The sequence below is a fragment of the Theobroma cacao genome, chromosome 2, assembly GCF_000208745.1.
Source record: "Theobroma cacao cultivar B97-61/B2 chromosome 2, Criollo_cocoa_genome_V2, whole genome shotgun sequence".
Classification (NCBI taxonomy): domain Eukaryota; kingdom Viridiplantae; phylum Streptophyta; class Magnoliopsida; order Malvales; family Malvaceae; genus Theobroma; species Theobroma cacao.
The window spans coordinates 6,017,139-6,154,224 of record NC_030851.1 but is presented as its reverse complement, the minus strand read 5'-3'; the positions used below and the strand labels follow the sequence as shown (position 1 = coordinate 6,154,224).

At 35.2% G+C, this 137,086-nt stretch overlaps 20 protein-coding genes and 1 non-coding gene across 27 annotated transcripts in view; 11 read left to right on the top strand and 10 right to left on the bottom strand.

Moving 5' to 3' along the window:
• On the top strand, nt 3,014-6,732 carry LOC18608139 (UPF0496 protein At4g34320). The gene is made up of 2 exons (XM_018114619.1): nt 3,014-3,181; nt 5,218-6,732. The coding sequence occupies exon 2, from the start codon at nt 5,236-5,238 to the stop codon at nt 6,355-6,357; it is 1,122 nt and encodes a 373-aa protein (XP_017970108.1). The 5' UTR covers nt 3,014-3,181; nt 5,218-5,235; the 3' UTR covers nt 6,358-6,732.
• Nucleotides 7,634-11,599, bottom strand: LOC18608138 (probable 1-acyl-sn-glycerol-3-phosphate acyltransferase 5). Of its 2 annotated transcripts, none has more exons than XM_007042664.2 (4): nt 11,321-11,599; nt 9,816-10,530; nt 9,443-9,573; nt 7,634-8,461 (listed from the first exon to the last, which is right to left on the bottom strand). In XM_007042664.2, exons 2-4 carry the CDS (start codon nt 10,376-10,378, stop codon nt 8,037-8,039), a joined length of 1,119 nt encoding a protein of 372 aa, XP_007042726.2. In that variant the 5' UTR covers nt 10,379-10,530; nt 11,321-11,599; the 3' UTR covers nt 7,634-8,036. The 2 variants fall into 2 exon arrangements, with proteins under 2 accessions (XP_007042726.2, XP_017971988.1); XM_018116499.1 differs by lacking the exon at nt 11,321-11,599 and adding an exon at nt 11,035-11,298.
• LOC18608137 (uncharacterized protein At2g29880) lies at nt 12,773-17,890 on the bottom strand. Its single transcript, XM_018115119.1, has 5 exons — nt 17,883-17,890; nt 15,047-15,129; nt 14,730-14,954; nt 13,545-13,910; nt 12,773-13,458 (listed from the first exon to the last, which is right to left on the bottom strand). The coding sequence occupies exons 3-5, from the start codon at nt 14,853-14,855 to the stop codon at nt 12,886-12,888; spliced, it is 1,065 nt and encodes a 354-aa protein (XP_017970608.1). The 5' UTR covers nt 14,856-14,954; nt 15,047-15,129; nt 17,883-17,890; the 3' UTR covers nt 12,773-12,885.
• Nucleotides 29,013-39,114, top strand: LOC18608135 (phospholipase A-2-activating protein). Its single transcript, XM_018115588.1, has 23 exons — nt 29,013-29,323; nt 29,440-29,771; nt 29,897-30,000; nt 30,269-30,337; nt 30,620-30,680; nt 30,951-31,090; nt 31,659-31,848; nt 32,159-32,220; nt 32,398-32,486; nt 32,866-32,938; nt 33,016-33,075; nt 33,568-33,714; nt 33,836-33,874; nt 34,001-34,038; nt 34,459-34,545; nt 34,993-35,158; nt 35,447-35,521; nt 35,881-36,017; nt 36,930-37,006; nt 37,249-37,318; nt 37,536-37,601; nt 38,318-38,467; nt 38,729-39,114. Exons 1-22 carry the CDS (start codon nt 29,255-29,257, stop codon nt 38,450-38,452), a joined length of 2,286 nt encoding a protein of 761 aa, XP_017971077.1. The 5' UTR covers nt 29,013-29,254; the 3' UTR covers nt 38,453-38,467; nt 38,729-39,114.
• On the bottom strand, nt 39,022-40,481 carry LOC18608134 (transcription termination factor MTEF1, chloroplastic). The gene has a single exon (XM_007042660.2). The coding sequence runs from the start codon at nt 40,330-40,332 to the stop codon at nt 39,538-39,540; it is 795 nt and encodes a 264-aa protein (XP_007042722.2). The 5' UTR covers nt 40,333-40,481; the 3' UTR covers nt 39,022-39,537.
• On the top strand, nt 40,746-44,556 carry LOC18608133 (cytochrome c biogenesis protein CCS1, chloroplastic). Its single transcript, XM_007042658.2, has 8 exons — nt 40,746-41,205; nt 41,454-41,673; nt 41,759-41,870; nt 42,185-42,457; nt 42,719-42,984; nt 43,385-43,541; nt 43,635-43,718; nt 44,037-44,556. Exons 1-8 carry the CDS (start codon nt 40,827-40,829, stop codon nt 44,178-44,180), a joined length of 1,635 nt encoding a protein of 544 aa, XP_007042720.2. The 5' UTR covers nt 40,746-40,826; the 3' UTR covers nt 44,181-44,556.
• On the top strand, nt 45,600-48,482 carry LOC18608132 (protein DETOXIFICATION 33). The gene is made up of 7 exons (XM_007042657.2): nt 45,600-45,916; nt 46,209-46,750; nt 46,835-46,921; nt 47,046-47,102; nt 47,216-47,454; nt 47,806-48,011; nt 48,092-48,482. The coding sequence occupies exons 1-7, from the start codon at nt 45,638-45,640 to the stop codon at nt 48,176-48,178; spliced, it is 1,497 nt and encodes a 498-aa protein (XP_007042719.1). The 5' UTR covers nt 45,600-45,637; the 3' UTR covers nt 48,179-48,482.
• LOC18608131 (4-hydroxy-3-methylbut-2-enyl diphosphate reductase, chloroplastic) lies at nt 48,937-51,915 on the bottom strand. The gene is made up of 10 exons (XM_007042655.2): nt 51,525-51,915; nt 51,204-51,400; nt 50,866-51,045; nt 50,598-50,729; nt 50,395-50,469; nt 50,202-50,307; nt 50,017-50,111; nt 49,661-49,846; nt 49,453-49,539; nt 48,937-49,188 (listed from the first exon to the last, which is right to left on the bottom strand). Exons 1-10 carry the CDS (start codon nt 51,787-51,789, stop codon nt 49,123-49,125), a joined length of 1,389 nt encoding a protein of 462 aa, XP_007042717.1. The 5' UTR covers nt 51,790-51,915; the 3' UTR covers nt 48,937-49,122.
• LOC18608129 (protein TIC 62, chloroplastic) lies at nt 55,516-61,040 on the top strand. 2 transcript variants are annotated; one of them, XM_007042646.2, is made up of 12 exons: nt 55,518-55,748; nt 56,726-56,843; nt 56,929-57,001; nt 57,089-57,128; nt 57,439-57,615; nt 57,947-58,028; nt 58,156-58,228; nt 58,328-58,438; nt 58,535-58,687; nt 59,256-59,389; nt 60,025-60,210; nt 60,629-61,040. In XM_007042646.2, exons 1-12 carry the CDS (start codon nt 55,571-55,573, stop codon nt 60,681-60,683), a joined length of 1,380 nt encoding a protein of 459 aa, XP_007042708.2. In that variant the 5' UTR covers nt 55,518-55,570; the 3' UTR covers nt 60,684-61,040. The 2 variants fall into 2 exon arrangements, with proteins under 2 accessions (XP_017971791.1, XP_007042708.2); XM_018116302.1 differs by lacking the exons at nt 60,025-60,210; nt 60,629-61,040 and adding an exon at nt 59,491-60,018 and having other exon boundaries at nt 55,516-55,748.
• Nucleotides 61,904-65,081, top strand: LOC18608128 (endothelin-converting enzyme 2). Its single transcript, XM_018114600.1, has 7 exons — nt 61,904-62,150; nt 62,270-62,366; nt 62,985-63,123; nt 63,869-63,951; nt 64,117-64,251; nt 64,334-64,438; nt 64,774-65,081. Exons 1-7 carry the CDS (start codon nt 62,065-62,067, stop codon nt 64,900-64,902), a joined length of 774 nt encoding a protein of 257 aa, XP_017970089.1. The 5' UTR covers nt 61,904-62,064; the 3' UTR covers nt 64,903-65,081.
• On the bottom strand, nt 65,590-65,663 carry TRNAN-GUU. The gene has a single exon. It is a non-coding gene; the product is annotated as a tRNA-Asn (tRNA).
• Nucleotides 66,181-69,838, top strand: LOC18608127. The gene is made up of 3 exons (XM_007042642.2): nt 66,181-66,550; nt 67,140-69,475; nt 69,586-69,838. Exons 1-3 carry the CDS (start codon nt 66,370-66,372, stop codon nt 69,658-69,660), a joined length of 2,592 nt encoding a protein of 863 aa, XP_007042704.2. The 5' UTR covers nt 66,181-66,369; the 3' UTR covers nt 69,661-69,838.
• LOC18608126 (serine/threonine-protein kinase TOR) lies at nt 71,471-96,072 on the top strand. Its single transcript, XM_018115381.1, has 57 exons — nt 71,471-71,811; nt 71,975-72,313; nt 72,388-72,462; nt 72,630-72,802; nt 73,310-73,408; nt 74,022-74,181; nt 74,272-74,415; nt 74,556-74,725; nt 74,814-75,018; nt 75,092-75,286; nt 75,416-75,568; nt 76,332-76,453; nt 76,523-76,622; nt 76,770-76,865; nt 77,040-77,170; nt 77,576-77,678; nt 77,759-77,944; nt 78,057-78,149; nt 78,278-78,313; nt 78,415-78,513; nt 78,606-78,704; nt 78,830-78,992; nt 79,546-79,670; nt 79,797-79,849; nt 80,396-80,519; nt 80,634-80,819; nt 81,771-81,923; nt 81,995-82,147; nt 82,619-82,690; nt 82,783-82,917; nt 83,033-83,094; nt 83,238-83,335; nt 84,143-84,252; nt 84,330-84,503; nt 84,590-84,655; nt 85,321-85,389; nt 85,501-85,611; nt 86,803-86,943; nt 87,026-87,154; nt 87,311-87,476; nt 87,623-87,837; nt 88,053-88,259; nt 91,053-91,166; nt 91,256-91,459; nt 91,722-91,802; nt 92,194-92,268; nt 92,343-92,409; nt 92,494-92,654; nt 92,852-93,025; nt 93,150-93,278; nt 93,371-93,454; nt 94,175-94,236; nt 94,313-94,385; nt 94,502-94,636; nt 95,011-95,184; nt 95,264-95,529; nt 95,893-96,072. Exons 1-57 carry the CDS (start codon nt 71,692-71,694, stop codon nt 95,909-95,911), a joined length of 7,428 nt encoding a protein of 2,475 aa, XP_017970870.1. The 5' UTR covers nt 71,471-71,691; the 3' UTR covers nt 95,912-96,072.
• Nucleotides 96,163-103,495, bottom strand: LOC18608125 (inositol-tetrakisphosphate 1-kinase 3). 3 transcript variants are annotated; one of them, XM_007042637.2, is made up of 10 exons: nt 102,904-103,495; nt 101,599-101,680; nt 101,362-101,394; nt 98,925-99,045; nt 98,719-98,811; nt 98,251-98,370; nt 97,978-98,154; nt 97,763-97,818; nt 97,584-97,668; nt 96,163-96,480 (listed from the first exon to the last, which is right to left on the bottom strand). In XM_007042637.2, exons 1-10 carry the CDS (start codon nt 103,032-103,034, stop codon nt 96,437-96,439), a joined length of 942 nt encoding a protein of 313 aa, XP_007042699.2. In that variant the 5' UTR covers nt 103,035-103,495; the 3' UTR covers nt 96,163-96,436. The 3 variants fall into 3 exon arrangements, with proteins under 3 accessions (XP_007042699.2, XP_007042697.2, XP_017970871.1); XM_007042635.2 differs by lacking the exon at nt 96,163-96,480 and adding an exon at nt 96,637-96,966; XM_018115382.1 differs by lacking the exons at nt 96,163-96,480; nt 101,362-101,394; nt 101,599-101,680; nt 102,904-103,495 and adding exons at nt 96,637-96,966; nt 101,094-101,164.
• On the top strand, nt 109,798-114,543 carry LOC18608124 (pyruvate kinase isozyme A, chloroplastic). 2 transcript variants are annotated; one of them, XR_001926815.1, is made up of 8 exons: nt 110,100-110,621; nt 110,857-110,944; nt 111,055-111,245; nt 111,517-111,635; nt 112,343-112,586; nt 112,729-112,963; nt 113,352-113,779; nt 114,263-114,543. XR_001926815.1 is itself a non-coding variant. In XM_007042632.2 (7 exons), exons 1-7 carry the CDS (start codon nt 110,100-110,102, stop codon nt 113,678-113,680), a joined length of 1,728 nt encoding a protein of 575 aa, XP_007042694.2. In that variant the 5' UTR covers nt 109,798-110,099; the 3' UTR covers nt 113,681-114,027. The 2 variants fall into 2 exon arrangements, 1 of the variants encoding a protein (XP_007042694.2); XM_007042632.2 differs by lacking the exon at nt 114,263-114,543 and having other exon boundaries at nt 109,798-110,621; nt 113,352-114,027.
• On the top strand, nt 115,511-118,435 carry LOC18608123. Its single transcript, XM_007042630.2, has 4 exons — nt 115,511-115,970; nt 116,234-116,463; nt 117,210-117,317; nt 117,851-118,435. Exons 1-4 carry the CDS (start codon nt 115,784-115,786, stop codon nt 117,971-117,973), a joined length of 648 nt encoding a protein of 215 aa, XP_007042692.2. The 5' UTR covers nt 115,511-115,783; the 3' UTR covers nt 117,974-118,435.
• On the top strand, nt 119,530-122,924 carry LOC18608122 (amino acid permease 6). 2 transcript variants are annotated; one of them, XM_018115558.1, is made up of 7 exons: nt 119,530-120,330; nt 120,433-120,660; nt 121,029-121,122; nt 121,260-121,474; nt 121,606-121,745; nt 121,863-122,090; nt 122,181-122,924. In XM_018115558.1, the coding sequence occupies exons 1-7, from the start codon at nt 120,225-120,227 to the stop codon at nt 122,604-122,606; spliced, it is 1,437 nt and encodes a 478-aa protein (XP_017971047.1). In that variant the 5' UTR covers nt 119,530-120,224; the 3' UTR covers nt 122,607-122,924. The 2 variants fall into 2 exon arrangements, with proteins under 2 accessions (XP_017971047.1, XP_017971046.1); XM_018115557.1 differs by having other exon boundaries at nt 121,603-121,745.
• Nucleotides 123,125-125,464, bottom strand: LOC18608121 (tubulin alpha-2 chain). The gene is made up of 4 exons (XM_007042627.2): nt 125,234-125,464; nt 124,502-124,736; nt 124,039-124,409; nt 123,125-123,954 (listed from the first exon to the last, which is right to left on the bottom strand). Exons 1-4 carry the CDS (start codon nt 125,324-125,326, stop codon nt 123,301-123,303), a joined length of 1,353 nt encoding a protein of 450 aa, XP_007042689.1. The 5' UTR covers nt 125,327-125,464; the 3' UTR covers nt 123,125-123,300.
• LOC18608120 lies at nt 127,412-130,191 on the bottom strand. Its single transcript, XM_007042626.2, has 4 exons — nt 129,876-130,191; nt 129,555-129,788; nt 129,407-129,472; nt 127,412-128,089 (listed from the first exon to the last, which is right to left on the bottom strand). Exons 1-4 carry the CDS (start codon nt 130,029-130,031, stop codon nt 127,934-127,936), a joined length of 612 nt encoding a protein of 203 aa, XP_007042688.2. The 5' UTR covers nt 130,032-130,191; the 3' UTR covers nt 127,412-127,933.
• Nucleotides 131,095-133,051, bottom strand: LOC18608119 (F-box protein SKIP22). Its single transcript, XM_007042625.2, has one exon. The coding sequence runs from the start codon at nt 132,892-132,894 to the stop codon at nt 131,416-131,418; it is 1,479 nt and encodes a 492-aa protein (XP_007042687.2). The 5' UTR covers nt 132,895-133,051; the 3' UTR covers nt 131,095-131,415.
• LOC18608118 (probable zinc metallopeptidase EGY3, chloroplastic) overlaps nt 136,165-137,086 on the bottom strand; it is a 3,912-nt gene continuing 2,990 nt past the window's right edge. Inside the window, exon 6 of the mRNA XM_007042624.2 lies at nt 136,165-136,788. Coding sequence (XP_007042686.2) covers nt 136,433-136,788 — 356 coding nt within the window. The 3' untranslated portion in view covers nt 136,165-136,432. The remainder of the gene's footprint in view (nt 136,789-137,086) is intronic.

Genomic DNA, 137,086 nt, shown 5'->3' with positions numbered 1-137,086 from the left:
ATAAACCTAGAAAATGAAAACAGTCTCTTACAATGGCATAGGAGTTAGAGAAGACAGGGAACCTCTACATATATATTATGGACATGATTACAATAACTTGTCCGTAGCATTAAGGAATTCTACTATTTATTTTCTAATACAATGATAGTACCGTACACTCCTTTCAGTTTCCCAGCATCATAAAAGGATAATCTAGCTTCAATTATTAAGCTCGATTTCAAACCAAGCCAAATCTTGATGAACTTGAACAATAAGCAAATCTTAAACTTTCGGGTTAGACTAGAAACTGTGAGGCACAAGTCAGTCTAATTAAAACGAAACAAGCTTGGGGCGGGCTTGATACAATTGATCCTCCGGTCCAATATGAGCCCTCAAAGCATAGCAAAGAAGCAATACAAACCTTTTCTATTCACAGAAGAAAACTAACGATTCAAGTCATGTCATATTTGATACGCAGAGGATCGAGTTAGGTTCAACGTATAACCTTTTTCTGTCTAAATAGATCTCAAAAACGATTTGACCTCATTGTGAAAAAATAAAAGTAAAATGAATGTACGAGAAGAATTCCATATTGAGTGCAACTAAGGTTTTTGAATAGAAAAGATTCATCAGTCGAATTCTCTGTGGCGTGTGCAAGTAGTTAGCTAGCTAGCTAGCTAGGGTAAGGGCGGTTACGCGCACAAGAAAAACGTTGAGGCTTTTGGCACCGCCCCTTGCCCTTGCCCTTGGCCTGCTGCTGGATTTATGTGCCCGCCAGAGCTCTGCTGAGACGTCCATCAACATATTGTTAGTATAATATATATATTCTTTTAAGCACCATTGGTGACTTCACCCTTTACTTCTCTCGACTCAGAATCAGATTTTTTTGGATTTAAGTTTACGTAAACTCATTTTCTTAAACACTCAAAGACCTGTTTTGATCCTTATCGATCAAAAACCCCATTTGCTGACTTTCTCTTTTCTTCTTAATTTGTTCTTTTCCAATGGATGAATATTGAAAACCCTTTATATTTCTTTTTCTTTTCTACTTTTATTTCATGGGTTTTTGTTGTTGTAAATAATGATGACATAAAAGGGTCATGCTTCGCTTAGTTATATTTCAAGCCTTTGACAAATTTTGATACACATTTAATTTGCTCAATTAATTAAGCGATTGTGTCTATCCAACTATATACTATATAACAGCTAGCTATACAGCAAATTATATTTATATATAGATAGCTGAATTATATACCAAATTGAGCTGGTTAGCTTGATTGCAAGTTTGTCCTTGACCTACACTTTTTTTACGTACACTCTTTATAATTTCATACACCTTATTATTATGTGCACTAAACAAATTGGAGGTCATTTAATGCAAAGTTTACCTGATTTTTATTGTACCCCTTTTGTGTGTGTGTGTGTATATATACACACACGACCCTCCCAGATTTATTGGTTTTTATCTTCAATATAAGCTCTTGAATTAGGATATGATTTTATCCATTTGGCATGAGAAACCCCAAAACGACACTTTTTGACTCCATTAAATCTGGCTATTTAAGGCAGCCAAAGGACAAATGGCAGCAAGAAAGTCCAACTAATTAATTTTACCTAAGTTTGAAGATATCATTGACCAACTCAGAATAAGTAATTGGCTGATAGAAGAGTGTGACATCTCTCTAACTTAAGTTTTTATCCTCAAAACGGAATGGGTTCTTATCATAATCTACTAATCCTTGACTCATTATACGTTCTTCTTCTCATCATTAGGCTTAATTAAAAATAATTATATGTAGTTGTAGTACCTATCGTGTGAAATTATTCAATTCAATCATTTTTTCATATCAAAATCATGATAGTCAGTTCAAGTTATTAGTACACAAAAATAACACGTTTCAAATTTGATCAATTCTGATTAAAATATTGTGCAATTTTCACTCTCTATATAAATTTATTAAGTGTCTAATCAAAAATTAATTATCATTATTTTTTTTACGAATCAAACATAAAATGACAGAAATCGTCAAAACAATTTGTTATCTAAATGATTTTTAGAATTGAATTTTATAAGTTGTCTATAAGGTAAAAATATTACCAATTAATGCTCCATTTGATAATGATAAGATTGAAAAGATTTTTCAATTTTTTCTTCCCCTTGAAAAAATAAAAACTTTTATAAATATAAAATATTTTACAAATTAATTTCGATCTTTTCTTTCTAGTATATATGAACTCACAAAACAACAGCGTACGTACCATTATTTATCTATCCGAAATTTTAAAGTAATTAAAAAAACTAAAGCGGTTTGCTTCTCGGTTAAGGTTTATTTATCTCAAAGCTTCTTTTTTTTTTTTCTACAGTTGACAGACGCGTTAAACCTTTAAGAAGGACGAGGATTAGATCTGTGGAAAGAAAGAGGAGTTGAGGATTAGATTTCATTTTCTTTTGACAATGAAGAAGAAAAATCACGTGGCTTGAGAAGAAAAGCAAAGAGAAGCCGGGACCGTTACAGAGCACGTGACGCCAAGTATCTCTGTCTTTTGTGACGTGGCGTGGAAACAATTTCCAATTTTTTGAAATCTAGCAATGGCGGCAACCACTATGTTTCCGCCACGTGTTGATATCATCTCGAAACCGGTTTAATACCTGTATTCCGCTCGAAGAACTGGCGCAGCTGTCACCAGATTACCAGTCGCTTTGCTTCTCGCTCGGCTTTTGCTGGTTCCACAATGAGTCTCATTCACCCCCTTTTTTCTCAGAAAACGCTATTGAAATAACTAGACAATCACGTATGTTGTTTTCATTTTGTTTAGATAAGTGGTATTTTAAGCAAAATTCCAAATTTGTACCAAAATTGATAATTATTAAATTACATAATTGCAATTTCAAGAGAATTAATAAATCAGTAATAGGTGAAATATGAACAATTTCATAAATTTCAAAAAATGTCTTGGTAAGCAAGTTTCCATTTAGTATAAATAGATAGTTAAGATGGTACTAATCATTCGACTATCAAAGGCAGCATTCATTAAATATTGAGCCTCTGTCAATAAAACTCTAAACTTGCTCTCCATTGGGTGAACTCAATTAGGACTCAGAAAAATAATATTGAGTTGTACTCGGCAAAAGAATAGAGTTTCGTTGATTAGCGAATTTGCTCTTTTTGGTGGAATCGACTCAGCAACCAACAACAAAAAGGTATGTTTTTTCTTAATTTTCTTCTCAACCAGACTTAAAATGCAAAAAAAAAAAAAATTAATGTTAGAGATTTTGATTGTTATGATGACTTAATGTTAATAAAATTATTTAAAAAAAAAACAAAAAGAGATTGTATTATGCTAATGCTTGATTTCTTCAATTCTTCCATCTTGTGTGCCAACAAGAAAGCTAATGATTTTTTTGAGATTTTATGCCTTTCCTAGCCAAACAAAGACTAATAATTTTTTTTTTTTATAATTGAGAGAAAGAGGATTCGAACCCTACTTTTTAGGTAAGGTGATTATGCACCAATTAATAAGTCAAATACTTGATTACAATCAGTAAATTTAAGAACAAATTTAGTACTTTATTAAGTACTCTTAAGCAATTTCAGATGAATTTTTTTCATAAGAAACACCTTTTTCATCTTATCTTATGCACAATTTTTTCTTATTTGTTAAAGCTACTATATTAGGATCTTGCAACATTAAAAAATCTCCATTTTATTTGTTTTTTTTTTTTGTTGCCAAAGGCTTTGTTTAATTTGTTAAAAATTGTGAAGAGAAAAAGGAATTAAAAATCAAAGACACTGTCTCTATTGTCTCTACAACCCTTTTATCTATATGACCCAATAAATTATTAATAGAGATATAAAAAAATAAGATATTTCATTAATTTTTAAATTCTCTTATTTCATATGAACTCGTTTTGAGTAATAATTTGTATTTTTATTCAAACTTGATTATAGAGTATTTTAATATTATTTAATTAGATCAAATAATACAAAGTAAGTGTTTATAAGATACCTATTGACACTCTTTACTTTTCTCTTTTAAATTGCCAAATGTGGAACTTGAAATCTCATTTATTAAAACTTACCTTTAGCCATGGGCTTTAAAAATAGAAAAATATAAAGAGCGGGTCAGTCAAAAAAGGGTATTGCAACGACAATTGAAAATGGGTATAACGGTAATTTGACAAAAAGATGTGTAAGCAGCCTTTGGTGAACCAGATTGAAACAAAAGTTTTGTATTCTTCCAAATAAAAGGACTAGTAGTCTTCTCCGAATCAAATGTCACCTTCAATCTCGGAGCTTAAGCCTCCGGTCTCCAAACATTCTATCATTTTTTTATTCTTAAAAAAAAAAAGGGGAAAACCCCTAGAAAAGATCAAAGCTTTTTCAAATATTAATATTTTGTAACTTGTCTTTCTTCGTATTCTAGTCATGTAGGCTTAGCAATAGCAAAGCAAAGCTCTTCCCTCTTCTTAGGTAACCTTTGCTTTGCGCGTTAAAACTGTATAGAGAAGAGCATTTAGAGAGAGAGAGAGAGAAAGGAATACAAATACATTGCTTCCCGCGTTTTCCATGTCCCAATCCTCATTTTTCTCATGCGTGCAAGTTATTCTCAAATCTCTTTAAAATTTGTTGGAAAAAAAAAAAAAAAACCTCCCCGCTTCCTCAAAAGCTCTGCTTTCTTATTCGTTCTCTTTCTAAATCTCTTGGTTCTTAACGGTTTTGAGTCTCTTTAAGCTTCTTCAATCTCTCGCTCGCCTCTACTTCATTTTCTCTCTCATATCCACCACTAATTGCCTTTTGTTGCTTACTTTTCTTATTTTTCAAGAAAACCCATCAACTTTTCTGCCTCATTTTCTTTCCTGTTAACGGCAGTGTTTCTCTTCTGCTAGGATTCAAACCCTCCTCCTCCTTGTTCTCTATTTGGGTTCTTAAAAGTTAAAAGTGTTCAAAATCCTAATGATTATTCTTGACTGGGGCGGTTTACTTTGGTAAAGTAGAGGTCTTGTTCCGGTTTGCTGTATAATATATATATATATATATATATATATTTATTTTTTTTCTTGGTGTAAGAATCTCCTGTTATATTTCTGCTCAACTGTTCATAATCTCTTTGGTAAAGTAGTGGCCTTTGTCATAAAAAGATTGTAACTTTCTCGACCAGATTTCAAGCTCAGGGGTGGGTTGGAGAAGGTGCTGAATTGAATTTAGATTTGATTTTTTATTTTTTTTCTCTGCTTAGATCTGATCTGACAGAGCTATGGGAAATCATACGAGCAAGAAGACATCTGAAACATCATCAACTATCAATCTTAGCGGCAATTTGCCGTACACTACTGAACTGAGCTCTTATGAAGCTGCTTGCAAGCTAGACACGGACTTGCAAACCTTTGACACTAATGTCCAGGCTCGAACCAATCAAGTCATCAACACTCTGGCAGTTGGTGTCGAAGTCCGAGCCCTTTCATTTGATTCTCTGAAAGAGGTAACCGAATGTCTTCTGGCGATGAATCAAGAGGTTGTCAAAGTTATCTTAGAATGCAAGAAAGATATATGGAAGAGTCAAGAATTGTTTGAGCTTGTGGAAGAGTATTTTGAGAATAGCTTGCAAACACTTGATTTTTGTTCTGCACTAGAGAAGTGCCTGAAGCGTGCTCGTGACAGCCAATTACTTATCCTTGTTGCGTTGCAACAATTCGAGGAAGAAAGTGAGGTTGGTGGGAGTAGGTATGTGAGAACATTGGAAGAACTGAAGAATTTCAAGGCAGCTGGTGATCCTTTCACTGAGGAGTTCTTTCAAATCTTTCAATCTGTTTACAGGCAGCAAATAGCAATGCTCGACAAATTGCAACTTCGAAAGAACAAGCTTGACAAGAAGCTCAAGTACGTTCATGCTTGGCGTAAGGTCTCAAGTATGATATTTGTTGCCACATGTGCTACTGTGTTGATTTGTTCAGTTGTGGCAGCAGCAATGGCTGCTCCTCCAGTTGCTGCAGCTCTCGCTGCTGCAACTTCTATTCCTTTGGGTTCAATGGGGAAGTGGATTGATTCCCTCTGGAAAAACTATGAAAATGCCTTGAAAGGACAGAAGGAAGTGATAAGCTCAATGCAAGCAGGAACATATGTGGCTATTAAAGACCTGGATAACATCCGGGTTCTCATTGACCGGTTGGAGATTGATATTGAAGCCCTCTTGCAAAATGCAGAGTTCGCAATTGAGGAAGAAGCTGTGAAGATTGGGATAGACGAAATCAAAAAGAAGCTGGGAGTGTTTATGAAGAATGTGGAGGATTTGGGGCAACAAGCTGATATCTGCAGCCGGGATATTAGGAGAGCAAGGACGGTGGTTCTGCAAAGGATCATAAAACCTCCCAACAACTGAAAATATTGAGGTCTCTGTTGTTAAAGTCCTGGAAATTTACCTGCTCCATTCGATGCTGACGATGTTGACAACAACAACAACAACAAAAACGATGATATCGATTGATTTCCAACATTCTGTTTTCAGACTCTACATCTACATGTTTGTTCAGGTTCATGTGTTCTAAGAAAATAATCCAAGACTAGTATTGACTTACGTCATCCCCATTATATGTTTAGGTCACAGATATTGTTGTTTTCCGTTTTCGAAATGTTCTTTTATACAATGTAATTGTTAGATTACACATTTATACTTTTAAAGGTCTGTTCCACGCTTTCATGATTGTCAAAACAGATAAGCTTGCCATCTGCGACTATAAATTAGCTTGATTTCATATTCTCATGGTCTTGTACCGTATTATCAACCTGAAGCCTGCCTACTAACTTTGTTGCGATGCCTCGTCTGAAAATCTCCCTTTCTAGAGCACACTCTTTTTCCTCTTCATTCGGCCTAACTTTGACTGGGTGTCGAGTGAGGCATAACGCCATTTTCAGTGGCCAAGCAAGAGAATAGGGCCGCCGGGGTTGCAAAATTGATGCCATAGGCTTGAATTACATTTATGAGGATTAGGTTTATTCTCTGTCATCTGTATGATTGTCACTCTGTGACCCCACCCATTGATGGCAAATCCTCACTCAACAATCAATCATAACAATTACGCCACGTGTTTGATAAATCACTGCCAGGACTTTAAATGGCCAAAATAGATTGATTAAATTCTGGGGTTGACTTTTTTTGGTGAAGAGTTTTTAATTTCAATACAAGTTTGGGATACTCCTGCGAATTCTCTCTCAAGATAAAGGACGAACCCATCAGTTTTTTTAGCTTAAAGTAAGGTCCTTGGCCATTTATTCTCGACTTCATTGCAGTCATGGTGGCTTTTTCTATTTGCTTTCTCAATCTGCACAAAATTTTCGGATCATGCAGATACCAGTTGAGATGCCAATGATAGACTATCCAGCCTCTTTTAAAGACCTTCTCATCAGTTCAGAACTTGGTAGTAGCAAAGAAAAGAGAAGGATCCCAAGGCAATGGATGCAATACACGAGTAGGCAAATGGATACGTCTCATCAGAATTACAGATTCTAGATATATGACGACATTAGATTAATTAAAGAGAGACGAACTGGTACAAAAGATTTCCAAATAATTTCAGAGATTGTCTTGGCCAAATAAGTTGGCTGATCTCGATCACGTGACCAGTAACACAACATTCACCATATAACAGTAAACGTAATTCATGGAAATAAAAATGGCCTTTATTGATGATTTATATAAATGAAAAACCATTTGCCGAACTTTTCTTAGATTTTTATTAGAGATTTCATACAGTTATTGAACATTTGAACCTAAAATTCTACCTTATTGTGCATAATGTATAACCCTTACAACAACATTGACATCTGAATACATGTTCATACCAGAGAATTCGACGACCGGACAGAATCTCCATAAGGGCCCTCCTCTCTGGTAGCATAACAAGAGAGGTACAGGCTATGTAAGCTCTCAACACGAACATAGCTCCATCATTCAGGTGATGCTGGAAGTCATGTCAAATAAAGTTCACCGGCAAGAACTTTATGCTGCTAATGAATGAATAATCATTATGATTGCCTTTAAATACTAGGAAGGAACTAGGATTAGACACAAGTTTTCACAAGGCTGAAGACTGGTACTGGACGGGTGTTTAAATAAGTTGCAGAAGTCATATAGGCACAAGATAAAGATACAAATATCTTAAACCAAATGGATGAGAAAAAGGTGAAAAATATGAATGCACTAGTCAAGAAAAGCACCAGCACAACGTCTACAATGCACTTCACTGCAGAGAGGTTTACTTCCAGTCCTTGCCGAGGGAAATAACCTTCAGACTTGAAATTAGAAAGCAATTGATCTTTATGTTGAAATGTATCCATTAACCAAGCGGTTAACTCCCTTTCAGATATTGGAATGTCATCCAGGGTAATGCGTCTGATGTGAATATGAACTTCAGAAGGGTCTACCCCGAAGACATTGTCCAAGAAGGATGGGCAGCAATGCTTATATCCAATGGTCACATCATAAACTGCAGTGGAAACAAACAAATATGTCATGAAAAGGAGTAGTGAAATTTGTAAAAGAGAAGTGGCCAAACTTAAAAGATTTATATGTCAGATGAAAACTAATGTAAGCCTTCTCATATCAACCAAACAAATTATAAAAATTGAACAACTGGGTTAATCATGAGCCCTGCTTTCTGCCTTACTGGAGTCAACAGAGGGGTTTATTCCTGTTTAAACCACATTTTTTTATGTGTGCATAGCACCATAGGTCAGGCACCTTTCAAGTTTCTTAATGTCCACGATGAATTGAGTACTGATGTTTGACCTATTACGGGTTACAAACTTAACACTGCTAACACCAACATATAATCAGATTTTATATGCACTTCATTTTTACTCCTTGATTTCCCTTTCGTCATATCCTTACAGACAATACAAATTCATGTTATGTTTGTTATGCAAGAGTTTAGGAACTCTCTGCATGGTTTGCTATTTCTTTATCTGAAAATAAAAACAAGATAGGTCTGATATGAAAAACTTGACCACCTCCAGCAACCTATTGTGAATGGTTATCAGGCTTCTCTAAGCTATGTGGAGCTTGGCTGATGTCTAGCAACTAGTGACCTTAGTTTAGGTAGTGAGGTTGGAAGGAAAGGGGGAAAAAGAAATAAAAAGTCTGAACTGAAGAGAAAATACAACTAATAATCTTTATAAGGTCATAGTTATGCGAGCAAACAGGTCACCTATCCTGTTGACTCCATTTTATTAATAGAAAGTTTATTAGGTTACTCCAGGGAAAAAAATGGATAGAGTAACTTAGTTTTTGCCACTGTTGCATGCTATACAACTACATATGGAAGTATGAGCTAGAAGAGTCCTATTATACTTCATCTCCCAGTAACGCTATATCAAAGGAGAAAACATTAATTTATAAAAAGGTTAAACAAACAGATCCACAGGAAATCAACTTCTTAAAAGACACAATCATAAAGAAGAAAAACAACCTGCATCCAAAGAGCTCCTCAAATCTTCCAAGCAGGCGAAAAAACCCTTTGATTTTGGAAGCAGCAAATTCTTTAGGATAGGTAAGCCATTTTCAGCTGCATATTTTTGACTTCTTAAGCATTTTTGCTCACTGCATTGAAAAAGAAACAGAATAATTAATGGATTAATGCACTTGATCAAGGGTAGCAACAAAGAATTTATTAAGGCACACAGTATGCTACTATGCTATAGAAGAAAATCATGCAGATCCCCACAAGTGGAAAACTAATAATCGATTTTCTCCATACACCAAGTTTTTCACATAAAGATGACAAACATGGAAATATTAAAGTCAATAGAGAAATATAACACCTAAAAGAAAATGGAAATTACGTGAAATCTGTTCCTTCGGGAAAGAGAACAAGCCAGAGAGGATCTTGAGGATCTTTGAATGTTGAAAGCATGTTGCGCATGTTAGATTCATCAACCTCCCACTTCCTTTCCACAGGGATGAACTCTAAAATATGGAAAGCCCAACCAAATACAGGTAATTTCATCAAGCTGCTCTTAAGGATATACTTTATGTATCCCAGGCAACCTTTCCGCAATGCAAAGTCCCACAAGTACATCCAGTCAACCTCGGTTCTGTGGTTGCAAATAAGCAAAACGCGTTCCCTTGGAGGAACATCATCTCCAGAAAAAATGACTTTTGTTTTGTTTATTTTCTCAAATAAAAAGGGCCATAAAGACAGCCAAGCACTAAAGAAGAAAGAAGTTGCTTTCCGACTGTAATGTATGCTGAAAAGCCTGAATATAACAGTGGTAAGAAAGCCACAATACACTATCATCATAAAAGCTGTTGAAAACAGCACTAGCAAACATATTAGACCCCTAAACACCCTTAGCGGGGTCAATGAACGATGCCTCATTTCATGATTTGCACTAGGAACTTCCATATTCTCCAACTCCTAATTAGTACCTTTCCAACAAAATAGGCCGCACAGGCTCTCTAAGATGAACTATCTACTTAAAAACTCACTAATAGAATGTGTAGGCCCAAGCGATGCATGAAAGAAAGTAACTCAAAGAAACAGCAAAATCAGGAGGCCTGCAGAAGCAAAGTTAGTTTGAGCTTAGCGCAATGTTTTGTGCACAAGATAGTTAGCTAGGACAAGTAGCATACAAAGTCGCAATAGAATCAAATATTTAAGTTCACCCAGCCTTTAAAGGAGGAAGACGAAGCACAACTTAACATCAATGCTCTTACTAGAACAAGCATGATTAGTTATTAGCATAAACCTCTCATTCTAAACCAAATTAGCAAGCCATTGGTTTACTCCTAAAGTCAAGAGAAAATCAACAAAGAGATGGTCGTCCGGTTACCAAATTATCAAGCATTTAATCATGTTCTCCTTTTCAAAAATTTAGTTCGGAATCACATCTCCTTCCATTCAACAGACATCAGGTTTTTATGAGATGATGCCACATAAATAAACGCGGAAGAAAATTAGATTCTACATTCATATAATGCTGAATAAGCTTCAGTTTAATAAACCCCAAAGAATATTTAAATAATAAAGAGTGAGAAAAAGACAAAAGGTTCATTGTCTACCTCATGAAACAATCAATAACAAATAGTAATAAATTACTAATCTTGCCAAGAGGGGAATGGATCTGAAAGCCTGGATAAGATGTTGCTCAAAACCAAATAAGTAAAGCAAGTACATATACTGAGAGATCCTGTTTGGTTTCTCGGAAAAATTAAAGAACCCAAATCTTGGGGGAAAATGTACATTTGCTTCAGACATTTCCTCGCATTGTATCAGCAGTGTATCAAAAATAAAAATGATCTGGAAATTATAAAAGAAGAAAAAAAAAACAGAGGGAGAGTGAGTTACCTTAAATAGTTAGGGTTCAAGTTTAACGGTAAAGAAAAAAATCTGCCGGAAAAATCGGAGTTTTTGGTCCATCAGTGAAAGAGTGGAGTTTAAGAGCGGGAGGGATTAAGGAAATGGGCAATGAAATGGGTTAAAATTACGCAGTCTGCCATCATCGGTGGGTGTTTATTTATTGTTGGCTGTTGTACTTGAAGGAGACCTGGAGAGGAGAAACGTGAAAGGGACTCAAGCTGTTTCGACCTTTGGTTTCCATTTCCGTAGAAAGCACGGCAAGTATAACGTGCCGTTGCTGTGGACAGCCCTTTTTTAGTAAGCTGCTTAAAAAATGAAGTTGCTCCTTTTATCCTTTTTTAAGAAAAAATAATAAAATTAAGGACACGTTTTATTTATAGAATAGATAATAATAAAATAAAATAATAATTTTGTAAAAATAAAATAAAATAAAAATATAATATAATAGTTATTACTTTATTTGATGTAATGAATAGAATAGAGTAAAAATTGTTATTATGATTTGTTACAGTGTTTGATTGGTAGAAATAATATTAGAATAATAAAGGAATAAGTGATAAAAAGACAGAAATAACCTTAACCATATTAACATTTATTTTCATAAAAAAATAAAATTACCCTTATTATAATTTAAATATATATTTATCCTAAAATACAATTATCCATCATAATTATATTTTATCTCAATTGCTAAAAATAATTATAATTTAATCACATATTTTTATAAATAGATAATTATTTTAAAATATAATTTAATTATATTATATTTTATCCATAATAATCAATTAAATTTTATGTATAGATGTTTATTTTTAATAAATTCTTCACATATTATGAATCATTTTCAATATATTCTATGGACAACATATTGGAGAATAAATATTTGAGAAAAAAAACGAAAAAACATTTAAGAAGTAGAAAATCATGTTTTTGATATATTAAATAGAAAATCATATATTTGAAAATAGAAAGATGGCCTTCAATTTTTTCCTAACAAAAAATGTAAATTATGTCTTTTGATATATTAAATAAAAATTTATATTACCTTTTAAAAGAAAAAGAAAAAAAATCATTTCTTTGAACCAAACATGTGGTGCTGAGGAAACATAAATGGCAAAGAGAGAAATAACGTGTCTTTCAATTTAGATAAGTATTCCATCTCTTGGAAGAAAATGACAATTTACAAGCATAACTAGTACATATTAGCATGGAAAGTAATAAATAATAAAAGAACCTTGTAATACTATAAATGCCCTTTAAATGAAAATATTATTACATATAATCAAAAGATAAGGTCTAGTTTACAAAAATACACTAACCTTAAATAGTTTGGATGAATATTCATCCTATTACACTATAACTTACAACATACATAAAACCAATAAAGTAGCTACAATAACATCACCATTATACAACCAACAACACAACGGTCCACTCAAAAGGGTTTAGACTTGTTAATGAATCTCATAATTAGTATCAACATCAACCACATGTGCCAAAGAGTTACAATATCGGGAACTTACCTTCACAAAAAGTTTCAGAGCCATCCAAGCTCAACGGTCAGCAAGAAATGTCCTCAGCCATTCAAGTCTTCGGTCAGGATTAATACTAAAAAACACAAACATAAAAGTTGGAGATTTCGGAAGTTTAATTGAAGCAAGAACCCTTTCCCTCACTGTCAATCTCTCAACTTGACTTAAAATCTCATCCAACTCTTGAGCCTTTTGTTGGATGTTCACCTTTGCCCCAACACTTTTGCTAAACTCAATTCCAACCTCTTTTATGATTTCACCCAATATCGTGGCAGCAGCAATAATTGATTCAAATGTAATAGGATCACCCGTCTCATTTAGCCTTTTCTTCTTCCTTGCTGAAGTTGTTTCACTTATAGGAGCTAATGTTTGAGATTGAATATTGGAGAAATCCTCATCGTCAAAATTATATCCAGCTAGGTTTTCACCTTCAGTTTCCTCATTTATTGTATCATTACGGTCTTGCATTTCTTCGAGGATATTTACTGCAGTTTGTGCATCTTTTCCTGTTACACGATCTCTTGCATAAATAAGACTAAGCTTATTGAAGAAAGGAAAACTCTTTCTTCTAAAAAGGACAACCTCTTTGTGACTCTAATAACAAAAAAAAGACTATTAGTTATATTATTATTAAGAAACTAATATGAAAATACTTAAATAAGTTCAACCCAAAAACTTACGTGTATGTAAGATTCCCATACAGGATCATCAGCAACAACCATGTTCCTTTGATCATCCCATCCAAATCCACTAGTATGTGTCCCTTGCACCATATCATATATAATAGCCCATTCTTTTTTCAAAGTCTTTATTCTAGACTCTATGTGGGGCTTCGCCTTCAAGTTTGCATCTGGTAATTTTGTTGTAAGCCTATTTTCAAGTTCTAACAAATAACCCCCTCTAAAACCACTGTCAACATTGTATTTTCCTACATTGTGTAAATCAATCAAAGCTGAAACAAGTACAACATCTTCATGATAATTCCATTTTCTTTTGGTTCCCTTTAAACTTTGAGAAGCTAGGGCTGAAGATGTGGACATTGTTTTCTACCATACATCAAATATTTAATTATAAAAAATTAATTATAATGCTAAAAAAATAAAAGATAAAGAGATAAATCCAATAATATATTAAAACTTGTCAAACTTTATTCACATAATAAAAAGTACAATGTAAACAACAATTAACAACAATAATTGACAAAACATTACGACATTAAGAACAAATTAGAAAAAAGCCCAACTTGTACTGACAAAGGCAAGAAACACTAAAATAGTCCTTCAATAACAATATGCCTAACAAATGTCAATCATCATTTTGCCTAGATGCTTGCCATTCATTGAACATCTGATTTGCTAATTCCATTCTCAAATTACCCCAAACATCAGTAGGATCAATAGTACTTATAAAATCCTCATCAACTGCTGTGTTGGTTTCAATATATTCCCCTAAATCCACTTCAATAGGATCAAAATTCATCTCCCTCCTAATAAAATTATGAAGCAAACAACAAGCTATAATAATCCGATTATGTATCCTAATCAGATAAAATGATGGACTCATAAAGATACCCCACCTCATTTTCAAAGACCCAAAACACCTCTCTATAACATTGCGAGTAGTAACATGTTTCATATTAAAAAATTCTTCAGGACTGCTTGGTTTATGGCCTTGACGTCATTCATTCAAATGATATCGTTGACCCCTAAAAGGTGCAAGAAAGCCCTCACAATTTGTATAGCCCGCATCAACTAGATAGTAACAACATATATAAAACAAACTAAATAAGTTGTTTATTTATTTAATTAGAATAATCATATAGTACATAATTTGAAATACCTTCCCATTATCATAAGAAAGCCTACCATGAGGCACTTTAAGTCCATTTCTTCTCTTTGTGCATCTTGAAGAACTCTGCCATCAGCTACAGACCCTTCCCAATCAGGAAAAATAAAGACAAATTGCATGTCAAGTATACATACACCTAACATATTTGTTGCAATATCCCCTTTAAGAGTGCGATATCTAAGTTTATATGCACTTGACACCGTAACCCTGATGTATGTCCCATCTAGAGCACCTAAACAATTCTACAAATCCAAAGTAATGAATTACTTATAAGTAAACCAATTAATGTCTTGTATATATATAGTTACAAAATGTAATAAGATCAATAATCTACCTTAAACCACTTCCACCGATTGTCTGTTGAGTTTGCTGGAATGGACTCAAGTTTTTTAAACAAACGTTCTTGCAATTTCAACACTGCATTTAAAACATTTTGAAAGTGTCGACTAATTGTCTCACCCGACCTTTTAAAATTTAAACTAATTACTCGATTCTTAACATGATGAGCAATAATATGTAAGAATATTGTTACTTGCTCATCTACAAGCATGTTCTTTGTTGACTTCAAACCTTCAATACTTTCTAACATTTCACATAATTTAAAAAAGGCTTCCTTATTCATTCTAATTTGTGAAATGCATGAAATATCATTATCATACACGAGTCGCCTCACATACTCTAGATTTGCAGCAAAATCTAATACATCAGATCTTACTCTTGGCCTATAAATACATAAAGTCAACGCTGTCGACAATAAAATTAAGAATGAAGTAACAGCACGACAAATCTCCATATAAAATTTAAACATAGTTAGTAGCCTTTTTCGTCATTTAGCATCTCTTCTTAAGCACAAACAAACCATGACTACAAAAAATAAATATTCTAATCTATTTTATTATGTACAAAAAATATTAAAGCCATATGGCAATAGAGACGTGTAAAATTAAAAGATTGACAATGATGAAGTGCCAAAGTACTATTCACCCACCCCGTAAAAGTGAAGAAATTAGTTCTAAGAAGAGTGAAAACAAAAACAAAAAATTCAAAACAAAACTAACACCAAACACACCCTTATTTTGACTTTTGATTTTTATCGTTTATATGGGTGAGTAAAGAGGAAGAAGGTATGATTCAATGATTTAATGCTATCTATCTATTGAACTTTTATTAGAAGGAAAATTAAAAATATGGGTGTTGAACCTTGCTTGCTTTGTTTTTATAGCTATATTATGGAATGAATTTAACTTTAGATTGTATACAATATATGGGTTGAAAATATCTAGTTAATTTCGTCAAACATCGACTTGAACTTATAGTTGAGTTTTAAGCTTCCTACACATCTCATTTACCATCAACAAGTGTTAATATAGAAGAATATACATTAACAATCAACCGAAATTATATTTAAAACGTCTTTAATCATCATTCACATGCATAAAATTTATTCATAAATTGTGAAAATTATATATATAAATAATAATTAGAAGTGCATTGAAAATAAATAAATCAAATTTCACTTATAAAAGAATGCGACTCATATCTTATAAATAAGACATCTTTGATTAATGTCACGATCATTTATATAAACAAGACTTTTTCCTTGATTTTTCTTATCGTGGTTCTCACTTCTGTTGATCTTCTCTTTGTTTTTCTGCTCTATGCCATGTGACCGCATGTTATGCTTTTTTCTCTACTGCCGATTTTGTTTTTTTTTTCCTGGATTATTTCCCCTGTACTTTCTTGATGCCTAATTCAGAAGTAACTAGCAAAAAGTAGTTCTCACTTATTTTTTTGAAAAGTAGATTTTATTGATAGACTCCTACTGAAAGCAGGGGTGTCGTTGAGCCAAATTCTTTATAATAGATGAGTTGTTTGTTACTAAAGAAACCAGCCAAATATTATGAGCAAATGCTAAAGCTTGAGTGTGACAGGCATGGCATTCTTAGCTAGAGTAGGATGTCCAGATCCTAACTCATTTTAACCGTTGTGCTGTAAACTATTTTTGCTTTTCTCAGTATTTATAATCTTAGAGATTTATAAACAAATGGGAGAAGATATTCAACAAACTAACCATGCTGCAGCACTAAGGCCATAAGTAATGTCTTTTTTTTTTTTTTAAGTAATCATGTAGGCCATAAGTGTTGGGAATTTTATTGGCTCATCTGAGGTTGCCTATTATGATTAAAAGTATCTGCGGGATCCTTGTATATTTGGAAAGATGATTGGTTTTCGATCTGGGGGCATTCTCCAGTCTTTGTTTAAGAGGATCATGGTTATGTTTTCATAGTTTGGCGGATGCTTATCATAAATTTTTGGTCTTTTTTTAGTGAAGATGAGCATGATCTTACCATATATCAGAAAGAAGTTGTTAGGTGGAAATGCAAGCGACAAAACAATTTGTAACTACGGGGGACAATTAGCTGAAAGAAAATTGGGTACTTTCTGGGACAAAAAAAATAGGCATATGATGTCGAAAGCTCTATAGATTTGTGTTGTGGGGTACAATACCTAGTCATAGAAACTCTTTGTTATGAAGTTAGTTTATTTCTTCTCAAAAGTTCTGCTCGAATCACATTCTTTTAATTTGTTTATTTGTAATGAAATTAAAAAAAATGTATACAATTTGTCTTATATTATTATTATTTTTATTCAAGTTGTTATTTGCTACTTTCAAGTGATTTAAAGTATATTCTTGCTCTGTTATTTTTATTCAGAGAACATTATTTCTTGTAGGTATTATGGAATGAATTTAACATCTATTATAATTCCAGAGTCAAACCTCAAGTGTCAACACCACCAAACAGCTACTCACACCCAAATTCCAGCAATTAAATTCGTAGCAAACCAGCAAAACCCTATCTCGCTGACTCACACCCCCAACCCAACATCCACCCAGAAAGCCAGACCCAACAACAACAAGGACTTTAACCCCAAACACTTACAGGAAAACACGCAAACCCAAAATAGTTTCACAGCAAAACCAAATCACAACCAACATGCATAATCACAGCATTGACAATCAAAGAAATAAAGGAGAACAAACTCAACCAACAAACAAAATATCCAGAAAAACACAAGTCAGATAAAAGCAAATCAAAGCATTTTTAAAATAATTCAACAATGGGTTATTTCCACAATCAATAGAAAACAAAAGCACAATAAGCAAGTACCTGAACTATGGAAGAGAGTAACGTAGCTCGAAAGTTAGATGAGAGAGGCAGTGCTATTGCCGAACTCAAACAGTGGAAGATCGACGGAGAGAAAGAGGGGAAAAGTGACTGAGAGAAAGAGGGAAAGGAGGAAGAGAGAGAAAAAAAATTCTTTTATATGAATCAAGTTGTAATTTTGTAAATTTAATAAGGGCATTTTAGTCATTACCTATTTGACAGCTATTCCATGTCTCATGGAATAGATATTATTGAGGAGGGAGAAGGGAATAACTAAAGTTGACTTTTAACCCATTTTATGGAATTTCTATTCCTGCAGAATTGTTATTTTGTATCTCAATTTTAAACCAAATAAAGGTACGGGAAATGACTGAGAATAGAGGGGGAATAACATAGCTATTCCCCATACCAAACGTGTAGTAAATGGAATAAAGATTCTTTCATATTATGGCACTTTTATGTTGACATAATTAAATAAACATAAATAAAAAATAAAAGTTTTTAAAATTCTTTCAAATAGTTTAAAATTTTGTTTAGGCATTATGTCAAAAAAATTAAAAATTTTATTATTTTGAATTTCAAATTAATATTTTATTGAATTGGACATGTAAATTTGCATCACAAATGTTATATATGGTTTGATTTTGTAATTGTTGCATTAAAGTTTAAACAAATGTTTAATTTCATTATAAGGTTTTGAAATGTTGAAGGCCTTTATTTGTATAATATTGTCTTGAGAGTATGAATTAAGCTATATTGCATGATTATTTACTCTATTAGAAACATAATAATTATTTATTTAATTGAAAAAATAACAAAATGCTAAACCAAGCATAGAAAACAAAATATCATTGTTAATGATTATAAGGTAAATAATTATCAAATTATGTCATGTGATTTGAAATGGAATAAATTTGCTCCTAAAATTTAATAATATGACACTTAACAACCTTATTTATTTTTGTTAGATTTTTTTTTTGAAATTGTTAAGAATAAAATAATTAGAATATTCATTTTTCATTTCATTAAATTAATATTAATAATAAAATAAAAACTAAAAAGACTGAAAAAAATTTTAAAATAAAATAAAGGTGTTATGTAAAAAAATATTGAAAATCAATATAAGATAATTAAGACTTTTAAATTTCAAATAATACTAGGAAATTTTAATGTAATTTACTTATGATTATATGATAAAGCAGTAATTTATCTAATAAAAAATTGAAAATAATAAATTATTTTTTTTTTGGATTTAGGGAAAGGGAGATTCGAATTTTATTCTTTTAAGCAAAGAGATCATGCACCAACCAAGCAAGGGGATCATACACCAACAAATAAACCAAATATTTAGATACAATAAATTAATGTTTGAATATACAAATGAAGTAAATAGAGGAAAGGAAAGATAAAAATTCATAGTCATCATTTTTTAAGAAATGAAATTGACAATAACAAATGGATAAATAAAAAAACACGAAAATAACCATAAAAATAAGAAAAAAAATTTGAAAATGTGAATAACTAAGATAATTGGTTTTATCATTAGTATTTTGAAACAATACTTAAATTGCATTTTCAAGAATTTTGTTTTGGCCAATAACCAACTAAGGAAAGTCTTGAAACCTCACATAAATAAGTTGAAAGAAAAAAACCCTCATATAACAATACTTAGTTATTATTACTAATAGAATTGACCTGGCAAATCTTGCCATTTGCAACCCACCACCCATATAGGCCACCAAAGATGCAGCCCGCCCAAGGATAAATTCCATAACAACTCTCTCTTGATGGCTCCACGTGAAAAACTTGATCACTTCTTTTGACGTGCAGCATTCCCTTGCTGATGTGTCCATGTGGCACTATCTAAGAGCTCCATCAGAACTTCCTTTTATATAAGGTTATAGATTAGTTTTTTTTTTTTAGAAAATAAAATTTTATAATCTAATGGAAACAAACACCTATCACATATTCATCATCAAATTTCAAGCTCCAGTCAGTGGACTGTCAAAAAAAGCAAATCCTTCTTTTATAGAAAAACCTTTATTTGTCATAAAGTCGTTAATGCATTTTCTTAGTGTTTTCTTTAATGAACAGTTTCTTATCTTATTAATATCAATGCCAAAAAACAAAATTACCTTAGTAATATTGTTCATTATTATAAAAATGTATTACTCTTCTTATTATATTTTTTTGTTTTTATTTGATTTTTTTATCAAATGAATTTAATTTTGATTATTATATTATATAAATTTAGAATATCAAAAAAATATGTTTTAAAAAATTTGAAGTTCAAATTTGTAAATTTGATATTTATTAAAAATAAAAAATAATAATTAAAGTATATGCTATCAAGAGATCGTTTTTTTCTAAAAACTGATGAAAAAGCCATTGTTTCCAAAGGAAGTTGATCACTTTGAACAAAGTACAAAAAGGATTAAGTCAGGAAGAGAATAAGCAAAAAAGGGGTGTAGTAATGATCCAACACAAAAAACTTTCAAACAGACTATTTTGTAAGGGAAAAAAATATGGTCATAGTGCTACTGCCATGGATAATATTGACAAAATTACATTTAATCTAGAACAAGAATGGGTTGATGATGATGATATGGTGAATGGTGAAGAATAAGATAAAATTCCACGAATCTGTTTCAATAAGGAAAAAAGAAAGAGATTCGACAACCATGGTGTTCCACTTTAATAATCAAACTGCTGGGTAAGTCTTTGGCTTTTAATGCTCTTCATAGCCGAATCATTAAGTTATGGTGTTGGGATGGTGATTTTGAAATGATTGACTTAGGTCTTGGTTACTATATAGTCAAGTTTGATCAAAACCATGACATGATCAAGGTTCATAGGGAATCCCTGGAAAATATTAGGTCACTATCTGCTTGTTCAAACATGGAAGCCAAATTTCAAGCTTTGTACTATTTCTTTAGGTTTGACTATAATTTGGATCAGGTTGCTAGAGTTGTCGATCGAATATTTTCAATGAAGAAGTGTTAATGAAGATTGGTAGGCTCCTTGGTAAACCGTTACTAGCTTGATGCCAACACAAACTTGGTGACACAGGGGAAATTTGTGAGAATTTGTGTTGAAATTGATCATGCAAAACCTTTGATCCCTAAGATCAAAATTGGAGACTCGATGCAGAAGGTAGAATATGAAGCTATTTACATAGTTTGGTTTCAATGTGGAGTTATTCGGCACAGAATGGACAACTGTCCATTACAAAACGTTGGTGTGGATAATGAGTATCTAAGTGGCGACACAATAGCTGCAAAGAAAAGAGGTCCAACGATAATCGAAGCAACAAAGGTAAACGGTGATACCTGTAACACTATTAATTATGGTTCATGGATGATGGTACAAAAGAAATCTTGATAGGGATCAGGGAATAAAAGCAATAAATCGGGTGCTAGTAAAAAAAGATATTTTGTATATCATTTTTTATATTTTAAGGGAGGAATTTGCTGAAATTGATAATGACCCTTTAACTAGTCAAAACAATGAGCCATTTGTTGAATAAATTCTCCATGAATTGGCAAGGAATATGGGAAATTTTATAGCGATTGTGGCTAAGTCCTTGAAGGTAGCTAAAGAGGGAAAGAATAATTCGATGGACTCAATTTTAGTGGAAAAGAATCTACCAAAGTTGGCTAAGAGAGAGAATATTGTTAAGTAGAATAATGAATTGGTTAAAACAAATAGGCTTATTCTTAATTGGCAATTCAAGTAGAAACCCTTACCATGGGCCTTTCAAGATGACATTGGGTTTAGGAATAATGGTGATGAATTTGGGACACAATACAACTCTTCAGTTAGACCTTAGATTTTTACCTCCTATTGGTCTTGCTCATCATATGGACTCCCTTGAACAAAGTCTTAAGATGAGAGGTAGTATCCAAAAAGAGCATAAAGACTCGTATGAAACCATGATAAAAGTTTTCCATAAGAGAGAAGATGATTCGATTTGGTTTGAACTTAAAAAAAAAAAAAGCTTGTTTAACAGGTAAACTAATCCATTCAATTTGATATGAAGATAATTTCATGGAATTGCAGAGTCATTTTGAACAAAAAATGCCTTTAAAATTGTAAAGATTTAATAAGAACTTATGTCCTTAATGTTATTGTTCTTCTTGAAACTAAATGTAATAAGGAGAGTTTGGCTTTGGATTTTGCTAAAAAGTTGGGTTTTGATTATTCGTTTGTGGTATTATCTTCGGATTTTGCAGGTGGTTTCCTGTACTTTGGAAATGGGATAGAATTAAAATACAAAGCCTTTAGTTGAATAATCAAGCTGTCCACTTGTTGATATAAGATTTGAATTTGAGTTTGGTGTTGTCCCATGTTTATGTATAACCTCATTGATAATGGAAAGATATTTTTTGGAATGAGCTGAGGAGGTTTTCTACAACCGTAAATCCATCGTGGGTGGTGCTAGGTGATTTTAATGATATTGCTTAATGTGAAGAGAAAAGTGGAGAATCTAGATTCTGTGTTAACAGAGCTCGGTAATTCATGGATAAATGGGATGCTTGTAGTCTATCAGATATAGGTGTTATTGGTGCTAAATTCACTTGGTCTCGTAAGGTAAATGGAAGAGTTATAATTCAAGAAAGGTTGGATAACTAATGAACCCTTTAGCTCAAAAAAATTACTTAAAGCAAGGGTTGTGAATCTCTTGCATTTAAGTTTAGACCATCATCCAGTTCTCTTTCACTTGGACATGACAAATCCACCTCTTAAAGAGAATAAACCATTTAGATTCAAGCAGCTTGGTTGACTCATCAGCATTTTGACAATGTATTCAATTTAGCTTAGGAGTTTGGTGATTAATTGCTTCAATCCATTGCTTTAATTACTTTTGCATTAAAAAAATAGAGTTATGACCATTTTGGAGTCATCTATCATAAAAAAAGAAAGTTGGTGTCAAGGATAGCTGGCATCCAACATAGTACCTTATATGATTAGTCTTTATTTTTACAAAAGGTAGAGGCGGATATTCAACATGAATATCAACTAGTTTTGTATCAAGAAGAACTACTATAGTATCAAAAGTCCAAATCATAATGGATTCGAGATGGGGAGCAAAACACCAAATTCTATCATATTTTCGACAGTGGTAAAATAAACAAGGAGTAGAGTGGTTGCATTAATGGTGAATGATCATTAAGAGATGGATCCGACAATGTTAAAGGAACATGTTGTCTCTTTTTATGTTTCACTTTTTAGTAGAAAAGATACAATTGATGGTAGCTTATGATGTCATTGAATGGTCAAGCAAAACTTATAAAGCCTTTTAGTATGGAGGAAATTTGAATAGCTTTTTTTTCTATGTAGGGTCTTAAAGCACTAGGGCCGGATGAAATCCAACCTTTGTTCTTGCAAAGAAATTAGGAGGTAGTCAAAAAATAATATTAGCTCCTTTGTGAATCAAGCTTTGGTAGATGGTTTTTTCTTGTTCGATTTTTTAAGGCCTACATCACTCTAATTCTAAAGAGGGAAAATCCACTGACAATTATGGATTTTAGACCTATCAGTTTACTGAATACTTCGTATAAACTTCTTACGAAGCTTTTGGTAAATAGATTAAAGCCTCTTTTTAAGGAGACGATAGGACCATTCTAAAGTAGTTTTCTCCCAAGCAGAAGTACTAGTGATAATATTGTAATTACTTAGGAAGTTGTGCATTCTTTTATGAAACGAAAAGAAAGGAAAGGGGGTGTGATTATGAAGATTAACTTACACTAAATCTATGAAAGTATGGATTAGGAATTTTTGAGGCAAATTTTGATTGATTTTAATTTTCCCTCACAATTGATTACTTTGATTATGTTTTGTGTTACTTTAAACTAGCTATCTTTAATTTATAACGGTGAATGTCCTCTGTATTTCTTTGCACAATGGGGTTTAAAACAAGGTGAATTTTTATCCCCATATTTGTTTGTTTTGTGTATGGAGAAATTGTCTTACTTGATAGAAGAGAGGGCTTATAGGAAGAAATGGAAGACAAACGAAAGCATCTTGGTCTGGCCTTACACTTTCACATTTATTTTTTGTGGATGATTTACTTCTTTTTACTCAAGCGGATACAGGGCAAATGCAGGTTGTTATGGAATGTCTTATTGAGTTTGCTGCAGCATTTAGTTTAGTCATTAGTTTGCCAAAATCTAAACTCTTTGTTTCTGTCACGACTTAATTTCCCAGGCCATGACCAGCGCATGAGCTCAATGAGCATAGCTCACTAAGCCCAAGTAAGCCTATCCATTTACCTTTACTTAACAAATTTATCATATCATGCATACACGCACACCTTTTCCCGAGTGTGAACATAGCCAAAACACAATGGCATTATCGATAATAATATGCATGCACTATACCAGTCATGTATTTAGTAATTTACATTGCATACACATATTCACATTGTTAGATTGTATTCACAATACAAAATGACCCATGACTTCCAGCGGAGACATTTACAATAAAAGGGATTACTATCGAATGCCAGACACATACCCAAGAGATACACTACGGGGACTCCTCGATCTAGGGTCCAACAGTCACCTGATCTGAAAATATGAATTTTTATAAAACGTGAGTACAATACTCAGTGAGTGAACAAGAAGGGAACAAACATACCGTAAGGAATGTTTATCGAAATCATGATGCATTCATTTTCTCAAACCATGTAATTGTTTTAGCTCTTTTAAACCCCTCATGTAAACCCCATATGAGTAAATCACTTTACAAAAATCCATGCTCAACTATGGTACCAAAGAAATAGGAAATATGGCAAAAACCCACAAGTTAGTAAAATGGACAGAAAGTTTCTCGTTGTAGCGAGAACCAGTTCTGGTGAAGGCCCTCAAACTCGAGAGTTTCTCGTTGTAGCGAGAATGAATTTCGCTGTAGTGAAACAGAGCAACAAGAGAAAAGTTTCCCTTCACTCAACAAAAAGGCCATCTTACTAAACTAACAAAATCAACATAAAACTCATGCAAATTCTCAAAGTGCAATGTATCAAATTTCACATATATGTCAACCATATATCACATTCATGAGCTTTCATTTCATAAGTCTAGATATGCATAATTAGATAGATAAACATCAATATCATCATAATCACACCCGGCTCATGTACATCCCCCCACATCGTGCACATAGCCGGCACCATCGTGTGTATCCCCCCACATCGTGCACATCAGTCCCATCGTGTACATCCCCCCACATTGTGCACACGGACACTATCATCATCCATCTCTCACGCCACCATCATCACCGGCATGTGCATCCCCCCACATCGTGCACACACACGTTTACAGTCATTATACACAATATCATTCATCATGCACAACACACACACACACACACACACACACACACACACACATATATATATATATCAGCATATTGCAATAATGCATGAATCTATAGCAATCACATATCACAACATCAAACCATTTAACAAAAGCTTGTTCCCAAGGTACATTTTCTAAGACAAGTTGGATAGAATCTTTCATATTCCCCAAAACAAGTTTGAAATGCAAGTCCACTCACCGGTATCGAAAATCCAGATTTCGGGTGCACTCGGACTAATAGCCCTCAAGCGCAATTCCTTTGCCTTTTCCGGACGTCTCACCACCTTGACAAATAACAAAGTCAAGGAATTTACTATATTGTCCCTAAATTGATATAAATTAATTTAAACTACTAATGCTTGATATGTAAATGCACAAATATGCCCGATTACCGCTTAATCACGGTATCGATTAAATTCGACCGATCACCCGATTAATCGGCGATTGTGTCCAAATCACCTCCAAATTAATTCATTTCTCCTCTAATACCTTAATTTACCACATACATTTAAATAAAGCCAAATTCAGCATTAGAACCCTCACAATTCCTTATAGAAAAATTTGGTCATTTGGTGCACTAGCATCGAATTTTTTTTTACATAACCGTTTCACCTTAATTCATCATTTTCCATGCCATTTTCCTTGAAATAAAAACAATCCCCCATTGATATTCAGCCCTCATGGTTCGGCCAACAAGGAACCCTAGAGAAATTGAATATTTCTTTTGTGTTTTTGTTCATAACCATGCTTAACTATCCCTAAACACTAACATAGTCTAAAATCAAATTATTCCAACAACAATTCCTCTTCCATACCCATTTTTCAGAATTGAATTCATCATGATAACTCAATATTCAACCATGAAAATCAAGAACAAAAGCATGGGTAAGCTAGGTATCAAGGAGAATTAAAGAAATTCTAACTTACCTAGCTTGTTTCCTTAAATTTTCACCTAGGTTTTTCTTGTTTTTCCCTTTGTTCTTCCTTTGTTCTTGTTGCTGGTTGCCTAGGCCGAATATGGTGAGAGAATTGGGAAATTAATGGGCTGATTTCTATAGAAAATAATAAAATAATCAAGCATGCCACGTGTTACATGCTTATTGGCCCAATTTTTTTTTAACTTTTTGACTTTTTCTTCTTAATTTTTCATCACAAATATTCTGGTATTTATCCAATCCTACCACAATTAAAATCCCTTGGTCTTGACAAGTGCTGGGACGAAAAATTTACCGATTTGCCCCTGGGACGAAAAAATTATGATTTTGCCCCTATACTCCGAAATGTACCGGAATCACATTATTTCTACTTTTCAACCTCAAATAACACTAATATTGATCAATATTAACCAAATGGGGCAAAAATCGTTTTATAAAAATTCCCGTTTAGTCCTATAGTGGTTAAATTACCATTTTGCCCTTGTGCTCCAAAAATACCGAGAATCACAATTTTTCACTTATAAACATCATTTTATACTCCAATAATTATAATTATATTTCATATAATTATTCTTGGTCAAATGTGATCAAATCTTGGCTAAAAATCTCCATTTTATAATCAAATGGTAAGGTGATCGTTTTGTCCCTAATCGGTCAATTTTCCTGATGGACTCCAAACTGAACCTTGAACTCCGAATCACTATTCTAAGCCATTCTGTGGGTTTTAGAATTTTCAAATTCTTCTTAGAATTTCTATTTGAACTAGTTTAAGGCTACATTTAACTTAGTTGTACCACTCGGTACAATACCATCTTTTAATCGAGCTTGACAGAGTCTCACAGTTTCTCCTAATGTCTCCTGTACGGTTTGCTATTTCCTTGAGCCCAACTTGTGGAATCCCAATTACAAAAGACTGGAGTAAATACTTAGGTGTTCCCATTGTTCATAAGAGAGCATTTAAATAGTTATATGCTTTTATTGTGGATAAAGTTAGAGACAAAATGACCTATTGGAAAAAAAATATGCTATCGAAGACAAGTAGGAGAATCTTAGTACAATCAATTATAAATACCATTTTAATTTATACAATGTAGACAACTTTGCTCCCTATGGCTACCTATAGGCAGTTGGATAGGATTGCTCGAAATTTTTTATGAGATGGTAAGGAAGATGGCTCCCACAATCATTTGATCAATTGGGATACGATGTGTTTATCGAAGTTTCATGGTGGTTTAGGTCTATGTTCAACAAGAGACAAACTTGTCTTTACTTGCAAAAATTGGTTGGTGCTTGGAAAATTATTTAAGTTCCTTATCTTGTGAAATTTTGCAAGGTAAGTATCTTCACAATTTTGATTTCATGTCTGTATTTGTTTGTGTTGATGCTTCTTTTACTTGGAGAGATGTTTTAAAGTGCAAAATATTGTTAAATTTGGGTAGAAAATGGGTTATAAAAGATAGTAAAAATGTCAGCTTTTGCAATGATTTGTGGGTGGGTGATGGCCCTCTTATTTGGTATGGTCTTGGTGTTGTTGATAATGAGTTGCTTTTTAGAAAGGTTATTGATTTTATTTGTAGCCACAGAGAATGGAATTTTACTTTATTTGGCATCTTCTCCCTTTAGATAAATTATTGAAAACAAAAGCAATTTCAATTTCTTTAACAAATCCTTGAGGAGATCAAATAACTTGGTGTGGGGAGAGTAATGGAGGTTTTATGGCTAGCTCCGCCTATAAGTTGATGCAAATTCAATGGGTTGGAAACTTGCAAGTGAAGGACCTAATGTGGATATGACGTTTAGATTGTACGGAGAGTGCTCGATTTTTCATGTGGACTTTGTGTCATGATAAACTAAATACGAATGAAATAGAATGAAGAAACAAATGGTGGATGTTACGACTTGTCTTAGATGTCTACTTGGTGTTGAATCGGTTTTACACTTGTTTAGAGACTGCCCTTATGCAAGAAAGGTTTGGAGGTATTGGCTGCATCTAAGAATTGATAAGGCAAGTTTCTTTAATTCATATTTAAAAGAATGGCTATGGAGAAATTGTTTTAGTAAGTCTAAAATTATTGATAATGTGATGTAGAGTGTTCAATTTTCTATATGACTCTATGAGAACTTCATAAAAGCATGAACAAGTGGGTTTTCATCAACTTGATTTATATCTTAATAATTTATGGAACAAGTTTCAGTATCTAGCTAAAGAAATTGGACAGGCCATGGAACAAAAACAGAGTATTAGTAGTGCGACTAGATGGATCTAGTGGAAGCGGCTGGAACCAAATTATTTTATTTTTAATATTGATGGTGCCAACAAATTGAGCGCGGGGTTTGATTTGAGATTTTAATAGAGAATGGATTAGTGGTTTTGTCCTAAATATTGATGCTATAGATAGCTTGGCATCGGAAATTTGGGGCATTTAAGAGGGTTTATTGCTAGCTAAGAACTTGCAATTGAACTAATTGATTGTTGAGCTAGATGTACCAATGGCAGTCCATTTCTTAAAAGAGGGTGTTGTGATATCTCATCCATATGCTACATTAGTCCAATATTGTGTTACTTTGATCCAAGAAGATTAAGTAAGATATATTCGTCATATTTTAAGATGTGTGTAGACTTTTTCGCTAATTTAACTTAGCATTGTCCATTAGGAAAGACTTCTTTGAGTAATCTTTCGATAGATTTGTGCCAATTACTTACTAAAGATGTGCTAGGCTCTTTTAATTTGAGATGTTAAAGTGGGGCCCTCCTGATCTTATGTATTCAAAAATAATAATAATAATAATAATAATTCAAGTTGAGTTTTATTTGACAAAAAAATTAATAAAAGACAAATGGTGTGACGGAGGGAGTATTATTTTGTTGCATTGACGGCCATTTAGCGGTTCTGCTTTTATCCGTGGATCGGAGAGGGAAGAAGCGATCTAGAAGGAAAGAGAATTAAAAAAAGGAAAAGAAAAGAAAAAAGAGAAGAAAGAGAGAGAATTTAATCAAACTTGGCGAGCAAGCGAAACTTTTTGACATCTGTATTTATTCTCTTCTAAAATCACTGAGATTTTATCACTCTCTAAAACCCCGATGAGTTCTATGGAAATCGATTTCAAGGAATATCAACTGCGGTGCCATCTACGAGGCCACGAAGACGACGTAAGATCTTCATCGTCTTCCTTTTCTCTCACTGCTTCTTCATTTCTTCACAAATTTATTAGCCATTTGCGTTTAATCTCGATCAGTTAGGTTTGAAATGTTACCTAAACTTTTAGGTTCGTGGAATATGCGTTTGCGGCAGTGAAGGTATAGCAACTTCTTCAAGAGACAGAACCGTGAGGTTCTGGTCTCTTGATTCCTCAGATAAGCGCAAGTATGTCTCGTCTAAGATTCTGTTAGGGCATTCAAGTTTCGCGGGACCGCTGGCGTGGATTTCGCCTGATGAGGAGTTTCCGGAAGGTGGAATTGTGTCCGGTGGTATGGATACCATGGTTTTTGTTTGGGACTTGAGGACTGGAGAGAAAGTGCAGTCATTGAAGGGCCACCAATTGCAAGTTACCGGTGTCCTATTGGATAACGGGGACATTGTTTCCTCTTCCGTTGATTGGTGTGTTACAATTTTAGATACAAAAAATTTTACATTCTTATATTGAAATAGTCGCTTTTGGCCTGTTTATTTGTATTTTGAGTAGTTAAGTGAGTATCTGTTTATGTGGCGCATCTCCGTTGAAGTACGTTGAGACGATGGAGGAATGGCCAACCTGTTGAATCCTGGGAGGCACACAAGTCAGCAATCCAAGCTGTAATAAAGCTTCCTTCAGGAGAGCTAGTTTCAGGTATATCTATTCTGTTGTTATTTGAGTTATTTAAGGCATGGTGTTACAAACTTGACGAAAATTCATTTTGATGATAGAAATCCATTTACTTCGTTGGTATAAGTGTATTTGTCTTTTTTGTTTTGTCAATCTCAGCTCACTGGCATGCAGTCTTTGTTCTAGCAGTTGACATAATTATTTGGTCATATCAGTTTTATCTGCATTGTGAGTGAACGGAAAAAGTTGGAAGAAAATGTGTATGATTTTTTTTTTTAAATTTACAATCCAGGTTCAACTGACACAACCTTGAAACTTTGGAGAGGAAAGACATGTGTACACACTTTTGTTGGGCATACTGGTAAGTCCTCCTGCTCCCCTATTTTTATCATGCTTTATTCTGAATAAATAGGTATTTGCTTCACATTTGTCTTTCATGTTTATGTTTCTGAAAATTGTTTTGCTCTTTTTAGAAAATGAGTATATTTTTCTTTCTAATTCTGTCATCTGGAGTAGGTTAGTAGGCTTATGCATAAATTCTAGCTGTTTTTGATGGATTGCCATTACCTGGAAGGAACATGTCTTGTTGTCAAAGGACAGATATTAGTTTCCACAAGCACTCATGCTTTTGAGGGTTGTGCAGATACTGTCCGGGGCTTAGCAGTTATGCCTGGGTTGGGAGTTCTTTCTGCTTCACATGATGGGTTAGTGGCCTTTTCCCCTTCTTTTATTATTGCATTACATTAAATTAGACAGCATGTATGCATATGCTGGCATGGTCTTTTATGCCTACTTAAGTAGAGGTGTTGCCACTTTATTTTGTTCTTTCTTTTTCCTACCTGGCTTTTGTTTTAGTTTTATTTTTGTTTCTATTCTTCCTCTTTTATTTCTCTTATACTTATTTATCGTGTTTCTATGGCTTGAATGCATGATTGCAGTCGTCCTTAATATTTGTTTTGTTTTCATTGCATTAGTTCCATTAGGTTATGGGCACAAAGTGGTGAAGTATTAATGGAGATGGTCGGTCATACTTCCATTGTCTATTCAGTTGATTCTCATATTTCTGGACTTATTGTCAGTGGTAGTGAAGATCGTTTTGCAAAGATATGGAAAGGTGATTATTTCTACCGTTTGTATTTCTGTTTAAAATGATCACATATGTTCAATTAGTAGCTAAGGGCTGCAACTGTATCTCACTGGCTTCTTGAGATTGAAGCTAAGTTTTGAGTTGACTTTGAAGCAACTATTGGTTGCTCATTCTTAGATAACTCAGCAGAGTTTTCAGAGAATCTTCTTTGGCTTTCTTGGTTTGGACTGACATTTTGACATAATTAAAAAGATGATCTTGTTTTTATCTTCAATTATTATTTTTCTTGTTTTCAATTGATAAATTTGTCCTTTTCCTTCACTATTCTTTGTCTGTTTGTGACCTATTGGCTAAAAACTTGTTTCACCATCAAAACTGGCTTGGATATGATTTTACAAGTATAGCTGAAAGCATAACCAGAATATTTTGTCTTTTCTTCTCAGCAGTAAATTTTACTTGTGTGTTATTTTCCTGGAATACTCTATAAGTAACATTACTGGCTATAAGCTTTTATCTTTGTCATACTTAGAGCTAAACATTGGTCCTGCATGACTTCAAATGTTATTTTCACAAGGAAAATTATGTCTTAGTGCAGATGGAGTCTGTGTGCAAAGCTTAGAGCACCCTGGTTGTGTTTGGGATGCTAAATTTTTGGAAAATGGAGAAATTGTGACTGCATGTTCAGATGGAGTTTTACGCATTTGGACAGTAGATCGGGGTAACATTGCAGATCCAGTGGAACTTGAGGCATATGCTTCAGAACTTTCACAATACAAATTGAGTAGGTATGATCATATAAAACTTGCCAATGTTTTTTGCATGCCTTAGTGTTATATTATGATCTTCTGCATTGGTCACCTTTTCTTAATGAAATAATGGGGAGATTGATTGCTAACTGTTTAAGCCTTTTTCAATTCTCATTTTTCTCTTTTATTTCAGTAGAATATATTTTATCCCAGTAGTTCATTGTCCAATTTTATGATTTATTATAGAATTTGATTCCCGATTGGATCACTCAAGAGCTGCTGACATTTTTTGCTTTTCAGCTTTGCCCAATATCCATCTCATATCTTGGTGTTTGACTGTTTGTAATAGGAAGACTGTTGGTGGTTTGAAATTGGAAGATTTGCCTGGGCTTGAGGCTTTACAGATTCCAGGTGGGCTTCTAATGGGCAGTACCTTTTAGTTTTCTTATGTGGTAACTTTGGTCATACTTATTTTGTTTAGTCTAGAGATGAAAAAGGACTTAATTTCCCTGACGGTAGGAATTTTTACTGGTCATATCTTTTCTAGTAACAGTTGGATACATTTTAATAGTTGATGTATCTGATCAGGAACCAGTGATGGCCAGACAAAAATTGTTAGAGAAGGGGACAATGGTGTAGCTTATACATGGAACATGAGAGAACAGATATGGGATAAAGTAACTTGATTCCAAATCTTTTCAATTATTTGCTTTCATCATCTTAAAGTTTCATCTCAGTTATCTGGAGTATGCTGTTCATTTTGATGTTTTAGATTCTACGAAGAACATGAAAGCCTTTTATACTTTTGTTCTTCTGTATTCTGCTTTTTGGTTCATATGTTATAATTGTCAGACTATTTGTTTTTGAAATAAAAGTAATTTCTTTGATTTTATAGAAGTTCAAAGACAAATTTTGGTCCCTAAATGATTGAGGAGGTGAAGTTTCTAGTGGACTATTAATTGGTGAAATGCAGTATGCCCTGTTGATAACTTTGGCTTCCCATTTGCTGCCTTTACTTAACAAATTCTTATATTTGGTGGTTGCCTTCTGATTCAGATTGGTGAAGTTGTTGATGGTCCAGATGACAGCATGAAGCGTTCTGTTCTTGATGGAGTCCAATATGATTATGGTGAGCAAGCGACTTCTTACTTTAAGGTTAATGACTTAAGGTAAATATATTCTTATTTTTTATATTTTGTGACTCAGTATTTGATGTTGATATTGGCGATGGGGAGCCTATTCGTAAGTTGCCCTATAATCGATCGGGTATCTCTCTATTCTTAGCCTTGTGTTTTCTGCTGTTTTCAAATTCATGCATTTTCCCTTGGATCTTGTGGGTCTGGTTCTTGTGTCATGTCAGGACATTCTTATCTTCTTTCCCAGCTTGTCATTCAACGTATTTAAGTGTGTTCTTTGTAAAGGAATAAGAAAAGATTTTTGACTACTTCATCATCTTTTATCATCTAAAGAATGATATGATATGTATCTTGGAAAATTTAGATTGTAGCTTGAATGACTTGCAAATTGCATGCAAGAAATGTATCAGGCATGCCATATTAACCATGTATAACTGTGTTTGTGAAGAGGAATTTTCTTTTTCTGCACTACCTTGGAATTTCTTATGATCTAATGCTTGTTAGGGAAAATGTCTTGAAGATCTTAGATTGTACATTGATTGACTTGCAAATTGCATACAGCAAATGAATTGGGCATGCAATATTAACTTAAAAGTGATAACACAGCTTATGATCCTTCCAGATAACCCTTATGACACTGCGGATAAGTGGCTTCTCAAGGAGAACCTTCCTCTTTCCTACCGTCAACAAATTGTGGAGTTTATACTGCAAAATACTGGTCAAAAGGATTTCACTATTGATCCAACATTCTGTGATCCGTATACTGGCTGTAAGTATTATATTTTTTTCAGCACTGACCTCACTGTTGGAAGCCTTTGATGAGGTTCCTAGTTCTCAGTCTCATTGGCTACTTCTTTGCAATGCTTTAATGACTTCTGTGTTTCATGCAGCAAGTGCTTATGTACCTGGACAGCCATCATATGCTTCTGGTTTGTACTTGTTTAAAGAAAATTATATAGAAATTCCTTTTTTATTTCTAGCAGATCTACTCTTAACTTTGTCAACATCAGGACTTCTTCTGAGGTCTGATATATTCATATTATTTTTGTACACAGGTATATCGGCTAAACCTACCTTCAAGCATATACCAAAGGTTTGTTGTTACAGTATCATTTTAGCATTTTAGGATGGACTTTTTGGCATTAAATGTGGGCATAGCAGTTTTTTTTTTTTCTTTTTTTTGTATTTTGTGTTTAGAAGATTAGTGGTAGAGTCTATATGGAAATGTCTGCAAATAACACTTATAAGTTACTAGGTAGACATATCTTAAAATCTAACTCTTGGCTCCCCTACCAGACAAATATGCTTCAAGTTGGAATTGATTGCATAAAAGTACCAAAAAGGCTTGTAGTCAAAGAATTGATTTTAGTTAATGATGATAAATATCAATTGTCTGCACACTAATGCACAAACTTTTATTTTTAATGCATCTCTTAGCTGTTATTATTCCTTTAGTTGTCATTTTTCGAGAAGTAATTTTGTTTTGTTTTATTCTTTGCCATTTTGATTCCAGAGAGGAATGCTGGTTTTTGATGCGGCTCAATTTGATGGGATCCTCAAAAAGATTTCAGAGTTCAATAACACTCTAGTAGCTGACTTGGTAGATTATGCAAGCTCTCATTCTTATTTATTTGCGTTCATGGTTATTATTTGTCTATGATAGTTTTATGTTGCACCAATATTCTTCATGATATTTCTTTACTTGCTTTTGAGTCATATTATACATCATTTTGTTGTGCTGACAGCTTCTACCTATATGAAAGTCTAATTATTGAAGATATAATGTTTTCTACTTGGGTTGCTTTTGGGTGTCTTATGTAAGGTTCCCTTAGTAGACTTCATCTCTGTTTTTAGATTTATCCTTTGGTTCCATAGACACAAGTGTTCATTTGCTACTTAATCTTGACTTTTGTATTCATTTGTATATAGGTCTGGGGCCACCTGCCTGGTTTTCTTATGTTGCTTTACTATTGGTTTTCTGTTCCATTGTTGTAGTTCTCTTACATCTAGTTTCCTGTATAATGGATCAATTTACATTCTTGTGAAGGAAAAAAAGGACTTGTCTCTAACAGAGCTGGAGATAGCTAGACTAAGTGCTATTATTAAAATTCTGAAGGACACATCACATTACCATTCTAGCAGTTTTGCTGATGTTGACATTGTCTTGTTGCTGAAGTTGCTCAAAGCATGGCCACTTGCAATGATATTTCCTGGTTAGTGTGGAGAAACTTTTAAACTTATAGTTTGTGGTCTCTCTTTGAGTTTGTTTCTTTGGTATGGTGTTGTTATTTAAATTCTGCTTTGAGGGAGAGTTATTGGCAATTGCACTTTGATTTATTTAAATTGAAAGCACCATCTCTGTGTGAAAATTGTATGATTTCTTGTACTTCATGATCTTTTGCAGTTCTACACTTGTTTATGTCAACTATAGATTTACTCCCTTCTTTATATGTTTCAAGTGCATTATTCACCTTTCCAATGGCGTGCTTCTACTTGTGCAGTTATTGACATTGTGAGGATGATTGTCCTGCACCCTGGTGGGGCAAGTATACTTCTCAGGCATGTTGAAGTCAATGGTACCTAGCTTAAAGAATTTCTCTGCTATTTGTTCAGCCTTTATCTCTGAAAATTAATAGTTGCAACTGGTAATGACTAAAATTTTAAAATTTAAATTTTAGTTATGCCATATATGTTAATATAGCCAAAATTTTTTGACAAAACTCCTACAAACCAAGTGGCTCCTATTTTATTGATAAAGATTCTAATGGACAGGTTGATAAACCTGATGGCCTGAGAATTGAGCCTCAAGTTGCTCTGGCATAAACTTGTCCTCAAAAATCTATACATGAAGTAGTAGATAAATTGTTATATGCAACTATTCCTCTTTGTTATATTCTATGTTTAGTTTTAACTTCAAATTTATGTTCTGAACTAGATGTGCTAATGGAAATGATTAAGAAAGTCACTACAGATCCTGCACTTCCTGCAAACCTTTTAACCAGCATCCGTGCTATAACTAATCTTTTCAAGGATTCATGCTACTATGGCTGGCTACAAAAGAATCGCAGTGAGGTAAGTGCACCTCCTCTATTAGTATATTCTGAACTTAATTACAATTGCCAGTGACAAATAACTCTGAAATGTTATATTGATAAATCATCAAGGTTTTTGACCCTGGTCTTTTGAATGGTTAAACTTGGATATTGAATTTCCTTGGTACCGGATACTCTTGACTGCCTTGAAGTGGTCTTGTTTGTCATGGATGTGAAAATAATGTGCATGTTTGCAGAGCTTCCTCTCTGTTTATTTGCTTGTGCAGTTGTGGTCTGATATATAAGTTTGGCTATTATATTTCCTTTTCTTTAAGCAGATAGAATTTTATTTTTGGCATGGCTTTGATGGATGTTAATTCTATGCTCTTGATACTAACCAAAAGTTTGGTAAGACATCATTTGGCTGTTAACTGGATTGTCAACTCTGCTCTGATTTGTTTATTTACTCTCTTGTCTGACAACCTATTATTGCTGTTCATTGTTTCGTTCATGGGCTTGCTTACTGGATGTTACCAAATTCTGCTCGTAACAAGTATACTCTTGAAAGGGATAAGACTTATGTTAAGGCAATGAATCTTTAATTTACTGACTTTAGGAGCACCTGCTAATTATATTTTTTTCATCTTTCTCTCCACACCTTGTATTTGCTTCTTCATGCTGTAGTCTTCTTGATAACTTTTCTTGGAAAGCATTTCTGATTGAAAAGAAAATAGTACTTATGGTATTGTCTGCCTATATTTCATGATCGGCATTTCTTGCATTTGAATAACGCTTTGTTATTGTTTTATCTTCTGGGATTTTGCTTATTGCTTTTTGATGTTTCTGGTCTGTTTAGGATTTCAATTTATACTGTTCTGCCCTTCTTTACCAAACAAATGGAAAAAAAAAAAAATTACACTTTCTGATGATTTATTTTCTACTATTCTTGCAGATTCTTGATGCATTTTCGTTTTGTCTTGCATCTCCAAACAAGAATTTGCAGTTGGCTTATTCTACCCTGATACTGAAGTAAGCATTCTGTTAACGTAAATATGCACACATGGCTTTTATTTAAGTGAAACCATTTGTGACAGTTAATGGTTATGCTATTGACCCACTGTTGTTTTATTGTTGACGTAGTTGTTTTCGTCTCCTTTAGCAATTGCTCTTATTGCTCCACTGTTACAGTTGCATACAAGTTTCTAGTTTTCATTGAGTATGGGCTGGGAATCATCTTCTCTGATGTAAGTGATGATGTGTGTGCTTCACAGTTATGCAGTGCTGCTAACTGAAAAGAAGGATGAAGAAGGCCAATCTCATGTTCTTTCAGCAGCTTTAGAGGTTTGTCTTATTTAACCATTCCCTAACTGTGGAACTGAAAACTTTTTCATCTGCCCTAATTTGAATCTCTTCCCTAAGAGTTTGAGAGTTTGATGTTGTGCAAACTGTAGAATTTTCCTATTTGGAAATGGACTTGCAATGATTTTTTGTTCAGTAGTGATCTTCGGTGATTGAAATCCTTATCTTTATTTATTTATCAGTTTTTCCTTTTAAACAGATTGCTGAACAGGAAAATCTAGAAGTTGATTCAAGATTCCGAGCTTTAGTTGCCATTGGATCACTGGTATTTTCTTTTTACTCATTTGTTCTTACCTTCAGCATGGCAATTATGGTTGACTCTGTTGTCATTTGGATTTATTGGCGACATGTACTATTGCATAAGAAATTCAGAAAAAGTTATTGTTCTAAATAGTATACTTTGTTATATCCTTTCCACTTTATTAGGCTAGACTCGTATTGTTCAGTGTTCTAAATGAAGTCTGAGCTTCATTCTTGTCATCTCGCTTTCTGCTTGAATTTTTTTTTGTGGGCATGTTCTGCTTTCAAAATGCCGTAATATGTGCATGTTCTGTTGAGTCTGCTTTAAGGAAAGAGAAAAAAATTAGGTTTTGTTTGGTTTATGTTTTTGTTTGTTATTTGCTTTTCTCTTTTTGTAAAAAATGAGTAGAATGGAAAAAAATGTATAAAAAAAGAAGGCAAATAGCAAAAGCATCAACCAAATAGTCTTACTACCTGCATCATAGTTGATGGAGCAATTGGTGTTTGTATTTTGGCATGCTAGTAAACATCTGTAAGCAGCTTTCTTTGAAGAAATATATGACAGGTTTTTCAAAATTAGTTTTAAATGCTTTAGATGGGCCTCTTGGATTGTAATCAATCAAATAAATTGAATTCTCTTGATTTTTTAGATTTACTTATGGAACGTTACTTGATTAAGCATTAGATCTTTCCCCCAGATTTTGTTGTTCTTTCTTTTTTTTAATTAAATCTCCTATACAGATGCTTGAGGGTCTTGTGAAAAAAATAGCAATGGACTTAGAAGTTGAGAACATTGCCAAAGCTGCCAAGGCATCTAAGGAAGCCAAGATTGCAGAAATTGGAGCTGACATTGAGCTATTAACAAAACAGCGTTGAAGCTGGTGGTTCCCGGTAAATGATTTTTTTTTTTCTTGCGAAAGCCGTGTAAAGATTCAACATTGAGGCATGCACATTTTATATTGATGCTTGTCTGTGGGTATTATCTGAGGCATTTGGTTGGAAGCTTCCACCATAATGACTGGTTAATGCTCAAACCATCACCTATGCTTTCTTTTGCTTGCAGAGTGGGGGGTTCAGGGCTTAATTCTAGTTCATTTACAATGAAAGGCCTTGTTCTTGATTATATGTATTTCCAACTTCACATTTTTGCAGGATCAGCTAATGGTTTAAGAGTGTGGGTGGGGGTCAAATAGGAGAATACGGAGGAAATGTGGGTCATATTTACTGAACAGGTACAAGGGACCAATAAATTGCGGGCAAGGGGTTTTTATCAGATGCCGAAACAAGGCATTTGGGCTTCATCAGACAACCTAATGTTTGCTTCATTTTTTCCTTGGTAAACGGCTTGGATGGATATTTAGGCTCATTATTCACCAAGAAACTAAAAGTGCATCTGGTTCTCATTTTCGATTCCCCCCCCCCCCTCTCCCAAAAAAAAAAAGAAAAACTATAATTTCTCTTTCATTGTTTATGGGAATTAATTGTACCAAATTCACTACCTTACAGGCAAAGCAAATACAAATGGATGTTGTCTTTCATTTTATTTGTGATGCTTAGCTTGTAGTTAGCTTCCACTCGCCAAAAACTGGTGACATGAATACTCCGTGTGCATACATACCCACATGTCTAATTGAATACTCTGCTTATCAGCTCCCTAGTTCAGATTTTCTCTAGCAAAATGCAAAATGCATATCTTTGCTTGTTGTGCATTCAAGTCAACTGTAGGCAAAATTGTGAAACCCAGAAAGATGGTAATGGGAGGGAAGATAGATGTGAAGACCAAACTTCATCTTCATTGACAGCCATGAGCCAATCGAACCTCCTTCATTCTTCCTATACCTAAAGTTACAAACCCCTTGTTTGTGTTTTTAGTTTTTAGTTTTTGGGTAAAATGCCTGAGCACTGAAAAGAAAGAAAAGAAAGGGTATAATAATATATGATTAAAATTGTTACTCCAAATTTCACTTCCACTTTGAGTAAAACCTTTCATCACCCCATAACAGCATCCTATTTAACTTGATCCTAACATTCCTCTGCTTCAAATGCCAATGCCTAGGTGCTATCCTCTTATGCAAACTGAACCCAAAATACTGTGGAAACTCCTTCAATTCCTCCAAACTCCTCTCCATTTCTCCCACCAAAAACTCATACTTAGGCCTCAAGTTATCATCGATATTGTACCCAAATATGGCCGGCATTCTAGCACAGAAACTCGCTGCCTCTTCGTATCTGAACCCTATGCTCCTCAAGAACCTGATCTTGACCTTTAGCTTCTCCACCCTGGTATTCAACAGAAACGCCTTCTGCTTGCTTGGCTCGTTCAGTTTCTCCACCCCTAGTGCCCTGAGATACTCAAGGGTAGGCCTCAAACAATATTCAGCGTTCGAAAACAAGAGGTCGGGACAGTTAACGACCAAGCCGCGAGATTCTGCGACGGAAGCATGCAAGTCAGTGATCAAGAAATCAAAAACAGGTTCGATTTCAGAGGTATCAAAGTTGGTGGAGAAGAGCTGGGGACAAAGGGAGGCGAGGCGGGAGAAGTCTTGGTCATGGATGCCCTTGGACTTGAGGAAGTTGATGGTGGCGAGGACTTGGTCGACGGTTTGAGGGGATGGGAGGTTGCGGGGCTTGGCGTTTGGGTCGATAATGCCTATAGCTTTGAGGTAGCGAATGTTTTCACGGTGAGAAGTGCGGAATTTGAGGTAAAGGGGAGTCGGGGTTTTGGGTGTTAGGAGTTGGAGAGATGGAAGCAGCATTGTGCTCTGGTTTCCTTACTTTGCGGGGATAGCGGGAAAAAAAGGTGAAAACCAACCGCAAATTTGTGTGGTTGTTACTTGTGGGCTTTGGAGAGATAAAGGCTCTTTTCTTACTTCCTCTTGATCTGTCGAGTTTTGGTCTGTGATGAAGAAACTTCAGATATTTCTCAAATGCCAGAATTTATATGTGAATTGTTGAATTAACAGCTTTAATTGATAAGTTTCAGATATCTATTATCAGGACATCTAAAAAGCATATTTAATATCTACAGTGTTCCTTATCTGATAAAAATCATGAGGCAGAAAAGGCAAAAAGGCTTGTTCCACGTTCCTCCCTGGCCCACGCTAAAAAGAAAGGATACTCCTAACTCAAAAAAGGATAAAAACGCTCTTCTTAGGATGAACCAACAGCAAGGGTCGTTATTACACGACCACCCCTTTAACTAACACTTCCTGTCCGACACCAGTGAATCTCTAGTTCCAGAATTTCATCAATGGAAACTCTATTAAACCCATCAAAAACAGCAAAGCTCTTTGTACCCAATATCTCTCTCTTTAAATCCTCCTTTCTTCATTCCACTTTCAATCCCCAAACCCATATTCTCTTTAACAGAAAAACTCTCTCTTTCACCATTAATTGCAGAGCAAAAACCTCTCAAGGTCGTAAAACCGATGGCAAGAACATATCCAAGAAGATTTTTTTATCAGATTCTGCGCCAGAACTGAGTAATGAAGACGTTGAGCCTAAGCCAAAGAATGGAGGTGGAGCTTGGGGGCTGGTTAGGAAGCTGCCCAAAAGGGTTTTGGCTGTTTTGTCGAACTTGCCTTTGGCTATTGGAGAAATGTTCACTGTTGCTGGCCTTATGGCTCTTGGTAAGTTGGGTCTTTCATTCTCATGTAAAAGTTATGTCTTTAATTTCCTTGTTTTGCAAAAATATGAACTTGATGCTTAGGATATACGTTTCAGATAGCTGGTTTTCTAGTCCTGTTAATGTCATCTGTGAGTAGTAGTAGTAGTAGGCTAGCAAATCTGTTTAAAGTTGATAAAATGGACGATTGTAATTGTAGCCTGATTCATTGTCATTGGTGGAATTGGCCTTCCGTATGCAATCCTTCTGTAGGTACTGCAATTGATCAAGGTGAAGCCCCAGAATTCTATTTCCAAAAATACCCTGAAGAAAATCCAGTTTGGGGATTCTTCACTTGGAGATGGGTTCTCACCCTGGGATTAGACCACATGTTCTCATCTCCCATTTTCCTTGGAACGTTGGTTCTTCTGGCGACTTCACTTATGGCCTGCACTTTCACAACACAAATCCCCCTTGTTAAAGCTGCAAGAAGGTTTGATTTTTCAGCAACTTCTAGTCATCTTCTTTTTGGAATATGTTGGAGAGGCTTTCTACTTATGGAAAATCCACATATGCAGATGGAGGTTTTTGCAGTCAGCTGATGCTATCAGAAAGCAGGAATTCTCTGACACTCTTCCTAGAGCGTCAGTAAAAGACTTGGGTGTTGTTCTCATGGCAGCTGGATATGAGGTTATATTCTCCTCTTCTTGCTATGTTTGTTATTGTTTTTATTTCACAGCTTATTGGTTGATTAGTACTTTAATAATTACTAGGGTCACATATACTGGTCATTTTAAATTCTTGTAAGCGTCAGAATAGATTTGTCCCCATTGCTGTGTAACTTCTAAAGAATAATCTTTTGTCCATGTGGATCCATGTGTCATCTTTTTTCAGAATACCTTTATTGTATCCTAAATTAGTAGTCATCCTCTTTCATCTCATTTTAGCTTCTTAATGTTGCCTCTATATACATTTCTTCACAATGCATGGTTTGGTTAATGCAGGTTTTCTTGAAAGGACCATCACTGTATGCTTTTAAGGGGCTGGCTGGTCGATTTGCCCCAATTGGAGTACATTTAGCAATGCTGCTGATAATGGCAGGTGGAACTCTTAGTGCAACTGGGAGCTTCAGAGGGTCCGTCACAGTTCCACAGGGGCTCAATTTTGTTGTAGGAGATGTATTGGGCCCAACAGGGTTTCTTTCCACTCCAACTGAAGCTTTCAATACTGAAGTTCATGTGAACCGATTCTACATGGACTACTATGACAGTGGAGAAGTAAGTGTTGATTTTCTTGCTGTTTGAAGACATATAAAAGGAGGGGAACCTTATTATAGAGCTTTAATACTTATGTAATGAAGACTTATTTATCCAAATTTTCCTGACGCTGAGGCTCTTCTTGTTGGAACCATTTTCTTCAACTAATGGCTACCTGGACATACTTCTTTGCTTTTCTTGTCTTGCTTAACAATGCTTAATTCTATTATTTTTTACTTTATTCAATGATTTGTTTTTTAATTTATTTGCCCCTTGTTTCAGGTTTCACAATTTCACACTGACTTATCATTATTTGATCTCAATGGGAAGGAAGTAATGAGGAAAACACTTAGTGTAAATGACCCCTTAAGATATGGTGGGTTCACCATATACCAGACAGATTGGAGCTTTTCAGCACTGCAGATACTTAAGGATGACGAAGGACCTTTCAATTTAGCAATGGCACCTCTAAAGCTAAATGGAGACAAGAAGCTTTTTGGGACCTTTCTACCGGTAGGGGACACAAATTCCCCTAACATCAAGGGAATGTACGTTTATGTTTTACAGCTTTGTTTCCGTGCATGTTTTTTATATGGATTTTTCTCCTCTACTTCCATGTTCTATTTTTTCTGACTTAAAGAAATCACAATCAAAGTAAAAGGTATTGAAGTTGGGAGAAAAGAAAGGATTGTTGAAGTTTTTAATATGCCATCAGGCTTGTTACAAGCTTGGCATTCGGTTATGCTGATTGTTATGTGATTTGTCTTTTATCTAGAATGTAGATCTTTAGATTATCACCTTAGGTTGAAACAGGTCTTTTAGTATGAGGGATCAGATGACATGAGTATTTTTGGGTGAATTACTAATGATCAATGCCTACCTTTTCTTTTCTTTTCTGCTCATTTTCCACTGATCTTAACTTGTTCCCTTGATCAATTGTGACTTCAGATCAATGCTTGCTCGTGATCTGCAGTCCATTGTCCTATATGATCAACAAGGGAAATTTGCTGGAGTCCGACGACCTAACTCTAAGCTTCCTATTGAGATTGATGGTACAAAAATTGTTGTTGTTGATGCAATTGGCAGTAGTGGTCTTGACTTGAAGGTGACAACTTAATAGATTTCATACACTACACATTGTGGAACTTATGTTATATGAAAATTTCATCTTAATTAACAAAACCTTACTTTTATTCAGATTGATCCAGGTGTCCCAATTGTCTATGCCGGATTTGGTGCTCTGATGCTCACAACTTGCGTCAGTTACTTATCTCATGCACAGGTGAAAATTCTATGTTCATTATGGGTTTATGTTTTAAGTGTTTAAAACAGAATTGACTTTTGCTCCGGAATTTCATTTTCTTTCTATTTTTTTTGTTGGGGGGTGTGGGGGAGGAGAAGGGATTACTTTACTTGACTATTGAGAAGAAATATTACAGTAATAATGAATATAAAGAATATGGCAATGATTGAACTCTATTTCTACCATTCTAACCTTTATGCTTGCTCTTATTGGTGTCATTATTAACATTAATCAAACCATGATTGGAATCCATTATGTGTTTATGAATTCACTATTTTTGTTCTTTGGGCATGCCAGATATGGGCCTTGCAAGATGGAACAACAGTAATTGTCGGGGGAAAGACTAATCGAGCCGAGGCTGAATTTCCAGATGAGATGAATCGCTTGCTTGATCTGGTTCCTGAAATAGTTCAGTCATCTATTTCCAAGCAACCCGGATAGCATTGGTGGCTAGTTTTTGATTCATCTGATAGGCAAAAAGCATGAGAATCCAAGCTGCTACAATTTTGAAGTTTCAGGTAGTATCAAGATATTGCTCCATTTCACCTTCGTTCCAACTTAAAAAGTGACAGTACTTTTAAGTGAGACATTGCGCATCCTAGTCATGGATGATGCCAAAGTCACACCATGGGAGCAGAGGAGCCAAATTTGAATTCCTGAATGTATAGTTATTTATTGTGGTTCACAGGGTAAAAAATCCAAGCCTAATTCCATATCCACCAATTATTATACGAACCACTCAGGACTTAGAGCTTTGACCTACCAAGAATATATATGTATATGTTAATAGCAATACCATTCTTTTTGGTTCCTTTAATATTTTCTATCATTACGATCTCTTTACTAACATTTCCTCTTACCATAACAAGGATCATATGATTCTGGGTTTGGCGTGCATTTATCTATATATACGTCTCTAAGCATAAAAAAGCAGAGAGGGAAGCAAAAAAGGGAAAAAAGTTGAGAAGAAGAGACAATCTTGAATGACAAAATAGTATTACTACTTTTCTTTTTTCTTTATATTTGTTCAGTAAAAATGGGTAAGTTCATGTTGACATGTGTGGGAGTCTTCTACAAATATGATTTTGATCTCTCGCCAACCAGTTGTTGGTGCAACCAGGTAATCTGGTAGGACTTGTGGAGGAGCTGCAAAGTTGCAACTTCTGATTCTTGTCACGCAGGCAGACTGACTTAAATGTCAGATATTTGGTTTCAAGATTTCCTCCTAATCGATGGTACTTTTCTTTTATTTGTCTGTTTCTTCTGATCACAGGAAGAACAGATCCCAGCATGAAAGCTAACGTGAAAAACATGCTTCCATAGTTATTGTGACAACAACGCTTCATCAAAATAAGGTCTAGGCTTCTCACAAGTTAAGAAATGCAAAAATATGGGGTGGGAAAATTGAATAGGAACTGTGACTTTCAACTATCATAACTCTATATGTGTCATTAATGTTGTTGTTCTTTACAATGGCCACGACGAAAGGATCAGTTAACGGGGAAACCAACGAGCCAACGACCCTGATCCTGTACCCCTGGAAATTGACCACGTAAAGAAGAGTGATTACGCTTTCTACCATTTTTCAAGTTCGGAAATCCCACAAAATCATGTTATAATTATCATGAAATCATCAGTGACTTGCTCGGGTTTGCATCAAAAGAAGTAGCAAAATCAAATATCAAAAGATGATGTCTCCAAATGAAGAATCACTGTAGTGCAAATCGCTTTTTGGCAACCTAAACCATTAATAAACCTTTCACATCATATCTGAAGCAACACTGATATTCATTTTACACATTAGTTCTCACCTTTTGGTAGGTGAGCCAAGACTACCGGCTTGATTTCTGTATATATATTTCTATGCATTCCAGATAATTTAAACTCAGAAAGGGAAAATGGCTTCATCAGAAGCAGAGGAAAAGCCTCCTGAGGTAAAGCCATTTCAAGTGGAGAGACAGAGAGGAGAGCAAGCCGCTAAGCAAAAGATCGTAAAAAGAAGCTGGAAGGAATCAAAGAAGATGTGGGCGATAGCAGGCCCTGCCGTATTGGTGTCAGTCTCTCAGTTTTCGATTGGTTTTGTCACGGTTGCTTTTGCAGGTCACTTGGGAGAACTTGAACTAGCTGCTGTCACCGTAACAACAAATGTGATTGAAGGCTTTGTATTTGGTATCATGGTGAATATCAACCAAACGCAATCATAATTTGCCTAAAGCTCATATTCTTGTTCATTCAGACATATGATTCTTTTTTTGCTAGTCTCAAGTTGCGGTTGCAATGGCACCAAGTTTTATAATTCATTTGAACTGTAGGATCTAAGAAGCTTACATTTTTTATCTCTTTCTCTGTATCTCAGTTTTGTAATAACCAAATGGTCATATTGCAAGAGCTGCATATAGTATTAAGTTAATTTTACCTGAATTTGAACTGACATTCCATTTCTATACATAAAATTCTTTCTGTATTTAGTTAGGAATGGGAAGTGCTCTGGAGACGCTATGCGGTCAAGCTGTTGGTGCTGGACAACATAATATGCTTGGAATCTACCTGCAAAGGTCATGGATCATTTCCGGAGTCACAGCTCTGTGTCTCATGCCTTGTTATATTCTTGCATCACCAATACTAAAGCTACTTCGTCAAGACAAGGATATCTCAGAGCTTGCAGGAAAGTACTGCAGAATGGTCATTCCTCAATTTTTTGCTTATGCCATGAACTTCCCTATTCAAAAGTTTCTCCAATCCCAGAGCAAAGTGTGGGTTATGACCATAATTTCAGTTGTGGGCTTGGGATGTCATGTCTTGTTGAATTGGGCTCTCGTGACGAAGCTACACCTTGGCCTACTAGGTGCTGCCATGGCTGGCAATATTTCATGGTGGCTTCAGGTAACTGCCATGGTAATTTATGTGGTGTCAGGGTTTTTCCCGGATTCATGGAATGGTCTTTCCCCGTTGGCTTTCAAGTCATTGGGGGGTTTCATGAAACTCTCGCTTGCATCTGCTGTAATGTTGTGGTAAGTAGTCGGATTTTGGATATCCTGATAAGCCATCTCACAATTTCAACACATGCTAACAAGATTGACATTTGATGATCACAGCTTGGAGCTGTGGTACTATACGGCTATTATTCTTATGGTGGGATATTTAAAAAATCCTACCATTGCAGTAGATGCTATTTCAATCTGGTTAGTTTCTTATGCTTAATCTTTCATTCTTGAAGTTGTATCAGAGTTCTCACTGATGGAATTAGAGGTCACGAACCTGCCTTTCACATCCTCTTCTCTATTCATTCTGTTCTCAATTTGGCAGCATGAATATGCAACTTTGGACTTCAATGGTTACTCTGGGTTTTAATGCTGCAGTAAGGTCCGTCGCTTTAGCCATTAACGAATTTGGGTTAACATAATTACCTCTCAAAAATTATGTTCTGCTAGAATTTTCCACTATTTTTGGTAAAGTATGTGCTTGTTTTCTTACAGCGTTCGGGTGTCCAATGAACTTGGAGCTGGACATCCCAAAGCCGCAAAATTCTCTATAGTGGTGGCTGTTTTAACATCTTTAGTGGTTGGAATTACTTTCACGGCTGCTGTTCTGGCAACCAAGCATGATTTCCCAAAGCTGTTCACTGACAAACCAGTGGTTATAAAGGAGACATCAAAGCTGGGGTATTTTCTGGCAGCAACAATCTTCCTCAACAGCATTCTACCTGTTCTCCACGGTACATTGCAAATTGATCTTACTCTCAGTACTTGAATTTAACCTAGTTTTAAGCTAATCTATTTAAATCATAAGATTACAGAAAAAGAAAAAGGAATGCTTTAAGATAGGTTTGTTGACGTTTTACATAAACTTGCTGCCCATGTTCAACAAGTTTTAGGATAAGAGGACCAGACAGTCACCGTCAAATGGGGTATGCAAAAGAAAACAATTCCTTCAGATGTGCTCACATACATTGTTCTGATGCATAAATGCCACTTGAAAAATTAAGAAACAAGAGAAACTGGGTTGCAGGATGTATAAGCTGTGATGGAAAAAGAACTCAAAAATATTTGTTCTGTTGGTTCTGCAGGGGTGGCAGTGGGAGCAGGCTGGCAGTTATATGTTGGCCTGATCAACATAGCTTGTTACTACATATTTGGGATTCCTGCAGGAGCCTTGCTAGGTTTCAAATTTAAGCTCGGGGTCCGAGGGATTTGGTCGGGAATGTTGGTGGGAACCGTCCTTCAGACCACCATCCTGCTGTTTGTAATGCTCCGAGCCAGCTGGCGTAAAGAGGTATGATGAACTTTCAGCCTGGCAAATGTTGATATTCATGAAATGATGCTGGATTAACAATACGTTGATAAATGATGCAGGCTGTGCAAGCTGAGGAACGTCTAAGAACATGGGGTGGATCAACTGATCAGACTCCAGAAACTTCATTAGAATCCAGCGCCGGTTGAGTCATTATACGCATTTACCATTGCTAATCGAGCTTCCCTAGCGATAAAAAATGAAGGATGGAGGAATGGAAATTGATACTCTAGTGCTGAATAAGGTTACAGCGGACGTATTCATGTCTTTGTTTACGTTTTTACAGAAGAAGTGTTTTTTCATGAATATTTTTTCATTTTAATTTTCATGAATTGAAGAATTTTCATTTTTTATACTGCCAATCGAGAAAAGCTTAGGCTTCGTTCTGAATATTCAAAGATGCATTAATACCTCTTAAATACATGAGATTATAGGCCAATCATGGTTGTTAAACTTTGCTTTTACTTTAATTATCAACCTGGAGGAGCCATGTCAAGCAAAAGATGTAAAACTCGACATTTCAAACAGCACAGTTGGTTTAATAACAGTTGAAATTAGAGGCAGTAGGCAGAGGTACAAGATAAAGGGTGCTTGGCCTACCATCCTTATCTCTTGTTCGCTACGCATGTGCTATAGAATTTCATCACGCAGTTGGACTCTTGACAAATTTTACTTTTGGTCCGAACCTGCTTAAGTGTCACTATCAAATAGGTTCCGAATGATATTGAATATCATCAGCTTTTTCAATGCTTAAGTTTACAGGAGAGGAGTATCTTACAGAATTTTTGGTTCATTTCATGTTGCATCAACGGATTTACTTCAATATGTACAAGCGCAGTGTTACTAAGAAACATGAGAAACTGAACTTATGCACTACTCTAATCCAGGTCAGGATCTGCCACAGGAATATAGAAAACTCACATACGTCCATTAATATCACACGTTTCATGATACATAGTTAGATGCACCATTACTATTCCAAGGAACATGTGATTACACTGTCAGATACAATGAGTCTCCCGTTTTAATCATACATTGACAATATTGTACCACCAAATGAGCATCACCTGATGCACCTGTATGAAACCTATATTTATGCTACTTGCAAGGCTTCTTCGCGTTTTATGTCAAACACCTTGATAAGGGCATCTTCAACAACCTGGTTAGATCAAAATAGATGACAAAAAAATTTACAAAATATAGAAAACACATATCAGTTCGTAAAACAAATATATGGTATCATCAAGCTTGCATTAGCTACAATCTAATCAAGTTGCAAGTGAAGCTAATATTGCAAATTTTCCAGAGTCTTTGCAGAATAAAACATTTGTAGTGGAGTACATAAAAGGAAAAACAAATCAAAACACAAATTATAAGTAAACCAAACTGTAAAAATACAAAATTTCACATGAAAGAGAGTTACCTTATCTGGTGTGGAGGCACCAGATGTAACACCAATTGTGATGGGACCCTCTGGTAGCCAGTTTTCTGTCTCAACCAGCTCCCCGTGCTGGTAGAACACAGCATTTGCATAATTAGAAAAAAAATTGCAATTGCCACGAAATACCTTTTTTCTAGGCCAACAAAACTAGAAGTTGATCAAAAAGTGATTACTTTGCATTCAAACTTACTTTCAATTTGTGAGCTACTCTGTTTCCAGGACCTATTCTCTGTTCACTGTCAATCCAATATGAGGGGATCCCACGGTCCTCTGAAATTTCTTGAAGGTGTGACGTGTTGCTTGAGTTCCAACCGCCAACTACTAACATAAGATCCACATTTTCATCAACCAACTTATACATTGCATCTTGTCGCTCCTGAAAAAGAAGATAAATCAGCTCTAATTCAATGACTAACATAAAAGTTGGTACACAATCAGCTTAGGGGAAAGAGGCAAGAAGGAGCAATATATGCATAAAATCTTCCATAAGACAATATTTTCACAAATTTATAATGAAAACCAAACTGGCACAAACAATCAACTTACTTGTGTTGCATCACAAATTGTATTAAAGCTTAGGAAGTGATCATTGACATTTTCCACTCCATACTTTCGCATCATTGTCCTTTCTACTAATTTTCCTGTTCAAGCAAAATGTAACATATGCATCACAGGTAGCAATTCCTTGCAAACAAGAAGGGATATATCATAAGTGCATAAGTGCCACTAACCAATTTCCTCTGTCTCTCCCTTCAGCATTGTAGTTTGATTTGCAATGCCAAGTTTCACTAAGTCGCATTCTGGATCGAATCCCTTTGAAGTTGCATATTTAAATTTCTGAAAAAGAGCCAATAATCATCTGAACATTTGCACAATGCCCTGGACAATTTACATATGAAGAAAATAAGAAACAAAAACTCTCACCTCCAAAAATGCCTCTTTGGTCGAGCTAGATCCATCAAGTTTACCTCCAAGAATGTAATCACAAACATACATTGCCTTCAGAAATCAGACAACATGAAAACAAACAATTTTTATTCAATGACATATAAGGGGCATCTAGCAGCCAAAAAACTACTGCATAAGATATCACAAGAAAACAGAATACTAGCCACCGTAGGACATACCTCAGTCATATCCTTCACAATGATATATGTTCCAGCAAAAGATGCAGTTGCTACTGTCTCCTCATGAGCATATTTACCATGAATTATCGAAGTGTAGTCACCTTTCTTGTGCTTCTCTACAGTGTTCCATACCTTCATAGAAATAATATTTTAGTATCAAATGGAAAAAAGAACTCATTGTTCAGAATGTGGAAAGCTGCAAAGATAAAATTAAAGAATTACAAGGACATAGTTGTTATGACAGCATATGAGCGTTGGCAGAAGATACCTTACTAACCCAAGGACAAGTTGTATCAACAATTTGCACGCTTTTTTCATTCAAAACCAACATCTCATCTACTGCAGCTCCAAAAGCAGGCAAAACCACAACATCACCCTTATTCACTACATCAAACTGTTTCTTCCCTTCCTCAACAGGAATGTTTTTAACTTCCATCTCCTCCAACCGCTGCATTGAAAAAGAAAAAACACTATCTTTATGTAAGTAAATAACAAGTCCAGCAATTCCAGCAGCTAAGAACTAAAAATTTGATTTCCATGAATGAATTAATTATCATTACATAAACTGGGTAAAAAATTTTACTAGAGAAAAGGGCAAGGATAGACCTTATTAACAGTTGGATTGTGGATAATTTCATTGGTAATCCAAATTTTCTCGGTTGCAAACTGTTTTCTCGCTTCATAAGCAATCTGGACAGCTCTCTCGACCCCCCAGCAAAAACCATATGCTTCTGCCAATTTCACAGTAACGTTTCCCCATGTATACTCGTTTCCATTTTCCTTCAATTTCTTAATAATATCACCTGAAAGTTTTTTTTCAAAAACACATAAAATTCTTACCAAAATTCAACTTGATTTTTTTTTTGTTACCTCAGACTAAAAATAGGAAAAAGTAAAAACGGAACTCTGTTTGGAGACAAAACTTACTAGTGTACTCTCGATTCATGAGCTCGAGAGTCTCTTCTTTGTGTCCGAATCCTTTCCGATTATAATTCTTGCTCCTCGTCAAGTTATGTCGAAAAGCCTTGGCATCGAAGTTATCGGGATCCACAGCTATGGAAGAAGAAGAAGTAGAATCGCCGGAGCATCTAACAGTGAGAGGCTTCCGGAAAGGGAGAGCTCCGGGTCTTCCTCCAAAATGATCGGAACCGGTGCGGATGCAGAAACGACATAGTTGCAGAGAAGTCGCCATTAGAGAGAAGACGGAGAAATCGGCGCAGGTTAGCAGAGAGAGTGGGGAGAATTTTGTGAGGTCGTGGTGGGAACGCGCATTTTATCTTCGACAAGTGTCCTGCAGCTCCATGTTTTTTTCGTGGTTTTTATTTTTTATTTTTTCACTTACCTTAATTTCAATTGTTAGTTATTTTTGTCCTTTTGCTCTGAAAGGATCGCTTGCTTTTGGTTCTCTCCTCCCAGTCGCCAGTCGCCTTGGATGCCCAATCACGTTTTAAGTCCTTGTTTGGAAAGACGAACACGAATACCTCTCCAATTTTTCCCCACTCAAAACCTTACCAAACACGACCAACGTGTAGACATGGTAAATTACTTAAAATACAAGGTAATTTCAAATGTCAATTTATTCAATATATTTAGTTTCTCTAATTATTTTAAATATATTATAAATTGATTTTTTACGTAATATTATCAATTGATTAGGTGTACATCAGTCAATATATTTATTAATTTTTTTATTATTTTCTTTAAATTGGGCTTAAGTGCAGACAAGCCAAGATTACCTTCACATTCACTTTGATTTTACAAATGGACTGCAAAATTAAACTCTTCTGATCATAACTAAAGGCAGACATGTGTTGCATGTTGTCCAAGAATAAATGGTGATCCTAGTCCTAGTCAAATTGGGTCAGCGTCACACGCTGATTTAAATCAGACAGGCAGATGATGAAATAAGAACCGTGAAATAAATCCATTTTCCATGTTACGATTGAGCAAGGTCACATCTGGCGCTGCCTTGCTCCACCCAATTTTTGTGTGAACATGTTTTAGCCTCTAGACAATTGTAAAATTTGTCTGTATTTCCTATGCCAAATTTCCAAAATAATATATGATCAAGATTAATAATTAAATTCAATTAGACAATTCATTTGGTGCTACAAGCACGAAATTAACATGTAACAAAAAAAAAACTCTCCATTTAATTTGGTTAATCAAATTATTGAGGGAGAGTTCCATATTTGACGACATGATTAATCACTTTATGAGGACCCCATTTTTCAAATGCCCATTTGGCGTCTCTAAACCCTTCACCATAAGCATGGGAAGAATCGATTTCCACTAAATCCTTGAACGTGTGCTTCAAATTCCTAGTGAATTGAGCATTCTCGCTTCTGCTAGACGAGGCCTCCTCGTCCATCACCACGAACCAGTCCAACCACTCGTGAGCTATCACTTGGCATATTCCTTCCTCCACTTTTGGTTCCAAGTGGAAAACACCTAAACATAATGACTATCATATGCTTAATTGATATATATAATTATAATTATAATGAGCGTGATTGTTGAATTATAACATTTTATTTTTTTACTTCATTGTCCATGAAAATATTCACCTAGTTGCCTAAACCAAGCATGCATCAATTCATGGGCCATGATTGCCCCTGTCATGATCCTGCAAATCAAAGATTTCAGAATATTATATGCTTTTTAGTTTAAATGAATGCATTTATTCACTCCATCCATCAACACATTTTATACAATAATTATCAATTAAGCAAAGTAAATTAGAGGAGTACTTTGGCAAACCAAATAAAATAAGGACTGTTATGTGACTGTCATGATTTAATAGGTACTTCCTCTGTTCCAACCTAATATTCCTCCCACTTCGTGAAAGACTTTCAACCTATCATTTTCATAGTCACAACAAAAAAATATATAATACAAAATTAGGTTTTACTATGAAATTGTTGTGACAAGCAGCGGATATTAAAAGGAAATTTTTTGCTTCCTGTAGATTAAAATTAATCAACAAAAGGAGTCTAATTTCTTTATACAATTCCTTACACTTTCAGCATAACTTTCATCCGGATTGAACATTGTGAGTCCCCACACCACGCTGTCCGGATGAACAGGCTGTATATGTTCCATCTCAACAAATTAAATTGATAAAAAGACAAATATATATATGATGAAATTGAGGAAGATAATAAAAAAACTGCTTACTCCTGTGCTAACTCCTCGCCTGGTGTGTCTCCTCATCTCTCTTCTATCCACCAAGAAGACAGGAACATGTCCCTTGAATTCCACATCTTTTAGTCTCAAAAACTCAATCACATTGTCTAGAATAGATTGCTTTTGTCTTGCATTTGTGATTGATGTAGCAAAACAATCCGGGCAAATGTTTCTCATGTCACCAAGGTTGATATACTCTGTGTTTACTCCCTATATAGCATCAAGTGAATTTCTATTTCATTTTTTCATTGCCTTGGTGATGATGGTTCGATTGATTAATAGTGAATGATAAATTACCTTAAGCCTCATACAACCACAGCAGATCGGAGTTCCATCGGATACGTGACGGCGACAGAAATGCTGGTTCCAGAATTCACGCTTGCAAATTTCTTTCTTGGGAATCTGTAAGAAAGTCAAAAGGCTAGCATCAGTATGAGATAAACTCCATAAACTTGTTTGCATATTGATTGAATTCAAGTTGAGATTACTTACTGATCCATCACACACATCACAAATAATTTGATAGGACTGGCGTCTGTCAGAGTTTCTTCTAGAGCTTTTACATTGGAATCAAGTAATGAGAGTTCAATTCTCCATTCTTTTTAGTCCCTGATTAATGTAAATTTGGACTGTGCTTTACCTTTGTGGCACTGAAGATCTCACACTTTCTTCAATTGCTTTGGCTAGATCCTCATCTTCATGCACGATATCATCTAATGAAAATTAATGAATGAATAAGGCAAGTAAAAGGCTCTTAATTTTTGGTATGATGAATAAAATATTATGTATTTCACCAGGCACAGCTTTTCCTCTATCGTTGTTATCTAATAGGGATAGCTGAGTAGCCAACTCGATATCATCCATCTCATCTTGTTGCCACCGATCCTACCATAAAATGGTCAGTGAATGACGACAACCATAACAACATACATACACCATAAAATTACACACACGCAAACACCGGCACAACAGCAAAAGATGGATCATCCAAGACTTGAACGGATATTTACCATTCACTTCTTAACAAATTACTTTTGGTTCCAGAAAAAGAACTTCAGAAGAAAGAATCATTTGATGATTTGCTGATCAGCAACCTTTGCAGTAATGAAAGCAGCTGTGTCAATGATCATGGATCAAATTACAGAGAGCTATAAGGAGATTATACATATATATATGTATTCAAATGAAACTTGAACTAACGATTGCAAAAGTTGGGAGAACTTGATTATATTATACCCTTAAAAGGGTAATAATCAATGCGGAAAACATGCCTAATACTCTTAGGTCTTAGGTAGCATGCGCAGACATTGAAAACAGCATTCATTTTGTGGATAAGACTTCATTAAGAGGCAATGCATCATGAACTAAATGATGATATACCATCAAATTTTATACGAGCATTATTAGCAAATCTACAAGAATTTATCATTTCATGTAATTTGGAATTCACTGGATTAATTGTATTTCCTTGCATGTTGCTTTCCCCTCTCCCGAGGATTTAAGGTGATGACTTGAGTTGCGGTATAACTAGAATGGAATTGAAAAATAAGATGGAATTAATTTTTTATTTATAAAAAATAAGGATTAAAAAATTTTCCAGCCATAGAAAAGGAAAAAAGGAAAAATCAGTAGCTGTGCCAACAAGGATTCCTGGGGGACCCATCATATCAAGATGGAGTGGCGGGTGCCTCAACTGCCAATCAAAAATAAGTTCGTCCAGATAAACTGTTTAAGTGTCCTTTTGAGGTTTCAATTAAGGAACTTTGCTTGCTTTTGTTCTGCTTCAAATGATGGAGAGCTGCTGCCTACAGTCACCAGCCATTACAACCGTACCCTCCTCCCTGCCCAGGAGTGGGTTCATTGAGAAACCTCTTGGATATGGTCGAGTTTTCAAGCTTCCCAGATGCAAAAAATGCCCACTTAGCAGAGAGCTCAAAGTCTTTGATTTCAGAGCTCAAGCTTCAGGTAAATAGATTTTAGAAATTCTCCTACATTTGGTCAACTTGCTAGTCTTTTTTTTGGGCTGTTCTCTATGCTTTCTGTCAAATGCTGAATCCTTTTATTTTTGCAGTTGACATGTATGTTTTAACATAAGCTTTCAATAACTCTTTGTTCTGATAATGCTTTGATAATTGAGCATCAAACCAATGTAGCAGCCCTGCTTCATTAGGTTCCTGTGAAATTGTACGTAAGAAATTGATCAATTTCACTTAAATTATTATGCAAAATCTTTGCAAACAAGGGATGAGCATGTAGCCGTTTGATCAATATCAAAGGAATTTAAAGGGTACCCAAATTAGCAATGGGATGTCTTTGTATCATTGAAATATTTTTGCAATTAAATTTTTAAGGAAGTATTTTTCAGACAATGTGGACTAGTAAACTACTGGCGTATGTATATAGTTATCTATAGATATTAATTTTCTGCTCTCTTTTGTCCAGAAATGACAGATCAGAGTCCATTTGGATATTTCACTGTCAAATTGACCTCTAGATTAGACTGGAAGAGTATTCTAGATTGACATTTTGAAATTCAATCTGGACTTAATTATCATGATTCTTCCATTATTTCAAGATTTCCAAAAAAACCAAATCTTCTAGCCAAATCAAAAAGGCTTTTCATTAGAATTGCGCCGATGAAACCATTTAGGTATAACTTAAGGTGTCCTAGGACATACACTTCTTCCTTATGATAGTTCAGCAGTTGGTGAATCAGATACAGTTGCAGAAATATGTCTTTGCATTTGACATAAGAGAAAGGTGGTGGAGAATCCAACAAGTGTAAACAAAAGCTAATTGATAAAGGAAATGAACCATTGCATTATTGCTTTCAGCAGTTGCTTTATCCTGTCCTCAGTGGAAAGAATGTATTTTTCCTCCCTCTCCCCCTTTCTCATGTATTAACTACCAAATGGTAATTGTCTTACCTTTTTCGCTGCTAGGCACAACAAAAACTAATTCAGAGGTGGCTGGAGCAATTTCAAACAAAGCAGATTCAAAAGATGAGGATCTTGCTTTTGTTGCTGGTGCAACTGGTAGAGTAGGATCTCGAACAGTAAGGTTATAACTCACTGGCAGCTTTACTTGAAAGTTAAACAACTAGATGTCCAGTTTTAAATTGTGCTAAAAGCTCATCACTCTTCAGGGAGCTTTTGAAACTTGGTTTTCAAGTTAGAGCTGGAGTTAGGAGTGCTCAGAAAGCAGAAACTCTTGTGCAGGTTTATGTTTTACTTGTTAAAAAGTATTACTCTTTTCTTGTCAGCATTCCCAAATTATGCTTATATTGACAAGAAATTTGAATGCAGAGTGTCAAGCAGATGAAGCTCAACTCTGAAGGAACTACACGTAAGGACAAGAGAGCCTACGGATATTGGTTCCTTCTTATACTTTATTACTCTCAACATTTGATAAAACTAACATTTATGTTTTTAATATTTGAAATGATAATGTTATACTTACTCCCCATTTCTACTCATCCTGTCCACTGATTCGATCACTGCCATCTGCCTCATGTGAATCTCACCTTATAGAAAGTTGTGGTGAGATGAGTGGAGGTGGTGTAGAATTTATAAGTATATCAGCACTCTATAAATATTCCAATTGGATAATAATGAACTCCGAGTAAGTAACAGGCAATCTTTGGTCTTTAGACCAGCTGTAGAAAAGCTTGAAATTGTGGAATATGACTTGGAGAAACAAGATACAATTGCACCAGCTTTAGGCAATGCATCAGTGGTCATATGCTGCATTGGTGCCGGTGAGAAGGAAGTTTTTGACATTACAGGGCCTTATCGGATTGATTACCAGGCCACTCAGAATCTTATTCATGCAGGTAAACAAGATGGTCAACCACTAACATGACTGTTAGTTTGCATTTGGCATGCTAGCATCCTGAGCTCGGAAAGCCTTCTGCAATTATTCTTTTTTTTCAAAAAAAAAAAGGGAGAGATAAACCATCTGTGCATTATTTATTTTTTAAATTATACATTTCTAAGCGTAGACAAATCTTGCTAAAGAAAGGTGAAGTTAGATAGTAAATGAGAGAAATGAAGTGTTCGGTTCTAGACCTCCTATTTGATGAGTTTTCCTCAGTATTTATACAATAACATTGTCCTCTCTAAGCTCTACATGCTAAAACTTGGACTCTTTTTCTGATGGTGCAGCAACTGTGGCAAAGGTTAACCACTTTATTTTGGTTTCGTCTCTGGGAACAAATAAAGTTGGATTTCCTGCAGCTATTCTCAAGTAAGTTTCTTTTTAAAAAAAAAAAAGGTTTTCTGCTTAACATTTTGGAACATATATACTATTTTCCGATAGATTGGAACAAAGATTCAATGTTTTTGTTTGTCTCTTTTATCATTTTCCATTTAAGTTTGTTTTGGGGCGTCCTGATCTGGAAAAGGAAGTCAGAAGAAGCACTCATTGCAAGTGGTCTTCCTTACACTGTAAGTGGATCTTGAAGTACCTGCAAGTTTTATTAGATTACCAGCCCTAGAGAGGCATCATATCTGGATTTAATTACTCATCTTGAAGTGCCTGTTCAGATAGTCAGACCAGGAGGAATGGAGCGGCCCACTGATGCTTTCAAGGAAACTCATAATATTACCCTCTCTACTGAAGATACTTTATTTGGTGGCCTGGTGTCAAATCTTCAGGTGTATTCATATATATATTTATAATCTTAATTTTCATATTGCAATTTTTTAAGCCTTTCTTGCAAAATAAGCATAACAATATTAGTTCCACTGAAGGTGGCAGAACTCATGGCATGCATGGCCAAAAACCGCAGCCTTTCCCACTGTAAGGTGGTGGAAGTCGTTGCAGAAAGAACTGCTCCATTGAGACCTATGGAGGAACTTCTTGCAAAGATACCATCTCAGCGAGCCGACATTTACTCACCTAAGGTACTTTTTTCCCTTTTTCATTCTTAAAGGACAGGAAAGACTTTGCGCTAATCAATGAACATCTAACACAATTGAGAAACTGGGTGCAAGAGCTTGAGCTGATGAAGTGTAATCTCAAACTACTGGAGTAGAGATCATATAAAACATTCTATGAGATTCAGAGCGTTTCCATCATCTAAGACTTGACAATTTGAGTAGGATGACTGTCCTTTTTTTGTTTACTACACTGCATATCACCTATGAAAAATTGCTTAAATTGCTTGATAAAGAAACTATAAGGTGTTCCTAAAGAAGAAATTACCTTTTTCACATTTTGTCTCTCATCTGTATCAAGAGCAGTAATCAACAGTTCATATGAGGCCTAACCATATCAGCATCGTGGCTGAGGGATCAACAGGCAGGGGTGAATCCACGGTTCATCTTTAAATGTTGTCATGGTTTGGAAAGTGATGCGTAACATGATATAGTTAAGAGGAGAAAAGCCAGTGTACCCATTTAATATCCCTAGATTATTCAGTCGCAGAAACTACCTTAGTGTCTAATTAACTTTCTGTTCTGGTGTAAACAGGAGTCTGATGCTCCTTTTAAGTCTGATTCAGCACCTGCTAAAAGCATCATAACTGAGAAACCAATTACTCCCAGTGAGAAGAAACCTGAACAAGCAAAAGCTGTGGAACCAAGGCCACTCTCTCCCTATACTGCGTAAGCCAATCTATTTAACAGTAGCTGAATTATTGCCTTCGTTATTAGGTAGATGTCAAGAATATGAGCCATTTTATTAGGAGCTGATTTGATTTTAATAGCTATGAGGACCTGAAGCCACCTAGCTCTCCTAGACCAACACCGAGTGGCCCCAAAGTAGTAAGTTCCAGTGCCTCAACACCAGTAGAAAATGTCTCAACTTTGACTGGAGGCAACACTGCACCAACTGCTGTGGCTACTGGCATCAATGAAAAGGATTCTTCCCAGCAGTCAACTTGTCATTCACCCTATTATGCATAAGTTTGCTAATGTTTTATGGGGTTATCCATCTTTTGCTGGTCACATTTTCGCTATGCTGCACACCAACTGTCAGAACTTTTTCACATTTTTATTTAGTAGGTTTTTTACCTAGTATCTCATGAAATTATATGATAAGACCTAAGAAGTTAAACACTCAAGTCTGTTGGTTTTGATTTGCATCAATATTTTTTTTATTTGTATGACTTTTGATTCACTTATTTTCCTTGTTGAACAACCTACCTTTTCCATTGGTTCAAATTTTTATTTAGCCATTTCTTTTCTTAGCTTTTTACGTTCTTCTCCTTTCAATTCATTATAGCCCTCCATTTTTTCAGATATGATGATCTTAAGCCCCCTTCATCACCATCTCCTACTGCCCCAACAGTGGCATCTGCAGACAGCGGGTTCCAAGGTGCTGAATTGTCCATAAACAGAACAGCCCAATCTCCAATAGCAGATAAACCAAGTGATAAACAGCATAATCCAGGACCAACATCGAGACCACTTTCTCCTTTTACAATGTGAGTTTCCCTGGTTTTCTTCTCCTGGTTTTCTTCTCCTGGTTTCCTTCTTTGCTTTTCTTTGTTTAAGTATGCTTTCATGAAGTCAATGATTTCATAAGCAGTTGAAGTAATCTTGGATGGTAGATATATGAATATTGCTGACTCCAAGATCACTTGTGGATATTAAATCTTCTTCTTATTAAATATATGTGGCCTTCTTAGTGACTTAAGTTTCTTGATGCAAGAAATATATGTTAAACCCTGCTAGTGTGCATAATCTAGAGCTCTTGAAGCTCCCCAGTCACCAGAAAGGACTCTGTTGTCTTCTTGATTCTGTTTATTTACAGAGATACCAGTTTAGGCCTTATCTTGCTATGTTATCAGGAACATTATAGTGAACTAAGTTTCTTCTTTCTTTTCTTCTATAAAATTACAGGTATGAGGACTTGAAGCCTCCAACATCACCAATACCATCCTCAAGGAAATCTTAAGATAACAAACTACTAGTCACTCCAACAAGGTATAAGTCCAAAATCCTTGATATTTTGGCTTCTTGCGGGAAATTAGCTACCTGGAAGTAATCATCAATAGATGACTGTCACCAAACCATGAAAGCAAATTGGAACTTGATTCATCACTTTAATTATGTGAAGAGCCAAGCAATTTAACCTGACGGAGTATTTGAAAATTTCTTGTTATGTGATGCTGAGTTTGTGACAACATGCATTTGTTCCCTTCCTCCTTTTGTCATTACTTCTGGAAATTATTTGATACATTTTTACTGATGCTTTAGAACAGAAATTACAATAAATTTCAATTTGAATGTATTTTTCAGAAGGATGTCTTTACTCTGAGTTGTCAAACTTCAAACTTTTTAGTTTTTCTCCACTCATTTTTCTCCATTAGGCGGCTTTAACTAAAGACCTCTGAATAAAATTTCATTTAACCAGAAAGAACAAAGCATTACAATGCTGCTACAGACTTCAGAAGCAACACAAGTCAAGAAAAAAAGTGAAACAACATCCAAGAGACTAAGCAGTCTCAAACTGTAGCATACATGTTCATCAAGAAAAGACCATATCATCTCTAGACCCAGGATCATCAGAGCAGAACAAGACAGGCAGCACCTGTATGCATGTTAGATCTAGCTGTCTCGGTTCGGGAGGATATTCCATTTATTACTGCAAGTCAAACTGAGCTGTTGTCTAGGACTATTATATATATGTTACCAACAGCAACTACATAAGCAACTGTGGAACAATAACCTTTCTTGCAATTGATTAGCGTACGTTCATCAGGACTCCAAAGTCACACCACAGGAGAACTATCTTCGGAACAGAGTAGTAGAGTTTTGCTCTGTTTTTAAGCCTCTTGATCTTTTTCCCTCCCAACTATAATCAATGGGATTTTGGAAAAGATGATCTTTAAGCTTTTAAAAGTAAGCTAGTGCCCGACGCTACCAAAACTAATCTTACTTGGCCACAAACAAACCATTGAAATAAACAAGCTTGGCTCATGTCACGTACATCATTTTGCTCTGTTTTAAAAGAATAATATATCATTTTGCTATATCAAGCAAATTTTAAAATAATATAACATTTTACTATTGTTTGTAGACCGCTAGTTCTCTTCATAATCGAAATATCTGATGGTATGAAAATGAGAACATTATACAACAATAATTTTTAATTAATTATTAATGCAGGAATCAGTAGGGATAAGTAAATAATAAGGAAAAACTAGCTCTTTTTTTAAAAAAAAAAATGAAAAATGGTAGTTCTAAAATTATGAATTTGGTAGGGTTTTAAGGGCCACAGGAGGCGAACCCAAGGTGAAGACAGAAGGGAAAGCGGAACAACCCGATAACAAAAAATGGATACGGATCAAAACCCAGGTGCAGAACATAAAAAGACTGATCCTCCTTCATCCGCTTCGGCCTACCTTGATCCTAACTACTGGTAACCTTTTTCCTGTTTCAAGTTTTTTAGTCCATTTCTGTGTTTCCCTTTTTTTTTTATTCTCTTGTCACATCTTTATGCTTTCTTATTCTTATTCTTATTCTTTGTTTGTATTGCAGGAACCAGCGTTTCTCTAATGAGGAACACTATGAGTGGTTCAAAGATTACTCTCATTTTCGCCATCTCATTCAAGCCCACATCAAACACAATTGCTCAGTACGCTCTCTCTCTGTCTCTTTATTGGTGAATGCCTCTTGCTTCATATTTTACATGGGTTTTGGGTGAAATTCTAGTCATTCAGCAAAAAATGTGGACTTCAAGTCATAAAAGCAAATGGGTACTCGCTTAATTGGTTTCTTAGCTTTGCTTTTGTTAATAAGCTCCGTGTGGTTGATGCTTTGCTTTTTCTTATTTGTTTGTTATTTACTCATTTTGTGTGTTTTTTTTAGCCTTTTCTTTTCTGTTCATTTTTTGCAAAAAAAAAGAAAAAGGCAAAAACAAAAAACATCAACCCTAGGAGTCTAAATTAAATTCTTGATTTTTTGCCTAATAATTGAGTGAATTGGAAAAAAGTACAAATATAGATTTTACTTTACACAGTAGGCCAATATAAGCTCTTAGAGCGTTAGTCGTATTGGAGCAAAATAGAAGCTAGGCTTGTGTTAATTCTGGGTTGGGATAACAAGCTATAAAATGCAAAGCTTTGTATTGGTATTTGCCTATTTGGTAGTCGCAGCTTACTTGGTTGCATCTTTATTTTCATTTTGGTTGTGCTTGATTCTGGTGGGATCAGAGTACTTTAATATATAATGATGAGAAAATTATATGATGAAGGTGTTGGAACTGGGCTGTGGGAACTCACAGTTGTGTGAAGAGCTCTACAAGGATGGGATCACTGAGATAACATGTATTGATTTGTCATCTGTTGCAGTGGAGAGGATGAAGGAAAGGTTATTGTCTGAAGGAAACAAAGGTGTCTTTAGCAGATTTCTGAAGTTTCTAACTTTCTATTTCATTTTCATTTTTTATTTATTTGGCCTATTAGAATTTGAAGCTTGATTTGAGTCTGATGAGTTTGTACATGAACTCTTGTCTGAGCTTTTGAGATCATTGAACTAAGCAATGCATATGACATTTATGGAAGTAAATTCTTGTCTTTTTTTGTTGGCGTGATGTGTTATGATCACTCTGCCAATTCAAGGTAGGAGATAGGACCCTAGACAATTCAATAGCTATTTGTAGTCTTTTCATTTCCAGACTCTGGAAAACCATGAGAATATAAAATTGTCCTGGTGAGTGCCAGACCCCAACATGAATGCTTCACTTGTTTGGGCATATGAAATCCATACTGCAGATAAGGGTTTGTTTATTTGTCAACTATTATTGGCTAAGTTGATCAAATTTCACTATTTCAGAAAGATCTCCTTTTTCACTGAAAGTTCCATTTGGTTGATGCTTTTACTATTTGCTTTTCTTTTCTTTTTTTTCAAAAAATGAATAGAAAGCGAAAAAATAAAAATTGAAGAAAAAAGAACGGCAAATAGCAAAAGTATCAACCAAACAAAACCTTATTTGTTGTGAGAAAAGTAATGATTATATTTCTTATTATCTTGGAAGCTTTGGTAATGGTGGAAACAGAATTCTTTTCGCCAGAACCAGCTTATCTTTGGACCTGGTTTCATTCATCAGTTTTCCCTTCCTTGTTACCTCTTCATCAGAAATAAAAGTGCTGGAAGCAGACATGCTAGACCTCCCCTTTCACAGCGAGTGTTTTGATGTGGTTATTGAGAAAGGAACCATGGTAAACAGATAATCAAGTTGACTTTTCTTTTACACATGCTGGAATTTTAGTTTGGTTTTCTTAATTCTATTGTTATTATTTCTTCACTGCCTACTATTCTTAAATAATTTTTTAGTGAGTCTATTATTTCTATTAATTTTTTTCTTCCTTTTAATTTCTTTGAAGGATGTACTGTTTGTGGACAGTGGTGACCCATGGAATCCACAGCCTGCAACAGTATCCAAGGTCATGGCAATGCTTGAAGGTGTTCATAGGGTTTTGAAACCCGATGGGATTTTCATATCAATTACTTTTGGCCAGGTACAACAAACAAATACATGGGGTTTTAACCTTTTGTAAATGTTTAGGATATTGTTCTTACTTCTAATTTCATTTCATACAGCCACACTTCAGGCGGCCTTTCTTTCATAATCCCAAATTTACATGGTCTGTTGAATGGAGTACTTTTGGAGATGGTTTTCACTATTTTTTCTATATCTTGAGGAAGGTTAGTCCAAACTCCTTCGTGTCTTGCATTTTTGGTATTTTGTGTGCTTGGCCAGGCTTCATGTGGAATGTTGGCCAACGGGCAGCTAGCCGTCACATGGAGTTAAAAAATTTAATCTTTTTCTCTTTTAACATGCACATTATAGACCGTTGGGAGTCAACAAGTTTGTTATAAGCAATGCATGTAATATCATCAGAATTTTGCAATAGTGATACTCTAATAAGTTTCTATGATGAGTCATTCCTGGGAATTGCTTGTGAACCTGGAATGCTATAAAAAGAACAAACTGGACCAGTGTTTTGCGGTGTAAAATTGACACTTTTAGCATTTTTCAGGGAAGGAGGTCTTTAAATGGTGGGGAGTCCACTAAAAAGATTGAGATGCCGTCAATTTGTTTGTATCAAGAAGAATTAGAGGGTGAAGATTATATTTTTCGAACAAATATTGACGAGATAGATTGTTAGAATGAGTGTAACTCATTTCTTTATAGATTTCCTGCTGTAAACATTGCAGTTAATTCCTTAAGTAAACATGGTTGGGAAGTTTTGTACTCTCTGTTTGTACTTTAAAGTTAAGTCCTGTAGAGTCCATTTGTATTGCATAACGTATTATAAACTGTGCTGTGAACAAAAAAAATCTGCAATTCCATGAAATTCTGTAATTTTGTTCTACTTGTATGTGTTCGTATTTGAATGACCTAAGGTAGCAAAAAGGGAAAAAGGAAAACTAGGAAAGAAATCAGTGAGCTGGCTGGGGCAAAAATTAAAACAAGAACAACTTGTTAGGGTCCAAATGAAAAACATTAAAACAAGGAAAACAAGAGCGACTTGTTAGAAGGAAACCATTCAAACGTTTGAAGTTTCCATTAAAAAACTGTTAAAACGCTAGACGGTCCAAATGAAAAACATTGAAACAAGGAAAACAGGAACAACTTGCTAGAAGGAAAACACTAAAACATTTGAAGTTTCCAATAAAAAAACATTAAAGCGCAAGAGGGTCCAAATGGGGTCCAAAGAACTGGAAGGAAACGGTCCAAATAAGGTCCAAAAAACAGGGTGGAAAACATTAAAACGCTAGAGGGTCCAAATAAGGTCCAAAAAATTAGAAAAACGCTAGAGAGTCCAAAAAATAAGAAAAGGAAAACGTTAAAACGCTAGAGGGAGGGGTCGAACCTCCGACCTTATGGTTAACAGCCATACGCTCTAACCGACTGAGCTACTCCAGCTTTTTTATATTTAAATTTTTATAATAACAACTAAATGAATATGTTATTGTGGTTTTTTATGTTTAATGTTTAAATTTTTTTAACTTCATCTCTCACCATAACCAAAACTCTAACAAACCGGTGTTATTCATATGATCTTTTTCTCTATTTGAATTAATTTAGAGATGATTGACTATTGCATTTAGGATTATCAAGAGCAAGATAAAATAAAAATAAAAATAAATTTAATATTAGTAAAAAAGAAAGTAGAGTTATGAGATTTGGAATATTCTAATTCTCTCCTTTCTATCTTTTGGTTTTATTCAAAGTTTACTTTAATGTTTAGTGAATAATCTTTTAATTCTTTTTTTTTTTCCAAAGCAAAAGTCTAGTAAAGATGTTCAACGGCTATGTAGCCACTTCTCCGCCACTTTACAAACGGGTAAAGGAACGATGGTCCAACGGCTCGGCTTTGTCCTCATCACTTTAAATACCCTTATTCCAACGGTCAAAAAACCCAATCCATTCAAATACCCAGAATCTCTGCTTCAAGGAAACTAGCCGTTACGTTTCATCAAATCTTCAAGATTCTTTGACATTCACAATCTTACCATTCTTGCTCCAAAGACTTTCATTTTATTTCCATTCTAAACCCAAAATCCCGTTGAATTGAACGAATCAATAGAGAAGAAAAAGGGGGGAAAATTTACAAAGGGAAACATTCACCATGGCCTCACCTGCCAAGACTTCTTCGTCATCACTTCCATGTAGAACGAACCCTAATATGAAAAAATCTGAAATTAGTGATCCTATGAGAAGAAGTTTCAGTGGAAACCCCTTTGCAAAGCCGTCTATTGTCACAAATCCCAGAACATTTAACCCCAGCACCCCTGCAAATAGTCCTTCAGGTAACAGTTTCTTTTTCTGTTCTATTTCTTTTTCTTTCCTTGCCTTTCTTTTTCCATTTTTAGAGATGTAATATTTGGTTACTAGGAATTTGGGTTATTAAATAAAGGGAAACGAAAATTGAGGCATTATTTTGTTCATGCTGTCTGGGTTATGAAGGGAATAAAAAAAAGGGAAGATTGGCTTTGAATCTTTTGTTCCTTTTATGTTAGTTTTGTTAGAAAATAGTAATCTGCTATGAGAATTAAGTAATGTTTATCTGTTTAACTTTGATCACTTTGAGTGAAAATTAAAGAAACTGAGTGGAAAATCTATGTACTGCTATGTATCCGGGTTATAAAGTTAGTCGCCTTTCAAAGTCAGTGATACTAACAGACTCTGCATTTTGTGTTTTTGATCTGCATGTTTTGGTAGAAAATATACATTTTTCAGCATAATATTGTACTTGTATTATAATGGGTAATTTAAAGTGACTTTCGATAGGAAGTTAGCTAGTCCCATAGCTAGAGAAGTTGGAATAGGAAATTTCCTATGAAACAAACAGAAAGATCTATGATTCTGATACTTTATATTTGTCTTAACAATTTCTAGATTTTCCTCGAAGACATTCCGCTGGCAGAGAAAGTGTAGCTTCTTTGCGTGATTCTGACAAGGAAAACAGTAAAGACCAGAATCCAAAACCAACAAGAGTCAGATCACCAGCTCCTTCAAAGGGTTCAAAGAATTTCATGTCACCGACAATCTCTGCTGCTTCAAAGATCAATGCATCACCGAGAAAGAAAATCTTGGTTGAGAGGAATGAATCAGTTCGATCTTCTGTTTCCTTCTCTGATGTAAAAAGCCTAATCGAGGAAGATAATGAGTCAACACCGGAGATTGCTTTGAAGCAGAAGAGGGTTTCATCCTCTGATGTTAAAAGCGTAATCATGGAAGATGAGGCAACACCGGAGATTGGTTTGAACCAGAAGAAGGTTTCATTCTCTGATGTTAAAAGCATAATCATGGCAGATAATCAATCAACTCCAGTGATTAGTGTGAATCAGAAGAAGGTGACATTCGCTGATGTAAAAAGTGTAGTCATGGACGATGATGAGTCAACTCCACAGATTGGTTTGAAGCAGAAGAATGTTGAGGTCCCTCATGATTCATCAAGCAGCAACCATGTATATGAGGAACCTTTGAAAAGCAACGCAGATTTTGATTATAAGGAGTCCAAACATGATTCTGACTTGTTACTGGAAACCGTTACAGAGGAAAATGATTCTGTTAATGTGGATCCCAGCTTCAAGATTAGTCCTAGGGTTTCTATTACACCTTCATGTCCTATTTTAGCACCACTTGATGCTGATCCATCGATGCCTCCTTATGACCCCAAAACCAATTACCTTTCTCCAAGGCCTCAGTTTCTTCACTATAGGCCAAATCCTCGAATCGACCTCTATCGGGAAAGAGAAGGTAAGCAGCTCGAGGAGCACTTTGCATCTGAAAGCTATTCAGATACTGAAGTTACTGGAGAAACACAGTGCGATGCTTCACAGAGAGAATCTGAGGATATATCTTCAGAGGAAACAATGAAAGGAGAAGGAGAGGAGGAGGAGCTTTATGCATCTGAACGAAACCCAATTGCCCATGACATGGTTGAAGAGAGTTTAAGAATGTCTAAGCCACGTTTCTCTACCAGATCAAAGTTCATTGCTTTCCTTCTGGTCCTGGCATTTGCTTACTTTTCAATTCTAGTAGCAAATTCTCCTACCTTTGCTCCTTCTGGGTTGGGAGATTTAAGCCTATCAATTCAGGTCCCGCCAGAAGTCACTGAATTTGCAAAAGCTAATTTTGACCGGTTCACTCAATATCTTCAGCATTTGTCAGCTAGGTTCTTGTCTTGTGTTTCCAACATCATTTCCAGTTCAAGAGAAGTGCACAGAACGGTTTCCTTTCAATATGCTAATTTGAGTCATTTGCTAGAGGATCATATCAGCGAGGGGCACCTACTGTTTGATTGCAGTGTAGTGGATCCTGTAAGGGAGAGGGGCACATATCATCAAGAGATTGAAGCAGATGAGGCAGTAGATGAAGATGATGAACAGGAAATTAAAGAACAAGAGGACCAAGAGAGTCAAGCTTATGAAAACTTGGAACTGGTTTCAGGAGAAGAACCTGATGAAGCACAGCAAGGGATTGAGGCGGAGATGATTGAACTGGATCATTTAGAAGCAGAGGAGAATGAAGGAGTTGAATTTGCTGCTCAGATTGATGCTGAACATCAAAGCAATGTGAACCTTAACCACCTGCCAAGCATAATCCCACAGGCTGCTGAGGTATCCAAATCTGGGAACACTGAGGGTGTTGACTTGAAGAACATTGCTGAAATCGTGTTCCCGAAGGAAGAATTGATGTCTCAAAACCCCAAAATTGAAGCTCTCACTGACGACTCTCAAAGTTCTGAAGTAGTGGATTCTGCAATTACTGGGCCAGAAGACCGATTTCTCGCAAAGAATGTGATGGCTTTTTCTTTACTTTTGTTGTGTCTATTAGCAGCTACGGCAGCTGTCATCTACCCAAAGAGAGAAAAGCTCTCCGTGCCAAATGCTGCAGTGCCTGTGCAACAACCAGTGCTGGCCAAGAAATCTAAAGACAGTCCAGTGTCAGTTAGCTCAAATGATACAATCCATGAAAGGCTATCTTCCAAGAATTTGCAGACGGAAGTAGACATGTCTAATGAGTCATGCCCATCAGAAATGAGCAGCTGCCAGAAAACCTCATCTACTTATAGCAAGATGGGACTCAAGGAATCAAATGAATATCAGAGCCAAGAAAAGAAGCCCAGGAAGAATAACAGGAGAGAGTCTCTTGCTTCATCAGATTATTCTACGGGTTCCCCTTCTTATGGTAGTTTTACAACGTACGAGAAGATACCAAACAAGCATGTAAGTTTTCCCCTTTTTATTGCCATTCTTACACTAGTCTAAGATCATTTTCTAACAACCAGCCAGAACTTGTTTCTTACACTTTTTGCTTTATTCGTTTGTTTTAAAAGGGAGGAGGAGATGAAGAAATAGTTACCCCAGTTAGGCGTTCAAGCAGAATCAGAAACCAAGTCACTTCTCCATGATGATTGACAAGTTGTATCTTATGTTAGTTACAATTGCACAGCAGTGCAATTGTACTGTTATTGGATGCTGACGTAGATTAGGGCTTAATTGTAATTTGAACACGTTGTATATGAATGGTGTCCATCGATCAACTTTGATTCTTACCAATATTCTTACCAATCTATTTCAAATTTCTTCTTTCTTTCTTAAATGCGGTACAATGGCACAGTGGTCTTCACTGTTCATTACCTTTGCTCTGGACAAATAAACAGGTGTAAAGGGTTCTTTTAGTAAGGAGAGAGGTAGTATTATAACAAATAAATTGAGACGTACTAAGAGGTAATAATAGAAAAGAAAATTGAAACAATCCTTGATCAGGAATACAAATTAAAGAAAAAGTAAAAACCGCATGTTGGGTTCTCGATCTTGGACTATGTTCACACCTCACTCTTTGAGACTTCTGTAAAAGAGACTGAATAAGAGTTCGCTAAGATGCGAGCATAAGTTCTTTCAAAGAGAACTCAGCATTTGTTTGCTTGGTTATTGGTGTAGGAGAAGTCCAGCTTGAAGGCTAAGGAAAGAGCTCCCGTTCTTGACTCTAGAGAGTGAAGCTCTACACTTGGAGTGAAAGTATTGTCATACCTGCTACGCACGTGCTTTACGCCCTTTACCTCTGAGCGGGTCTGGCTTTTATGAGAGGATGACCCGTGACTGTCTGAATGAACTCTTTTTGGAGAATTGGAAATGTGGGGGAAGCATCATCAAATTCTATTATTTTAAATTGATTAAAATAGAATTAAGTATCGTTCCTCCTATTTTAAATTAACAGAATATGTCTGTTCGTGAAATTTTCTTAAAATAAAATAAATATCCTTTCTTTTTATTTTAAATTAATAAAATACACCTCTTTGTAAAATTCTTCTAAAATAGAATTAAGCATCACTTCCTTAAATTGGAAAGGATGTGTACTAGTCTTAAGTTGAACAACCGATATTTCAAATTCTTCACGTAAGAATAGTTACTTTATTATTTTTCAGATAAAATTGATCAAAAGAGTAAGAATTTAGTGAGATTTGACTTATTTACCATTTTAAGCATGTAAGTCAAAAAATAATAAATAAAATTTTAAATCGCGTGCATTAATGTGAGATAATATATCTTTATAGATGGATTGTTCAATTCATCCTCATTCAAGTATATGATAATATCTTCAAGAAGTATAAATGAAGTAATTTTTTTATTATATCATGTAAGGTTTATTTTGATGGTAAGTATTTTTTTGAAAAAAATTTATTTTTAATAAATATTTAATATTTATGCTTTTGTTGGATTAATTTTTATGTTTTGAAATCCTCAATTTATACCTTTAAATAATGATAATAAATATTATTTAAAAATATCATAATATATTATAAACATTAGCAACAAGCATAACTTTAATATTAAATATTAAAAAAAAAAACATAACTTTAATATACGTTTAAATATTTATCTCACTGTTTGGTACATAATACCTCACTTAAAAAAGCAAAATTCGAATCTCTAATTATAAAAAAAAAAAACATAGCTTTACTATTGCCAATCAGCTGCTTTCTATTGCTCAGGCGGTGCGATCAATGTCCAACTTCGTTCTATTGCCAATCTCACTTTCTTATAGTATAAATCTATCCGTTGCGGGCTTGCAGCTTTACCGTTACTGTCAGAATAATTCTCAATTTACCCAAGTCGGTTGAGCCGTACGCGGTTATAAACCGTTTTAACCATCGTGAACTAAACGCTATTATGTGAGGAAAAGAGAATAAACAGAAAGGGGCCAAGAAAGTGCCATTTATGTGCTTCTGTTTGTATTGTCAAGTGAAAGCTTGTCACACCCCGCGCGTACTTTTAACGTCACTATACTTACAAGTATTCATATTATATTTTCTACTGCTATCTTCTTCTCTATCGAGTGTCGTTGGATTCAATGCGTTTGAGCCAAGATCTGAGGCATTTCAAAGAATAAACCATAGATTAGGGTTTTAGGGTTGGATATCAAGAGTTTGGGGGGCTAAATGGCGGCGACTTTACAGAGCCTCCGCTTCTGTGGGCCTGCCGCCTCTGGCCCCGCTGGTGGAAGCGCCGAAACTCTCAATCGTATACTCGCCGACCTCTGCACCCGTGGCAACCCTAAGGTAAATCGTTTCTACTTCACTCCCTCGCTTTTCTCTGTCGTTCTGTTAGAGGTTTCAAGGAATTGTAAACCCTAAACCATAATAAATAGATTGCTTTAACGGTTCAATCAATTATCCTTCATTTGGAGGGAATTTGAGTTCGGCTTTCTATTATCGTGAACAGGAGGGAGCTTCATTAGCATTGAAGAAGCATTTGGAAGAAGAAGCTCGTGATCTTAGCGGGGAAGCATTTTCCCGGTTTATGGACCAGTTATATGAGCGAATTTCGAGCCTTTTGGACAGTATCGATGTTGCACAAAACATGGGAGCTTTAAGAGCCATTGACGAGTTGATAGACGTTGCACTTGGGGAGAATGCCTCAAAGGTTTCCAAGTTTTCTAATTATATGCGGACTGTATTTGAGGTTAAGCGCGACCCTGAAATACTGGTCCTTGCTAGTAAAGTTCTTGGCCATCTAGCTAGAGCTGGTGGTGCAATGACTGCAGATGAAGTGGAGTTTCAGGTTTATCATGACTTCCCCAATCTTGTAGCATAATCCTAAGGGAATAATATCTAATATTTGTGAATATTTCTCAGGTCAGAACTGCCCTGGAGTGGCTTCGTGGGGATAGAGTAGAATATCGTCGTTTTGCTGCTGTCTTAATTTTAAAGGTGTGTGCGATGTGAGATTTTTATTGTTTGCTAAGAATGGCTGTCTTGAAAAGCATTATTTGTTGATTTTATATAGGAAATTGCTATATCCTTTAAGTGAATTATAGTTTATTTTTGTTGAAAAATATTATTCTATTGAAGCTAGCTTTGCATTTTTATTACTCTAGGAAATGGCAGAAAATGCTTCAACTGTATTCAATGTCCATGTACCTGAGTTCGTAGATGCTATTTGGGTTGCATTGAGGGATCCAACATTGGCTGTTCGTGAGCGTGCTGTGGAGGCATTGCGAGCTTGTCTTCGTGTTATTGAAAAACGTGAGACGCGTTGGCGCGTGCAGTGGTTAGTTTACTTCTTTTCAAAGTTTTGACATTTTATTCTTTTTTCTTTTCATAGATTTTAACTCAATAGCAACATTAGCACTCTACCTTTCAGAAAATTATTTAAAAATGAACAAATAGTAGAAACATTTCTTTATAGTTTCTTAGTTTCTGGTCATCTGAGTTGAATTCCTATTTGCTGTTGGTTTACTTGATTTTTGATATATCCTTCTTTTTGTTCCAAACCTCCCCTTTTCCTACTCTTGATCTGATTATGCTCTCTAAATTGCAAAGAAACTCAAGAGTTGAGGACTTATAGCTCACCCTGCAATAATGATGCTTGGTAGTGGGCTAATCTTGGTGGAGCTTGGGCCTGCTTGGCTTGGTTACATTCCTTGATGCTCCTGTTTTCTGGTTTATGTGTAGATGAGGCAGGGTTTATTGTTGCCTTTCTTAATTGGTTAATGACCTGTGTTGTGCCGGTTCAATTTTGTAACTTCTGAACTAAATTTTGAATGTGTTTTGACAGGTATTATCGAATGTTTGAGGCTACGCAAGATGGATTGGGAAAAAATGCTCCTGTTCACAGTATACATGGTTCCTTGCTTGCTGTTGGAGAGCTTTTGAGGTTGGTATGATAGCTATTTGTTAATGAAACATGGCTTTGGCTTCAGTAACTTTTGGTTTCTAGCTTTGTTTCAATTGGTTCCCCCCTCCCCTTCCAAAAAAAAAAAAGAACAAAGAAATAAGAATATCTTTCTTTTGACTTTTTCTATTTGTCTTTTGTGCACTCTCTATCTGGTGATTCATATCATGATAATTTCTTCTAGATAAATTATATGCCTTCTTTTTGATAAATATGTGTATATATTTATATGCGACTGGTTAGCAGACTGAATAGTGTTATACATACTTACACATATGTGTAGATCCCATTGCACCTAGTGCTGATTAGCTGCTATTTCTATTTCGTGAATACTTTATACATGTATATCTAGTACTAGTCATTGTAGTCTGCTTGTCCTTTAGGAGAAGAATATTATCTGTTCCATGTGGGAAAGATTTGATAAAGTGTCATATTAAATGATACATAATTGTGCACGTTTTGTTTAGTGGTACACTGGGATGATTGTTCTCTTTGTGTGCCATTGACATGTGATGGTCTAGCCAAGAACCATCATTTACCTTTCTGTTCTATAATTGATATTAGTGTTTGACGTGGATAAACTTCATATGGGCAGGAACACTGGTGAGTTCATGATGTCAAGGTATAGGGAAGTTGCTGAAATTGTGCTTAAATACCTAGAGCATCGTGATCGGCTTGTGCGCCTGAGCATAACTTCATTGCTACCTCGCATTGCTCATTTCTTGCGTGATCGATTTGTAACAAACTACTTGACGGTTAGTGATCGTTGCTCCTTGTACAAATACGTTATTATAATTGGCATGTAGACCTAAATTATGTGTATTTTCGATTGTGATATCTGGCAGATTTGCATGAATCATATCCTTACAGTTCTAAGAATACCGGCTGAACGTGCCAGTGGATTTATTGCCCTTGGGGAGATGGCTGGTGCTTTGGACGGAGAGCTTGTCCACTATTTGCCGACAATTACCTCTCACTTACGTGATGCAGTGAGTCTCATAAGTCTCATTATTTCCCTTTTTAAGTTGTATTTTCTGTGGTTTGGATTTTTAAATTGAAGTTTCTGCTATTTTTATTTGATAAGGAACAAGGTGTCTAACTGTTTGCATATATATTCTTTTATTTGCAGATTGCTCCACGCAGAGGTAGACCCTCACTTGAAGCTTTGGCTTGTGTTGGAAACATTGCAAAAGCCATGGGACCTGCAATGGAGCCCCATGTCCGTGGTCTCCTTGATGTTATGTTTTCTGCTGGTCTTTCTCCTACTCTTGTTGAAGCACTTGAGCAAATAACTGTCAGGTATGTGGGCGGTCAGGGCTTTGTATTTAGATGCTTTTGGAGACTAATTGAGGGATGTTAATTTCACAAATACTTGGTTCTGTTTCAGCATTCCGTCTTTGCTACCCACTATTCAAGATCGGCTTCTTGATTCCATATCCTTGGTTCTTTCAAAGTCCCCATATTTTCAGGCAAGGCCAGCTGCTGCCTTGGTTCGAGGCACTGCTGCAAATATTCCTCAGCCAGTGTCTGAGCTTAGTGGTTCAGCCCTGGTTCAGCTTGCTTTGCAGACTCTGGCTCGTTTTAATTTCAAGGTGTGTGTACCTATATTGTACTGGATATCTGATGAAAACTGTAATGGAGCACTAAATCTATTCTATGATTTAGGGACATGAACTTCTTGAGTTTGCAAGAGAATCAGTTGTTGTGTATCTTGATGATGAGGATGGAGCCACACGAAAAGATGCTGCCTTATGCTGTTGCAAATTAGTAGCAAATTCTTTTTCTGGTATTGTGTGCATGCAATTTGGTTCCAGTCGGTCGAACCGAGCTGGAGGAAAACGAAGGCGTCTTATTGAGGAGGTTTGTTTGTTTGTTTTTTAATTATAAGTTATTAAGTGTTGTGATGAGATTAATGTATTGAATTTTACCTGTGTCAGAATCTTTCTGATGCATTATGCTTGCTCGTAAATTGATACTGGGTTTCTGCAGCTTGTGGAGAAGCTTCTCATTGCAGCTGTTGCAGATGCTGATGTTACTGTTCGCCATTCTATATTTTCCTCTCTCCATGGAAATAGAGGTTTCGATGACTTTTTAGCACAGGCTGATAGTTTAAGTGCAGTTTTTGCTGCTTTAAATGATGAGGTGTGATTTTATCTAATTTTACATTATCGCGAAAATTTCTGTCATCTTTACATGTCTCTTTATTAATTGATTTTTGTATAGGCCTATTAATTGTCTGATGGCTGCATGTCTAAGAAAATATTTGAACTGCTGGATTCTGAAATAATAAAAATTATAATGTTATCATCTAAATTACAAGATTTCACATTCTTGATAGTTGATAATATGATGCTGGGTGGACTTGAGCAATGCTTTTGTTTAAATTAGAAATTAGAAAATTAGTAAGTGTATGAGTTTTCTTGTTCAAAGTTGAATTATAGGGTTTGTCAGCTTTTTGCCTTAGATAAAAAAGACTTGATATTTACTGAGTGGTAAGTCTTGTCCAAATTAGGCATTGTATCTAATATTCAATGTCTTGCTTTGTCTTTTTCCCCTGATTATGGTTAAGCTACTCTTGCCTTAACTATCTCACTATTGTGTCCTGTAAATGATATTTTTCTAACAAATTGTTATTTTTGTACCAATTGTTTCACTTTTGTTTTTGAAATGCGTTTTGCAAGAAGTGTGGAGACATGCATATTGCTTAGATTAAGGATAGTCTCATGTAAGTCAGTTCTGGGGTTCTAATCTTGATAGCAAGCATGAGCATGTGCTGAAACAGTTCTGGGGTTCTAATCTTGATAGCAACCATGAGCATGTGCTGAAACAGCTATGCTTTTGGTTCCAGTTTTTTAGTTACTTTGTGTTGCACATTTGTCAATAGAGAATGTTTCTGTTGCTATAGGATTTTGATGTGCGAGAATATGCTATCTCAGTTGCTGGGAGATTATCAGAGAAAAATCCTGCATATGTTCTTCCTGCACTCCGTCGTCATCTCATACAGTTATTGACATATTTAGGGCAAAGGTAAAGAAAAAGAATTTTCTGTCCTTTCTATGCAGTGTGAAGCATTGACTTCTCTTGCATTGTAAGCAGTGCAGATAATAAATGCAGAGAAGAGAGTGCCAAGTTGCTTGGTTGTTTAATACGCAACTGTGAACGACTAATACTCCCGTACATTGCTCCTGTGCACAAGGTTTACTTCGTCATGTGGTGTTATTTCGTTCTTTTCATTCCACTTTTCCTCTTTTGCTCTAGCTCTTTTTTTTTTTTTTGAGAGGGGGCAGGGGGTTGTTATTTACCTTTATTGTGATTCTGTGATATTGAATATTTGATTTTTCAGGCACTTGTGGCACGACTACTTGAGGGCACTGGAGTCAATGCCAATAATGGTATTATCAGTGGAGTTCTTGTAACAGTTGGAGATCTTGCTAGAGTGGTGGGCTAACTTTTGCTTTTACTTATCACACCATTCTTGTAGTATAGATATTTGGTTTGATAGACCTAGGAAAACATCGTCTTTCCATCAATTGTGTTAAATTGGCTCATATGCAAGTTTACTTGTGAACATGTTCTCTTACTATTTCTTTTTCTGGGTTGTGACTTATTTTAGGGCGGTTTTGCAATGAGAGAATATATCCCTGAACTTATGCCTTTAATAGTTGAAGCATTATTGGATGGGGCAGCTGTTACAAGACGCGAAGTAGCTGTTGCTACTCTTGGTCAAGTTGTACAGAGCACTGGGTATGTAAGACATGTGATGTTGCTTTTGCAGTCTGCACTCTGCATGACCATAGAAAAAGGAGCTCTCAATGGAAATTGATGAGGCAGAAATTGAGGGAGAGGGAAAGTGTTAATTTCTTTGTAGGAAGTTGCTAAGGAAAATGACCAATAAATGAAACTTTAAGTAGATGGTACTGTTTCAAAAGTAGTATTTTTGGCACTTAGGTGGCTTCACTCTCCTCTATTCTTTACAGCACCTTTTGAATCACATAATCATTAAGGCTAAGGTTGAACAATTTCCATCTTATTACTTGATGCTTGTAAATGGAATGATCAGAGGACTTTTGGGCTAAATCCACATTTTTTAATTTTAGAATGTTTGCTTTTTCTGTTTTGTTCATGGTTTTTGCTGTATGGATTTTACAGGTATGTTATTGCTCCATATAATGAATACCCACAATTACTTGGCTTACTTTTGAAATTGTTGAATGGGGAGTTAGTGTGGTCTACCAGACGAGAAGTACTAAAGGTAGTTGCTCTTGAACTACTACATGTTGTTATACCATGTTAGCCCTTTTGTGATGCTGAGTTTATTTTGGACTTCCCCAGGTTCTTGGTATCATGGGTGCTTTGGATCCCCATGCACATAAAAGAAATCAGCAAAGCCTTTCTGGGTCACATGGAGATGTTAACCGTCCTGCCAGTGATTCAGGTCAACATATTCCATCATCAATGGATGAACTGCCCATGGACCTTTGGCCATCATTTGCTACATCTGAAGATTATTACTCCACTGTAGTGCCCAACCTAACTTATTCTTCTTCTTCTGCTGCTCCTGCTTGTTTTTACATTTTATTGTTTGTTTCTTGTAGAACCTTTTAATTTTTTGTTAAATAACTGAACCCAGGTTGCTATCAATTCTCTCATGCGAATTCTTAGGGATCCTTCACTTGCTAGTTACCACCAAAAGGTGGTTGGATCTCTAATGTTTATATTCAAGGTGCGTTAACTATTATGGATTTTTTTTTTGTTTGTACTTCAATATATCTTATAGGTATCATTTATTTAGAAGTTTATGATTTGTAACATTCTTTGAGTTATATATTTTTGTTTTTTTTGTGAGGTTAGTCAATGGGTCTGGGTTGTGTTCCATACTTGCCAAAGGTTTGTCTATTAATTTTTTTAGCTGAGTTTAGTTTTTATACTTGTCTTTTTATAGATTGATTTACTGAACTGTGGGTTGTTATCTTCCTTTCTTTCTGTAGGTCTTGCCTGATCTCTTTCAGATTGTTCGTACATGTGATGATCATCTGAAGGATTTTATAACATGGAAGCTGGGCACTCTTGTGTCAATTGTGCGTCAGGTATAATTTTTGTATCTTGAAAACTTGATGAATGTAACTGGAATTAGCTTTCTTCTGGCATTTGATTTTGGGTTTTTGATGTGCTCATGCAGCATATTCGTAAATATTTGCCAGAGCTGCTTTCTTTAATTTCTGAATTATGGTCATCATTCAGCTTGCCAGATAGTAATCGCCCTTCGCGTGGTTTTCCAGTATGTTAATTTTTTAATTTACAGTTACAAAAAATTTGTGCCCTCATCTCCTGTGTTTAGATAGTTTGATTTATTGTTTCTGTCATGATCTTATCTCTTGAACTCTCCGTACTTGTCTTTCTTAGGTACTGCATCTAGTTGAGCAGCTTTGCTTAGCTCTCAATGATGAATTCAGAAAGCATCTTCCTGCTATTCTTCCATGTTGCATTCAAGTTTTGAGTGATGCAGAACGTTGCAATGACTACACATATGTTCTTGACATTCTCCATACCCTGGAAGTGTTTGGTGGTTAGTACTCTTTATTTCTGGGACTTAATTGCTATGTTGCTCTGACTCTTTATTTGGCATGAAGTTCCTGTGTTTGAGACGTATCCCAAGGATATGAGTATGGAGGTCTGGCCCTCCAAATATGAGGAAAAACTTAGAAAAAATTGAATCTATCCTTATACATACCTGTGTACAATACTCATCCCTGAATCTGTGTAAGGTAGCTTAAGTGTATTCTTTTTCAACTGTAATGCTGTAGGTTACATGTGGAGAGTGCTGATTAAGTAAAAGAAGAATAAGTATCTTGAATATAGCTTTATAAATCTCTATAGTAGTTCACAGATTATAGAAGTTTGAAAGTGGAATTTATCATGTTTTATTTTATACAATCTTATATATGAAGCTTTCATTTTCTATGGTTTTTTTTTTTTTGGCCAGAATTTTTCTATGATTGTCCAAACTAAATTTTTTTAGTTTGGGAATAGAAGCTTATTGTTTTGCTCCTATGTATCTAATTTTGCGCTTCTTTAAATGAAAACCTTTTAAGGGATTTCTTATTATGATTGCCATATAGGGACATTGGATGAGCATATGCATCTACTTCTTCCTGCCCTTATTCGATTGTTTAAAGTGGATGCTTCTGTGGAGATGAGACGTGCCGCTATCAAAACTTTGACAAGATTGATCCCTCGTGTTCAGGTAGGTAGCCAGCATTTTAATGAGATTTTAAAATCAGTTATTCAGTTTTTTTGTTAATACCTGTGGGTTCACGTTTTATTCAACTGTCACTTTTATTCTGTTTGGGTTTTCATTCTTGTAAATCAGGTTACAGGTCACATATCTTCTCTTGTACATCACTTGAAGCTAGTTTTAGATGGGTGAGTCATCTGTTCCTTCCATTGAAAACAGTATATATATTAAAATTATGTGTGGTATATCACTTGCCTCTTATCAGGAGTATAAGTGTGCATGCATTTTTCCACATCTAGATTTGTTTACATTATGTGTTTGGTTTTGGAGCCAAAACAGAGTATAATGCATGAGAGTATTGTGGTAATGGTTTGTAATAATTTGGTTCAAAATTTCCTAGAGGTTTTTTTGAACTAAATAAGAAAGAATAATATAAATGATTGTTTATGATAATATAGGATACAATTAACTGACAATTTGAAATCAAGAAACTCATTTTGGTAAAGCACTTTTTGGTTGTAATTGGTAAATGTTTCTGATACTTCGATATAGAAACTAATACTCTGTGAGCCAAGTAATTTATTTCTAACAGTAGTAGGATGCACTAATGGTCATAAACAATGAATGGCTCTAATGGGTTGGAAGTGTGGAAGAGCTGAGAGCATCAGAGGAGGCTTAATGGAAGCACCTCGCTATGTGTATGTACTAATCTTATAAAGATTTTTAATTTACAGGAAAAATGATGAGCTCCGTAAGGATGCTGTTGATGCTCTTTGTTGTCTGGCTCATGCCCTTGGAGAAGACTTCACTATTTTTATCCCATCAATACACAAACTTTTGTTGAGACATCGCTTGCGGGTATTGCTTCTTACCTTGTCATTACTTTTTCAGTATTTTTAGCATGGAAGATTCACTCTCTGCTCCCTCATCTTTTTCTTATATAATATTTAATGTTAAGTAATTTTTTTCCAGCATAAAGAATTTGAGGAAATTGAAGGTCGTTTGCGACGACGTGAGCCATTAATTGTGGGGAGCACAGCAGCACAAAGATTAAGTCGGCGACTTCCAGTGGAGGTTGTTAGCGACCAATTAAATGATATGGAGAATGCTCCTTATGAAGATGGGAATGATGTGCAAAGACATACTAGAGGCCACCAGGTATCATCCTTTTCTGTCTATATGTTGAGCTGTTTTTTTTAATTTGTTTTCTGCAGAGCTTATCCTAGATTCCTAACTATGTGAAGATAATGTCAAAAATTTAGATGCTAGCTATGGCTTGAGGAGGAAGCTTGGAGACTATCTTTTCTTCATATCTCTTAAATCTTGTTAAGTATTTCCATGTAGCATATAGTCAGTATTGGATTAACTTACCCTAAGGATGTAGTGGGCTAAGTCTAAGTTGTTGGCTGAACCAGATTTCTAGTTAAGTTAATTTGCTAGACTACTTTGTTTGTTAAAATATTATGATGTGCAGTGCAGTAAAAAACATTTTCTATGGAAGAGTGGATTGAAATGAATGCATGATCGGCAATTTTCTTACATAAAATGAGAATATTATATTTAATGCGGTAGGTAATAAAATTGGCCCTGTATGCATGAACATATGCAAGCCATCTGCCACTTAGCATGTGCACAGAAAGATTGAGTCTACAACTTATTTGTAGTGTTAACCCTATATTGTTTCTTTTCTAGATTTCCTTAGGGCTGTTATGAATTTTAAAATTAGACATAATTCATTGTTAGCAGTCATGTGGCATTGTGCTTGGACATTTTTATGCTCTTCCTGGTCTGACCAGTTTCTGACTTGGTAGGGCTTGTTATGCTACTTTCTTTTTTTCTTATTTCTCTCACTGGTTGGTTTTATGTGGGGTGTGAATGCTGACAATTTATATATATCATTATTAATCTTGTGTAGTTTCTCCATGGTGTATTCTTGCTGGTTTCACAAAAATTGGGTCATTTCTGTCAGTTATCTTAGACTCTATTCTGACGGAATTGTGCTTTCAAGTCACACTGTATTTTAACTTTCATTTCTTTATTTAATAATTATCTTATATTTTGTTTCATGTAGTCTAGAGGCCTTCTTTGACATGAAAGGTATTTGTGTAGGTGAATGATGGCAGGTTGCGCACTGCTGGAGAGGCTTCTCAGCGCAGTACCAAAGAAGATTGGGCAGAATGGATGAGGCATTTTAGCATTGAACTTTTAAAAGAATCTCCTTCTCCGGCTTTACGAACCTGTGCTCGGCTTGCACAGTTACAGGTATTTTTACAGGTTTATGTTTGTATATCCTTTCCTTTTAGAGTTAGGTTTCCAATCTGCTCCTTTTGCAGCCTTTTGTTGGGCGTGAGTTGTTTGCTGCTGGTTTCGTTAGTTGTTGGTCTCAACTGAATGAGTCTAGTCAGAGGCAGCTGGTAAGAAGTTTGGAGATGGCATTTTCTTCTCCAAATATCCCTCCTGAAATTTTGGCTACTCTTCTTAACTTGGTATGTCCCCTCAGCCAATAGTTGTTCCTTTTCTTTTTGTAAGCTATTATATTACTTTTTCTTTACCTTTTTTTTGAAATGTGAGCTATTTGATTCAAGCATGAGGTTATTTTTGTTTCAACATCTGTTTATAGGGGGAATGTTGTTTTCATAGACTCACTTTAATGATGCCCTAGTAATCTGCATGCAATATTATTTTGTTGCTTTTGACAATTTTCGATTCTTTTGATCACTTCATTGTTTAAAGAGTTGGCATTATAGAACTGCTCTACAAGCACTATTAAAACACATATGGCAAAATCAACTTGAGGTGAACACATAAGCAGTCATGTGATAAAGGAACCCCTTTGCTGTAGCCAATAAGCAATTGTGGCATAATAACCCTTTTGTTGGGGCAATCTAGATAGTATGCATGTGAAATAGACTGTAATGTATTTCTTTTATTTAAAAGAATATATGTGACCATTTCAGGCCGAATTCATGGAACATGATGAAAGACCTCTTCCTATAGACATCCGTCTTCTTGGTGCACTTGCTGAAAAGGTGTGCTTTCCTTGAGAAAAACTATTGTACAATATGCTTTTGTGCCCTTTGTACAGTGAAAGTTTTATTATCTTTCATGTGTCACATATCAGTGTCGAGCATTTGCTAAGGCTCTGCATTACAAAGAAATGGAATTTGAAGGTGCCCGCTCGAAAAAGATGGATGCTAACCCTGTTGCTGTAGTTGAAGCTCTCATACACATAAATAATCAGTTACACCAGCATGAGGTAAGTAACTATATATGTAACAGCTACCTGTTAGTTAAAATCTCTCCCTCTCTCTCCCACTAATATATTCTCTTTGAAGTAGGTTGTGAATTGTCATTTTTTTTAATCTTTTTAGGCTGCTGTTGGAATATTGACCTATGCCCAGCAACATCTGGATGTTCAGTTGAAGGAGTCATGGTATTAGACATGAGAGCTTTTATGTTGCTGTAGTTTTCTGCTTCTCTTTCCTTATTTCCTCAATTACTGTTTCGTACTGTCTTTCTCAAGTCTGTAGGCTTGTCAAAAATGGGGGGCAATTTACGTGTTTTTATGTTTATTAGGTATGAGAAACTGCAGAGATGGGATGATGCTCTCAAGGCATACACTGCTAAAGCCACTCAAGCATCGAGCCCACATCTTGTTCTAGAAGCTACACTGGGTATCTCCTTTATGATGGCTAATTTAATTAGTGATTTTGTTCTTTCTTCTAATACTTGCAGTCTCTTGATTACTATATATATCACAAACAATGAATACTTAGAATTTCTCTAAAGGAATGCAAAAGCAGATTGCAGCAAATTTAATTAGCTAGGATGACATTTTATTGTGAGAACAAATATTTGGACTTCTCTTTGTTTATGTCGGACGCAGTTATGTGATTAGGTATTATGACATTATTGAGTTATTATAGTTGGAACTATTTTTTCCACCGTCGTATTTATGAGAAAACTGTTTTCACTAGTCTTATTGTTTACGCTTTGTCCAAATTAGGATTATGGGACTTTATGAAAAATGGAAATAATATATGATTGAAGAGTGATATTCTTCTTTAAATTGAAAAGTTGTTTATCAGTTTAATAGAGCATCACTATTCACACTATGAATTACATTGCTGTATCAAAATGAGTACTGATGGCTTAAAATTTTCATCACCTCTTTTCATTTATTAATTTTTAAAATTTTATTTTGGACACTTGTGGTTAGGGTTTTTCTTGCGCTTTTTTTAATTTATTTTTCTTTTATAATTAAGAGAAACTGAGAATTTGTTACCTTTAGAAATTATTGTTTGTTTTACTAATAAGGTTCCAGTAATACATCAGTTATTTGTATTTTCATTGGCAATAGTAGGATTTTCAAATATCCTTATTCTGCCTAACAGTAATTCGGGCTTAGAAAAGATAGTTTGCTTCCTATATTAGTTTATGTTGGTTTCTTAAAATGCTTTAATATGGTGTGTATGTTGTAGGACGGATGCGATGCCTTGCTGCATTGGCTCGATGGGAAGAGCTTAACAACTTGTGCAAAGAGTATTGGACTCCAGCGGAGCCCTCTGCTCGATTGGAAATGGCACCAATGGTTGGTTGTTTCTGCTGTTGTAGACATCAACATTTTCTATATCATGCTTACTTATCTTCATGAGTTTGTTCTTCTAGGCTGCAAATGCTGCTTGGAATATGGGAGAATGGGATCAAATGGCTGAGTATGTGTCTCGATTAGATGATGGTGATGAAACCAAACTCCGAGGTTTAGGGAACACTGCTGCTAGTGGTGATGGAAGCAGTAATGGTACATTCTTCAGAGCTGTTCTGTTAGTTCGGAGGGGAAAGGTACTCTTTTTAGCCTGTACTTATACTCCTATTACATTTATTATTTCATGTGAATACTGTCATTTATTTCTATTTACATTTCTCAGTATGATGAGGCACGGGAGTATGTTGAGAGAGCTAGAAAATGCCTAGCAACAGAGCTTGCTGCTTTGGTTAGTTTCTTAAACTCCTTCAATTTTTTGAACTGCTTACTAGATTTTCTTCTGGACATTTCCTTTCATTTTTTATGCTAGTCAATACTCAATATCTCTACCTTTCATTTTCCAATACATATCCAACATGTGCACTTCCCGCTGCCATCCATTTGTAATTTTGTCTCATATTCCTAGTCTTCACAACTCTGGCTTCCTCTTGCTTTCAGAAAAGTTAAAGAAAACATAAAACACTAGTTAGGTATATTTACCAACCCCCTCTTTTCCCAGTCTTTTCTGTTGTGTGGATACTTGGATTGGCACATAAAAGGAAAAGAACATTGCGCTTTTTCTCTGACTTTGTTGGTATGGCAATGACTCTTATGACTTGTAAGGCTCATTTGCTACATGAAATAAGAAATCATGAAATTATTTAATTCACATAAAATTGTAAAACTTTAAGCTTTTTGTTGTCATTCAGGGAATTCCATGCTATATCTAATAATAGTTGGTTTTTGTAGCAATATGTTGAAAGATACCTTTGTGATTTCTAGTGATGAAGGTTTTTTCCTTTTATTTTTTTGGGCCCAATATTTCTGGTGATGAAGTTTACAAATTCAAGTATTTAGTGACTTGAGAAGTCTTTACTTTTTTGCTATCATGATTTCTAATACCTACGTCTTTAGGTTTTGGAAAGCTATGAGCGTGCTTACAGCAATATGGTCCGCGTGCAGCAGCTTTCAGAGCTAGAGGAGGTTCATTCTACATATATTTTTAGATTTAATTTACTGCTTTTTAGGTGTTGTTCTTTTCTGTAAGCATGACTCTTAAAATTTGATACTAGGGGAAATCATCATTTATTGCAGGTCATAGATTACTGCACTCTCCCTGTGGGAAATCCGGTTGCTGAAGGGCGGCGGGCCCTAATTCGCAATATGTGGACTGAGCGGATTCAGGGAGCAAAACGTAATGTTGAGGTAAATTATTTACTTTGACAAAAGTGTTTACCATTCTGTCTTAGTAGGTATTGCATATTGCTAAAGTATACACCATATATGGTTTTCTGTATCAAATATTATATAGTTAAAGTTGCTGAAATTGAATTGAAAGAAAACTATCCCCTATTCTGTCTTTCATTTTTAACTAATAGTTTTAGTTGCTTCATTTTTCTGTTCCCATTCCTTAATTTCCCCTTTCATTTTTTCTCTTTTCCTTCAATGCAAGTCTATTCGAATTGTTACTTCAGTTTGAATATCTACTCTTCAGGGTTGTCATGCTTGGAAGTGAAATCAAACCTTCTTTTCTATGGGATCTCAACGGCCTCTTTTATTTCTTGAGGAATCTCTGTCTCCCTCCCCCCTCCCACTTTTTCCCTCTTTCTTTACTGTAACATTCATGTCTTGTTCTAGCTTAACATTCTTTAATAGCTTGTGTTAACACAACAAGTTTTTCAGGCTGCATAGGTTGGCATGGAAGATTTAATACTTTAGATTTCAGTTCTATGATGCACATCCTTTTCTATAAAACAGTTTTGTGTTATGGTGGTAATTTTGAGTTGTGACCAAGAGGCAATTGAAGGGAAGAAGATAATTCATTTAAGAGCTATCAGTGTAAATCAGCAACATCCATGATGAGGCACCAAAAATATCTTGCATTAAGTAGTTAGAGTGTAAAGGGTTTGTGAGTTTCCAACTGAGGTTTCTAGTTAAAATTTAGTGGAAAGTTGATTGGTTTGGAAGAGAATGACAAAGTTGCCATATTTTTATCATTATATGTAGTTGGTGGTTCATACTTTATGGGAATTATATTCTAATGAAGAATGGAAGATGTTCTGCCCAAAATATAGTATGTCTCAAATATCTTCAAATAGACAAATATGGACTTTTATGGTCGTTTTTTGAAGCAAAAGTGTTTTGTGTCCCTGAAGTTTATGACATGAAAGAAAACTTTTAGATGGTGGAGCCAGTGGTTCAGGCAATGATGAGTTGTGTTCTACAGCTGTATGTGTATGATGTAGTTGTAAACAAAGTAAATATGGTATCATATTTGCATTTGCCCAAGTGGATTGAATTTAGTATTTTTTATACTCTCTCTCTCTCCTGCAATGTATCACATGCTTTCTCATGCTTGTGAGTTTGGTTCCTTACTATTTAAGTTTTAATATGCAGGTCTGGCAAGTACTTTTGGCAGTTAGAGCTCTTGTTTTACCTCCAACAGAAGACATTGAAACCTGGCTCAAGTTTGCTTCTCTTTGTCGGCAGAATGGACGGATTAGTCAGGCTAAGTCTACCTTAATTAAGCTCTTACAGGTCTGTCATGCTTGCATTTATGCTGCCAGATGCAAAATCATGTTTGTTTTCTTACTTTGAATTTGTTCTGAATGGTACTCAGTATGATCCGGAAGCATCTCCTGAAAATGTAAGATATCATGGGCCTCCTCAAGTAATGCTGGCTTACTTGAAATACCAATGGTCACTTGGAGATGATCTTAAGCGAAAGGAAGCATTTTCCAGGCTGCAGGTAAATCCAATTTCCATGTGCATTTATCTTTGTTCTAGCCTTTCATGCATATCTACAATTAATAAGTACATCTTTCTGCTACCATTTACAATTACTCATTTCTTGGTTAAATTTTCCTGGTAATCATTTTACATGACTGACAAATCACTGTTACAGAATTTAGCTAGAGAGCTTTCAAGCTCCCCAAATATTCAATCCATTTCATCAACTGCTTTGATGAGTGGTACAAGTGCAAATGTTGCACTCCTTGCCCGCATGTATCTTAAACTTGGAGCTTGGCAATGGACACTCTCACCTGGGTTGGATGAAGATTCTATACAAGGTAGCTAATACTAAGAACTTAATAATTTGTTCATTTGCTGTACTTTGTTATTAAAGCAACAAAAAGAAAAAGGAGACCATTTATGTTCTTCAATGCTGAAGTCCTTATCAATCTTTTTCTTCGTAAATGGTTTATTTTTTTTGTAGAGATACTTTCAGCATTTAGGAATGCCACTCAGTGTGCACCAAAATGGGCAAAAGCATGGCACGCATGGGCATTGTTCAATACAGCTGTCATGTCTCATTATACTTTAAGAGGCTTTCCAACTATTGCCTCTCAGTTTGTTGTTGCTGCTGTCACTGGATATTTTCATTCAATTGCATGTGCAGCAAATTCAAAAGGTGTTGATGACAGTCTACAGGTACAGTATTCACTTGATAAAGGGTTATTTCAAAATTATCAATGCACAATATAATTTTTAGGCTTAAGAGATAATAATGGCACAATAAAGGGTTCTTTCACTAGCTCTGTTTCTCTGGGATCTAACCTACTATGTTATAGTTACCTTATTAACTGTTTTGTGATAATTTAAAGGAGCCTTTTTAAGTGTTGTTCTTTAACTCTGCTATTTTTCAGGATATACTGCGCCTCCTTACCTTGTGGTTTAATCATGGAGCTACTGCAGAAGTTCAAACGGCCCTACAGAGAGGATTTACCCATGTTAATATCAACACATGGCTGGTTGTTTTACCTCAAATAATTGCTAGAATACACTCAAATAACCATGCTGTGAGAGAACTCATACAATCACTTTTGGTGCGAATTGGACAAAGTCATCCCCAGGTTTGCCTTGATTATTTCTATTCTCTTTTGCTTCAAAATTCATCTTTAAGTATGTTAGCTGAGTACTGATGGAGTTATTAACTTTTAGATAATTCCTCCTTTCTTGTGTTTACCTTACTATTTGATAGTTCAAGGAAGAGCTTTTAACTTGCATTTATATGTGCTTCAAGTAATAAATAATTTATAGGAAGCTGTAGGGAGAATTCTTTTCATAGGCAATTGTGTCTTTAGGGTGAGAAAAAATGTTGCATATGAATACTGAAGGGAATTTGAATTTGAGAGAGCTTAGAGAGGAAGAGTAGGAAATGCTTTGGGAGTTCAAGTGTAGTGTAGGTGAGAAATGTGGGATTGGTATGATGCCATTAAGCATCAAGTGTATGGTGTAGGAGAATGAGAATGACATGAGGTACTGTGGGGGATGTATAGCACATGCATGTGGATTAGACCTGGCAATTCGTGTTAACATGTCGTAAACGTGTCAGACACGATTTGACACGAAACACGTTAAGACTAAACACAAACACGGCACGTTAATATTCGTTTCTTAAATTTAAAACACGTATATGTACACGTTTAATACACGTGTAACACGACACGAAACGATTAACACGTTTATTAAACGTGTCAATATACGACACGACACGATTAATAACACATTTAACACGATTAAATAAAACTATTTACAATTAAATAAAATTTTATTATTAAAATTTAAAATCTATAATTATAAAAATAATTATAATAAAACAAAAATAATAATAACATCAAATAATCACCAAAAGTTAAAAATTATGGTTGAGCATGTATAATTACATTATACCCTTTATAAAATTAAAAAAACTTATTAAAATAATTATTTAAAATTATTTATATTAGGTTAAAATAGTTTTTAACTATTAATTTTTAATAGGTTAATAAATGTGTCACGTATACACGTTTAAATACGATAACACGACGTGTCGTAACGTGTCAGATACGATTTGACACGAAACACGTTAAGACTAAATCCAAAACCTGTTTAACCCGTGTCTTCTCGTGTTGTGTTAACGTGTCGTATTCAAAATTGCCAGGTCTAATGTGGATAATAGGATGAGATAATATGGTAGGATGCAAAGCAAGTGGAAGTGTTGCTGTGTGGGAAAATGGGAGAGTTCTGGTTGCTGAGTAGAAAAGTGTGAAAGTTAATGAGTGCCAAATTGGTAAATAATTTGAGTGATTATTTATGGTGCAAGTTGAAAGGATGTAGAATGTGTTGTGACTAATAAAACAAGAGTTTGTATCTGGACTTGCAAAATTGTGCCAAGTGACCGAAATCAGTCAATCAAAAGGAGATTATCTTGTTGTACTCTTAAATTAGGACAGCCACAACAATTATAACAAACAAAGCCCTTTTCCCACTGATGTGGAAGGTCTAAATTATGACAGATGGCCAAACTTAGTTACATAAGGAAGAGAGGTTGTCATATCATTTATGATACAGTAAAAACCTTAACATCTGTTTAGGCCCTCCTTAATGTAGCCTGCTGTCCTAAGCCTAATCACTTTTTGACATAATTAATCTAAGACTGTTAATGGATCCCATAAGGATTTAAATAGGGAGTTAGAATCTATAAAGCATGGACACCCCGTTTACCCTTGCGTACTAGTGTCAGACACGTGTCCAACACAGACATGCCTTCAACATGGGGATACGTGTTGGACACATGGGGACATGCAAAAAAAGTTTAGATTTCCCAGTTGCTCTTTGGGAATTGAGAACCCCTGTTTGCTGTACTTGCCCCTGACCTCTGATAGAGTTTCACTATCTCTATTCAAGTGAGTTCCACTTCTTATATACCATCTCTCATCTCCAGCTTCTGATTGAGAGATTCAAGGAGGGAAAAGGAAACCTGGGAGAAAACAAAAAAAGAAGAGGACTCTATATCCTAGGAACAATCCTCAAGCTTTATGAAATTCCTATGCAAAAAGGGGTTTTTTAATTACACCAGCTAGGTAAGAAAAATAAAGAGAGAAAGAGAAAAAATTGAACACAGTCAAGACATGAATGAACATGCAAAAGAGGTTTTTTTTTTTTTTTTTGCATTTTCTTTCCCAAATCTGGAAACTACCAGAGCAAAAAACATAGATCAACAGTAAGATTTTGAACCCCAAAAAAGATATTAATATGTTAATATGGTCACTTTACCCTTTTTGGTGTATTTTTCATGTACATTTTTGTTTAATTGAATTTTGAATGACAAGAGAGCTTTGTAAAGAAATTGATTTTATTTAATTGAAAAGTATCAATATTTAAATTTACATTGAATTTTTTTATTGCTGTATTATGCTGTACCTGTGTCCTAATTTTTTTAGAAATTACCTGGCTCCCATGATCGTATTGTGTTGTACCCATATTGCATGTCCGTTTCTGTGCTTCCTAGGTTAGAATAAATATTGAAAACTTGCAAGTCTGTTTAAATCCCTTTTTTTTTTTTTTTTTGTGGGGTGAGGGGGGAGATAAGTGTTTCTATTTCTTTTTCCAATTTATGCGGGTGGGGTGGTGGGAACATATTTTTTTGTCAAACCTTACAGGAATTTTTGCAGTTCATCTGAAATTCTACTCATGTATGACAATCACTTGGACTTCACCTATTCTGAAGTGAATGTGTCAGTTTGTATGTTGCATAGTATAATGCAAGAAACTAAATGCTGAGAATGTTGCTACTTTATATTGGTGCTTGTGGTGCTGTAGCTGCCGCAGTTCAAATTGTTTTGACTTTTTCATTTGCTAGACTGACTTAATTCTTGTGACAGGCTCTCATGTACCCTCTTCTTGTTGCCTGTAAATCCATAAGCAATTTGCGCAAAGCAGCAGCTCAAGAAGTGGTTGACAAAGTGCGTCAGCACAGTGGTGTACTTGTGGATCAGGTCGAATAATTAAAATCAATTTATGCTTTAGTTTCCTTCTTTTATTCTCTTAGCTGTTTAATCTATAAGTAGATTTCATCTTCATTCAGGCACAACTGGTTTCAAAGGAACTAATCAGGGTTGCAATACTTTGGCATGAGCTATGGCATGAGGCACTAGAAGAAGCTAGTCGTCTATACTTTGGTGAACATAACATTGAAGGGATGTTGAAAGTCTTGGAGCCATTACATGAGATGCTAGAGGAAGGGGCTACGAGGGACAATACCACCATAAAAGAGAGAGCATTCATAGAGGTTCTCTTTATTTCTTTGCTATTAATTAGCTTATCTTCCCCCCAGGATTTGATCAGTTAACTATGCATAGTCAGTTCATTCTATGCAATTTTGGATTGTATTATTATAATTATTACTGAATATTCCAGACCCACTTTTCCTATCTTCTGGTGATATGAGCATGATTTTTCTTTTTGTTCTGATATATTGGAATCCACCATGCATTTTAGAAGAGTTTCAGATTATATGTTCAGTTATTCATTTTATCATCATGGTGTTGCAGGCATACCATCATGACTTGTCACAGGCCTATGAATGTTGCATGAAATATAAGAGAACTGGAAAAGATGCCGAGCTTACTCAGGTACAAAATGTTTGATGACTAAATAGTAGATCTTAAATATATTTGAGATTTCAGGTCATTTCCTACCTGGTATTTATGGTAGGAGAAACTGTTGTTTTTATTGGGGAGCAATGTTATTACTTGTGGTTGGGGGCAGGTTAGTCCCCTAATTTCAGGGATTGCTGTCCTTATACCTTCTTGTAGTTTGGGGCAGGTTTCTCACCAATGTATGTGAAAACTCTTGCATCAAAAGCTGTCTAGCTTAAGGCTTGTCCTTCAAGCTCTTTATCTATTATAAATACTCCTTTGTCAAATAGGGATGCTAGTTGTGAGATATCGGTGGTTCTTCTGTTTTCCTTTCTGTGTCACCAGAAGCATGGGGCATCTACTAATTACTTTTTGAATTGTTCAGGCATGGGATCTCTATTATCATGTTTTCAGGAGGATAGACAAGCAACTTCAAAGTCTTACTACCCTAGACCTGCAGGCAAGTATCAGTCTCTATAGTTCTTCCCAACATTTTAATGTAATGACACTAACTTTTAACTGTACATGCTTCAGTCTGTTTCTCCTGAGTTGCTTGATTGCCGTGATTTGGAGCTTGCAGTCCCTGGGACATATCGTGCTGGTAAACTTAATGATTGTTTTACATGGGTGTCTTGTTATAGATCTGAGTTGCGTAACTGAAAATAAACCCATTTTTTAATTTCAGAATTACCAGTGGTAACCATTGCATCATTTGCACGTCAGCTTGACGTCATTACTTCCAAACAGCGCCCCCGGAAATTGACTATTCATGGGAGTGATGGTGATGATTATGCCTTCTTGCTAAAAGGACATGAAGATCTTCGCCAAGATGAACGTGTCATGCAGGTATTTTCTGTTTTCTTTTCCGTTGTCCTTTTGTATTTCACGGACTTGCAAGTTGATGATTGTATGGTTCATGTTCTGGTGTTTGGAACCATATGTTGCACCTACTGTCTTAAACATAACCTTAATTTACTATATTTTGCATCCTTTCGTCTACTGAGAGCTAATAATTATCCTTTGATGGTCAAATTTTCGATCAGCTTTTTGGCTTAGTGAACACTCTGCTGGAAAACTCTAGAAAAACTGCAGAGAAAGATCTGTCTATTCAGCGATATGATGTCATACCACTATCTCCAAACAGTGGGTTGATTGGATGGGTCCCGAATTGTGATACCTTACACCAGCTCATTAGGGAGTACAGAGATGCCAGAAGAGTCAGTTGAAGTTCATCAAATACTTCCTTTTAGCTTTATGATCCTACTATAATGTGTGTTATTTGCTGGTGGCTTTATGGCATAAAAATCACCAATTAACTTTACATGTTCTTCATGGTTCCAGATCACTCTAAATCAGGAGCACAAATATATGCTAAGTTTTGCACCTGATTATGACCATTTACCACTCATTGCTAAAGTTGAAGTATTTGAATATGCTTTGCAAAACACTGAAGGAAATGATCTGGCCAGAGTATGTGCTCTTAATATTCCTCTCTATCTTATTATTCTTGCTGTCACATTGATTGACTTCTCTCAACTTGCATAAATCTGGCTTTGACTTAGGTTCTTTGGTTAAAAAGTCGTACTTCCGAGGTGTGGCTAGAGAGGAGGACAAATTATACCCGAAGTTTAGCTGTAATGAGCATGGTATGTACTTACCTTGTATTTTGGTGCATCCTTAATTACTACAAGAGTCCAGCTGTAGAAGGGACTGTCACTGTTATTTTGGAGTTCCCTCTTTCTTTTCTTCCTATATTTTTTTTTTAGTAAATAATTTTGAGTACTGGATCCTACTATGAAGTCATATTGTCATTACTGTGGTGATTAATGGTACAAAAAGTGTATCACCCTTAGTTTGAAGCCATATTGACCTAATATCAACTGGAGAAGTCATCCAGGATTTTTGGTTTCTGCAGTTTCTTATAAATAAATTTTCTCAATTTGGCAAAGTGAATATATTTTAATGCAAATACATCTCAGCTCTATGCAGAAAGAGTAGTCTGTAAAAGATCTATCTAGATGACACGCAATCACACAGTTGTTCCTTTTAAAATGTTTTTAAATTAAAAGAACTAGCAGAACTATGTAATTGATAGCTTAGAACTGGAGCTTCTTTATCCATTATTGCTTTCAATGTAAATGCAGTGGTATCTCAGGGCCACAAATCATAACTTAGTTTGGAGAGTTTTTGCTGAGATTGTGGGTCCAAGTATTTGCTCAAGCACTTGTAGGAAGCAAAGCATTGTCATATATCAGATATTGAACTTCATAATTAATCAAAGCCCTAAACTTGCATTATACATATAATGATTAAATCCAAATTAAAAGATTCGATATATGTTGATGATAAAATGGCTTTTGTTTCAGGTTGGTTACCTCCTTGGGTTAGGTGATCGTCACCCAAGTAATCTCATGCTGCACCGCTATAGGTATAAAATAAACAGGCAGAAAGTGTATTAGTTATCAAAGTTTTATGTATTTCATGGTCATATTCCTGTTTTGCAGTGGAAAGATCTTGCACATAGATTTTGGAGACTGCTTTGAAGCCTCTATGAACCGGGAAAAGTTCCCTGAAAAGGCATGTCCTTTGATACAATTACTGCATTTTTGTTATTGGGGGTGCTGTAGCTTCTCTCCGGACAAAACTATGGGATTACAATCTGTTAATGTCTTGCATTAAAATTCTTTGTCCAGGTTCCTTTCCGTTTGACTAGAATGCTTGAGAAAGCCATGGAGGTCAGTGGTATTGAGGGCAATTTCCGTTCAACATGTGAAAATGTGATGCAAGTCCTCCGAACAAATAAGGATAGTGTTATGGCAATGATGGAGGTATGAACCTTTCATCATTAAAATTTGTCCTCTTCTTGATCCATTAAAGCTTTGTATCAGGGGCAAGTGTATTGATTATTAAGCCATACTGTGGGAATCCTCTGATATACACAATAATACTAAAAAAATGAAAAGAAGCAATATAGTGCAGGTATGGGTATTTTTACTACAGCAGTATAGTTGATAAGAGGATGTGCATATGATCTATATCTTCAAGCTATTTGTTTCTTCCTGAAATCACATGGAGAAGAGTTGTGTAAAATTACTCTGGCTTTCATTGTTTCTAATCCATTATTTTAAAGGAAACATTTGGTTCTTGTTTATGTAAATAATAGGACGGAGGAAGCTGACTTTTAAATGTAACTGTTCTTCAGGCCTTTGTTCATGATCCTCTCATCAATTGGCGTCTTTTCAATTTCAATGAAGTTCCACAAATGTCAATGTTTGCAACTAGTCATGTCCCTGCTGTTGTAAATGCTGAAGAAACTGCTCCCAGTAAAGAGCTTGCTCATCCTCAGCGGGGGGCTCGTGAAAGGGAGCTTCTTCAGGTTTGTGATATTGTTAGTCTTAGAAATTTCAAACTGTGGTGTTATATGGTGCTTACAAATCAATTTGGTCTCTCTGTAGGCTGTTAATCAACTTGGTGATGCTAATGAGGTTTTGAATGAGCGTGCTGTGGTGGTTATGGCTCGTATGAGTAACAAACTTACTGGACGTGATTTTTCCTCATGCTCTTCAATACCTGCATGTTCTATCCAACAAGCAGTAGACCACAGCAACTTAATTTCTGGAGATAATCGAGAAGTTGAACATGGTTTATCTGTTAAACTGCAAGTTCAAAAGTTAATTATCCAAGCTACTTCACATGAAAATTTGTGCCAGAACTATGTTGGGTAAGATGCTGCTATCTCTTTTCTTGCCCTCTGTATCTTAAGTTTTTGGTGCATGTACATGTCATCTATCCTCCAGATATATACACATGCCAGATTCTTTTTAGATATATAAAGTTTTTTGATTTACGTAGGAAATTGAAATGGATAACACGAACCACTCTGTATTTAGAAAATACCTGTTTGGTCATCGGCTGGTAATGGTAGTATTAAGTTCATCTCTGCAGTCGAGTAATCACTAATGACTTATAATCCTATAGTTGCTGTGTGAGTGTTTAGTGTTGAATGTCGAGTTTCAAGTTTCATACAGTTTATGAACTCTCCTTAAGCTCTCCTAACTTCTCAATGTATCTCAATTTGCTACAGGTGGTGTCCCTTTTGGTGAACTGAAGTTATATAAATGTATATTGTCTATAACATGTACATAGCTGTATTTTATGTACATAAATTTTTTATAAATTTATATGTGAGGTTCTGGCCTTGTATAGACATTTTAAATTAATAAGATTTGGCAGTTCTCTCATGGCTCATGCCATTATTTTGTTACATCAGTCTGATTGAGATTCCAACCCAAAAATAAATAGGAATAGTAAGTGAGCTAGAGAGAGAGGATCCGTGGGGTTTGTAGAGGTTCTAATTAAAAACTATTACAGAAGAAATGTTGTAAATTATATACCACAAAATTGATAGATCTTTTTCCTTTCCCTACTACATATTAGTCTTTGTGCTGAAACGTTGGCATTTAAATACTTGCCTGAGCTGAATGAAAAATTTTGGAAGTGGGATGTCTGGTTCTTCTTTCAGACCAAGTCAAGTAAAACATTTCTACAAAATTTGATAGGGTTGTAGTTGCTCAACAATAATGGCAGCCGTTGATATTATTGCTCTTCAATTTCAACCTCCAACTCGTTTATTTGCTCTCAAAGCATAATCCAAGAGGGGAAACAGAACCGACTACACAAAACAAAGATGATGAAATTAAGGGGCGAAAAAACAAGTGTTGTATGTGATGGGATTTTATACCATCCAAAAAAGAATTATGATGGGATTTTATTCTTTAAGACGAGAGAATCAGTCATGCAAGTTGGAAGTGACAAGTGACCCCGCATGTAAGTTGAACCTGTCCAATTTTGCCCAAAATTTGCTATATATCACAAGTATTATTGGCTAAAATGGCAACAAAAACCATCCATACACATTAGTGACTTGGGCAAGGGCATCCACACCAGTCAGTAATTACAGAGGTTAAAACTAATTTCAGTATGATTGTGTTCTTCCATCCTCCAAGGGAAGCCACACTTGCATGAAACATCCTGTACACTCCATATTTGCTCCAATTATATAACAACTAAGCAACGGGCCTCTTCTTGTACTTGCTCTGCACGAAGCTCAGTAGAAAATCTGTAAAAATCTGTTCATAGTCTGGCATTTTTCCATACCCTGAGAGAGCAGTGCAAAAAACTTCTTTAATCCCTGATGCTAATAGAAAGGTGTTTGAAGCATGCAAAAGGGGAGGGCTTGAAATTTTCAATATTATATTTAACTCTGAAGAACCTAGTCAGAAGCTCAGAATGGATGTTAGTAGAGGGGAGATGCAAGAGGAGATTTCAGCCATATTTAAGTATTAACACCTATAGGATTTAACTAGCATATATCCTCTCAAGCTCTATTCATCCAACTGCAAATACATCATAGTCAAAACGGCACAGCCACTCTTGTGTACCATCGAATTATCTTCCCTATAAACTAATCTGAAATGTTTCCTGGGTGTGGAAAAGCACAAATATTTGCAACAAACAATCTCCGATATCCCAAAGCAATTCACTTTTCAATTATTCTGTGCCTCCAGTCAATTTCCCCCAAAGGTTGCCCAAAAATATTGCCAATTAAACCTTCAAGTTTCAGCAAAACAAATATTTCCCAGAAGCCACCAATATTTGATAATTATTGACACAAACCAAGCGAGAGAAAAAGAGTAGAAAGTACATCAATATGACTGAACATAAATCAAACAAAAAGATCAATTGTATTATTTAACAGTTTTACAGTCTACTTACCAGGAAAGTAGTTAATGTCAATAACATAAAAGATGTCTCTTGTCCCATGCTCTCGGATCATATCTATATTGAACAACTGAAGGCCCTGTAAAACACAGAAAGTATAACTAACTATATTAACTAATTAAAATTATACTACTCCATCCACCTAGCTTGATATGGTGAAATAAATAACTTGCCAGCCGGTGACGGAGCTCCTTTGCAAGCCTCTCCAGCAAAGGTTGTGGAGGAAGTTCTGCAACAAGAATGGTAGATTAGTGCAAACACAGCCCACAAAACCCTCATAAGCATTTCACAGTAAAACCCAAGAGTAATCATATAAGTGTGAAGAGTTGAATTCCGGATAAAAATGAGTGTAAATATGCTGTATGCATATCATATCTTAATCGCTCACCAGCAATGCCAGGGTCCAAATCTGCATCATCAGCAGAAGCTGCAGCAGATGAAACCCTTGGAAGAGGGAAAACACCAGCAACTTTTGCTAGCTCACATTTGCTGACATTGGGCAGAGAGAAGCGCCTGACAACCTTAATTGCATCACCAACAATATAAATTTTAAAGAGAACACCACCTATGATGAGACAAACATAAATTGTTTTCATATAATTAGTATAAGGATGGCTACAACAGAAATGGTGAGATTCATGAACGAATTGTGACAATATACCATGATTAACAAACTCTTGTAGAACCAATGGAGGCTCAAGTTCAGACAGAGAGAACTGATCATACGCAAGGAACAGCTCATGTGACTTGGTGCTTCCATCCACTACTAGTGGTTTAGCAACTGAAACAATTAATTAAAACATGAAAATTTATACATCGATCAAACAGAAGAAACCATTAAAAATAATCACAATACTTAATAACTGAATAATAAAACAAATTAGTAATAAATTCCCCTCACACTTCATACATAAATTTTCTTAGTATTTGTGAATATACCACAAAAAGCATCCAAAAATAGCTGAGACTAGGTAATCATGATGAATTTCTCTCAGTGATATCCAGCTGTTCTTATATGTTGGAGATATGCTGATTTCGTAGTATTAATTGGCAATGGTGTCTGAATTTTTGAACCAGATATGGAGGTCAACCACCACAAACAAAAAGAAAAAATAGAAACAGAAAATACCTAACGGCAATTTCAACCCAGCTTTAATAACTTTATCAGGGATGGATAGTGGATCTTTTGTGATAACCATTTGTCTTGGAACACCAACTTTGCCTACAATAACAAAGAACCATTACAAAATGACTTTGATAATTTTGAGCAAAAGTTTGAAGGATAAAAGTCAAAAAAATATCTCTGGACTTCAATAATAGTGATAGCAAAATTACCATGGAAGTCCGATAAGTTCAAATCAACCACATCCTGGAGCATTGACTGGCGATTGTATAGATGTCGTATTGCATCTGGAGGATCAAGAACAGTTACTTCTGGATTTGTTTGTCTGTAGTCCTTCAAGAATAAAAGGGGAGAATGAAATGGGTTGCCTGAGCAAAGATAATCACAGAGAAAAAACACAATTTACAGTAGGTCACAACTCCAGAATAAGAAGAGTTTTTTAGCAGTTTCATTTTGCAAATAGAGGTGCTACAGGAAGATGAAAGAATCCTTCTAAGTGCCTGGTCCAATTTACACCGTGAATCAGTCAGAGGTGTTACATTGGCACCTAATGTAGCACTGGAAAGCAGGATCTTTGGTGGGGTGATTCAAACAAATCATCCTTTACCTATTTGTAATAACTAACATCTAAATGTTCTACTTCATATAATCTTTGAGGAAAATCATGATAGATATTCAGTATACTCCTTATATTTGCCAGTGCCATGTTTGGCTATTGGTGCAAGACTACCAGTTAAACACAGAAAGTATAACTCTTAACAGATTGTTCAGCGTTAGAAGTAAGAACAAACTACAGGATCTGAACCTAAGTAAACATCATAAAAATAAAGGTTCAACACTAGATAGTAACTGTGCCACCTGAAAGAAGTTTAAAACGCAAAAAACATAGGTAACAAAAACAAAAGAGATAGGACTCCATGATATTGATCTACTTAACATCTACCAGTCATAAATATAAGTGGGACAAGAGACGCATATGACAGATGAGGAGCCAAATAAATACTTAAAAGCAGAAAAGGAAATAAGAAAAGAAACCGCTAGCTAATATCTTTTTTGAGAGATACTTTAGGCAAGATGATATTTTCCAGCTGTCCAGGCTCTGGCAGCGGGTTAACATAAATGTCTGCTCCACATTGGTAAGTATAAACCTCAATATGGATAAAGTACAGGTCAGCCACTCTACAAGGTCTTACAACATAATTATTTCTAAAACCATCAGAATGCTATGCAAAAGGATTCGAACAGCAAAACAACTGCTTACATAGTGAAAAATTACCATAATAACATGGCTATCGCAAATTTTCGAATGAAAAATTATCAGAGGAAAAAGAACCAAGTATTTAAAGAAAAGACATGTTGCCAATTTAAATTTTATTTTTAGAACACGGATATGAAATCGGCAAAAGTCAGTTCCAAAGTTACCAAAATTCGCATACCCCTTCCCATTTTTGACTTAAATTGCACAATCCCAAACGCAGCTCGTTCACAATCCAATTCACACAATCAAGCATTCCATAGGTTTCTAGAAGTAAAGAGATGAAATTGAGAGTACCCATCACAACTTCCGAGGGCTGAGACACCTTGAAGATACAAGAATTGAGGATAACAGTTCTTAGTTTTAACTTATCTCTTTTATTTGTTATATGCCTAGGCTATAGGTGGAGGTGGCGGCGGCAATAAATTTTGTATAATTCTTAATTCTACCACCAAAAAGCCCTAATTCTTAAACAAACTTTGTTTACATTTTTCAAAATTTCTTAGAAAAGCCATTAGTTTTGAAGTTGACCAATTTGAATATTAAAATTTAAATTAGAGTGATTATCTCATTAATTTTAGTTAATCTTAATTAAATAAAAATTCAAATAAAAAAAAGGTTAAAAAACCCTTAACAATCTAAAGAAGACTACCCCCACCATACCACATTGTAGGTACATTCCCATTCCTGTTCCGCGAACCAAACTAATCCGCATTCCAGGTAACTTAGGTCAGTTCCACAATTTTAATCAAATGTGGTTTGTAAGTAGCTTGATACAATGAGCAAAATAGTGCACTAAATGTGACCGCTGGAAATTCAGGATGAACAACCCAAATGCTTTTTAAAATTTGACATTTTAAGAAATGAAGCAATTTTGTCAAATGGTACTCATCACAATACAATAAATTGCTTAAATTTTAGGTCAAAAAGGATATTGCAAATGTCAAATCTGCCCTACTATTGTTATTACAAAAGACTAAAGTTACAATTAAGCCAAATAAATGTTCTCAAACCACATCAGTGAGCTCACGAGACTTTCAAAAAGAAACAGAACCTTTTTTTCTCAACTAAAACAGCCAGTCCTACACAAGACATCTAGATTAATCACGAAAAGAAAAATTCTCACTTTGTTTCAATCCTTCAGATACCGATTTCAACTATCTGATCAAGATTCATGATGAGGAGAGCAAGAATTCTGCACATTGTGTCAGAAAAAATAAGTTTTGACGTAGAGTGTTCAACCAATCACAGCTAGTCCATATTTAACATCCAAGCACGATAGTATGGCAGCAATGCAGAGCAAGAATTGTAACTCTAGAAAATGCAGCACCCCTTTTCTTTTTCTTATATAATGTAAAATGAATAAACATAAGGATGAGTTTGGCAGGACAAACCTCAATAATTTGGCACCAATCTTTTCCTGACAACTGGAAGGAGCATAAGGGTCATCAGTCATTTACTTGAAAGTTGAGAATATATTTGCAATACATACAGAGAAGAAAGAAAAATAAAAATATAACCAATAATCTGCCTAAGAATTCAAAATCATTGCAGAAAGGACAACCAACACAACTACTTTAACCAATCTTACGGAGAATATGGAAAAGTCTCACAGAAGTTGTTATACTAACCTTGTGTAAAATAAGGTCAAAGGGACCTTGATCTGATAATGGCCTGCTTAGATCAATGGCGACAAACAATATCCCCTTGTTGCTGCACCATGCATAAATATAATCTAAGAGATCATTCTTGAATATCTAATCTCTACGAAACTTTTAAAAATCTAAAACTTCCTTTCTCAACTCAAAACGCACCCAAAAGAAACATCCAATAAGTTCTCATTTGTGATTTCCAACACAATGGCAATTCGTTAAATCAAATTCCTCCATGAGAGATTAAATTTAAAGGCCAAAGAAGCCCTTCCCTAATTATTATACAAAAGTCAGAATTAACAAACTTGAATTTTTTAGAATTTTTTAAGGATATAACTCAGGCATAGATAGGTGACCCTTAAACAATGTTTGGTGCATTGCATTCAACATGAAAAGGAAACTGCCACCATGAACAAAAAATTTATGCAATATAAAAGGATGTGAAATTCAAACTTTGAGAAATCCACCACATTTTAAGTAACAAACATAATTCATGAAGTAAGTATCTTAGCAACAAATCCAGTAGCCCGCTCCACAAATATATCATAGTTTATTTAGATGAACAGCATCTAATAAACAGAAATGACAAAAGCAGAAAGTATCTGTGTTGAAAAATGAATGAAGGACACCATCAGATGCTCGACAATATTTGAGATAGCTTAACAAGAGAAAGAGTCATGCATTAGTTGATAGAAAACTAAAGGACATTTGGATAAACAAATATTCCAAGTACAGAGATGGAGAAAAACTTGGTCTAATGTAATTTTTTAACTACAGGAAAAGCTACAAATATTGACTTTGTATTTATCCCCAACAACTAATCCAGATGGTATATGTGGTGGAATATTCCCATTTAGAAAATCAAGACCATTTGCCAATGTTCTTGCTCCGCCACAAGTGAAATTGACATGTTAGGTCGAGCAAAAACAGCCGCCAAAACTTTATTTGCATGGATCATCTTTGCATACAACTAATTTTAGCACTATCAACATATGCCATATTCCCTGCCACCACAAACTCTGTTTTTTTTGCACAAGTATTACAGATTAAAACAAAAGGTCATTTACAAACCAACTCAACAGCATTAAATTTATAATCAATGACATACATGTTCATACGAACGACCATACACACACCATAGAACTGACTTCAACAAATTGCAGTACTAACCAGATCTTACAACTAAAACAAGAAATGCTGAAGACAAAATTTACTTCTGAAAAAAGTCATAGACATAAAATTATTGGAAAAGTGAAATGGAGATTTGAGTAATAAGTAATATACCAAGCCAAGCGCTCGAACTTGGGTTGCAAGAAACTCTTTTTCTTCTTCAATGTCAGAGCATACCCAACAACCAGCTTTTGCCTCTCTTCCTCCCCTTCTTCTCCATCATAGATTTCCCCGTTTAACCTCATACCCACTTTTTTAAAACCCCTAAACAACAAAAATATCTTTTTCTTTTTCCTTTTTGGTTCCTGGGTTCTTCTCCCCTTTGTCAATAGATTAAATCGTTTTTCTTTCTTCTTGTTCTATTTTTCTCTCTGGAGATCGCTCTCCAACAAGAAATGACAAAAACTGAAAAAAAAAAAAAAGAATAATCAAGTTGTTGTTAACCCTCTCTTTCTCTTTATAATTCTCTCCAACTAAATGTGTATATATCTCTCTGAAATAGGAGTTTGAAACTGAAGGTTTTGGCTTTTAAAGATTATTGCTTTGTTGTCCTTCCTGAAAGTATAAACAGAGTGAAGGAGGAAATACTGGGGCTTGGATTCTTGATGGGAATATTCAGTTTTGCAGAAGCAAAGAGAAAGAAAGATGGGATTTTTGAGAGAAAGAAGAGAAATTCAAGTAAAATAATGGATTTTGTGTACTCGCATTGGTCTTTGATTTTATTTATATATATATATATATATATATATATATATACATGTACACATCTATGGAGCTTAGCGATAGGTGTCAAGTGGAGGAAGCATCTTTCCCATTTTACCCTCTCAATTACCATAATTTTTACACGTCCATGTCCTGAAAATGAAATTTTGCTTCCTGGAATTTCCTTAATCATAATATAATTTTGGCTTATATATTAATCATATACCAATTACCACCAATTATCTGCGAATTCCCACGTAAAAGGCAACCCCTGTTTTTTATTACATTTCTTAGAAAATTTCCTATTAGCCCTGAAAAGGAAATCCAGCTAAGGCCATTTTTATTGCCTACATTAATCCTAGGAACCCTTCAATTGCAGCATTTGCCAATGCAAGTAATGGTTGTATTTTCAATTTCTTAGAAAAAATATCTTACACAAAGATGGATTTGGTCTAAATAAACTTCTATAAAAGTTCAAAATGGACCTTCTTAGATTGGCATAGGATCACATTTGTATTAAAAAGCATAATAAATAAATAGATTAATATGATTATATCATAATTAATCATATCAAAAATTTTAAGATGAATATAATATATTTATTACATAAATTATACAATATCAGACAATTGATACATTTAAATATGAGTAACTATTTTAGATACAATAGCGTAATCCATTTAAATAAAATTAATCTATTTTAAACATAAATAATAAATAATTTTATATATTTTGAATCTTAATAATTTAATAAATATATTTAAACGGATTAGACATGTTGAGCAAAGTGAGTTAACTTATTGATCCTATCGATCCCTTTTCCGTCACTATCACAATCTCAACTTTCCAAGTTTATCTCCACGTTTCTTAACTACTATTCCTCTGATTGGGTTAAAAATACAGGGATTACACTGGCTATGGGAAAGAGCTAGTTTCTTTCACGTAATAGCTAGATTTGGTCTAAAACTTTTTACAATATCCAGCAGTTGGAAGAATTCCTAAAGTTGAGATAAGCTTTTCTCAACCTAACCTAAAATTTAGGATAAAAATATTTTATTTTTAATTTAATTAATTATATAAAATTTATTAATTTTCATAATTATAACATGTTGGGCTTAATTTTTTTTAGTTTAAAAACTATTATGAAGCTCTTATAAAAAATAATAACTTTTAAAATTAAACTAAATCTGTTTGATAAATTTACTTTTATAAGTTCTTTTTTATGAATAAGTTGTTTGACAAAATAATTTATATAAATTTTAATTTTAATTAAAATTACCATAAAAGATATTTAATAAATAATTTTTTTTAATCACAAATTTCTTTGTTCATAATGGAAACAAGTTAATTTTATTTTTTTATGTATAAAAAGTATTTTTATATAACATAAAATTATAATTAATAATAAATCATATAAAAATAAAAACAGATAATGTTAAAATTATTTTTAATAGATGAGGTCATTTTTAAAACAAAAAAAAAATTTCCTAAAAAAGAGACATGTTTTTATAAAAAAAGAGAGAGAAAGCTTCTCTCTAGAGCTTTTCTTGAAGCTCTTTTTTCAAAATTTTATTTTTTTTAAAAAAAAAACTGCTTATTTTTTTAAGAGCTTTTTCAAATTTTTGTTTGACCTGACTTTTGCTTTTAAGAGGTAGATAAGTTGAAAAAAAATTAGGCCAAACAAGCACTTAACATTTCGTTTTAAAAAAATATTTTTCATTTGATACGTAAGTTCAACCGTTAGTCAACTGTTAATATTTTCGTCAACTTATTAATGTGACAAAAGTAAAAAAATAATTTTATCCTTGATTAAATTTTATAATTATTATTGTATAATTTTATTATCTTTTATTAATTAAAAGAAAGGACTTCCTATCTGGAGAGCACCGAGCTCCCCTTTCTCGAGGAGTTGGGAAGCATCGATAACTACTGCTTTCTTTTTTTAAAAAAATATAATAATAATTTTTTAAATTAATAAAGAAAAAACAAATATTTTAATTTTTGTAACATTATTTGCACTCCTGAAGCGGAGTGTCCATTTAGAGAATTAATGAATTTTCATCTAATTTTAATTAAAACTTAAAAAAGTAAAAGTATTTTGCCCTATAATTTACTAATATAAGACCCTTTGTTTTGTTGCTACATTCTCTTTTTAAGATGAGTATGGAATTAGGGACAATTCCATCTCAAGCATATTAATTATAAGCATCTGCTTTGACATCAATTCTTTCATAAGTGGAGACGCAGGCTGCAGCATCTATTGAGTTTGAGGATCCTCTTTTTAGTCGGCAACAAAGCTGGCATTATCCTTTAGGAATGAAATTCTTGGAAGAATTTAATTCAAACAATCCAATTTTGATTTGACAATTAGTATCACTTTAGTAGCTAACTTCTAAAGTTCAAAACTCTTATTTGTTTATCTTTATAATTCTCTTTATATAGAGATATAACTACTAATTATCTAGTCATATTTTAATCGCATGATTCAAAGAGTAAATAGAATATTAAATTTATGAAGATGGCCTCATATGTTAAGGTATTATTCTTCCCACTCCCACTCTCTCCACCCTCTTTTTCCTCAATAAAATTAAAAAAAAAATGGATAATCTTGACTCAATATCCTAAAACTAGAGGTAGGAAATGTCACTCGAAACCTCTGTACAAGATTTTCATTACACCACTAACGCATGCGAGCGAAGCAAATCCTTGACAGGGACAGCCTAGTAATGTGGAAATGTCCATGTGGTGAAGTAAACCAAGCATGGTATCACAAAAATGTTATGGGTGTAAAGAATATGCCCTGTCTAATACGCAAAGAATATGCTTAGAGTTAGGTTAAATTAGATGAAGAAATCAGCCGTGATTTACTACTTGGACAACCAATTAAATCATCTCTTTTCGATATTATTATTAAAATTATACGTTCGTTGCAGGATCTGATTAATACTTTTACTAGCTAGAGTCAAGTACCGTTGCAGGAGCCTTTTCAATATATTTATAATTAATAATCACCATTAATTTATGATTCAAACTGATTAATACTTTTACTGTGTATCTCCTAGAGTTGACTTTTTTGCTTGCTTCAACGATACTCCTGTAATTTTCTCCTCCTAATAATATTCTTTTTGCAATTTGATGATACCCTTTTTCTTTAGAGTAATCGATATTAAGAAAATATAGAATATACCTTTTAATCACGCAAGTTAAACTAACCCATTAAAAGAAAATCCCATACATGGAGGTGTCACCTCTCATAAAGTTAGGTATATTCCTATTAGATGGCGTCAGACGTTATCTAATTAAGTGTTTTGTGTAGAAACTATGTAGATGGCAATGCAAGTTCTTATCTGGACCATGACCATCCACCCCTTGAAGTCGCTAGCTTAATAAAAAATCATTCAGCCAAAGACTTGTATTCTTAGTCACACTACAACTACATGGAAATATAGCATTCTTGAATATAGTAAGTTAAATTAATGATGCCCGGAACACCAACTTGAATTATATAAATTCATGGAAAGGCAACAGGGGCAGTGACTATTATGCATATGTTTTTTCTTTATATAACTAGGATAGGGATCTTCCTTTTATGTAAATAAAGTATTCAAGCTTGGTTTAACCCTTAAAACATCAATTTGTTTGTATTTATTTTATTATAAATATTAGTTTAGTTATATCTGAATATTTAATTTATTGATAAGTATATAATTTTTTTTATTTAAAAAATATGATTTTAAATTTAAATCTCTCTTCTCTTATGAAAAATAATACTGATTTGACCAGAGAATGAAATCATCATACTTCTTGGACTGTTTAGACCTTGAGTTATACAAAACGAGAAATAGTTCGAGTTAAAACGAAAGAGAGTTGATTAAAATTGGGACTATGAGCGCAAGAGAAGACAAGGGAAAAAGTGAATAGAGAAGGCTAAAGCCTGATACATGTGCCTCAATTGTTTCTGTTGCGGCCGCACGTTTTCCATGAATCATTACGCATTGATGTGCTCTCTCATCATCAAATATCGCAGCATGAAATTTGTTTTGTCCTTTCACAAATCACAGTATGCCGAGTGTAAATTCTATGGATGTAATCGTTACTGTAATCATGTCCTTCCAGAAGCAAATAAACGTTTGGGTTTATAATATCTTTACATGAACGTTGTGGTCCATATGGGGGAAAATAATCCATAAAAGTAGAGCTCTTCAATGCACTGAAGACTAAAGAGCAAAGAAGAGGATAAGGCCACCAACCAACCGTCCAATTCCTATTGCATCTTGCTAAAGCCTTAGCCTTTACTTTAGTACACACACGCACATCAAAACACTTGTCATACTTTTCGTTTTAGGCATGGAAATTGCAAAATATGCTTCATGTGAAGTAGCTTTCATGGGCTAGCCAGCTGTAGAGTACTACTGGTACAAATTATATTATTTGTCTGAATTGTAATTTGTTATAATTATTTTTTTTAATAAAGAAAGTAAAAACAATCAAATTACAATAAAATAATATATAAAAATTAAACTCTTGTTATTTTTGCTTAAAAGAATAGATGCATTGCTCATAAGAATATCTTTGAGAAATACCATGCCTATAGGATATTCAAATATCAAATTTGAAAAAAAAATTATCAAACTGTTAAATTCTTGGTATATATGTGTGATCTTCACTTGTTATTTCTTTTTCAAAAAATTTTTAATAAGTGAGATCAAACCAAAATTCGCATTTAGTTCATCATTCTCCATTTTAATAGCTTGTACTGTATTTTTGTTATCCATTGCCAAAATCATTCTTAGATAACCAATTCATCCCATGTCATTAGTAAACCCCAATAAACCGTTTATAATTCTGCTCTATGAGTTGAGTTGTTGCCAAGCTTCACTAGAAAACCACACTTCCATACACCTATTGATGGTGAAGAACTCCACATGTAGTAGATTGATGACAGAAGGCCCGACAAGCTCCATTCGTATTAAGCAATACCCAATTCAAAGATGGACGGTGCCAACCAATCAACATCTCCACACTTGTTCTAGTGTCAGCAGTACCTGTGGAAATGGAATATGGGCAAGATCAAATGGTGTCCTCCAATTACCTTCTTATTAGAATGACCCTGCTAGTACTTTTCACCTTGTGATGATTAAATATCGTATCATTCCTCCACTTCCAAAGCAGCCATACAGCAATGCCAAATAACACCCCCAGTGTTCATAACAAGATGAGATGACATCACCTTTTAGGTTCTTTTAAAACCGATCAGTAGAATTTCGACTATGAAAAGAATCACGCATTGAATGAGAAGCAAAATAATTTCACACAGCTTTGGCAAAAAGACAATCACGAACAATATGAATCACCCTTTCCTCCCCTGTATTATACAACGAACAATATGAGTTATTGGACATATGATGACGAGCATCGCTCCATATTAGTTAAATGTCGTTCTTTACATGCTAGTCATAAAAGAGTGCAGATGCACTGGGAACCAGGCCATTTCCAAATCAATTATCTAATCTTATTTTCTATTAAGCAATCAGGCCGCACAATATAGTTATATGATGAATTAACTATGAATTTTATTTACCCGTTTGGGAGGCTGTCCAAAAAACTCAAATCTTCTTGAGCATTTGGCTCAGGGATTTATGAACCAATATATGTACATAATTGCTCCGTGTGGAATGAAGTTTAAAACTATTTAAAGATCTCAAGTGCCATACATAAGCATTAAACTTGTCGTAATTGCTTTAGAATCATACAAGTTATAATTATAATTATAGTAATTAGAAGGGCAGCCGGCAGCCACGTTTAACATGGGCAAAGAAATAGCTCTGAACAACGATTATACATAATGAACCTTAAAACCTGAAAAAGAACATTACCTTTTAAAAATAAAAAAGTAATGAAGAGAGAGAAAAAGTATTTAAGAACGCAAGGAAAAAAGAGAGAATAAAACAAAGATCCGAATCCAAGCCAAAATCGAAGACAGATTTCGAGACAGAACAACCAGAACTGATTACAGGGGGCTTCCAAGTTCCCGTTGGGACCACCTGACATCCATTGTCCATTGTCCGTACAGATGTAAACCCAAATGACACACGACTCCCCAATGGCTACTACTTCTTTACTGAATCTATTTCACGGGTTACTCTTGTCCTTGCCCACTGCGCAGCAGGAAAATGACTGGCCCTATAAAAGGGTGGTTGACCGTTGAGTTCTTGGACGGACACCTGTTAAGAGCTGGGAGTCCTTTTTTACTCTCAGTACATTTTTTTTTCCAATAATTTAATGCGTTACATTACTCCCCCAAGAACGGAGCAGTAGCAGTGTTTCTTCTTTTGTCCGTATTTTATTTCATTAACTATTCCGTTTTACTCTTGGACTTTGTCCTCGTAAACTCCGTGGATCTTTCAAAAAGAAGAAACAAAATTTCATCAGAGATTTCAAGGAAAAGAAACCCAACAACCCATCGATGATTTCCACGTCTTCATTCCTCAATCCAATTAAACACTTTTTGATGCTACATTGATCAAGCTTCTGTATATCGATTCCCCCAGTGTAGTTTAAAGTGATTGTGACCTTGATCTTGTTCTTGGTTTTGGTCATATCTAGCCATGGCGTTTGCCAGCGATTCAATTCTTGCTCGTGGTCTTATAATTGAGAGAGCCACAAAATTTGGTCTTAAAAATGAAGCTTTTGGAGCCAAGATTGTACGTTGCAGGGCTTCTGGCAATGGAGGTAAAGTCAAGGGCAAGGTCAGGGTTGAAGTCAAAGCAGCAGTGCAGATTGGTGGTTTAGAGGAAGTAAAGAAAGCAAAAGAAGAATTGGGTTTTGATGTAGTGTCCGAGAGGGAGTTGAGAGAAAAGGGTTTCTTGGGGATGAGGAAAACAAAGCTAGTTTGCACCATAGGGCCGGCTTGTTGTTCAATGGAGGATTTGGAGAAGTTGGCGTTGGAAGGAATGAATGTGGCTAGGTTTAATATGTGCCATAACACACGGGATTGGCACCGCGATGTGATTAAGAAGATCAAGAGGTTGAATGAGGAAAAGGGTTTCTGTATTTCCGTTATGATTGATACTGAAGGTAGTCAGATTCATGTGCTTGATCATGGTGCTCCGTCTTCTGTCAAAGCAGAGGTAATCCTTTTTCTCTGTCTTTTATTTTCTAGGACTTTATGATTCTATCGTAGTATATGTGTTTTACATTATTAGAAGTTGCTCTAACGGTGGAAAACAAGAATGTTTAGACTTTAGAGTCATGTTCTTGTACATTCCTACAAAAAAGAAAAATGTTCTTGTACATGTACCAATTTGTGAGAAGAGAGAGGCAATTTTGATTGGTTGTACTTTTTTTTTCCTTGTCGGCATACAGGAAGGTTCTATCTGGTCATTTACTACTCAAAAATCTGACGGTTCCTGTCCATTCACAGTTCAAGCAAATTACAAAGGTTTCTCTGAAGGTAGTAAAGCTATTTCTAATGGTTCAAGAATCACTTCAACCAGATGCTAATGGTTAACTTCTTTTTATATTTAAGGTTAATTCTATCTCAATATACTGAATGGTTGGCAGGTATTGAAGTGGGTGATGTACTTGTCATTGATGGTGGAATGGCAAGCTTTGAAGTAATTGAGAAAGTTGGGAATGATTTGCGTTGTCAGTGTACAGACTCCGGTCTATTTCTACCACGTGCCAAATTTAGCTTTTGGAGAGATGGAAAGCTTGTGGAAAGGAACTATGAGCTTCCTACTTTATCAAAAAAGGTCCAATTCATTTGATTGTGGGTTTGATTTGGAGATATTCTTAGAAACCATAGCCGTTAGTATGTCATTTTTGTCTCATCGAATTGGTATGGACAAATTCTTGATTTCAATTTAGCCAATTTCTGAGTTCATGGATATCAAATCTGCATTTGCAAGTATTTGACTTTACCAGCTAAATGCTATATTAGAAGATGATTTTCAGTCCTGCTATGCTTTGGGAAACAATATAATTCTTTCTAATGCTCATAAATATATATCATTGAATCTTCAGGATTGGGCTGACATTGAGTTTGGAGTTTCTGAAGGTGTTGACTTCATCGCCCTCTCTTTTGTAAATGATGCTGATTCTGTCAGGCAATTGAAGAACTATCTCTACATGAGGTCATGCAGGTAAACCCATCACCATGCTAAATATTTATCGATTATACTAGCTCACCAAATACTATAAAAGTGCTATACTGGCTCAACAATCTCACCTGTTCAGAACTAATCATTTTCTCTCCATATAATTCCTTTTCTTTTGGGGCCAGCTTCTATGTATTATACCTTACTGTCGTCCAGAAAACAGATTGTTTGGTTATTTGTGATATTTCTGAAAGGTTATCGGATTGTTAAGCCTTACATGTGCCAGATTGTCAGGATAGGATGCCATTTTGCTAATTTAGAGAAAATTCCTATTAAGAATTCTCCTGGTTTTGAGGCAGTTTTAAATTCAATATAAGTACAAGAGGGAGGCATCAACCTTCTCTAATCTGTAACTCAAATTTATAAGTAGAACTTGAATGATGTATGCAATATAATTGAAAACAAAGTTTTAATCTTTGTAAGGATGGAATCTGATTAAATCACCCTCAACAGACTATCTGCTCCAGCTTTGGAGAACAAATAGATTTGTCATATATGCTACTTAAAAGAAAAGTTAAGCTTCGTCATGCGAGTAAAAGTATGAATTTAAATGGTGAATATGTTCTATCTGCAGTTAAACACCTATATGTAATATTCTGTTTTAATTTAAATTTTCTGGCAAAGTGAAGTTATAAATTTATCTGCCGTGCTTCTCAAAATTTATGAAAACCACAAATTGTTGCCATGTGCAGATCCACAAGGGTATTGGCAAAGATTGAGAGTTTGGAATCCCTCCAGAAATTGGAAGAGATTGTAAAGGCTTCTGATGGTATCATAGTGGCTCGAGGTGACCTTGGAGTTGAAATCCCTTATGAACAGATTCCAACAGTTCAGGAGGAAATAACCCATGTTTGCAGAGAACTGAACAAGCCAGTTATTGTAGCTTCTCAACTTCTTGAATCAATGGTTGAATATCCAACTCCAACACGAGCTGAGGTAGTGTCATACTCTAACTAATTTTATTGTTGATATTTGGTTTGTGAGAAAAACATTCAAAGGAAATTGACATTCGAGCAATTAGATTTTTACTGGACATGTTTAGAATTTCTTTGTAATATATTCTTCTGTGGACAATCAGGTTGCAGATGTTTCTGAAGCAGTTCGGCAATATGCTGATGCCTTAATGTTATCTGGTGAGTCAGCTATTGGACCATATGGACAGAAGGCTCTTTCTGTCTTGCAGATGGCTAGTAGTCGAATGGAACTATGGAGTCATGAGGAAAATCGACAAAGTATTCTCCATCAGCTCCAACTTGGAGTGTCGTTGCCTGATCGTATTGCTGAGCAGATCTGCAATTGTGCTGTTGAAATGGGTATTTATCCTCATCAGCTCTCCTGTACAATTAAAATTTAGTCTTGTTAGTATTATGTGCTATTAAGTATACCAACCTGACTTAGAGATTCTTCATTCTAAGGGACTTGATTTGATTGGAACAGAGTCGAAGATTCAAACTTGGGAAAGAGTCAGCCACTAGTTGCTGCAATTGCCTTAAGCAATTGATGTCAATTGTAGTGGAAAATTATGTTTTAATCTAGGTTGTTCCCCACTTTCCCATAAAAAGAAAAGGGAAAAAAGATTGATAATTGAGTTAGCAATATTTTAAGTACTCTAGCAGTTCAGGCACCTGATTTGGCTTGTTAGAACCTAAGAGAGCTTTTGCATGACATGCCCCATCATAAAACCGTGCACTTTCTCTGCAGCTAATAATCTTGGTGTTGATGCCATCTTTGTGTACACAAAGTATGGACAAATGGCATCACTCTTGTCTCGCAACCGTCCATACCCTCCCATATTTGCATTCACAAGTGATAACAGCACCTGGATGGCTCTGAATCTTCAATGGGGAGTTATTCCCATCCTTGTTGATCTGTCAGATGATACAGAGGCAAACATCTCAAGAACCATTGACCTTATAAGAACAAAGGGCTTGTTGAAAACTGGAGATGTTGTTTTGGTTGTCTCAGATTTAACTCCAGCTCATTTAAATTCCACAGCATTTCAATCGATCCAAGTGAAGACAGTTGGTTAGGAAGTCAATATTTGCCGTCGACGTGATACTCTACTATTGTCCATGATAACCAGTAAGAAGAGGCACAGTGACAGTGGAGTCTCTAGACTCCATCCAGAGGTACCAAGTTGAACATGTTAATCTTTTTCCTACACTCCAATGTTTGTGACTTGAGAACAATTCATCATTATTCCTTTTGCAAATGTGTGAAAGAGCATTTTTAGCTGCTATCCTATTGTATTATCACATTTAGAATCCATTTAGAGTGCTTCCACGTTAGGGATGGATATGAAAGCAACTCCATTTCAGGTTTCTGTTTTACACACATCTCCTCATGTTGTTTGTATACACTACAGTACTATGGAATACTTCTAAGCAATCCTTCAAAGTCTGAAGATACATCAGTTAGCTCGGCTGTGTTTTCCCCCACATAGCCTAGTCATTTATTTGCTCGAAAAGATTTATGATTGACAGGGGACAAATGCATTTCTATGAGAGCTTTGAGAAGCATTAATCAGTTATTTCCACTTCCAGGAAATCATGGTAATAAATATAATTTGATTGCTTATTGATTCATGAATAACACACTCTCGTTATTTTCAGTCCAGAAGAGCAGTTGAAGAATCGTCAATAATTGCGGCCTTTCTGAGAATTCATACCATTCCCCATGTTCATATCAGAATGATTGGAATCAAAATGGGACTTGTCCTCTCAATAGGAATTAGGAGTACTTGATTGTATGCTTCTCCTTATACAGGAGACATATATTCAAGCCATTCCGGCGTGCTTCAACATTTTTCTTAGAGAACACCCAAGTAGATTTTACAATGCTTTGTTTTGTTTGGTGCAAGCTAAGTGAGACTTGCAGGTCTCAGTTTTAATAATTCCAATATCCCTGGAAAACTGTAGGTAGGATTGAAGCTAGTAGAATCTTGTAACGGCTAAAGCAACTCCTTCTCCTCCTCACTCATCCCGGCGTACACGGAATTCCAACCAAATTTTGTCTCTAATAAGTGCAACCAAATTTGCCTCCATATTCTTAACGTGGAGATGTTCAGATTTCCTTCCTCTAAACATTGGAATTTTCGACACCGTCAAACGAAGAAAATTAACATGAAAAAAAGAAAAGAAAAGCAAGGGTCGTCTAAATTAATTTTTCCAAAGGAAAAATAATAATAATAATAATAATAATAGGAATGGAATTTTATTGTACCAAAAAGACAAAGATACCTTTCCTAACCCAAGTGAACATCTTTGCATGAATCACGCGGCTGGAAAAAAGTTTAAAAAGCCGTCGTTACGCATCGTATCAGATATAAAAATATAAAATGAATTTTTATTTAAAAGATGAAAAATCAAATTTCATATTAAAGTTTTAATGCATCTAGTGTCTGGAAATTGTAACAAAATATAACAAGAGAGAAACAATTATATTTATATATAGTTGCCATCAGAGGAGGCAGAGGGAGGGGGCTTAATTGGGGTTCCGTTCTTTCAAATTTTAAAAATTTATATATTTTTTGTTTTATTTTAAAATTTATTTTTATTTTTTAAAAATTTTATAATTTTATCTTTTCAAATATTAAATTTTTTATTTTCTTCTCCACAGATTGTGCCACTGATTGCCACTCATGAGACACGGTAGAAAATATTTGGTTCTACCGTACTACTAATAAATAAAACAATTATTTTTTTATTTTATCTTTTATTTAAAAAATTACGTGGGAGGTTTGTAGACGTTGTCAAAGACGAGTGGGTCCCAAGTGAGAGGTCTTTTCGTATTCGGGAACCACAACTGACAGCCACAAAGCCCAAACGCACACATATCTCCCGCGCACATTAGCAACTGAAAACTCTATCGACCTAATTTACGCTCCAAAGGTGACGCTACCAAACGAACACCCAACCGCCTCTCGAGTCTCGTCGCCACTTGCTTCTTTCTCTCTTCTCTCCGCTGCATAATTTACAAAAACCGAAAAGAAAAATACTCTTCTTTCCCATTCTTTTACTCAACACGGAGGAGCTGTTTAATCATCTAACTTCTTATTTCTTTATGAAAAATTGAAAGTTCTCTCTCTCTGTAATCATTTGAAATTTAATGTAGAGAAATAAAAGAGTAATAAAATGGCTTCACTACAGCTTTTGAACCCTGTTTTCTATTCCATTTCCATTTCCCATTCAAATTTTCCTGGAAAATCTGATTTCAGGAAGAAACTTCTCAGCTTCAATAGATGCAGAAGCTTCGGGCCTTTGCACAACCAAAGATCTAAAATTCATTGTGCCACTCAAGAAGGTGACAACAAAAGCAATGGTAAGTTGTTCAATTTTCTTAACTTTTTTACTCATTTTAATTGCATCTTTTATGCTACTTTGATTGCAGAAAATCTGAAACTAACCCAAGTTAAGTCCTTCTAAAAAAACTGAAAAGCTTTGGGAAACTAATGAAGAATACGTTGAAAAGATGAAACATTTGTAGTTACAACTTTGCTAACTTTTTGGATCAGAAAATGGGCTTAGAGATTAAGTTATTCATTTGGGTTGTTGGTTTTGCTAATTGGGTGCCTTTTTGAGTAGGTGAAGAGCCTCCTGAGTCACAGTTTATGAAGGAATTGAAGAGGAGGGGGATGACACCCGCTTCGTTGCTGGAGGATGCCAAAAGAACCAATTATGGAGTGGATGAGGAGATGAAAGTGGGGGAAGAAGCGGGAAGTTTCTCCAATAGGAATGTTGTCTCAACTGAATATGAGAAAAGCTTATCTAATCAAAGGGAGCGCTCCATGGAATTGAATAGTGAAGGCCTTGAGGTTGATAGATTTTTACTCAAATCATTTTGCATGCTGTGCCTTGTGTGAAAACAGTCTTGCTTATGTTGACTTCAAATTTTAAGCACAATTTTTCTTAAAAGATTTTGTTAAATATGTTTCTTTCACTTTCACTAAAGATGTCTTATTTCGTAAATTCTATTGTGGTTTGTCTTGGTAATGTAACTTGACTGCTAGTTATTAATAATTGTACTTTGGCACGATTAAGTACAGTATGAATTATGATGTTAGCTTACATAAATCTTAACAAGCCAGATTTAGAGCGTAAAATAGACTTTGTTTCCTTGATTGAATTTTGAAGAAAAATCAGAAATAACTTTTTTTCAGGAGCTCACTTACATTGTCATTGTTGCTATTAAAGATTTTAGAAAAAGGAACAAAATTTCTCTATCTTCCTTCGTAGATTGTTGTAGAACCAACAATAACATTCTCTCTTTATTTATACTTTCTGCTGCAATTAACTTGATATTTATTTGTGTTCTGTTTAGTTGAGCACTTCTGTGAGAAACCCAATGTTTCTTATTGCATATTTATCTCTTAATATATATAACAAAGTTTTCCATGATCAAGAGCATATTTTTTGTGGTTCATTTGTTTCAGTGTGGCTGAGCTAGACTTTATCTTTCTCTTACTTTAAGCGTTGGGCATGTTTTTGTGCATTTAATTTGTGTACTTGTGATGCAAGCACATGTGAAACAAGAAATGAACTTATATTTTCCATTTTTCAGGGGCTAGTTCCTCGGGCTAAACTGTTGCTAACGATTGGAGGAACTTTCTTCCTTGGCTTTTGGCCTGTGATCCTTTCAACTATAGCATTCTTTACTGCTCTCTACCTTGTAAGTTCCCTTTCTTTCACTCTTCGATTTTTGACTTTAGGAAGTTCACTTACAAAATACCTGCTATCGTGGAGTGTGCTGTCATTGTAACTATTGCAGTGACTCCAGTGAACTTAAAGGATAATTACATCTTGAAAAAGAATAAAAAATGGATTGATTTATTCTCTTTATCATTTTGTATCTAGCATTATTTCAGTCTTAGGTTGAAAATTTTGAATATACTATTTTGATATTTACTTGACCTACGTATGTTATTGCGTGGGGAAGTTACTGGTGAAACGTTTCAGCGCTGTGTGCTGTACTGTTTTTATTACCTTTAACTATCACCCTAGTTCTTCATCATCTGCCATTTGGAGTTTGGCTATACTCTTGTTTTGTCCACTTTCCTCTCTGCTAAATTCCTTGCTGTTTTTCATTTTTTGATGCATGAGAAGGATTTTTATATAGTCTTTCAGATCATTTTGATTGCAGATGCTTTTTACTTAGTTCTGTATTTTATGGAGGCTATATACTGATAATTTTTCCTTGGGCAGTACTTTGGATCATCTTTCATTCATGATGCAAGTGAGACTTCCATTTCACCACCGCAATACGTTGACCCTTTTGCACTCCTGGAAGATGAAAGGATTTCTCAAACAGCCCCTCGTGTAAATTGAAGGACAAAATGCGTCCGGCATACGAGAAAATTCATAGACTTTAATTACATGTTTCTGTAGCATATTTCCTTCACCTCCTCTAGTTCCTTCTTTGTAAATCCTATATCAACAGGAACTTCTCGCTTCCATTGAAAGTTCAGTGTCTTTCATACTGTTTTAAAGATCCAATTCCTTGCCAAAATTGGCTGCAAATATAGACGGTTATAGACTTCATATTGTTACTTTTTATATTTTTGTGGGAAATTGTGGGGGAAGGAGATTGAATTGGAAGGGAGGCCTCAACTCCAGCCAGGACTTTTCGTTTGAATTCCAAGAGGTGGCTGCTGGAACAGAATTCCACATCTGGTGTCTCAAGCACAGTGCATTGGGTAGCAATCATGGGGGGATTAGCTGCATTATTCAATAGGTTGTTTGTTTGACTTTCTTTTTATCCTTTCCTTAACTTGCCGCTTTACGGTTGCATGAGGCCCTAATCCTTCATTTGCTTGGGATATATTGATATTTAATCTTTTCATGGTGTCTCGGATAACAGCGAGGTAGGCAACCTTACCATTAATCTGGTTTTCAGGAAACGGCAAAACCCAACAGATGTTAGACCTTGATGGAGCCACATCTACCTAAAACGCGTGGCTGTTAAAAGGCGGGCAAGTACGTAACATAAAGATTTGTCATTTAGGTGAAAAAAGGAGTACGAACTTCGAACTTCAAAGCTACCTCTACCCAAAAAGCCTCACACTGCTAAGCCCCGTTATTAAGCTTTGTCATTGGTCATTTCCCTCATCTCCACGGTTCTGCTGTTTTAATCTAGTACGAGTAAGTAACATGTAATTATTAAAGCCTCAACATAGACAGAGTGATTAACAATTACTCCAACTTCAGAGCCAGAAAACACCTTAAAGGTTTATTAATGTTTCACAGCCACGCAAGGATAAATTTTGTTTGTCAATCCATATCAACACAATCATAAGCCGAGAATTTGATCGGTGTCACTTGCTGTAATCCAATTAATTTATTGATACATCTATAAATGAATGTACTATGCCCTATGGACACGTTGTGATTGATGAGCTAATAGGGTTTCAATATTATCCACTGTTGGTATGAAGAAGTCTATGAATGGGAAAACGAATGGTGACAGACCGCTATCAATGGGTCTTTGAGTCCCAACTTAATCAGCCAATTAATTGGAACAAAATGGCGATGCAAACAGCATTTTTTTCCCTTAGGCTAAAATCAGAAAGTGTTGGCAACCCAGTGAGTAAATCTCTGTTGCTTGCCACATACTCACCAAATTAGGCCAACAAGTGTTCAAAGACCCACTTATCCTAAGGCAATCCAACCTCACTCAACAGCCTCCATCAAGTAATTGCCATAGTAACAACTAGTTGAAACCAAAGCAAATCAGGGGAAAAAGAAAAAAAAAACTATTTCCTGCCTTTTTCTTTCTTGCGGTGAGTGAAAGACAATTGTCTTGATTTCCGGCTTACAATGCCACCTTTTCCTCTCTATCCACCATTCTAGAGCCGTAATATAATAATGTTTACAGGGAAAGAGAAAACTCTAACTAGCAGAAAAAGGAAGACAAGAGAACCAAAAGAAAAGGAGTTGCATGCAAGCATACTGCAAATGTCTAATCTCACTTTCTGTTTCCTTCACCCACCCTGTCAAATTACAAAGAATCTCTAGAAAAACAGATATTACTTCTTCTTCTTAAGCTTTACTGCTTGTTAGGCTGATTTTTCTTCATCCTACAACCTTTGTCCCTTCTTGGTCTAATTTTGAGTTTGATGGAGTCAAAGACCTTTATGTGATTTGGAATAGAAAAAGATCAATATTTTCTCTGTTTTACATTACCGGAAAGTTAATAATATTGTCTAGCTAGATATCGGAAATAGAGACCATATTTACTCTGGCAAAAGAAGTTTTAGTGGAGAGCTTGTGCTCATATGTTACACATGTAATTATAATTAACTTGCCTTATTTACATTGATTTGTCTTAGCTGGTGATGATTATTTAAGGTATAATTCAGATGGTTGCCCAATAAAGTGATTACATTTCTTTAAGACTCTTCTTGAGTTCACAACAGAATAGAGGGAAAAGAATGATGATTAGTTGTATCCAAGGAGTCTGGCCTTAATTTGGACCAAGAGATCTTCGAATGTAATCTCTCACACACAAGCATAAACCTAACACAGTTTAATAGTCTCTAGAGTCTAGACACATTATCAATAGATATACAGAGAGTGAGAGATGACTCGAGACGTACAAGCAAGGATGAATACCTTTATGTTAGATACCATGGAATCTGCTAAGTCTACCGCTGCTGCTGATGATGATAATAGCTCCAAAAGAAAAGGTACCATTCTCCGCTTAGTTTATGTAACTGAGACTTTGTGAGTTATAAATCTTGCTTTTGATTTTGGTATGATTGAATGAATAAACTGTTCGGATTTTGCAGGAACGTGGGTGACAGCAGGTGCACATATCATAACAGCAGTTATTGGTTCAGGAGTTTTATCTCTTTCATGGGCCATTGCCCAGTTAGGATGGATTGCTGGTCCCGTTACCCTCTTACTCTTCTCTGCCATCACTTGGTTCACTTCTACTCTGCTAGCTGATTGTTGCAGGGACCCTATCTCGGGAAGAAGATGTAGCAGCTACATGGATGCTGTAAAATCTAATTTAGGTGACCGGCAAATCTGTTATATAATTATTGTTTTTGCCTTTTTTTGGGTTATTTTTGCTTCTATGTGGGTTCATTTTATTAAATACCATTCCAAGGTTTTCTACCAGATATAGTTATAAACGGTTCATTAGGAGGATAATTACTTAAAAAGGTGAAAAATATTAGTTGACATCACCTTGTTCACCACAGGTCAACTCGCTTTTACTACAACGAATTTGTCCATATATTTATCGTATAAGGCTAAATATTTAATCGGAACAAATGAGTTAAAACTCAGTGATTCGAAACTAGACTCGTAGAGAACAAATCGTTGCTAGTTATTTCAAATACAGAACATCCCAATATTAATTTCTCTCTTTTTTTTACAGGAGGAATCCATTACAAGCTTTGTGGATTCGCTCAATATGGGAATCTTGTAGGGATATCAATTGGATATTCAATCACTGCAGCTATTAGTATGGCGTAAGCTTTCTATATATCTGCCTTTAGGCTTTTTATTTCGATTCAAGCTGTGTAAAGGCTTTTTTGAGTTTGATTTATATGCCAAAGATAATGTTTTCTGGAATATAACTTGCTGGTCTTGTGTTATCTTTAACCAGGGCAATTAAAAGATCAGGTTGCTTTCACAAGAACGGCCACGATGCAGGCTGCCATGTTAAAAACAACGTGTTTATGATTATCTTTGGCTTCATAGAGATCATATTAAGCCAAATTCCTAATCTTCACGAGCTTTCGGGACTCTCCGTGGTTGCTGCTATCATGTCTTTTGCATACTCTACCATAGGCCTCGGTCTCTCCATAGCCAAACTTGCAGGTCAAGAAACAATGCTAAAACTTTTATTACCCTGTTTAACATACAGCTCCTTCCGTGAATTGTTAGAGAAATAGGGGAAGAAAATGTTGTGAATTTAGCTCAATCTGGTGACTTTATATACGTTGCAGAAGGTAGTCATGCTAGGACAAGCCTAACAGGGACAACCGTGGGAGTGGATGTGACAAGCGCGCAGAAGATCTGGAACTGCTTCGAAGCCATGGGAGACATTGCCTTCGCTTATGCTTTCTCTACTGTCCTCGTCGAGATACAGGCAACGTCTTTCCATTTCTAAATTCAGAGGAATGATGTGACCCCTGCAAAGTTTCCAAGAAAAAAAAAATATTTGTTCAGATTTCCTGTAGTAATGACATATTCATTGATTTTGCAGGACACAGTAAAATCAAATCCACCAGAAAATGAAGCCATGAAGAAGGCTACCTCTGTTGGGATCTCAATCACCACCGTGTTCTACATGTTGTGTGGAGTTTTGGGTTATGCAGCACTTGGGAACAAGGCACCGGGCAACTTCCTAACAGGATTTGGTTTTTACGAGCCATACTGGCTTATCGACGTAGCTAATGTGTGCATTATTGTACATCTTGTGGGAGCTTATCAGGTAAATCCCAAGAACTGATTTTGGTCCTTTGAGTATAGAACTCTAGAAAATCTAATCTTCTTCATAATGCATTTCATTGTGGAAATATAGGTATTCTGCCAACCAATATTCAAGTGCGTGGAAGACTGGTGCTCTAACCGGTGGCCAAACAACAGTTTCATAAAAGAAGGGCGCCCGATCAGCCTTCCTATCTTCGGGGTTTACCATTTCAGTGCTTTCAGGCTTGTCTGGAGAACCGCTTATGTGATTATGACCACCACTGTGGCGATGATATTCCCATTCTTCAACGATGTTCTTGGTCTGCTTGGTGGTGCTTCATTCTTGCCGTTGACTGTGTATTTCCCGATACAGATGCACATAGCAAGAGAAAAGATTCAACCATGGAGCTGCAAATGGATATGGCTAAACGTCCTGGTTCTACTCTGCTCGGTTATATCACTTCCTGCAGCTGCTGGTTCCATTGAAGGAATTGTTAAGGATCTCAGAATCTTTAAGCCTTTCACCTCTGTTTCTTAATGTCTTCGTCTCCATCCTCCTTTCATAAGACAAAAAGCTTAGGAGATAGTGTTTTCTTGGGAAATTTATGTAGTATGCGTTGGCATGAAATAATAAAAAGGTAGAGGGCAGCCGCAGCCTCAGGAAGTCAGCAAGTGGACTGAATTCTAGATTCCAAACTATGTGAAAGGCCATGGCCTCTACTGTTGTTTTTCCCTCTCGTTGCCCCACTCCGGCACTCCCCATTGCTCTCAAACCTGGATGCCACCAATACTAGGCATTGGGCAGTGGTCAATAATGAATGATTTAATTGTCTATTTGGCTGTTTGTTAAGTTCTATATTTTCTGATAATTTTCTTTTTTGGGAATATTTTTGTGATGGCTGTTCCGGTGATTTGTGTTCGTATGATGTTGGGCTTCAAACCTGGGAGCAAAGTAAGCCCACAATCAATTCATGGAGGCAAGCAAACCCACAGGCACTTGGGAGTCTCCAATGATACCACAAGGGCAGAAAACAAATTGTAGCTACACTGGCCAAGTAACAACACAAACATATAAAACAATAGCATAGAACACTAAAACGAGTAGCATTTAACATAACAAGCAGGCTTCGAAACAAAGACAGAATCAAAGCTCTCACAAAATACATAAGAAACACGCCATAAAAAACAACAAATCACTGGCTCACAAAATGCAAGCCCTCTCTCACACATACTTAGTACTCATCTTCACAATCCTCATCACCCTCAGCTGACTCGGCACCAACTTCTTCATAATCCTTCTCCAGTGCAGCAAGATCCTCACGAGCCTCAGAGAATTCTCCTTCTTCCATACCCTCACCCACATACCAGTGAACAAAGGCACGCTTGGCATACATAAGATCAAACTTGTGGTCAATGCGAGAGAACACCTCAGCAACACTGGTAGAATTGGAAATCATGCAAACAGCCCTCTGCACCTTAGCAAGATCTCCTCCAGGAACAACAGTGGGTGGCTGGTAGTTAATACCACACTTGAATCCAGTTGGGCACCAGTCCACAAACTGAATGGTGCGCTTGGTCTTGATGGTAGCAACTGCAGCATTGACATCCTTAGGTACAACATCACCACGGTACATCAAACAGCAAGCCATATACTTTCCATGGCGAGGATCACACTTAGCCATCATAGATGAGGGCTCAAAGGCACTGTTGGTGATTTCAGCGACTGAGAGCTGTTCATGGTAAGCTTTCTCGGCAGAGATGACTGGAGCATAAGAGGAAAGCATGAAGTGGATTCTTGGGTAGGGGACCAAGTTGGTCTGGAATTCAGTCACATCCACATTCAAGGCACCATCAAACCTAAGTGAGGCAGTCAAGGAGGAAATCACCTGAACCACAAAAGAATAACATTAGGGCAAGCCATTAAGAAAAGGACCACACAATCAAAGAAGTAGGTTAGAAATTCATGGTACCTGAGAGACAAGGCGGTTAAGGTTAGTGTAGGTGGGTCGCTCAATGTCAAGAGAACGCCTGCAGATGTCATAGATAGCCTCATTGTCAAGGAGAACAGCCACATCAGTGTGTTCCAAAAGGGAGTGAGTTGAGAGAACACTGTTGTAGGGCTCAACAACTGACGTGGAGACCTGGGGAGATGGGTAGACAGTGAAACCCAACTTGGATTTCTTGCCATAGTCAACAGACAAACGCTCCAAAAGGAGGGAACCAAGACCAGATCCAGTGCCTCCACCAACAGCATTGAAAACAAGGAACCCTTGGAGACCAGTGCAGTTATCAGCGAGCTTCCTGATACGGTCCAAGCACAGGTCAACAATCTCCTTACCAACTGAAACAAGAAAACAACTAATTAGTTCCAGTTAAAACAAATAAACAAATCAAAAGCTAATAAGCCAAAGAAAGAAGGTTAAAAGAATTTACTGGTGTAGTGGCCACGGGCGAAGTTGTTGGCAGCATCTTCCTTGCCGCTGATGAGCTGCTCTGGGTGGAAGAGCTGGCGGTAAGTACCAGTCCTCACTTCATCAATAACAGTAGGCTCAAGATCCACAAAGACAGCACGAGGGACGTGCTTCCCGGCACCAGTTTCACTGAAAAAGGTGTTAAAAGCATCATCACCTCCTCCAACAGTCTTGTCACTTGGCATCTGGCCATCAGGCTGTTAACAGAAAGGAAAACGCTCGTTATCCATAGACCAACCTTAGATTTCAAGGCTAAATAGCAACAGACAAATAAATCTTAATGGATCTAAACAAAATTGACACTCAAACTATTTTACATTTCATTACTAAAAAAAAAAAAGGCAAATGAACCAGATCTAAGCAAAAAAACCACCGGTATTTTAAAGAATCAGGCAAAAACCAACCAGATCTGATAGAGCACAGGGCCTAAAAGAAGAGAAAATCAAACATGAAAACTGGATACCTATAAATCTCAGATCTAATGGAAAATCAAACAAATACCTAAAATGTTCTACGAATCTAAGCAGATCAAAGAGGCACATAGATAAACACAAAGGCATGAAGAGATTCGAAGATAAAACGCAGATTTGAACGAAATGAAGTTATATACACTTACATCGAGATGCAAGATATGCAGATCTAAATCAAATGAATGGTAACGAGGATAAAATCTGATTGCAAGAGAGAGGTATACCTGGATACCATGCTCGAGGCAGTAAAGCTCCCAGCAGGCATTTCCGACCTGGATACCAGCCTGACCAATGTGGATTGAAATGCACTCTCTCATTTTCGCTTACTGAAATTTCAAAAATAAAACACCGAGATGAAGCAGATCTAAAACGTTAAAGCTAAGAAAATGAAGGCGTTTATGAAGACGCCTTCCGAGACAACAATTGAAATGGGGTGGATCTGAAAGCAGGGGTGGATAGGGATATTTATATTTGGAGAGTGGGAGACAACTACAGATAATTGAGGGTGGTGCTGTCACTGCAATGGTTACGATTAGGGCCGGACGGCCTGAAATGTTGATGTGGCAGAACGTGATTGGACCTTTACTAACTACCATTTTAACCACGGTTAGTTAGCTTTTTCCACTTTTTCAAGTTTTGAAATTTTGCCGCCCGGAGGGACTGCTTAACTGTACAATCCGGTTGTTGCAACGTGCACTAAATTGGGCCGATTGAAGGGCCTTGCTTGTGTAATGTTGTATGAACTCTGAACCTCATATTGTTATTTGCCTGTATTATTATATTGACTAATATCCAAAAAAAATTAAATAAATTTTTATATTTTTTATTATGTTCAAGAAGTTCCTTTATTTTTCTTTTTAGTCAAATAAATTTTATAAATAATGATTAATTAATTATTATTAGATATAATACTTAAAAAAATCTCATTAATTATTCAAAAAAATTCAAACAAATTTTTATTCTTTTATTATTTTAAGTTAATATATTTTTATTTTAAGTTAAATAAACTTTTATAAATAACAGTTAATTAATTATTATTAATTAAAATATCACATGTTATTTTTTATTTATATTATGTTAATATAATCTTAATGTGGAGTTAATGTAAAAGGAAAAATTGTCATATAATTATGTTATCATATCAAATTAACAAATCATATTATTATTTATTATAATATATCAACATACTACGTGGTAAAAAATAATAAATCATATTTTAATTAATAAAAATTAATTAATCAAATATCATAAAATTTTAATTAACTTAAAATAAAAATATAAAAACTGAATTGAACGTAATAAAAAAATAATACATTTTTGAATTTTTTTGAATAGCTCAAGAACTTTTTTAAGTATTATGTTTTATTACTAGTTAAAATATCATTCGTTATTTTATATTACGTAATATTGACATGGCATGCTAACATATCTTAATAAATGATGACATGATTATATGAAAAATTTACTATTTACATCAACGTCGAATGAATATAAAATGATAATTGATATTTTAATTAATAATAATTTATTAATTATTAATTATAAAAACTTTTGTACCAAAAATAATATAGATATTATAAAATAACAAATCACGTACATGACGTATAATAACAAATCACATTTTGATTAATAATAATTAATCAATCAATAATCATAACAATTTATTTGATTTTAAATAAAAATATAAAAACTTAATTGAATGTAATAAAAAAATAATATATTTTTTAAAATTTTCTAAATAATTTTTAAAAAAATTAAGTATTATATATTATTATTAGTCAAAATGCAACTTGTCATTTTATGCCACGTAATTGATGATAACATAACACGTTAATATGATATGCTAATATGATCATTTGATATTTTTATCTTTTACGTCAACATCCAAAGAGCATAAAATGATAAATAATATTTTAATTAATGATAATTAATTAATCATTAATTATAAAGATTTTTTTAACTCAAAATAAAAAGAAAAGCTTTTTCAAAAATAATAGAAGAATAAAAATTTATTAAAATTTTTTAAAAATATTTTAGAAGTTTTTTCAAGTATTATATTTCTACTCAAACTTTAATTTTGTTTGATTTTTAAAAGTTACGAAGGAAAAAGCTAAAAAAAAAAGATTCAACTCATATTTCTGCTATCATATTATTGACACTAAATGTTTGTTTTCTTTCATTCTATAAATCTTTTCCCATCTCCTTTCATATTTCTTTTTACTAAAATTCAATACTAAACACCCCAAGAATGTAGGACAAAATTAGTTTACAAGAAATTGGCATTATCCTCTAGGCTCCAGTGTTAGAGCTAAAACAATGGCAAACTTGATTTGACGAAATGCAGTTACGGTAGATAAAGAGTTTGAAAAGGAAAGGCTCCTAAGAAATTCAATTATATAATATTTGCAAAAAGAATAAAAATCATCATATCACCATTTCATCAATTACAAGTTTTCTCAAACATGTCGAGAGCACTGCATATATCCTCCTACTGACTTGAGGGTCCTATTCCATGTTGTAACAAAATACATGGCTAACCAAGGATAATGAATATTAACAAACAAATGGCAAATCCATCATTACTTATTGCATCTCCTACCATATTAATCAATAAATAAGGAGTTGCCATCATCCATAGACATGAATAAAGCTTTTTCTTTTGCTTCTTATTTTTGGCGATTTTCATATAACAACTATCTGTCAATTTCACGGTTTGCATGACAACTAACTACTCCTAGACATCTAAGCAATACTTGTGTTCATGAATGAGTCTGAAAACAAATAAAATGGTTATCTGAAAGACAACCGTTCAGTGGCCATCTTCTTGGTATCCCTGGCTGCAGGTATTTCTTTACAAACACTTTTTATGTATGTAAATTGGATTAGAGACTATTTCTCCAAATTCTTCACTTAAAAGCTGGAAATCAAGTGGCAGGATGTGTACCAGTCCAGGCACGCTGGTCATCAACAAGTTCATTAATCCTTTGGTCACGGCTTTCTTGCACGTATGTTACCCCCATCCATATCCCACGTATGAGTAAGATGCTTACAAACACAATACTTCCAAGAGTGCAAACCACCTATTTTCGATTAAAACATGTTAAAAGAAAATGAGTGGCAGAACACAAGAAACAATCAGTAAGTAAAACTCTCAAGTTTTGGAAATACAAAATTTTTACATTGAATAAGTAAATAAGCTCTCAGTGTGTAAAGTTCAGAACCAAATCTCAAGCTATATAAGCACAATATTCAAAAACGTTTACAAAGACATGCCTATACTTGTATTTTAAAAAGTAAATGGAAGCATATGCACATATAATTAGTTTAATTATTTAATAATTGCAGCACAAGCAAGCACTAAAAGCTTGGCTGGATAAGTTTTCAAAACCATATTCCAAGTAATTAACATTTCAAGGAAACTTCTATTAATGCCCAATGAATTAATGTTTAGGTAAAGTAACCACAATTGACAAGGAATTGACATCCCCTCCAAGATAAGAGAGCCCTGCAAAGGATATCAACCAGCATTGGTCCTACAGCAATATGTAGTGCAACACTTTGTTTTCTCACGGGCTTTACTTTATTAATTGAAAAGAAAAGAAGAATCATACTTTGAGGCATTCTAAAATGTCAAACCATTAAGTGTTTGCCCCTCAGTTTCTGGCCAAGATCACAAGTCCATAAAGCAAAGGTCCTTTCATAGTCTTGAATACTAAAATTACCTCAAAGCTGCAAGAGAACCAAAACTGCACTCCCACAATCCCCTCACTATTTAGATTTGTACATTAACAATTGTTTATTGGTTCACAATATACATTTTTGTACCCAACCAAAAAGGGCAATCACCAAGTTGAGGTCAATATCACCAATATCCAGACCAAGCCAGAATTAAAAGGGAGACACCAGAAGAAAATTGGCTAAAAGAAGGTTGGACACCAAAACTTGAGCAAGCATACTGGAGACTATTGTTATTGAGTTTCCAGCAAACAAACAAGTTAATGTTAATCCTCAGCTATCAGTTGGACAGTATTTCATTTCAGTTCATTGACCATTCAGCCCCTTCTAATTATAATTAGCTTACCCTTACATTGGCCAACTCAGACTTATCCCTCTTGAAATCAATATTTTCCACTTGCGTTATCATAGATTCACATATTCAATCCCTTTAGTCTTGTTAGAGATATTGCATTCCTGACACTTACATTGTATTTGTGCATATAGTTAAGATACTATTGAACTGAAGATCAACCTAGCTCTGAACTGACAGTTGGATGTGATTGGGAATGAATTAGAGAGATCGAGAACATTCCTAGATGCTTCTCGAAACGATGCTTATTCTATAAGACTACATAAAATAACAAAATTGGTAAGCAAAGGCAGATTAAGTGATGAATTACCTCAAGAAATGCCTTTAAAACCCACAAAAATGCCAGCATCAGGACTCCATTAACAGAGAATCCCACCTACATTAACGCAAAAGAATGGATGAATTCAACTGGAGATACAGCAGAATAAGAAGAAAAGAATATGTAAACAAAAAGGTACCAGTTTAGTAGATATGGAGACCGGCAAAACAGCTCGTACGGCTTTCCTTGCTCGTTTAGATATCTTTCTAAATACGTTTTGAACAAATCTAATTAACAGATCCAAACTCCGATCTTCGTCTTCATCTTCGTCTTCGTCTTCGTCTTCATCCTCGTCTCCTTCTTGATCATCATCGAACTCGGAAGTGATGGAACGGCCCCAATTGCGCGGGCCATCCACAAGATTATCAGTCCCCTGAATAAAACTAAAAAAGCTTGGTTATAAATACAGAAAAAAAAAATTCTAATCGGAAAAAAAAAAGGAACTGAAAAAGAAAGAGACCTGAGGGAAATTGGGGATCCTTCTGGAAGCAAGAAGGAGCTGAAAGGAGTGGGTTTTCAGAAGGAGGATTTTGGGGTTACTGAAAAAATGAGACGGCGGTTTTCTGTAAGGGAAGCCAGCGAGAAAGGTAGGTGAGAGTGTGACGGTTGAAGACATAGCGGTCAGACAAGAATCGGCGCTAGTTGGTAATGCAGTTATCGACTTGCTTAGCCTTTGAGACGGCAAATTTGGAAATGGAAACTGCAGTAACGAGGTTTTTTTTTTTTTTTAATTTAGGACAACAATTTCGATTAAAATTTTGCTGCAAACAGCCTTTTTCTTTCTTCAATATTTGTTAGACGTTTTGGTTGATTTTTCTCCTGACTTAAATAAAAATTAAGAAAGAAACTAGTAGTACTTAATCAAAGTATAATCATTTTTAAATTAATTGTGATGAATCCATGCCCCTCGTTCAGCAACTAAAACCCGTAAGATGTCCAAAATCACAGTACTAGTAGCAATAACTACTACTGGTAATTTCCTCTCTCTCTTTTTTTTTCAATTTATTGAAGACAGTTGTATGGCTTATTTTAAAAGAAATATCAAATCTTTCAAATTTGAGACTGCAATTAGTGATGAGAAAACAGGTTGTAGGCAAATTACAGGATTTATATGATGTATATTATTTTTTTGTGCATACCAGTACACGTTGCGAGATGAACTGATGAAGAAAGATTACTATATTCAAAAATATATATATAAAGGAATATGATTAATACCAAAGCTTTTATTTAATCATTTGAATGTTGCTGAAACCGTGTTTACCAAAACCAAAATGAGAAAAAAAAAAATAGAAGAAAGAAAGAGGAATTAGATGTGCCTATCATAATTTGTACAGAGAAACATCCTGACTAGTAGTATAGCTCATTAGGAGCTTAAGTAGAAACTTTCTGATGATGACGCGTGCATTAGAATATGTATCAGTAAGCTAAGGCAAGTTTGCTACTAAATTCACTCCAATCTCCCATTGATCCATTTCACATGCAATAGACAGGTACCATGAAATCCCAGAGCCCAGTCCCCAATCAGTTCTGGAATTAGTTCACGAAATCTTCAACAGCAGGGTGTAGACCGAGCACGTTCCCTAACAGGGTTCAGACAGAAGTTCAATTTCTTGCAAAAAATAAGCAACTGCTCCGGTTCCATCACATAAAAGATTTAAAGTAAAATTGCCATGATAAAAAATAATAACAGTGACAACAACGTTAACATAAATACCAAGCCACCAGCTAGAGTGCTAAACCAATTTGTACATACAAATTTACAAGAGCATAAACGTCCATTATTAGAAAAAAAGATGGCCATAGTCATCACCAACAAAGCAATTGGCAATCAATCATGGCACTTACAAGCATCAAAAGCAACTTAAGAGACTGCATATTATCATTTTGCTCTTCCCCTCTAGCAAAAGACTTGCTTATATATACATAAACATGTATGATCTTTCTAATAAACCTAAAACAGCATCTCTACCAGAATCAAGTGAAGCAGTCACCAGCAACTATGAATTATTTTGCCCTTCTCCAAGATTACAATGAAGTCCAAAATTCCGTCTCCCTTGAAATCGAGGAAATCGTAGACCAGGCGGGACATAAACAGGAGGAGCCAAAACAAGCCCTGGCAAGCGGTCATAATCACCACCAATCATCACAGGAGCCAAAAACGGATTAGGATCTCTCCTAATTGGGAAGTAAAATGGCCTAACAACACGACGAAACCCTCGCCACCTGGGAATTGCCCGCTTTGGCTTCTTCCTACTCTCCCAACAAGAATGAAACATCTCTTTCCAATTCCCTATTTCCATTGTTCCTGGGCAATCTCCAAACTCCTCTCTGAATTTCTGCTTCCACAGATCATTGTTCGAAGCCAGATATTGCATCTCTGAGCACACACACCCCATTCTCGCAATATCAGCACCAGGCAAGGACTCCAGAATCCTAAGCTTTAACTCTGTTGGTAGACGCATCAAACAAGCTGGAAGAGACAAACCAGTCCTATACGAAAGATCTATCAACAATGGCAATGCAAGCCCATCCTTAACAATCTTCCAAAACTCAAAAACTTCATTTTCAGGATATGAATTATTATTATTATTATCATTCGTACTATCATTCTTATCAAAATTTGCCCACACTAAATCCAAAGTTGGTGCAAACCTATATTCATCCAAAGACAATTTATATAACCCTGAACCCCCCTTAACCAAAGACCCATAAACCTGAACAAAATGGCCTAAAGTTTGAAACTTTAAAACAGCATAATCAGTCAAATTAGAACCAGAATTATCATCATTGATCCAAAGTTCAGGTAGGGAATAACAAATTGAGACAGGTGAAGGCCACTCATCTGGAAAATGGAACCCATCAATTTGCAGTCCTGAAACGGGATCAAACCCGACAAAGCCTGATTCCAGTAAAACCGCGTGGACTGCAATCGCCAAGAGCTTGTGATTGCTACCATCATCAGCAAGCTCTTCCTTTAAAACCTTCCTCAAGAAATAGGGCTCAGAGAACCTTTCGCTAACCGCAAAGGCATCGATATCCATATATTCTGTTCCTTCGGTTTTTTCAGTTTCTTGAGAAACTTGGGGCTCTGTTGACATGGGCTCTTGTAATTGAGGCAATTCTTGAACTGAGGCCTCTTGATTGGTGCTGGATTCTGGAATCTCATTCGTTTCTTCAACAAGGGTAGCTGTTTGAAGGTCTTGATTAGAAGAAATGGGAGAAAAAACCATAGGGTTAAGGGAGAAATAGATAAGGTCACCCGATGAGACACCGATGGATTGGAGGGAAGCGTGAGGGGATGGCGCGTGGAGCAGGTCCTTGGCGTTGAGGGAAAAACGGAGAGAAGATGGCGGCGAAGGTTGAGGGGTAGGGAGGGAGAGGGAGAGGGTTTCCTGAAGTTGGAGGAAAGAACACGGAGACGGAACTTGGATTCTCAGGGTTTCCTTTGATTCATAATTTCTCAGTCTCAGTTTCATCTTTGCACTCCAAAACAATAAACAATCAAATACTGCTCAAATGCTATTGATCATGAAAAAGAAGAAGGGGATTCTTTTTCTTGGTTGTTAAGAAACGTAGGCGCGTAAGACTGTCACCACAGTGGAGAGACCGAATGGCACATCTAAAATGAATGTCTAGTGTCATCGGCTTTCCGGCCTGTTAAATCCGGATTTTTTTAATTACAAATTGGTATAAAAAAAAGAAAATAATTATAAAAGAAATTAAGTGTAAAAAGAAAGATGGGATTTTATTAAAGTGTGTATTTATAAATAAATTAAAAATCTTATTTATAAGTTAACAATCGAATCATAATTTTAATTTAATTCAATTTAAGTGTTCAAATCAGATTATATTTTTTTTATCCGATTATTTGATTTGGTCTAAACTTTTTGGATCATAACATAATAAGCATTCACATGTATATTCATAACTATAATTACATGCATTGACCTTCAATTTTGACCATAATTACGTGCAGATCTATTAACTTTCAAAATGTATAGTTTGTCCTAAAAGAATATTTTTGATGAACACATAAATACTGTCATTAGTTAACTATCAATGTTTTCGTTAATCTAATGACGTTACAATATTATTAAGATAATTTTACTCGTCATTAATTTTAAAAATGACCACTATATAAACTACAAGCGAAGTTTCCTTGGAGTGCACAATCAGGAAACATGATTAAGGGGCATCACAACATGATTAGGGAGCACAGATTGGTCAAAATACTTGAATTGTTCCCATACGTTTTATTCAATTTAATATTTTTACTTTAATTTATAGGATGACATAACTCTTTACTTCAATTTATAAGATGACATGATCCTTTACTTCAATTTATAAGATGGCATGACATTTGTGTTGACGTGCCAATGTGAGTAGGGATAGATAATGTGTTGCTTACTATCATTCCTAAACCTTTACTTTTAATAATTTTTATTTTTATTATTATTTTTTAAAATTATGTTATTTTTGAGCTTTTTTACACTTTTAAAATCCTTAAAGTATAAAAACATATTTTTCATATTTTTTCCTCTCCTTTTCTCTTTCTACCTCATCTTTTTCTCTCTCTCTCTTATAATTAGAATTTTATAGTTAAGGTTTTTGAGAATGTAAAAAAAGTTTTAAAATGACGTAATTTTAGAGGAAAAAAGAAAGAAAAAAGAGAAAACTAACAAAATTAAAATATTATTAAAAGTAAGGGCTTCAACATGATGGTAAGGAATTTAGACTTATTAGAGGTTATGGGTTTGAACCTTAGCATGTTGCTACCTTACAGCATTATGTCAATGTTGATGTCATCCTATTTAACAACTAAATTGGATGTCATTAAGATAAGTCTCAAAATCAATGCATTATAAAACCCTTTTAACATGCCTCTCACGTTAGCATGTGATGATGACATAACAATGCCACATTAGCATGTTGCTACCCTAAAACACCATGTCAGTGCTGACATCATCTTATTAACAACTAAATTGAATATCGTTAAAAAGAAGTTCCAAAATCGAGGAATTAAGACCTCTCGGGTACTTTGATGCACAGATGTGGTGCGTTCTCTTTATTAATTTTTAAGATAATTTTACTTTTTATTAATTTTAAAAATTACTACTATATAAACTATAATTTTTAATTTTTTTTCTTTTTTTTTAATTATCTCAACTTGGGCACCCACAATCAGTGGAGTTCCCTTGGAGTGCATAATTAAGGAAACATGATGAAAGGAGCACCAGATTTGGTGCCCCTTGAGAAGTATGATCAAGAAAGCGCATATTAGTCAAAATACTTGATAGATCTATGTACTCATGCGTTTTGTTTAATTTAGTTGCTCTACTCTAATTTGAAACAATTTAATTTCTTGATTTTGAAAATTTTTCTAATTTAATATTTTCTCTTAATAATATATAATTTAACTGTTAAATAGAATGACGTCGACATTGTTGTGGCACATTTTTACTAACGTGGCGGTGTGAGGTAACGATATGTTGACGTGACACTGCCACATTACCTTCACATGTTACGTGACGCTGCCACATCATCCCTTTAAGTTCGAAGGTTCAAACTTAAGACTTTTAGCAATAATATTGAACTGCTTTCCATCATGCTTAAACATTTACTTTTAATAAATTTATTTATTTATTATTATTTTTAAACAATGTCATTTTGAAACTTTATTACATTCTCAAAAGTCCTAGCTATAAAATCTTTTTTTTTTGTCCTTTCCTTCTCTTTTTCTACCTCCTTTTTTTTCTCTCTCTTATAATTAGAGTTTTATAATTAAAGTTTTTGAGAGTGCAAAAAAGTTTTAAAACGACATAATTTTAAAAAAAATAAACAAAATTAAAAAAATTAAAAATAAACAAGATAGTGATGTGGCAATCCCTACAGCACCATGTAGTGCTGATGACATCCAATCTTATTTAACAATGGATACCGTTTAGGGAAGGTTTCAAAATCAAGAGATTAAATTGAACAGAAAATACGAGTACAAGGACCTCTGCAAGGTGGTCTGTTGGTGTAAGGAAGCTTCGCTGGTTGGCTCAAGGGAAAGGAAAAGAGTAAGAAAGAACACCGTCTATACGTTTAAGACAGGCTCTTTATTTTAAAATTAATAAATCTGTATTTAATTATGATCAAAATTCAAAAAAATCCGTATACTTTATCCTAAAACTTTTTTTTTTTCTATTTTCGCCATTTTCTAATGTTATCAAAGTTTCGGCTGCTTGTGCTATTAGTTGAGTGAAAACTGTAAAGGAAAAAAACGGAGAGAAATTAATCCAATTTTTAGGTAGTAAAATATTTTCCACATAAAAAAAATTCACAATTAGTCAAGTAAACAAGTTTATCAAATTAAGTTTAATTATTCAAAAACTAATATAAGCCTTAAAATAAGATTCAATAGAGTTAGAAGTAAACTTTGAACTTTAAAGTTTATAATTGGCCAAAACAAGCTTTTGGGGCCAAACTTTACACCAAAATCAGTCAAAGCCTAGAGAATGTTTCTGACAAGCCTTGGTGCCAAAACTGGGGTGACGAGAATTTTAGCTCATTGTTCTGTTTCTGGTTCTTCAAACCTGAGTTACTAGCTTTTACTGTTATATTGAGTCCTTTTGGTCTTTGGTGTGCTGATATTTGTTTTTTCCTGCTTTCCTTCCATGGATATTTTCAATTACAATGAAAAGAAAGGGAGAAGACAGAGGGATGAAAGCAGCAGATGAACTTGGAAAGGAGAATAAAGTTATTAGGAGAAAAAAGTCATTCACCCTTTCCACATCTCTGAGTTTGGAAACAATATGCATAATTTATCAAGTGTTATCCTTGCCATGAACACTAGCTAGAATTAAGGGCAGATGGTTCAGCTCAAGTTTGCCTGAATGATAATAACAAAAAACTGAACTGTACTCTTCCCTCTTATATTACAGGATAACTAGAAATGGGGTAGTCATCAGTCATCACCCTACTGAAATGTAGGTATGGACAGAATATATACAATTAATACAAGTAACCTATTTACAGATTGCCCCTGAAAAATGGATCACTGAAGAATGGGCTGGAGAATGTACCTCCTCCATTAGGGAAAAGAGTAAGGAAGCAGATAAGACCTAGAACAACACCCCAAGCAAACCTGTTATCTCCCAATGGGGTGATCTCATCTTTTGCTGGCATTTCTTCTCCACCCCGAAAGAAGGTTGCAAATAATCCCCATGCCAAACAAAGGACACTTCCACTAAGACCACCGATGCCGAGGAGAAGGGATGTGGCGAATGACAATAAAGTAGCAGTATTTCTTCCAAACATAGCTTGAGCTATGCGGCCACCTTCAAGTCTCCCACAGGGCAACAAGTTCAAAGAAGTCACCACCATTCCTGCAGAAGAATAACATAGTCAATAACGTAGCAGTGGCAATTTAGGGCTGCATGAGTGCTGCCTCCAATACAAGTGCACTTCAGTAGAAGGAAAAAGGGGAAACAAAAGTTTCTTCTAGGTAGTTATGTAGTAAAGTTGCCCTTACTCTTTGAGTCTTGGCCATATATTGCAGTAAAAATGAAAAAGAGAGAGAATGATGGATATGTATTCACAAAGCTGTCTAAATTGAAGTTCCTTATGATTCTGTACTCTTTAGTAGCTTCACGAAGTGATGAAACTAGTATTAACTTTCAGTGT

Excerpts from the sequence above, each read along its gene's own strand:
- LOC18608139 (XM_018114619.1), top strand. The coding sequence starts at position 5,236 with ATGGGAAATCATACGAGCAAGAAGACATCTGAAACATCATCAACTATC.
- LOC18608138 (XM_007042664.2), bottom strand. The coding sequence starts at position 10,378 with ATGGAAGTTCCTAGTGCAAATCATGAAATGAGGCATCGTTCATTGACC. Across the intron at positions 9,574-9,815 it reads CCCGAAGGAACAGATTTCAC|TGAGCAAAAATGCTTAAGAA; the intron begins GTAATTTCCATT and ends TTTTCAATGCAG. Across the intron at positions 8,462-9,442 it reads GAGGAGCTCTTTGGATGCAG|TTTATGATGTGACCATTGGA; the intron begins GTTGTTTTTCTT and ends TTTCCACTGCAG.
- LOC18608137 (XM_018115119.1), bottom strand. The coding sequence starts at position 14,855 with ATGTTAGGTGTATGTATACTTGACATGCAATTTGTCTTTATTTTTCCT. Across the intron at positions 13,911-14,729 it reads TGGACTTAAAGTGCCTCATG|AAAACAATGTCCACATCTTC; the intron begins GTAGGCTTTCTT and ends GATGTATGGTAG. Across the intron at positions 13,459-13,544 it reads TATGGGAATCTTACATACAC|AGTCACAAAGAGGTTGTCCT; the intron begins GTAAGTTTTTGG and ends TTTTGTTATTAG.
- LOC18608135 (XM_018115588.1), top strand. The coding sequence starts at position 29,255 with ATGAGTTCTATGGAAATCGATTTCAAGGAATATCAACTGCGGTGCCAT. Across the intron at positions 34,546-34,992 it reads ACACTCTAGTAGCTGACTTG|GAAAAAAAGGACTTGTCTCT; the intron begins GTAGATTATGCA and ends ATTCTTGTGAAG. Across the intron at positions 37,602-38,317 it reads TAGTTGCCATTGGATCACTG|ATGCTTGAGGGTCTTGTGAA; the intron begins GTATTTTCTTTT and ends TCTCCTATACAG.
- LOC18608134 (XM_007042660.2), bottom strand. The coding sequence starts at position 40,332 with ATGCTGCTTCCATCTCTCCAACTCCTAACACCCAAAACCCCGACTCCC.
- LOC18608133 (XM_007042658.2), top strand. The coding sequence starts at position 40,827 with ATGGAAACTCTATTAAACCCATCAAAAACAGCAAAGCTCTTTGTACCC. Across the intron at positions 42,458-42,718 it reads ACTACTATGACAGTGGAGAA|GTTTCACAATTTCACACTGA; the intron begins GTAAGTGTTGAT and ends CCCTTGTTTCAG. Across the intron at positions 43,542-43,634 it reads GTAGTGGTCTTGACTTGAAG|ATTGATCCAGGTGTCCCAAT; the intron begins GTGACAACTTAA and ends ACTTTTATTCAG.
- LOC18608132 (XM_007042657.2), top strand. The coding sequence starts at position 45,638 with ATGGCTTCATCAGAAGCAGAGGAAAAGCCTCCTGAGGTAAAGCCATTT. Across the intron at positions 47,103-47,215 it reads GGTTTTAATGCTGCAGTAAG|CGTTCGGGTGTCCAATGAAC; the intron begins GTCCGTCGCTTT and ends GTTTTCTTACAG. Across the intron at positions 48,012-48,091 it reads GAGCCAGCTGGCGTAAAGAG|GCTGTGCAAGCTGAGGAACG; the intron begins GTATGATGAACT and ends TAAATGATGCAG.
- LOC18608131 (XM_007042655.2), bottom strand. The coding sequence starts at position 51,789 with ATGGCGACTTCTCTGCAACTATGTCGTTTCTGCATCCGCACCGGTTCC. Across the intron at positions 50,730-50,865 it reads CTTGTCCTTGGGTTAGTAAG|GTATGGAACACTGTAGAGAA; the intron begins GTATCTTCTGCC and ends ATTTCTATGAAG. Across the intron at positions 49,189-49,452 it reads GTGCCTCCACACCAGATAAG|GTTGTTGAAGATGCCCTTAT; the intron begins GTAACTCTCTTT and ends TGATCTAACCAG.
- LOC18608129 (XM_007042646.2), top strand. The coding sequence starts at position 55,571 with ATGATGGAGAGCTGCTGCCTACAGTCACCAGCCATTACAACCGTACCC. Across the intron at positions 56,844-56,928 it reads GTAGGATCTCGAACAGTAAG|GGAGCTTTTGAAACTTGGTT; the intron begins GTTATAACTCAC and ends ATCACTCTTCAG. Across the intron at positions 57,616-57,946 it reads TCAGAATCTTATTCATGCAG|CAACTGTGGCAAAGGTTAAC; the intron begins GTAAACAAGATG and ends CTGATGGTGCAG.
- LOC18608128 (XM_018114600.1), top strand. The coding sequence starts at position 62,065 with ATGGATACGGATCAAAACCCAGGTGCAGAACATAAAAAGACTGATCCT. Across the intron at positions 63,124-63,868 it reads ATTGTCTGAAGGAAACAAAG|AAATAAAAGTGCTGGAAGCA; the intron begins GTGTCTTTAGCA and ends CCTCTTCATCAG. Across the intron at positions 63,952-64,116 it reads TTATTGAGAAAGGAACCATG|GATGTACTGTTTGTGGACAG; the intron begins GTAAACAGATAA and ends ATTTCTTTGAAG.
- LOC18608127 (XM_007042642.2), top strand. The coding sequence starts at position 66,370 with ATGGCCTCACCTGCCAAGACTTCTTCGTCATCACTTCCATGTAGAACG. Across the intron at positions 66,551-67,139 it reads CCCTGCAAATAGTCCTTCAG|ATTTTCCTCGAAGACATTCC; the intron begins GTAACAGTTTCT and ends AACAATTTCTAG. Across the intron at positions 69,476-69,585 it reads AGAAGATACCAAACAAGCAT|GGAGGAGGAGATGAAGAAAT; the intron begins GTAAGTTTTCCC and ends TTGTTTTAAAAG.
- LOC18608126 (XM_018115381.1), top strand. The coding sequence starts at position 71,692 with ATGGCGGCGACTTTACAGAGCCTCCGCTTCTGTGGGCCTGCCGCCTCT. Across the intron at positions 72,803-73,309 it reads ACGCGTTGGCGCGTGCAGTG|GTATTATCGAATGTTTGAGG; the intron begins GTTAGTTTACTT and ends GTGTTTTGACAG. Across the intron at positions 76,866-77,039 it reads TTGGAGATCTTGCTAGAGTG|GGCGGTTTTGCAATGAGAGA; the intron begins GTGGGCTAACTT and ends GACTTATTTTAG.
- LOC18608125 (XM_007042635.2), bottom strand. The coding sequence starts at position 103,034 with ATGAGGTTAAACGGGGAAATCTATGATGGAGAAGAAGGGGAGGAAGAG. Across the intron at positions 101,395-101,598 it reads TTGACCTTATTTTACACAAG|TTGTCAGGAAAAGATTGGTG; the intron begins GTTAGTATAACA and ends TGCTCCTTCCAG. Across the intron at positions 98,371-98,718 it reads TGGGTTGAAATTGCCGTTAG|TTGCTAAACCACTAGTAGTG; the intron begins GTATTTTCTGTT and ends TAATTGTTTCAG.
- LOC18608124 (XM_007042632.2), top strand. The coding sequence starts at position 110,100 with ATGGCGTTTGCCAGCGATTCAATTCTTGCTCGTGGTCTTATAATTGAG. Across the intron at positions 110,945-111,054 it reads TTACAAAGGTTTCTCTGAAG|GTATTGAAGTGGGTGATGTA; the intron begins GTAGTAAAGCTA and ends AATGGTTGGCAG. Across the intron at positions 111,636-112,342 it reads CTCTACATGAGGTCATGCAG|ATCCACAAGGGTATTGGCAA; the intron begins GTAAACCCATCA and ends TGCCATGTGCAG.
- LOC18608123 (XM_007042630.2), top strand. The coding sequence starts at position 115,784 with ATGGCTTCACTACAGCTTTTGAACCCTGTTTTCTATTCCATTTCCATT. Across the intron at positions 116,464-117,209 it reads TGAATAGTGAAGGCCTTGAG|GGGCTAGTTCCTCGGGCTAA; the intron begins GTTGATAGATTT and ends TCCATTTTTCAG. Across the intron at positions 117,318-117,850 it reads TCTTTACTGCTCTCTACCTT|TACTTTGGATCATCTTTCAT; the intron begins GTAAGTTCCCTT and ends TTCCTTGGGCAG.
- LOC18608122 (XM_018115557.1), top strand. The coding sequence starts at position 120,225 with ATGACTCGAGACGTACAAGCAAGGATGAATACCTTTATGTTAGATACC. Across the intron at positions 120,331-120,432 it reads TAATAGCTCCAAAAGAAAAG|GAACGTGGGTGACAGCAGGT; the intron begins GTACCATTCTCC and ends CGGATTTTGCAG. Across the intron at positions 121,746-121,862 it reads CTGTCCTCGTCGAGATACAG|GACACAGTAAAATCAAATCC; the intron begins GCAACGTCTTTC and ends TTGATTTTGCAG.
- LOC18608121 (XM_007042627.2), bottom strand. The coding sequence starts at position 125,326 with ATGAGAGAGTGCATTTCAATCCACATTGGTCAGGCTGGTATCCAGGTC. Across the intron at positions 124,737-125,233 it reads GCCTCGAGCATGGTATCCAG|CCTGATGGCCAGATGCCAAG; the intron begins GTATACCTCTCT and ends TTCTGTTAACAG. Across the intron at positions 124,410-124,501 it reads CGCCCGTGGCCACTACACCA|TTGGTAAGGAGATTGTTGAC; the intron begins GTAAATTCTTTT and ends TTCTTGTTTCAG.
- LOC18608120 (XM_007042626.2), bottom strand. The coding sequence starts at position 130,031 with ATGTCTTCAACCGTCACACTCTCACCTACCTTTCTCGCTGGCTTCCCT. Across the intron at positions 129,473-129,554 it reads TCTCCATATCTACTAAACTG|GTGGGATTCTCTGTTAATGG; the intron begins GTACCTTTTTGT and ends GCGTTAATGTAG. Across the intron at positions 128,090-129,406 it reads TTTTAAAGGCATTTCTTGAG|GTGGTTTGCACTCTTGGAAG; the intron begins GTAATTCATCAC and ends AATCGAAAATAG.
- LOC18608119 (XM_007042625.2), bottom strand. The coding sequence starts at position 132,894 with ATGAAACTGAGACTGAGAAATTATGAATCAAAGGAAACCCTGAGAATC.